Source organism: Anabrus simplex, chromosome 13 (assembly GCF_040414725.1).
Source record: "Anabrus simplex isolate iqAnaSimp1 chromosome 13, ASM4041472v1, whole genome shotgun sequence".
NCBI lineage: Eukaryota > Metazoa > Arthropoda > Insecta > Orthoptera > Tettigoniidae > Anabrus > Anabrus simplex.
This window is the reverse complement of record NC_090277.1, coordinates 1733230-1877408: the sequence shown is the minus strand read 5'-3', so window position 1 is coordinate 1877408 and position 144179 is coordinate 1733230. Positions and strand designations below refer to the sequence as shown.

At 39.3% G+C, this 144179-nt stretch overlaps 2 protein-coding genes across 6 annotated transcripts in view; one reads left to right on the top strand and one right to left on the bottom strand.

Annotated features, from left to right (window-relative positions):
• Positions 1–47068, top strand: part of LOC136884671 (zinc finger protein 883-like) — a 47937-nt gene extending 869 nt beyond the window's left edge. The window contains exons 2-5 of the mRNA XM_067156928.2: positions 151–240; positions 24259–24354; positions 25947–26020; positions 42355–47068. Coding sequence (XP_067013029.2) covers positions 151–240; positions 24259–24354; positions 25947–26020; positions 42355–43237 — 1143 coding nt within the window. The 3' untranslated portion in view covers positions 43238–47068. The remainder of the gene's footprint in view (positions 1–150; positions 241–24258; positions 24355–25946; positions 26021–42354) is intronic.
• A 13826-nt stretch (positions 47069–60894) lies between these two features.
• LOC137502899 (gastrula zinc finger protein XlCGF57.1-like) lies at positions 60895–115592 on the bottom strand. Of its 5 annotated transcripts, XM_068230088.1 has the most exons (7): positions 115009–115072; positions 114795–114910; positions 104028–104155; positions 79288–79368; positions 67182–67262; positions 65641–65723; positions 60895–62399 (listed from the first exon to the last, which is right to left on the bottom strand). In XM_068230088.1, exons 3-7 carry the CDS (start codon positions 104091–104093, stop codon positions 61208–61210), a joined length of 1503 nt encoding a protein of 500 aa, XP_068086189.1. In that variant the 5' UTR covers positions 104094–104155; positions 114795–114910; positions 115009–115072; the 3' UTR covers positions 60895–61207. The 5 variants fall into 5 exon arrangements, with proteins under 5 accessions (XP_068086189.1, XP_068086187.1, XP_068086188.1 ...); XM_068230086.1 differs by lacking the exons at positions 114795–114910; positions 115009–115072 and adding an exon at positions 115516–115592; XM_068230087.1 differs by lacking the exons at positions 114795–114910; positions 115009–115072 and adding an exon at positions 115547–115587.
• Between the last annotated feature and the right edge of the window lie 28587 nt (positions 115593–144179).

Sequence of the window (144179 nt, the reverse complement as noted above, 5' to 3'; positions counted from 1 at the left end):
TTAAAACTAAATCGCCCTCATTGACATGAACTATGAAAAATCTGTGAATATTATCGGAATTCCCAATATTTAAGACAATGATCTAAGATGAGTTCAATTTTTTATACATATTGTACTGATTTCAAGAGCTATATTTATTTTATTTTTCAGGGTATTTTGTCAGAAAGTATGGAGGAACCTGTGTTTGTCAAATGTGAGCCAGCATGGTCTTCAGATACAGAAGAAGGACCATCAAACTTTGTAAGTTTACTGCCATAAATAATATCTAATTATTGAGAATGTGACAAAGGGTCAATTAAATGAAAGCCAGTGCAGTTTTTCAGACCACAGAGCGTTTGTTGGACGAGTTAAGACAGACTTTACTGTGCAAGGAATAGACTGTAATGCTTATCATTCGTAGATCTTGAATAGACAAATGATGAGAGTAGGGCTAGATTACATTACAGGCTCTCCGTAGTTACTCGTTGTGCTCAAATTGTAGGAAGGGATTGAGGTTAATGGAAATATAGTAAGAATTCTTACCTATGTGGTACGTTTGGTCATAATGGCAGATGGAGCTGAAAGTCTAAAATATAATATCTTGGAGCTGGAAAGGGTGTAGTGAGTATGGAATGGAAGTTAGCATTTCCAAGTGTGAAGAATGTATGTTGAAAAAGAAACGATTAAGAGATTAAATGTCGGTTAGGAAGTATGTGCATTGCCACGATCTAGACAGCAGTCAATAATAGTGACCTCACTGTGAAAGTTACTGTTTTCAGGTGTGATAGGATCAACTGGGGTAAATGTGGGACAGCAAACTGTTGGGGTAAAAGAGGGACATCATCATATCTCCTTACAAGTAAATTATCTGTATGCTTTATTAGTGGCAATACATTATTTTGAGTTTATTGAATGGCAGGCAATAACTAAATTACAAAAATTAACCATGTGATGAGCAGGAAAAATAATGAAAAACTTACACTCATTTTCAGCATGAAAAAATTGGTTTCTGGTAAGAAATATTTATCATTTTTGAAAAAAGTGTTGTTGATACAATTAATTATTTTTAACCCTCATATAAGAAAGCATAGCAGAAACTGTCTCTAAAGCTAAGTATTTATAAGGTCAATATTAAGAAAGAAATTCTTATTTTCATTTCCGGGACAATTGTGGGACATGTTTTGGGGCAATTCTGGGACAATCATGGGGTAAAGTTGGGACAGTTGTTGGACCTTCTTTTAGGTTACTTTAGTTTTAAAAGAGAAGAATTTTTAGACAAAATAAATGAGACACCATGTAGTAAACAGAAATTGACTAAACCAGGAAAAGTGAAGGCTAGACCAAAACCTAAAACTTTAAGGAGAAGGAAAGAAATCAGCAGTGATAGTGAGGAAGACATGGAAAATGGGAAAGCAGCAAAAGCAGTGATGAGTTTGTAATATTAAGTGATTCTGAAGACAGCTGTAACTTAATCAGTGAAAAGGAGACATGAGGTGAAAAATTAGGTATTTTAGATTTACACCAGTCAGATTTTGTTTTGTTGAAATTTGAAGTAGCCAGGAAGCAAAAATCAGTGAATACAGGTATGTGTGTGTTATACAAAATGTAATTGATGATAATGATGCTGAAGTGATGTGTCTAACGTGTGTAGACAAACAAAATATGGTATTCAGGCCAGATGAAGATGATGCAGCTTTAATTAGCCATGTGAATATTATAAAGAAACTGCCACAATCTTTGTTTGTATTGGGAATCGGATCCGTTATACATGTTCTGAGCCCATAGATGTAATGGAGAAAAAATATAGGGCCTAGGTCATTGGATTAGGCTCCTTTGACATATTGTAGACTGTAATAGTAGCCTACTCTTTTTATCAAACATATATTTTGTTAGGTACCCTGTGGTGTTTAACTCTTACAGTGCCAAGATGCCGATGCATCGGCACGTACATTCTGTACAAAAAATGCCAGGATGCCGATTCCATCGGCACCCTCTTATAAGTGGTGTAGTTATGTAGTAAGGCGCTAGATTGTGTCACAAATCAAGTAGAAAGAAGGTAGAATGTTCGTAATTCCTCCTTATGTCATTAGATGGCACTGACATAGTTTCATTTTTGCTAATTTACTCGTCGATTGCGAGTGTATGATCTGTGAGCGCTTGACATCTATGATCCAATATGGCAGCCTCCTTGTTTGCTTATGTCCGCTTGTTGTGACTTGTTTCAAATAATTTTACGTTCTAATTGACGCATTTGAGATATTTATCGTAATATATTAATTTTGTTATTATCGCTACTGCAGTTATAATTACCTAGCAATTTATTTAGGTCATTGTAAAGTAGTAAATAGTACAATTATCACAACAAGGCATGTCGTCACGTAGGCCTAATTCGGGAGAAGAAATTGAGGAACTTTTGGGTTGCTTTGAAGATGTAAGCGACTCTAATTTTATCGAAAGTGTTGGTTATGATATTTTCGGGGTCTTCGGGTAGCGCACCAGAGAATGATGGAGCCGTGCCGTTGGCTAATGGGCTTACAACATTTCGTGCAATGTCAAAGTGTTATAGTGACAGTGCTAATGAAAATGACAGTGACAGTGAATTAGATGATTCTTGGACTGAATGCATATTCCCTGAAAGTAATGTTGTCCATCCCCACCATTTTTATCAAATCCCAGGGCCTAAACACGTAGGCCTACCTCAATCTGATGCTCTGCCCATAGAATATTTCAATCTGTTTTTTACACTTTCATTTCTGACACTATTAGTTGATTTTGTATGTTGTTCTGATATTCTGAACTGTTCTGTAGTAACAAATACTGCTAATAGACACAGTTCTCTCAAATGATAACTGTACCGGGCGGTACACCTCCACGTCGCTAATTCAAACTTTGCGCCAGTTGAAACTCCTCTGCTGGAGGAAGTCTGAACTTCATCTACTGTGTTAATTTTCAAGTTTCTCAGAAGATGTCACTACTTGGAAATTTTGAAGTTTCTGAACTGGGTCGTTTTTGATGTATTTTTGTTTTACCTGTAGTAAGAAGTGTGAACTTTCTCTTCTAGAGGACACTACTGAAGAACTACAATAGTGCACCCTAGTGCGAAGTGAAAGAACTGTTTTTGGAGAAATTTTTATTTCAAAAGTTTGTTCCTTGTTAAATTTCCTTCTGTTATTGTTTAAGTTGGCTGTATAACCCTTTCCTTCCCCTTGTTTTGAATTTAGCCAATCCCGAATTTCTTTAATTAATTTCTGTCCAATCAGATGTATCTTCTCCAACTTGAATATCTTGCTTAACCCTAGCCAATAAAGTTTTGGTGGGCGGGTGTTCTCATTTCCGAAACGCCTCGAACTTTCCACGAGAGTATATAAACTGCTGATTTTTGGGTCTCTGCGCCACTTTAGTACCATCTTTCAGTGTGTAAAGTACCTAGCAGGGGGCGGGAAGCGCCTCTTTCTTCGGGCAGCAGTTCAACAACAAGGTAATGGCCGTTTAATAACTTCTTTTCTTGCTAGCTCAGCAGTTTAACTCTCGGGGCGGGACCGAAGCGTTTCCACCATGTAACTTTCCCTAAAATGTAAGGACTCTTAGCATCTATTCTCTTTTAAAGCTACATATTGGGATAGAGAGAGCTTAACCCTCTCGAGCTCCCACTCATATTGTTTTGAGGTGAACTTACTTTTCATAACCGATTCTTCCTTAACGTAATGTAAATTGTTTCCTTCTAAAGTCACCTCTTTAGTATGGGATTAGCCCTTGCATTAGCGGCCTAGAGCCAGATTAGGTTTTAAACAAAAGGTATTAGGAGTGCAGATCGCCTCCTCTCAAATTGTTATTTTGGAGGTCATGTAATTAACTTTTTTCTCACTTAATAGACCTCAGTAGGTTGGGTATTTTACCCCCGTGTCTATGTCCTTAGAGGACAACTTGAAGGTGGAGTTTGGTGTGGCCTTTGATAGGCTTAAAGTTGAGAGCGAGTGGCTCTTTCTTGAAAATTGAGTATGTATGCCTCGAGGAGGCTTTTCTGTGTAATTTAGAGCAAGTGCTCCTGGGCATGAATGGGGTTTTCTGCCCCTCTGTTAAATCTTGTTTTGGGGTAAAGTTGGGCTAGTTGCCCAAGAATTGTGAGTTCGGGGCTCGAAGCCCAAGTCCTGTAAATACTGTAATTGTACTTTTGTTGCCTTGCTGCTCTGTACCTGCCATTCTTGTTATTTCTGAATTTTGCAAAGAAAATATAACCTGGTTAAATTTTAAATTAACTTTAATTTCGTAGCCTGAGACCTGTTCACCCCCGCACCTTCTTTCATCTCTGCTGTTCCACAGATACCTCGGAACAAGTGGTAGCAGAGCGTGGTTGAATGGGTCTCAATTTAGCCCCTTTTGACGGCTAAACATTGCTTTGATCACAACTCTAACTATTTTCCCAGTTGCTGGAATTTTTGATTTTTCCTTTTTCAAAATTGTTCTGTCATCATGCCCGGCCCTCGCGATGTTCTCCATCTTAACTATTTGCGCAAGGAGGAGTTGATCTATGAATTAACTATCAGAAATGTTCAATCTGGAGGCACGGTTGCGGTAGACACAAATAAGCTTAGAGAGTCCCTTGATTTGCCCATTTCCATCCCCACTTTGGGAGAGAAAGAAATTGACGACTCTCTTTCCACGATCACTGATAATACTACTGAGCTAGCATCTGTAGTTAGTTTTTTTGAAGAGAATGATCCTTCGCCTAATCAAATTAAGCGTGTGCAAGCCAGGCTATTTCATTTTTCAAATAGAGTTAACGATCTGTTGTCTCTAAAGTTGAATGACGTTCAGAGGAAGGAAGCTAGTATGGTTCTTGAAAATCTTTCTGAATTGTCCAGTAAAGTTACCCAATTGTTAACTGGGGAAGTTCCTCCCAAAACTGATCAACCCGTCACGGTGAATGTAGGTAGCGAGGAAGAGCCTCCTAAGGGAGATGTAAATAGGAAAACCGTCGCCGCTCAAACAACCTCTGCCCCACTCGACAACGAGTCTGAACGCCGAACCTCGTTGAATAATGTACGTTCTGAATTAACGTCTTTGCCACTTAAACCTTTACCTACTATGTCACCTGGGTTCAGCAGCTTGCCTCATCCATTGGCAATGTTGCTCAGAGGTATCTCGAAATTTTCTGTTAACACTACCAGTGAAGTTATTTCCTTTTTAAGGTTTTTAGTTCAGTTCCAGGACCATGCCCTTGTTTTTTCTCTTTCTCCATGTCAGATTTTGCAAATCATCTATCCCTATGCAATTGGTATTCTCTCAGACAAAATAGTAAGAGCCATTGCCGAGCAATCATCTATTGAAGACTTCCACGCCCACTTGCTAGCTAACTTCATCCCGGCTAGGGCAAGGTCCTCCCTTATTCAGAAGTACTATTATCGTGTACAGCGCTTGGATGAAAACTTGGCAGACTTCATCCAAGATATTAAATTCTATACTAGGGTGTTTGCTCTTCATTTCCCTGAAGATCAGATTGTACAGGCTATTGTGGAAGGCATTTCACCATCCTATAGGTCATATTTGTGTTTCGCGGCGTGCCCGCAAACTTTCTCTGAACTTGAAGCATTGGCTGTCTCAGCGGAAGGAGTTAGATACGCCGATTCCTTGCGTGTCGCGAAAGAACCCCCTCCTTCTTTTAGTAATCCTCGGCCTCCACCTCGCCGACCAGTCACACCTCGTAAATGTTATGCTTGCGGGTCGCCTGACCATCTTCGGAACAAGTGCCCATCAATCAAATCTAGTAGGGCAAATAATGGAGCTGGTTCATCACAAGGCTGTTTTAAATGTGGGGCTTTCTCACATATCGCCAAGAATTGCCCAAATTCAAATAGCACCCCCTCCTGCTCAACTTCTAGTGCAAATTCCACCAATGCCAATAATAAAAAGTGACTAGCGGCTTCGGCTGAGTCGAGTAATCCATCTTCCCGAGGCTCAGCCCCTGGTAAACAGGTCGAAAATTCAGGGAAAGTTCGGTCTTCAAATTCATCCTTTGAATGCCCCAAAGAATGTCTTAGGATTGCGGCGGATACCCCCGCACCGGTGCCTTTTCTCAAAATTGAGTTAAATAACGAGCCTATAACAGCTCTATTAGATTCAGGCAGTGTTTGTTCTATTATTTCGGCTGAATGGTATGCAAAATTGAAATCTGTTTGTAAGCTTCCTGACTATTGTTTGTCTGCGATCCAATATGTTTCAGCTAATTCATCTCCATTAGAAATTCTAGGTTCTTTACATGTCAAAATTCGTATTTTAAAATTTACATGGAAAATCAAATTGTTTGTGGCCAAGCACTTGTCTTGCCCCATTATATTGGGAGCTGACTTCATTTCTCACACTGGTCTTGTGCTCGATCTTCAGAGTAGATCGTGCACTTTCAAATTTGCGTCTAATTGTAAAATCCCATTATTGAAATGTAATTCTGCATCATGTTCATCTATTTCGCCGACCCAGGATGAGATGTTATTAGACCTTAGACATCTACCTGAGGAGCAGGCTGATATTATTCGTAAGCTGTGTCAGTCCTTTCCAGAGGTCTTCCCTGATACTCTTGGTGTTACTGACCTTATTGAATACAAAATTGAGGTCACGGATTCGATTCCTGTCCGTTTTCCACCATATAGGCTATCTCCACCTAAAATGAAGGCTCTGAAAGAAATCATCGATCAGATGTTGAAGGATGGTATTATTAGGCCCTCTAAGTCGGCGTATTCTTCGCCTATTTTTCTAGTCCCGAAACCCCAAGGTGGCTTCAGGCCTGTCATTGATTACAGGGCTCTCAATTGGAAGGTGGTGTTGCAATCTGTGCCACTTCCTGACCTTCATTCTTGTTTTTCATGGTTTCGTAAGGCCAAGTTCTTTACTATCTTGGACCTGAATCAGGCCTACAATCAAATTCCCCTAGCGGAAGAGTCTAAACACCTTACAGCGTTTGCCACGGATAGGAATTTGTACGAATACAACCGCGTGCCTTTCGGGCTCCCCACGGGAGCAGCTGTACTCACTAGACTGCTAGATAGGGTCTTCTCCGACATCAAATTTGAGTACTTGTATCACTACCTGGATGATGTCGTTGTATTTTCGGAGACCTTTGAAGAACATCTAGATCATCTGCGAGAAGTTCTCGATCGCCTTCGTAAGGCTGGGTTAACTGTCAAGTTGTCCAAGGTTGTCTTTGCTAAGCCCTCTATGTCATTCCTAGGGCATATTGTGTCACCTGATGGTGTAGCTGTCGATCATTCTAGAACACAGGCCATCCGTGATTTTAAACCTCCCAAGGACATCAAAGGTATCGCCAGGTTCATTGGTATGGTGAATTTCTTCAGGAAGTTTATTCCTAACTTCGCTAATAGAGCGGCGCCCTTAAACCTTCTTCGTAGGAAAGGCATCAAGTTTGAGTGGGGACCTTCTCAACAAGCCGCTTTTGAAGATCTTAAATTAGCTCTCTGTAATGCCCCTGTCCTTGCTATTCCTGATTTCTCAAAGAAATTCATCGTCCAAACCGACGCGTCGTCGTCGTCGGCGGTAGCTGCAGTCGTTCTTCAAGAGACTGAACTAGGGAGGCGACCCATCGCCTATGCATCTAGGACTCTATCGGCTCAAGAAGCCAAGTATTTCATCTATGAGCTCGAAGGTTTGGCAGTCTTATTTGCCTTAGAAAAGTTCCGTCTCTATCTGGAACATCTCAAATTCGACCTGGAGACAGATAATCAAGCCTTAAGCTGGGTCTTAGGTAGGCCGCGTCGTACTGGTCGTATAGCCCGTTGGGCCATCCGTATTTCTGCATTCCAATTCGAGGTCAGGCATATCAGAGGTACCGAAAATGTTGTTGCTGATGGACTCAGCCGTATGTTTTCCAACGACGTTGAGACCCATGAACCGGTCGACAATTCATCACCTCCCGAGTCCATACTATTTGATGCTAATGCCATCTTAACAGATGCTCCCATGCTCTTTAGGGATATCGAGAAATACCAACGTGAAGATCCTACGCTGGCTCCGATAATGGAAACCCTTTCTTCTGGGGAACATGTCGTCCCTTATGTACTGAGGAATGGTGTTTTATGTTGCCCATCGAGGCATGATAAAATGATGAAAGTTGTCGTTCCAGCTGTTCTTGTACCTATGATCTTCAAGTACTATCATGAGACCCCATTAGGCGGGCATCTTGGAATCTTTAAAACTCGTGAAAAGATTCGTGAAAGGTTCATCTGGAAGGGTATGGACGGTGAAATCCGTGAACTAGTAAAAGCTTGTAAATCCTGCTTGCTTAGTAAACCCACCATGTCCACCAAGGTAGGCCTGTTGTCTTCTCCAGGCTTCGCGCCCCATGGAACGCCTGTATATTGATTATGTAGGACCCTTCCCCCAGTCAAAGGGAAATGCCAACAAGTTCATCTTTGTATGTGTAGATGGTTTTACAAGATTTTCCTGGTTATTTCCGACTAAGCTGGCTACCGCTCAGTCCACCATTACTTGTCTAAATTCCATATACGTCATGGAATGGTCAAGTATTCGAGTAAAACGGACAGTGGACGGTCTACAGTATTGTTTTCAAAAAAAAAAAACAGAAAAGACATTATTATTAAAAAATCTTCATCTTGAAATTTCACGACAACGAGAGCGGACGCAATCACCGTCAGCGGAATAATTCTTTAGCAGAAGTAAAGGATCGCGCATAAGAAAAGAAATATCTTAACGATTGAATAAAATTAAAGAATAAGTTTTCGTCAAGATTCAAAGGCAGTTCAGACGAAAATAGACGTACTGAAGTCGTTGCATACGAAATTGCGGATACGTCGAAGAGCTACGGAGAAAAATAAAAATAAATAAAATTAAGGATTGAAGACGTCAGAGAAGAATAGCATAAATGGCTGTATACTGCAATATAATCTTCAACTTTAAGACTAACAAGATGATCAAGATGATGTGCTAAATTCACGTGATGGACCGACCTGGCAACAATTCATCTTACCATACGACCAGGCAATGACGAGGAAGGCGACGGGTAACCATCCGACCGAGCCATGACGAAGGAAGGCATCGGGAATCCAGATAGTACTTCCAGAACGAAGGAGCGGATGACGTACCAGAGGTCTAACCCGTAACCGAACCGAAGACCCACTACATCCATTGGGAACGGAACAGCTGGACCAGGGACAACCATGAGCGAGCTAAGTCATTCATAATATTTTATTGCATAATTTTTGGTTTGCCTACACATGTACCTTAGGTATGTGCCGATGGCTAATTGTAGACCGATAAATATGGCTATGCAACTGAGGATTACCAACGATGTGTGAGATAATTAAGTTCATAGTTACGATTTAGTAATATAGCAATAGTTTATGGTATATCGACCAGAATACTTGTAGGAAGCGTGAGGTTTGAACAGAAATGTGAAACAGCTGATTGAAATGATATACTGGGAGATTATAGAGATTTCATTAAAGTAATGCTTAAAGTTGACGTCACGAATGGTTGTGCGCGGTGTAGAAAGAAACAAATGGAATTACGCATTGTTTGGTTCATAGAAAGGGCATTGAACTCGACCGTAGGTTATGAGAAGCTGCGACTTGTAAATGTTTTTAAGAAACTGTGTGGTATTTTAACGTAGTCGGGAAGTTGGGAACGCGATATATAATTATTGAGGCTACGGTGTTAATATTAGATTGTTGTTGTAATGAGAATATGATTATGGTAATTGGATGAAAGATTCGAGTTATATATATAGTGATTTGAGATGGTTTTACGCGATGCAGGACCATCGTGTACCTGCAAGTTAAGTTATGCCACACTTCAAGTTTATTTTATGATTTATTTGCGTATGAGTGCCCACACCGCTGGAGCTACACAAGCCAAGGTACGAAATGGATTTACTAGTATAGATGTATGCTCGTGACGTAATCGTATTTCAGTGTAGATGATTTATAATGAACATTAGAATACTACGATACTTTGAATAGCTGTAGTTAACCAGAAGCATTACGACACCGATATATATGAGATTATGTTTTCTAAACCTCGCAGCATAGCGCTTCCATACTAATTGCAAGAGAGTAAAGTAGCTTGCATTGTAGTTGAATGTTATTGGAATATAATTATAGAAAGGGACATTGAACCTAAAAGGGCATGTGTAAGACAGCCAAAGATTATGTTGAAATTAGATAGATAGCTAGATCGATTAATATTCTCCGTTTGAACGTATATTTCTTTAACGAACTTCAGCTAGGGAAAGGCTAGAGTAGGAGCCGCATTTACCAGGCACTAGGAAAGAATGCCTTAGTTCGTAAGTAGTTTCCATGCACAACGAGATCGTTGCGACAAAATCATGACTTCGGATTTTACTAAAACTTAACTTAATATACTCAGATCTATTTTCGATTTCCTATAATTCATTCAGAACTACTTAAATGTATTCCAATTTATTCACACTTAACTTATTAATGTATTTGAGATGCATTTCGGCTGGATATTGTATCCAAGTGAGACTGGTTTAATCAGACTAGAGAAAGTGAACTATCGGAACGAGTTAATTGTGTCGATGTTATACTTACATTTCAAATGCGAGGTGGACCTCAGATGTGTCCAGTGATCTATTGTAAATGTGTAAATATTGAACTTCTACTTCACAAAGGAACTGATCATCTTAGTAATTTAAAATACTGAATATTATTTTCGTCTATTTTACGAGCCAGCGCTGACTCATTCTAACACTTTTTTTCAGTCAATTTTTAAATAACGCGTCACTTTATATGGTAATTTAATGATTTAATATTTTATTAATAAATATCTTGTTATTTTTCTATAATTGCTGGAGTCATGAATTCTTTAATTACTGTCTAGTTTGTAAGTTAATTAATGGCTAAGAAAGGTACCATGTAATTAAGTGTTCATTTAACCATGGTAAGTTCTCTCGAAGTCAATACTCTGATAAGGTTGTCGGCGATGATTATTATTATGTCGTGAGTAACGATAGATGTCACCCGTGAGTTGGAATTCTCTTGAACTCACGTAAAGCGAATTCTACAGTAAGATTACATGTCTCACTTACCACAAGGAAACCCTGAGGTATCCGCTGAGCGACTCCATTTCGTCAAAGTAGGCTGCCCAACGACGAGTAAATAAATGGAGGTATCGGGTAAAGAATGTTAAACCGTCAGTGGTTACACCCTCAACCATCTCTGGCTGAACGGGTTAATCGTAATCTCAGGTCCGCGCTTATTGCCTATCATCATGAAGATCATTCTAGGTGGGACACGTCCCTGCATTGGTTAGCTTTTGCTTTGAATTCGGCGGTTCATGAATCTCACAAGTTTAGTCCAGCTTCTTTGATGTTCAAGTTTGTTCCCAACACGCCGCTCTCTAACCTCTGGTCTCTGAGTGACATTCTACCTGAGACAATAGACCCGGACAACATTAAAGATCTTTGGAAGAAGGCTAAAGCCAATCTTAAAGTGTCTCACGAAAAGGTTAGGGAAAGATATGATCGTGGACGGAGACCCACCAATTTGAAGGTAGGCGACCAAGTGATGGTCAAGAACTTTGTTCCCGCGGGCAAGCTTGCCCCCAGATTTCATGGGCCGTGTATCATTCTCGATTTCCTTACTCCCGTTACCTTATTGTTAAGTAATCCAGCCACCGAGAGGATATTTAGGGTTCACCTGTCACAGGTGAAACCGGTGTAATTTCTGTACTAATTTGCTTCATATGATTTTGAAAGAAATATGAAGGTTATATTTTTGAGGGGTTTCACTTTTAAGGCCTTCTGCCCTTTCTATAATATTTTTTATATTTAAGCATTTATTGTAAACCCTCCCCGCACAGTTAAACTGCCATCCTGTCCTTGCCACGGCCATTACCACGCTCCCGTCTCCTGCTCCACAACACACAGTGGCTTGCATATGAAAATAATTTCTCCACGCCGCTGGCCCCTCAACCTCACCACAATGAATGTACCCTACTATCATTCTGGTTCAACAAAAATTCTGCCGTCGAGCTTTAATGTTTCAGTGCCCCCGCAGCCGCGCGGCGCCGTGCCGCGACTGGGATAGAGGAAGGTCCCCCTCTACTCCAGCGAGGTCGACCTGTGCACGGCGAGCCGGAACCCTCCTCCCGGCCAAGCCTGATGTGCGGCGCACAACCTGCTACTTGCCCGCAGCCTGTATATGTTCGCCGCGTGCGCGGCGTGCTTCTACACCTCTACTCCTCTCATAGTGCGGGCGAGCGGTATCTCAGGGTACTTGAGGGGTCCGAGCGGCCTCCTCTGGACTCAAGCAGCGGCGGCTGGCCTGGCCGTCAAAGTCATCGGCAACTGATATATTTAGTCAGTTACATGGACGTTTCACATCAACAATTATTACTTTTTTGGATTTTACTGCAATATCTGGTGGACTTAGACAATTTTCTTCTCTTTCAAGAATTTAAAGTTTTTCCTCCTGAATTCAACTTCTACAAACATAAAGACATTACTTCAACAGTTACTACAAGAATTTTGAAACTGGATCAAACCAAATTTAGTAAATTTTTGTAAATGCTTCTGCAATTAAGCTCCATATCAACACCATAATTTGAACCTTGTTTTCAAACAAATTTCATGTGTCACCCCTAGAGGGACTTTTGGGGGGGGGGGAGGTCTGTACCGGGCGGTACACCTCCACGTCGCTAATTCAAACTTTGCGCCAGTTGAAACTCCTCTGCTGGAGGAAGTCTGAACTTTATCTACTGTGTTAATTTTCAAGTTTCTCAGAAGATGTCACTACTTGGAAATTTTGAAGTTTCTGAACTGGGTCGTTTTTGATGTATTTTTGTTTTACCTGTAGTAAGAAGTGTGAACTTTCTCTTCTAGAGGACACTACTGAAGAACTACAATAGTGCACCCTAGTGCGAAGTGAAAGAACTGTTTTTGGAGAAATTTTTATTTCTAAAGTTTGTTCCTTGTTAAATTTCCTTCTGTTATTGTTTAAGTTGGCTGTATAACCCTTTCCTTCCCCTTGTTTTGAATTTAGCCAATCCCGAATTTCTTTAATTAATTTCTGTCCAATCAGATGTATCTTCTCCAACTTGAATATCTTGCTTAACCCTAGCCAATAAAGTTTTGGTGGGCAGGTGTTCTCATTTCCGAAATGCCTCGAACTTTCCACGAGAGTATATAAACTGCTGATTTTTGGGTCTCTGCGCCACTTTAGTACCATCTTTCAGTGTGTAAAGTACCTAGCAGGGGGCGGGAAGCGCCTCTTTCTTCGGGCAGCAGTTCAACAACAAGGTAATGGCCGTTTAATAACTTCTTTTCTTGCTAGCTCAGCAGTTTAACTCTCGGGGCGGGTCCGAAGCGTTTCCACCATGTAACTTTCCCTAAAATGTAAGGACTCTTAGCATCTATTCTCTTTTAAAGCTACATATTGGGATAGAGAGTGTTTAACCCTCTCGAGCTCCCACTCATATTGTTTTGAGGTGAACTTACTTTCCTTAACCGATTCTTCCTTAATGTAATGTAAATTGTTTCCTTCTAAAGTCACCTCTTTAGTATGGGATTAGCCCTTGCATTAGCGGCCTAGAACCAGATTAGGTTTTAAACAAAAGGTATTAGGAGTGCAGATCGCCTCCTCTCAAATTGTTATTTTGGAGGTCATGTAATTAACCTTTTTCTCACTTAATAGACCTCAGTAGGTTGGGTATTTTACCCCCGTGTCTATGTCCTTAGAGGACAACTTGAAGGTGGAGTTTGGTGTGGCCTTTGATAGGCTTAAAGTTGAGAGCGAGTGGCTCTTTCTTGAAAATTGAGTATGTATGCCTCGAGGAGGCTTTTCTGTGTAATTTAGAGCAAGTGCTCCTGGGCATGAATGTGGTTTTCTGCCCCTCTGTTAAATCTTGTTTTGGGGTAAAGTTGGGCTAGTTGCCCAAGAATTGTGAGTTCGGGGCTTGAAGCCCAAATCCTGTAAATACTGTAATTGTACTTTTGTTGCCTTGCTACTCTGTACCTGCCATTCTTGTTATTTCTGAATTTTGCAAAGAAAATATAACCTGGTTAAATTTTAAATTAACTTTAATTTCGTAGCCTGAGACCTGTTCACCCCCGCACCCTCTTTCATCTCTGCTGTTCCACAGATACCTCGGAACAATAACTATTACTCTCCCAAAATTCATAAAATATTCAATCGTTGACAGGTTACACTGTTCGTGTCTTTCTCTCCACATGTTCAATATTTTTGGAAATTAGTTTATAAATTGTAAAGTAGACTTACATTAACAACATAAATTGGTATATATGATCTCAGATATGAGTTAAGATTAAATATCTTCACTTGTCACTTTGGGTTTAGTGTAAAATGTGCTAATTAATTTCAAAATATTTTTTTCCTTTTTTAAATAAAAAATAATTATATTTTTGTGCACATTATTCCACGAAATTTTGTTTTTTGAAATGCAAGTCACGTGTTTATATTCCTTGGAGTATATCAAGCTCACATGCCAAATTTTACCTCCATATCTTTTAAACTGAGACGTAAATAAAATATTTTATACAGTGATGCAAAATCCATTGAAACATGCTTGGCATTCTATGCATATGATGAGCTATTATGGGTCGGCATCCAAAAGGTTAACACTGATAATGTGTAGTGTGTGATGTTTTTGCTTATTTCAGAAGTATTTGATAAAAAAATTTGCCTAAATTTTAATTGGGTAATATGTATAGACAGTGGTAATTTTTTATCCCAAGTGTTATGTATTTTGGTGGGAAATAAAAGTTATTATTCTTGCTTTAAGTAATCAAGTAACTTTTACTAGTTAAGAAACCTGTTTTTTAACTAATGAAAAATAGCATAATATTGGGCTATTTTTTTTTTTTTTAATCAGTCACATAATATGAATACACTCTATCCCACTATTGCCTCATTGCCTGTCAAACAAGCTTTCTCATTGAATTATCACTGTGTCCCTCTTTTGCCCCATGCTTGTCCCAACATTGCCCCAAACCATGGAGTAATTTTGGGACACAGTTTTTGTGGAATTGCTAAACAGTTATAAGATTTAAAAAAAAATTCTTCTTGGAAATGAACTGTGGGTACCAAATTATATTAATTTAACATCATGCCAACTTTCTACTTTGAGATTTAGTGCCTTAGAATTTGAAAGTTTTCATTTTTGTCCCAGAATTACCCTGGCTGACCCTATGTCCTAACAATAAGAAAATTAAAAATTAAAAAAAAAGTAGGCAATATAGTGCAGAAACAAAGAAATAATGGATGAAGAACCAAAGAACAGAATGCACAAACAATAGAAGCGTGGAAGCACATGTTTCCACAAAAACATCAAACATTTTGATAATTTTAATAACAATTTTTAATTATTTAGTTATCAAGGTAAATGTATACAACCAGAACCAAAATAAGATCTTTTGTTATAGCACTCATAACGTAAGGTGAATATAAATTGAAATTAAATGAAGCTTATAATTTAAAAGACAGTGACACATAATGATTTATGAATTTTTTTAAGAAAATCTAAAACTTGTAAGATAAACGACATTGACTCCAAGAAAAATAGTAAACTGAAATTAAGTAAAATGTTTAGATGAAGTAACAGTGATATGTTCTCAACCAGATTTGTGTGTGGAAATGTCTTTCACATCTCTCATTATGTTCATCTAGGCAAACCTTCTATCATAGAGTCAAACCTCTTAATAAATTCTGTCCATCTGGGCATAATATTCTTTGATATAGATGTTGATTCCCATAGGTAACTTGAAATATTTGTTGCGAATGAGTAAATTTGTAATACCAGTGTAAATGGTCCATTATCGGACACTATTAATTTTCCAGCTAACTCATTCCTGGTTGCCAGCATTTTGCCCCAGTGTGCTAAGTAGGCTCATCAGTTGGTAAGGAGTACACCCACCAAGACAAATGGCTAGTGCATACTGTGGAGGCCGCTGCGCAGGCTATGTGGAGCCACCACTGTCCCTAAATGACAATTCTGACACTTCGCTGCCACTTTCATTAGCTATTGTCTCTATCTCATTACACGTAATTTGTTTTCTTTTAAGAATTTTGCCTAAAATTGTGGGAGAAAATCAGAATGTAAACCACAAGATTATGCAATCACACATGGTCAATGAACTCTGCTGATAACGTGCAAGAAAATGTGCTTAACATTCTTGTAATGCTTTAAAATGTTTGGAAGTATTGCTAATGTCATCTCTTGACTATTGATATAACTATTTGTACTGAGAGAGCCAGTAAAATATCAAAGTATCGTGCAAACCCGTGTATGAGTTTCTGTGTGTAGCCCACACATTGGTCTTCTCTCAAGTATCGTGCCACGTACATAGCAATTAACAATAAGGCGTGTCGCTAGGATGAGATAAGATGAAAAAATAATGCAGCATTCAACAAAGGACATAGATATAAAGATGTGATAAAATATGACTATTTACCAGAATAATAATAATAATAATATAGAATACAATTTTACAATAGTTTCAACTTTTAAATGAAAATTTAATATACGTATAGGTTTATACCCATGTAGTTTTCAATCACTAGTCCAGATTTAATTACATAATTTAATTGAGTCACAAATCAATGTAACTCAGCAGTAATTTACCTTCGTGAAAGGAAATCATAAATACACTGAAAAAATTAAAAATTAACACGTGTAACAGAATAATAATAATAATAATAATAATAATAATAATATTGATTAAGGCTTTATGTCCCACAGACTACTTTCATGGTTTCCAGAGACACCAAAGTGGCGGAGTTTAGTCCCAGAGGAGTTCCTTTATGTGCTAGTCAATCTACCAGCACGAGGCTGACGTATTTGAGCACCTTCATATCCCACCAGACTGGGCCAGGTTCGAACCTGCCAAGTAGGGTTTAGAAGGCCAACGCTCCAACTGCCCGAGCCACTGAGCCCGGCAGTGACAGAATCAGATATCCCTCATTATTTTGGTAACTACTAACTGAAAAAAAAAAAAATGTTGGTTATCATAACCTCCTTAAGTAATATAATCAATAATCGTGGAACAGAAACTTATAATGTAACAAAGATAATCTATGTAAATTAGAGGAGATCGACAGTATGCAACATATGCTATGGTAGGTATATACAAAGCACCGAAGTCAGTGCCATTAGTCTTGCATTTTACCGAGCTCAGTAGCTGAAGTTGCTTAAGTGCGGCCAGTATCCAGTAATCAGGAGGTAGTGGGTTCAAGCCTCACTGTCGGCAGTCCTGAAGATGGTTTTCCATGGTTTCCCATTTTCACACCAGGCAAATGCCGGGGCTGTACCTTAATTAAGGCCACGGCCGCTTCCTTCCACTTCCTAGGCATTTTCTATCCCATCATCACCATAAGACATATGTGTGTCAGTGCGACGTAAAGCAAATAGGATAAAATAAAGTCTTGCATTTATTAGGTTGAAAACTGAATACTTTCACTTGGCTAGAGGTTTTATTTTTCACACTCATTGTTCATGTGGTGAATTCCCAAGATAACAAATAACATCTTACTCAACAGAAGCAATGTAGTCCCCTGATCCATGTCCATTCACTACCCAATCTTGTTTCACCAGGAGAATCTGGTGAGAGCCTTACTCTGACATACACATCATAGCAGTGTAGTTCTTAGAGTCAACTGGTCCAAAATTGAATGGCCCGTGTACTTTTCTAAGAAATCTGTGAATTTAATATTATTCAATTTTCAGATAGGAATATTTGCAGAAACCCAAGCTTCAGATACATCATTGAAAAACACAGAGGGGGAGATTTCACTGGAGGATTTTGAGTGAGAAACGGTTGAGAAAATTTTTGTCTGCTATTATTTTTTATTTCACCTATATGCTTCTCTCAAGCAATATGTTCCTGAATAGTAAATCTCCTATCCCCTGCCACTTAACATATTTTGCAGTAAACAATTTTACCATCAGTAGAAAAAATATCCTACCTCAATTCCTAAATTATCTGTTTGAAATGAGCAGCCCTACTTCTCTGCAATTTTATTATTTTAAAAATGTACACTGCAGACAGAAATTGGAATTGATAACAAAAGTTAACACCACACATGTTTGGTTTCAGTGGGACACTTAACCAGACTGGCTTTACCTGGCAAAGTGTAATTTGTCCTGCTACCCTCGCTTGCAGGTGTTTCTCCTGGGATGTGGACATTTCCAAGAAGTATGGGATGAACAAGGTTTCTTTAGTGCCCAGATTGACAAAGTGTTGTGGGATTCTCATGTCTCCATATTCATCAACACTTAAAGTTGCTATAATATCCAATACTACCTATACGCTCTGAATTTTGTTATATTTTATTTGTTGAACTCTGCTTTCTTTCTTCATTATATGTTGTCCAAATCTGTAATTTCGATCTGTAATTTTTAGCTTATCTTTGATTTTATGATAGAACAGTACATTTCTTTTATATATGTATTATCTGTAGATCAATTTTGTGGTTAAGTGTAAGAGAGGGCCACGAGCCTTAACTTCGCCACTGTTAAAGTCAATAAATAAATAAATAAATAAATAAATAAATAAATAAATAAATGAATGTCAAAATGTCTACAATAAAAAATCAGTTTCATTCACTGCAAAAATCAGACATTACAACACTGTCATTAAACCAGAAAGTCTATATGCAATCGAATGTATTCCACTGAACAGGAAGGGCTTACTAGAAAACATTGAAAAGACAGAAAGGAAGATCTTGAGGAAGATACTAGGACCCAGAAAAGTGGGTCAAGAATTTAGACTGCGACCAAATGAGGAACTATACAAAAGGACCGAAAAAATCACAACATCCTTCACGAAGAGAAGACTTCTACAGACACATTAAAAGAATGCCACCAGAGAGAACAGCCAAGCGAATTCTGGAATACATGGAGAAGAGGAAGACACAAACTAGCTGGCTTAAAGGGGTCAAGGAGGATATGGAGGAAAATAATATATCACAGCAGGCAGTATACAACAGACAGGAATACAGAAAAATCGTCAACAAAATTAAGGGATTCCAAGATCAAAGTAGCAAAAAACGGACCGGCAACAACTGGTCACGAGAACGTAAAGAAGCCTACTCCGAAAGGATGAAGAAGTACTGGGCCGATAGAAAGAGGAAGAACCGTAAATGAATGATGCTTAATGTGGTCCATAGTAGACCCATTCGAAAACTACAAGAAATAAATAAATAAATAAATAATAAATGCTTTGATATCCTAAAACCTGTAAGAAAAAGACCATTAACGGCATGTAATTTTAGAAAATGAGCTAAAAATACAAAATGGCAAAAGAAGACAGAAAATGACCTAATAAATGAGCATTTCTTCAATGTGGGAACTGTGGTCAGGATTTCTGTACAAGTTAGCAAAGTCCATTTTGTACCAATTAAAGGATGGTTCTAGCCCCATTTATAAGGCACTATCCAAAGCACTGCAGGCAAGGCTATTGGAGCAAATAGGTCTACAGCTTGTAGGATATCAGGCGGTCTTCAGAAAAGGATGACCATGTGTGTAACAGATCTGGAGACAGAAAAGAGTACTGGAAAAGTACATCTGCAAAGATTTGCTAGTTTTCTTTGTAGACTTCCAAACAGCGTATAATTTGGTCTACAGAGAAGTGCTGTTCAACATGCAGGTAGAATTCAGAGTAGACACCAATATGACTGAAATGATTAAGAAGACCCATTCAAAAGTAAAAATCATGGGAAAGCACTGGAAGGAGTTTGAAATTAAAGCAGGGATCAGAAAGGGTGATGGGCTATTTTCGGTTCTCTTCAACTGTGTTTTGGAAAATATCATCAGCAAACTGGACCAGAAAGGAATGCTGAACCTAGTATATATTGAAGGATCAAAAGGTGGCAACAAGATCATCTGCCTTGCATTCGCAGACGATCTCAAGATCCTGTCTAGACATACTGGCACAGCTACAGAGCAGATAAATATACTAAACCTGGAAGCAGATAAAGCAGAACCCAAAATTTCCTTGGAAAAAATACAAATAGATGACTAACATCAAAATTCACCCTCATTACTTGAAGACAGTACATGGTAAGATAGAAAGAGTTTACAGCTTCAAGTACCCTTTGGAAATCATACTGCTGAAACTAGGAAGAAAGAAGCCAACTACACCAGCCAAGAGATGATGACTGCTGCTTTTTGCAGGACACATGCTTCATAAAAATAATCTCAAGGCAAGCTGCACTAACACACTTCGACTGTGATTAAGACAGAATGTCTGTTTGCTAGTGAATGCCTCTGAAAGACAGGAATGTGGGCATTACAAGAAACCAAGAAATTTGAGAGAAACGTCCTAAATGGTTAAAATATCGTGGTTGGCCAGTAGAGGGTATGGTGTAGGGAAAGTCCATACCAGGAAAGAAAAATTGAATGTGTCAATGATGAAAAGAAGACTCATATTTTATCCCTTTGTTGCCTGAATAGTGAAAAATAATAAGTATACTTGATTTTTTCGCCTTATTCTAATGGAATATGTTCAAATAGTAAATGCTAATACTTTCAAATCATAATTTTAATTTTTGGTACGTTTTTGGAGCCTGGCATATAGGAGGCTTCATATTCGGGTAGATACGAATGTTCACATTTTGGAATTATATCGCATTTAATGTGTCAAAATATTAGTAGAACATGTTTTTCATACGTAAAACTATTACAAAAATATAAAAGTAAAATTCAAAGCAAATATGTGTAATAAGAGTGAAGTTTCCTAATATTATTGTTCATATGTAGAACATCCTATACAGCTGACACATTATGATACTCTGTAAAGCAGTTCTTTTTTCATTGCAGCAAAGGAAAACACTACATGTAGTACACTTGGAATGCGGTCTTGACTGCATCTTCTTTCTCGAACACACCTCACATCGACCACGGTTTTTTTACATAAACAACAAAATTATTTCCACGATTACTTAGTCTGACATCACTGGGCAGAGAATATTCTGTTTTCCTCCTTTTTGGTAGACAAGTTTGCTCTGGTGACTTTGGTGACCTCATATCACGTGAAAGTTTTCCTGGAAGAGGAATTTCTTTCTGGTTCATTACGCCGGAATGCCATTAGAGGGACTTTATCATGCAGATTACAGTATATGATGTAGGCATTGACAAATACTATCTCAATCAATCCCCAAAATAATCTATGCCACCATTTTTTGGATCGACGGTCTAAACCACATACGCCTCGAAGTCTGTCAGCATGGTCCACTCCACCCATATGTGCATTGTAGTCTTGCACAACAACCGGGCAATCAACAGTAACATTAATTCCATCCTTCTGTTTCCTAGAAACAGTTGTGGCTTCTGTTCCATGGAAATTAGATGCTAAGCACACACCTTTACTGTCTTTCCATAGAAAAACACTGATGTCCATCGGAGAAATTCTATCGTCAGAACACCCCTTTTTCATTTCTTTTTCAAGAATAAAATTCTGTGGGATTCCCTTTCTAGTCGTTCTAATGGTTCCACATGCTAGATTATTTTCCTCTTTCAACCTTTCAAGAAGTGGGAGAGAAGTAAAATAGTTATCAAAGTACAATATTCTGTGTATTCCCCAGAATGGCTTTGATAGGCTCAGCACAACTCTTTCCCCAAGCCCATAATTCTGGAATTCTTGTTTTAGGGACTGATTCTTCCCCTGATTGATGTCAAATTTCAGAATGTACCCCCTCTGATCTGCAATGCACCACAGTTTATAACCCCTTTTTAATGGTTTCATAGGATTGTACTGCTTGATACTACTCCTTCCCTTGAACAAAATCATTGACTCATCGATGATCTCATCATCAGTCAACCTGGCTGCTTCATCACACATATTGTAAACCTGTAATGTAATAGATGCTAGTACTTTTATTTGAGATGCTGTATGTCTTAATATTTGGAGAAATATTTTTAAATTATTGAAGAAAACTTCATAAATGCTGAATATTTTACATCAGTAAAGCATTACTTTCGGTTTTGGATATGACTAACATGAGACCCTCCATATGGCCTGACGGTACTTCTAAGTACCTCGCCATTTACTAGCTATATATCCACACCAATTGCAAATTTCACCAATTTGAGTATTTTATTGCATTACAGAAGTATACTTACATGCACTAAGATCACTTGCAGGTCGAATGTAACAAGAGGAGCTAAGAAATAATCAATCAACATGTCATGTGTTTACAGTGGAAACACTATGACTACACTCCTAAGAATAAAATGATCTCCTGCATTTTTCATCAATACCAACCTCAAAAATGAAATATCTCTGTTTCAAGAATTAGTTACTTGAAAGTACCATGAGGAAAATACAAGGGTAGGATTTACTGAATAATTCCAAAGCCATGAAATATGAGGTGGTACTTTAAAGTACCGTCAGGCAACAAAGGGTTATAGACCTCAGTTTAGAGCAGATGTGTAAAGGCTGACAAACCAAATTTTAAAACAACACTTGACAGTAGACCTAAAGATTCTGATAAATGGTTCAGGGAGGTAAAAATGGATCTTGAGCAGTCTGGATGAAATTGGGAAGACATGCTAAACCAAATAAAATACAGAATAATAATGGACAGTTTCAGGGGCTTCCAAAATGAGCAGATGCTCAATAGGGGATGGATAGAGGAAGAATGCAAACATTTTGGGCAGTGAAGAAGGCTTCCCGAAATGTGTCATTGTTGCTTAACATGGTCTCAAACACCCATAAATGAATATAATAATAATAATCGATGAGGGGGTATAGATTTGAAGCCCTGATGTTGCTTTTGAGTGACAGCAAGGTGTATGACCTCTGATTTCACCAAGATCATGATGTCAGCCTAACCTATCATCCCTAACATAACTTCACAGGCTCTCTTGGAGGAACCCCATAGGTCAGGTTAGTGACCTTGGACCTTTCCCCTGTACACCAAAAGACTGCCATTCTCCTTAGCTGTTTACCTCCTCTTCAGACTTCAAGCCTGAGTACAGCTGGATTTGTTGGAGAGGGGAAATACGGGGTTCTTGTAGTGCTCATGGTCTGTCATATTCAGTGTGTGGAGGGTAAATAGGAAGGTGGAGGAGGAGTAGATGGCATCACATGTCTTAGGACTGCAGTAGGAGAAGGTGGGGGAATAGAGCACTGAAATCTTGAAAGGTGACAGATGGCAGCAGCACCAGCAAGTACTTCATTTGTTTGTTGTTAGTTCTGGGGACCACACCATGGGATGTTTAGGTCATTGTTCTTGACTGTTAAGGCTTCTTGGTATAGATTTCATTGGGATCATTGGCTGAGCAGTTTGCGTTGCAGAGCTGTCAGGTTGCATTCGGGAAGATACCGGGTTTGAACCCCTCTGTCAGCAGCTGTGAAGTAGGTTTTCTCTTGTTTGCCATTTCCATACCTTAATTAATGCTGTGATCACTTCTTGCCATCCCAACCCTTTTCTGTCCCATCACTGCCGTAAGGCATGTCTCTGTTAGTGTGATATAAAATAAATAGTTTTAAAAATTCAGTAGTCGTGGCAGACTAATGTGCGGTTACACTTTCTCACTAGCGAAGCAAAGTAACGGGACACTAAACTGAGCTCGATAGCTGCAGTCTCTTAAGTGCGGCCAGTATCCAGTATTCGGGAGATCATGGGTTTGAACCCCACTATTGGCAGCCCTGAAGATAGTTTTCTGTGGTTTTCCATTTTCACACCAGGCAAATGCTGCGGCTGTACCTTAATTAAGGCCATGGCCGCTTCCTTCCCACTCCTAGCCCCTTCCTGCCTCATCGTCGCCGTAAGACCTATCTGTGTCAGTATGATGTAAAGCAAATAAAAAAAAAATGGTACACTAACTCACTCTGCATTTCTTTGGTATGCCATTGTTAATACCTGGGCTCTCTCCTGCAGTTGGTCGTAGATCTAACCAGTCTTGTAGCTAGGGACTTAACATACAACATGTGAGATGAAAGAGATATATTTCAAGGTAGCTGTACTTGCTGATATAAAGTAAAATTTAGTGATCTTAATTTTTAAGAAATCATTATCAGTATTTCTGTACACTTTTCCAGATGTCACAGTGATATTTTAAATCCCTGAGCATTGTAATAGTATGCTTTTGTTTTTCTGAACTGCACCCATTGGTTTTAAAAATCCTCAATTTGTAGAAATTTTCCTTAAATTTTAGTGAAATTTTGAAATTTTGTAACATACTGACAGGTAATAAATTATAATGTTCATTTGTTGGTAACGATATTAGTAGATGTGTGGGAAGTACATTCCTAATATATATTCATTTCCACAGGAGAATTCTCAACTTGTATATGAAATGATACCTCTTAAACAAGAAACCAAATCAGATTTAAGAGAGCCAGGGCCAACACAGAAAAATGCATTTGAGGTAATGTATGTAAGTTGATAAGCCATTGTCTGATAATGGAAATAGTGAGAAGATGGAAGAGTAGATTTCACTGTGTAACCCTTCATTTCAGTACATAAAATTTGAATGTTCTAGGAAAATATAAATGTTTGAAACCTAATTTGCATATCTGCTTTGATTGGTTACGAGACCTTGCACTAAGTATCCTGTGGCAGGTGGTATGTTTTGAAAGTCCTCCAGTACATATCATGCAGAAGCTGGTATCATTGCTACAAATACTTTTCACTGTGTAAATATCTTTGAACTCCGATTTTCTGTACGTTGCCTTTTGTTATTGGTGCTGTGTAGTGTAACGTGTCAAAACTGTAGATCTGATTTCAATGAGAGCCTCCTTATTTTAGGGTATCAAGTCAGAATATTCTCTAAAATGTAGTATTTGTAGGCTTGTTAGTTACCCTATAGAATATTCTAATTTTCTACACCTAGTTTTAAGGTCTCCACTGGATATTGTAATTCATTGTTAGGTGTTGTGTGGCAACTAAAATTTTTCCAATTCCTACTTCCCCATATCATCCAAGAACAGGTACAGTTCCAAGATTCTTTGCAATGTGCATAGTGTATGGCAGCTGTTATATTGCAGTAATTGGTTATTTCAAGCTGAGGCATATTGGCTTGTTATTATGGCAGTTGTGTGAATTTCATATAACTTGTTCTTAGAAGTTTTGATATCACGAGTTGATGAAGTTACCTTCACTAAATAAAACTTCATGTACAAGTTAGTTTACTACTACATGTGTTGGGAGACATCCCCATCCTTGCAGTCGATCCTGCAGAGACTCGTCTGACCAGAAACTGTATGAGAGGACCAGACCAAAGCAATGAGACTTGGTAGAATGATGAGTGTAAGCTGAAAACTTGATGGTAATAGTAATCCTTCTGTAATGCAAAGGTACTTAAAAGTAGTAAATTTTTGCTGCAATTTTAAGTATAATATGGTATATCAGTTGCAATGTGGTCAATGGAGATATCAAAACTTTGTCTAACTCCTGTGAATATTATATAATAATGTGGTTTATTGGCTAAATATTCTATGGAAATATTTGTCATTGCAAGAAAACACAATGAAAAACTTGTCTTTGGAAAAAATATTGAGGAATCATCTGGGAATTGTGGTAGGCAATTCATGAACATGGAGAGTTCTGTTGGGATGAGGATCAATACAAGTCTGCTTTATACTTAGAATTCTCTTTGCAATGGAAAGGAACACAAATTGACAAGTGAAGTCATGAATAGAAAGATTGCAGCAAGCAGGAGAGCACATAATGGGACAAACAAAATAGCTTGCTGTTGTGGAAAGAAGGAGCAATTAGATGAGTTAATTGTCCTTGACCTTTCGTGTTGCTAACTGTCCAACTGTTACTGTATTGTTTAGTTTTCCTTTTGATTTTCCTGCCTCTCTCTATAATCATGACTTGATTTCCTTTCTGTTTCTTATATTTTTTTCATTTTGAGGTAAATTAATGATAATTTTATTGTGTCAATATGAAATTTTGTTTTGTTAGCTGCTTCTTGCATATATATTTTACTCTTCTGTCCTTATTTCTTACTTATAGCCTTCTGCAGATATTGAGGAAGAAATGTTCATAGAAAAACATCAACCTGTTCCAAATATCAAAGAAGAAAACAAGTAAGTATACTACTGAGTCTTCATGAGGTATCTCAGAAAACTGGGAGAAAGTAGTCAGTGCAACATAAAGCCAATAACGTTATTATTTCAACTAACATAATATGAAATATCTTGTTTGCCTGTTCACTCTCATGCTCAGTTGTGAGTGCTTTTTATCTTCGTGAACTGGCCATATTTATCTCTTTCATTTTTCTAACTTTAATAATCATAAAAGCTGGTGATTAGAATTAAGTGAAATGTTCAGGAACTTTAAGAACATATTTAATCCATTTACATTTGTATTTAATACAATCTGTAAAAGGTATCTGAGATAAATCGGATCTTCATTCTTCCATTGTCACTGTAGTATTTGTCACCATATTTTAATTGTGTGGAATGTGATTTGCTAATACTTCCTCCAAAGGATTCTCAGCTTTCTCAGAAATGTGGATTTTTCTGCCTCCAATAACACATAGTGATAGATTTTCAACTAAATGTACAAATTCAGTATTGTTCGATTTTAAAATATAATGAATGGGATTTAATTATTTCAAACTCTGATAATTAAGGACAGAAATTTGGTAAACCAAAGGTTCATTGATCAATATAGTTGTTCGATGTATTTATTTATATTGCCTTCTTCTCTTACACTTGACCTCAGTTTACAACAGTAGCCTGCAGATGTATTAACTTAAAAACTATCAGAGTTGCATTATACTCGAACACTATCTCGCACATTCATAAAATAATTTCTATGATAATCGCTACATTTACCAATGTGAATATCAAGCAATCTTGCTCTCTCTCTCTCTCTCTCTCTCACTCTCTCTCACACACACACACACACACACACACACACACATATGCATAATAATTATATTGTGTATATTACACAACAGTCAACTAGGTTTTCATATAGAAGAGAAACCACTCATAATCTGCTGTGAAGTGGACATACCAGGTGCTAAATATCATCAGGTAATCTTCGCAAGACTCCCTTGAATTTAGGTGTTGAACCACTGTCCCTCACACTGACTGGTGAGGAATTCCAAACTCTGAAACCAGACACAGTAATATAATTGCTAAACTTAGATGAATGGTGAAAAGGAATAGCAAGGGTTGTGTCAGCACTTGTGTTGCGGTAATGAAAAATATGGCGTAAATGTGCTAAGGAGAGTTGCTGTGCTGATGAAATTATAGCCCTGTCGTCTAATCACGTGCATAACCAAACTACAGTTCACTACCAGAGTAATCATCACTGTTTAGTATTAGAACATGTGTGCTAAAATATTCAGTTCATCAACCCTTAATTTTTGTTCCCTTTCTGGACCCGATATTACATGGTAAAAGTTAAGAGTGTGTGAAACATCATACCGGTTCAATGTAATGTTGCACTCTCAGTTGACGTAAGGTCAGATTCCTTTTAATTACCTATTCCTTGCATTATTTACATTTGTATGAGCTAGTGCTTTATAATGGATTAGAACAATATAGCGAAGCTAATCAAGCAACAGGGATATTTGAAAGAAAGAATCACAAAAATTGAAACTTTCTTCAAAAAGTATGACACTTATCACAACGTAGCAGGAATTAAAATCAGATGTGATGCAATTATTGATGTAGAAAGCAAATACGATTTAGATTAATTGCAGCTTGAGGTGGGAGATAGCAAACAAGATCATAGTATAGATAGAGATAAAGAAGATGATGTTCTCTACAGTTTGAAGGCCAAAATGCAGGTATTATTGTTGCCAGACCATCACAAATGTGCCAGTAGTACCACAAGTAACACTTCACATTCTTTGTTCAAAAATATTAACATCATATTACCTGAGATTAAACTACTCATATGTAGTGGTAGCTATGAAGATTGCATGTCGTTTTAGGATAACTTAAAACTATTGGTGCATGAAAATTCCAGTCGAGCATCCGTTCACAAATTTCATTACTTACTAGGAGCAGTTCAGGGCTCCGCTGGAACATTAATTCAGAACCTTCCAACTACTGAAACAAACTGCAGTGTAACTTGGAACCTCTTGTGTGATCGATTTCAAAACAAAAGACTTGTCAAGCAAGGCATCATAGGGAAATCATAAATATTGCTGAATATCTCAGGCAATTTATTGGCATATTTTCATGTAACATACAAGCACTTAAAGCATTGAAATTAGATACTCCTCTCATTGAAGTAGTATTGTCACAAAATATTGCTGATCATCACAATTATGAAACCAGAGGAAGCTGGGAACTAGAAGCAGACTTTAACAAAAATTCCTCCCTCAAACAATTAACATCTAATATTGAACATTGCTGCCAAACCCTAGAAAGCATGCAATCGTCTGTCAGCCAAGTCAAGGTGCACGGCAGTAAACAAAGCTCACACAAAAACTGTCAACTTATACACATGTTGCATGCATTAATAATCAGTGCTCTTATTTTAAGGAATTTTATGCAGCATCACATAAAATTTCATAGTGTTGCTAATGCATCAAGGCCCACAACACATCGCTACATCTTGAAAATCACAGTTCTAGTTCAACAAACTAAACAACTTCTAACAACAAAGAGATATTTGCTAGCGTTCACACAGCTACCAAGAATGAACACCCATGTTCTGAAAACAAACCATATGTGTTGTTATCCACTGTTATTTTCAAAATCAAAGATCACAATGTTAAATTTTATAAGGTTCCAGGACTCTCGGACAGTGGGAATTGTAGGCATTAACAAGTCATTATCAATTCTTGAACACAGTGTGGGTATTCACCTCCAGTCCACAGTATCAGCTTTTAGCACTAACATAAATAGTTTTTGGTTCCTGCCATCACAGAAGAAATGCATTCCATGGAGTTAGATTACATATCGTGGAACGTACCTAATGGGATCACACTATCAGATCCTCAATTCTACAGTCCAGCCAAAGTACATTTAATCATTGTTGCAGAGCTGTTTATTAACATTTTGAGGATAGATGGGGAAAAAAAATGCAGCTTATTACCCTGTATGGCATGACTCTTATCTGGGCTGGTTAAATGAAATTGCATATGCCTTTAAGTGCTGGAAGTGTCTGAGGGCATGTTTGGGTCACCTGGTGCAGGTCATTCCATCTGACACCCGTAGGTAACCTGTGCTTCATGAGGATGTAATGATGATGAAGATGACACATATACCCAGAAAAATCAACCAATAATGGTTAAAATTCCCAATCCTGCCAGGAATTGAATCCAGGGCCTCTGTGACCAAAGGCCAGCACACTAACCATTTAGCCACGGAGCTGGATATCTGGGCTGGATTATTTCTGGCAAATCCTGCATGCAACACTGTCACTTCTCTCTTTATGAAAAATGAAGATAAATTCGACATACACGTTCATAAATTTTGGGAAATTGAAGAATAGCAACCCTTAAACTCAGGAAGAACAACAGTGTTCACATCACTCCAAGGACATCACATGCACTCCTGAAGTAAGATTTGTTGTCAGATTTCTTCATAAAGAAAGTAATTTTCGTGATATGGCAACACAAAGATTCCACCAACAGGATACAAAATTCAAGAATAATCCAGTATTGCACGAACAGTATGCGAACTTCATGTCCGAGTATGAATGGTTATGTCACATGAGGGAGGTACATGTACATTATGACTGGCCACACCATGCAGTATTGAAACAAAGCACGACTATATCCTTCAGGGTAGTTTTTGTCACATCAGCCAGAACAACTACTAGAGTGTCACTTTTTGATACATTGTTCATAGGGCCTACTATATAACAAGACCTTTACTCCACTGTTTTGAGATTCAGGACACACAACATTGCATTTACTGCAGACATCACAAAAATGTACAAGCAAATTTGGGTTTATGAAAATGACACACAGTTGCAAATAATTGTTTGGAGGTAATCACCACAAACAGCTGTCGTGAGTTACAAAATATTGACTGTCACACAGGGCATAGCTTCAGCTCCATATTTGGCAACACAGTGCCTCAAACAGTTGGCAGAAGATGAATCAACTTCATTTCCACTGGGATCAACAGTTTTAAAAATGGATTTTTATATTCATGATGCCCTGTGTTGTGCATCCAACATTGCTGAAGCAATACAGTTGCAAAGTGAACTCATAACCTTACTCAACAAATGTGGTTTTCCCATCAGGAAATGATGCCCACATCATCAAGGTATACTCTCACCTCTTCCACCTGAAGACAGAGAAATTAACTTACCTTTCCAGTTTGATGATAATGACACCATACAATCTTTAGGATTGTCATGGCATCCTACATCAGACAAATTCTTCATAGCAAACAGAATCAAAAACATTCCAGGGAATAGTGACATTACTAAATGCATCACTACATCAACAGTAGCTTCAAGTTTTGATCCATCAGGATTCATCAACCCGTTAGTAATAATGCTTCTCCAGAAATTGTGTTGACACAAACTTGTTTTTGCTATGGGCTTTATGTTGGACTGACACAGATAGGTCTTATGTCATTGATGGGATAGGAAAGGGCTAGGAGTTTAGAGGAAAAAGACATGGCCTTATTTAAGGTACAGTCCCAGCATTTGCCTGGTGTGAATATTGGAAACTACAGAAAACCATCTTCAGGGCTGCCGACAGTAGGATTTGAACCCACTATCTCCTGGAAGCAAGCTTACAACTGCGGGGCACTAACCACATGGCTAACTCATCTGGTACACAACACAAACTTGTTTGGGATCAAACAGTACCTGAATACTTAGTTGCATAATGGAAAGTACTTCAAACCATTTGACACACATTGAAAATATTCAGATGGGCAGACATGTTTTAGGGTTAGGTTTGTTTAGTAACATTCAGGTGCATGGTGTCTGAGACACTTCTCAAAGAGCATACAGAGCTTGGATCAACCTTCAATCTGTCAATCAGCAGGGGGAAACAAGTGTCAAGTTGTGCTCAAAATCCAGAGTGGCTCCAGTCAAACGGGTGGCACTGCTTTGTTTTGAATCACTTGCAGCTGCTTTGTTGGCTCAATTACTTCAAAAATCCATTCAAATTTTAAATCATGAAATTAATCAAACTCATTTGTGCATATATTCTACCATTGTTTTATCATGGTTGGCTTTTCCTTTGTCATGTTGGAAAACATTTGTAGCCAACAGGCAGCAGAAATTCAGCAGTGAAATATTGTCAAAGATTGGCATCTTGTTTTATCTCTCCAAAAACCTCCAGATTTAATTTCTTGAGGAGCTGAACCTTGAGTTATCAACAGTCCACACTGTTTTAGTCAGGTCCATCATGTTTGTCAGCACCTCAGCTCTACCTGCCACAGCCACAGTTGCCACACTACATTTGAACAGCAAACAGTAGCAACATTACTTGTCACTGAAGGCAATGTCATGATTAAAAGATTTTCTTCATTGACAGCACTACAGAGAGTTCTGATGAATTGCAACATATTCATTCACAATTCCAAACAGCCAAACAATAAATGAATGGGACCCTGGTAATTTTAAGAACTTCAGTCATTATTAATATCATGAATTCGCATAGTTCAGGTGGGATCATTCAGTGGAGAAATGATAAGACCTACAGAAGGAAGACATTGTATCAAACTGAGCTTGATAGCTGCAGTCGCTTAAGTGCGGCCAGTATCCAGTATTCGGAAGATAGTAGGTTCGAACCCCACTGTTGGCAGCCCTGAAGTTGGTTTTCCATAGTTTCCCAATTTCACACCAGGCAAATGCTGGGGCTGTACCTTAATTAAGGCCACGGCCGCTTCCCTCCCACTCCTAGACCTTTCCTGTCCCACCGTCGCCAAAAGACCTATCTGTGTTGATGCGACGTAAAGCAACTAGCAAAAAAAATAAAAATTATCAAGGAAGTGTCAGCTGAATAATCTCTGTGCATTTCTGCATGATAACTTAGAGTTGGTGATAGAGTGAAAAACATGTCGCTCCCATTCTCAACAAAACACCAAATTGTGTTTCCATGAAAACATCATCTGACACCTCATATTGTCAAACATGAACACTTACCACAGGCTCATGCTGGACAAGAATTGTTGTTAGCAAACCTTCGTCAAGGTTATTGGATGATGAATGGCAGAAATGTAGCCAGATAGCAAGTGTAAATATGTGTAACATGTTACAAATGGTAAGGCATAATCAGTCATCAACTAATGGCTAACTGTCCTGACCATAGAGTCAACCAGCATGTCCATTCATTGTGTGTGGCATTGGTTATGAAGATCTTATTCTGCTTCATCCTATTAATAACATGAGGAGTGTCCATGAAAGGCGAACATTGCACTATTTGTTTAGATCATGACTGTGGCTGTACATTTGGAAGTAGTCAGTAGTCATACCACAGATGCCTTCTTAGCTGCACTTTGCCATATCATAGCTAGAAGTGGAAAGCCTGAAGATGTCTACAGTGATCAATGCTAATATATTTATTGGAGCTGATGGAGAATTAAAAGATCTTAACCAATTCATGGCATTAGAGCATTATCAAAAGGAAGTTATAAGCAATCTGGCAAACAAATGTATCAATTGGCACAACATTCCACCTTTTTCACCCCATTTTAGAGGATTATGGGAAGCTGGCTTCAAGTAAGTCAAATATCATTTGCATTGAGTTGTTGGAAACTCGTTAACATTTGAGCAACTAAATACTGTGCTCGTCTGGCCCCGCAGTGTAGAGGGCAATGTGTCTGCCTGTCACCTGGTAACCCCGGGTTTGATTCCCGGCTGGGTCAGGGTTTTTTAACTGTAAATGATTAATATCCCTGGCCTGGGCACTGAGTGTTTGTGTTGTCCTTAATGTTCCTTTCCTCACATTCAAAACACTATACTTCCTCCATTCCAATTACACACAGGTTCATATCACATGGTGGAAGTAGGGGCAATGCCCCAAACAAATAGCAATAAAAAATACTGTGCTCACACAAATTAAAGCCTGTTTAAATTCTCTTGCACTTACAGTCCTATCCTCAGATCCTGCTGACTCTCATGTCTAAACTCCAAGTATTTTCTTACCAGAAAGATTTTGAATTCCTTTCCTGAATCCAATCTGACATAGGAATAAATTTTCAGCATGGGAAAGGTTACAGCAAATGTGCAACACTTTTGGACCAGATGGCAAAACAGGCCAAATTGGGTCTCCCCGCAACCCAGTATACAACTTGGAGAAGTGGTAGTTATTGAGGAGGTCAATTACACCTGCTTCAGTGGAGACTAGCTGTGGTCAAAGAACTTCACACAGTTTCCCTTGGACTTGTGCAAGCAGTCACAATAAAAACTGCTTATGGAAATTACAAGAGTCCAATAGTGAAATTGTGTCCCCTTCCCATTGAAAAGTATTTTTTAAAATGGCAATATGATTCCTTATGATGAAAGTGGGTTGAATTGTGTATAAAGGTGCATCTGTGCATATTTTTGTACATTATTTGAAGTTTAATTTCATTCTTTGGTCGGTTATTTATCACGATGAACAATTCAAAAACTTTAATAGTGCAGGTGTGAACAAAACTGAATACATCAACCTGCATACCAGTGTACAGTAATGGGCTTCCTGTTCTCTGTGTTAATTAATTAGTAATTCAAGTTCATTTAAGTATAACATTTTTCATGTATTGAATTCTGGTGACATTTTCATGTTTTTATGTTAGTGTTATTTTCATTGCAATTTGTCGTGATTGATTGCAATCAACAGAGGGGAGAATGTTTCATCTTCTCAGCATCTCATTTAAGTGACCAGTATGCATCCAGTTTCCAGCAACTACAAGAGAGACTTGATAGTGACAGTATGTCGTCCAGACATGCATTTAAGGCCATATTGCCTCAAACTTAGTCGATAGCTATCCAGGCATTTCATTTTATTCTTTAACCCATTCCCGTACAAAGACGGATGTTTCCATCCCAGCTCTTGACCGCACTCCAGTACAAATACGGATCTCTCCGTCCGTGCATAGTGTTTATTTCCGGACTCGCTCCTAGCCGGTTACCTTTGTGAAATGATTTGATATTAGTAGGGTAACCTCTTGACATATTGCAGCACTGTTTTATTTCATTGATGTATTCGATAAGCACTCCTGTGCAGTTATTCTGTGGAAAGAATGACCTGTATCTTAGCAACCTCATCGTAAGCGAAATCATAGCTGCCTCCAAGTTGAGTGACAAAGCGAATATAAGGGAATTTTTGGAAGAGAGTGACATTGATATAGAAATAAGCAACAAAGAATTTAGTGGCAATAGTTCGTGTGACAGTGACGTGAGCGCTGATAGGAGTGAACAAAGTGCTGTTTTGCCATCGAGTATGTCACTGAATTTTAGGCCTACAACTGATGCCACACCAACGGCTTCTAATCATACTTTACACGATAGGGAATGGAACTGGGAGCACGTAAGTGATACTCCAGAGTATCATTCATACATCGCAACTGGTGAAATAAATAGTGTTGCTGTAAAGCATGCTTTTTCAGTGTCGGTGATAATATCATGTAAAGTCATGAAAATAAAAGGTACACCAAGGCACAAATAAGTTCTATTAAATGGTACGTGAATGGGTTAAGATGTAAATAGTGTTTATGCATTTCGTTAGTCATGAATAATTTTTATAAAAAGTTATACTATGTGTAATATTGGTGAATTACTCGACCCTATGGTCTAATCACATGCATAACAAATCTACAGTCGACTACCAGAGTATTCATCACTGCTTTGTATTAAAACATCTATGCTAGAATATTCAGTTCCTCAATCCAACAGTCATTCATCATTTCTGCAGAAGAGTGCCACAGCCTTCACTCTTCGTATTCCTGCTGCTGGACGGGACTTTATTAATTTCTGACTCAGTTTAATGACTGGAAAAAGGCTGAGGGTTTTTGAACATGTTTCAGCCAGTGAAGTTCTTGATAGTTAAGTGTTATATGCCTTCCAATGCTTAATTTTAAAAGAAATATGCAGCAGATGTTCAAAAGTTACTGCAGTTTCATCATTTGTTCTTTAGTTGTGTCAACAAAGATTACTTCATATTAGTTAACGACAGGCAGTGTTTAAGTCTCTACTAGTCTTAGTCACATGTCCTGTGTTGAAATGTGTTTTGTTTCTCTTGAATGGATGAAGGCAAGTAAAGACCTTCTGACATAACTTTATGACATGTTCCATCCATATAAGAGTTTCAGTCATAGTCATTCCAAGTTTTCTCACAGTTATGATTTTATTGTTAAATAGATGTAGCATAAGTATATTAGGTCATGTGTATGAGCCTCAGAGTGCTGACAATGATTGCTTGCATTTTTGATGTGTTTGTTGAGAAGCTTGTGTGATTGTGCATATTCACTTTGTTGTTTCAATTCTGTTTTTATGTTTTGAACTGTATCTGATCATTTACTTACTTTACAGTGGCTATATACTCTTGTGGAAAATGAATCCTGACACAGAGAAGGCTTTAGTTTAGAGGAATGCAATATAGCTCTTAAATTGTCTAGGTAACATATTTATTTGATTAAAGTGTCCATGTCATTGGTTCAAGCATTCGTGAGTGGACCTATGAAATGGCAGTTCTTTAATAGCTGCTGTAGGCACCACCATTATGTATGCAAGCAAACTTGTATGCATTGTGTCATACAGGTGCCATAAGTCATTTTGTGGGATGGAGTTTGTTGCCAGTTGAAGTTGGTCAGCCATATCAGAAATGGCTAATCCATGTATTGGATGATTTTCATTCCATAATGTCCCCATACCTGCTGATTAGGCAAAATGTCTGTTGATCTTGAAGGCCAAGGCAACTGGTCGACCCTCTGTGGAGCACATTTCTTGACAGCAGCAATATGAGGTCAATTGTTATCCTTTAGTTAAGCATTCCCTTGAATACTGTATTTGAATAGCAACACGTATTTTTGATGTGTCTTCCATGGTATGTATGTAGAATTATTTAGTTTATTTTCCAGATTGAACCTTTTTTTTTCTGTATATTACCTAGAGTTTGCCCATGTTTTGAATACATTGTAGTATTCTTTGTCAAGGCAACCAAAGTACACCTAGTTGATCTGAGGTAATCAGTCTCTCGGGCAGCAATCACACTACAAATCAATTACCAGTTTAAATCCATTGTTAAAGTTGTTGGGATAACAACAAGAGTGCTTCTGCTGTCATTCCCAAGGCCATAACTCCTGGTGTAGGTCCAGTGTGTTGATATTGCAAACAGCGTGACTGCAAGCGTCCACCTGCACCAAGACAGAAATGTCCCCCATCTGAGAACACAACAGACCACCACTCTTTTCTCCTACAAACCGTGGCTACACAACTGAAGTCACAGATTTCATTGATTCAGAGTTTGTTGAATGAATACTATGGGACTTCTCGTTCAGAACTACCCCTAATGTAATCTGTTTGTTGCAGTCCACTGTGTCGCTCTCTTGCTAACTGAAGCTCTAGCAGCTTCTTCACATGCAGGATGATCCACCACAGTCACCTTCTTATTTAATTCTTTCGTCACTACTTGAAGCTAACTTCATATGGAGGTTCCTGTTTCACTCTCGATAAAGAGATTGGCTATGCCTGCCATCAGTTTCTTGGCAAACACCAGCATGTGCATTTTATTCCACCCTGTTAACCTAGCAATGCCCTCAAACTCCATTATCCATTTCCTAATTGGATAACTTCGACTAGCATCAACATCTCAAAGTATTAAAGCAAATGAATGATGATCAACACTTGACCTGTACTGTAATTGTGATGTATACCTGAAGATTGACTGCTGCACGCAGGCAGAGCCTCATCTTCTTGACACAGTGCTTTCCTATGACCATTGTTGCCAACACTGGTACACTGTGGATACATCTCTGCCAAGTCTTCCAGCGGTATTGGGGAAAGACCTTACAACTTCTTGTAGCCCATTTACACAGCATTGTTTAAACTCAGTGAGGTGCTGATACTAACATCATTCTCTCCTTAAAGGCTTTGTTTGACTCACTTCTACCTCACATCAACACTGGACAGTGTGTACACTGAGCATACTGCTGCTACTAGCACTTCTCTTTGTCAGCTAGTGCACAAATTAGAATAGGCATCATCTTTAAGATGTGCAAACATGCCTCCTGAATTTTGCTTATCTAGCATAACTCAGGTTCACAGTCTCCAGTATTTGTGACAACAGATCCTAGACACTCAAAGCGAATGACAACCTCATAATCCGCAATTCTTGTTATGGCAGGTCTGTTGTTATTAAAATGGTCTACAATCATCACTTTGGTCTTTTTATTGTTGATTTCAAGACCATATTCTCTGCTTCGCTCGTCTAGCCTCCACATTATGGTTTCTAATTCATGATAATCTGTTGCAATAATCATGGTGTCATCTGCATATCTGAGGTTGTTAATTTTCCTGCCACCACCTGTGATGCCGTCACTCTAGTCCTCGAGAATCTGCCTCATAATATACTCACTGTATACATTAAATAAGAGGGGGGAAAGAATGCAACCTTGTCGCACACCAGCACAAGTAGAAAAGATGTCTGAGAGGTCGCCATTAACTCTTACTGTTGCAGTGTTCGAAGAGTACAGTTGTTGGATCAGGTACACTGAATGTCTTGGCATCCCCATCTCAGCAAGTATAGCCCAGAGCTTTGACCAAGCGCATTGCAATTGCGAGAAATTCAACAGTAAAACTTACTCGCATTTGGAAGGACACCTCCTTCACTTCCAAGACAAAGCTCACCCTCATGCGAACTCTGATCTTCCCTATCACGACCTATGCAGCAGGAACTTGGACAATGAAGACGGCGGATCGCCGCAGGATTGATGCTCTAGAAATGTGGTGCTATAGGAGATTACTGCGAATACCATGGACAGCACTCCGTACTAACAAATCAATCCTGCAACAGCTCGGCATCAGGACAAGACAGTCGACCCTTATCAACCAAAAAAACAACTCGGATATTTAGGTCATATTGCCAGAAGACAGGAGGCAATGGAAATACTTATCATAGAGGGAAAACTCGAAGGCCAAAGACCTAGAGGACGTGCGCCGTTATGATGGATGGACCAGATCAAGAACTTAAACAGGATGAGCTTACAGCAAGCAAGTCACCATGCCCAAAGCAGAGACTCCTGGAGGAAGATCACCAAAAGGATTGTCACGTGATGCCACTACACCCTTACGAAGGGTTGGACTAAGAGAGAGAGAGCATAACTCATTGGTGGTGGGATTTCATTTTCAGCCAGGGTATTTGATGGTCATCTGCACTTAAGTGGTAACTATATTATTTTAGTGTAGATGAGATATGGTCAAGGTAAAACGAAGAAGTAGTGGTACCAGGACACTACCCTGTGGGTCGCCTGCTGACCTAGGTTGCTATTCTGAATATTGTCCTGAGTTATTAACCACTGTCAATGATCATTCATATAATATATATAGGATTTCCTTTTCCTAACTACTTATTGTAAGTCTATTATCTCAAGAGCATCACAGAAGTCCAACACTTGTCACTTGTCATTTCTTCTGTAGTAAGTCTGATGTCTTCAGTCATTTTAAGAACATCAGAAACCTGCTTGCATTCTCTCTTACACGTCAAGGTCTGGTTCATTGTGATTACTTAAAAAGTCCTGATGTTCTCAAATTGCTTTATGAGTTAGGAATTTATTGTGCCTTTAGTGAATCTAACATAGCCTGTTGGGTATGATCACATAATCTAGGTATTGAGGGGCTTGAACTCCAGTAGTTATCCCCAGAATCAGCTATAAATCTATAGCACAATTTTATTGCATAATTCTCCCTCACCTCACTAAAATCATAGCTCTGTGCATTTCTGAGACATCAAATACATTTGTCTGACTGTTAATTCTTTAGTGCTCTCTGGTGTCTCCTCGAGGTCATTCACAGTCTTTGTTGTTAAGGTTTGTCCTGAAAGCCGGAGGTGATACCTGCAGGATCTGGTGTTCTCAGATGCACTTTGATATAAACACAAAGTACTACTCAATGGTTTGACACAATATCTCAGGAAACACCAGACTAATAAATCTCCATTTGGGTCATAAGGGATGGTAAGAAACCAGTTCAGAAAGTGGAATCCCTTAAGGATCAAATTAAGCAGATAAAAATCAAAACAAGGGAAATTTTTCTCGACAGCTCTGATACATAATTTTTTCTGCTCGGTAGTATTCATACCTCTGACCACATCCTTCTTAGTGCTTCGACAGACAGATAATATATTTTTGGTATGGAATTGTTGGCATCTCTACCTTTTGTCTTGCAGTATTGTTTGAAGGTGAAAATTTCTGTGTTTCTATTGTAGTAAATGTGTCACTCTGTATTATTTAGATATTCAGGTCAAGATACAGGTTCTTCTCCATGTGGTGGCTACCAAGACTGGATATGTCATTCATCCTTGCTTATTTCATATAGAACACAAACAACTCTTGGCAGGAAGTCAGTGAGTATTGTAAACTGTAGGTTCAGGCCATATTCTAGGCCACCGACACACGATTCCCATGCTTGTTTGATACAGCTTTTGAAGTGATGGCAAGCAGTGAGTTGTTTCCTACCTCCTGTGAAGGAGGAGTAATTCTGCCAGTACTGTGTTTTAGTTCTAACAGTAATGAATTGTTGGACACAGGTCACTTTCCCCTCTGAGAAACATGGAATGATCTAAACGAATGGACTTAGCAGTGGAATATTTCACTTTTATATAATAATGCATATAATAGTAAAATTGTTGTTACCCACTTTTATGCTGCCTGTTCCCAATTCTTTCTGTCTTGTGCTGTGCACTGAATGATGCCAAACATACAGTTCAGTCTTCATGGAGATTAATCAAGGTGTATTCCGATGGATGTCACCATTTTGAATCAAAGTACTTCAAACTTTGGTAATGTAAAATGGGTTAGATTTCTGTGAAAGGCAAGTAAAAAGCTGTGCTACTCATGGAGGAATTTATAGATTTACGATTTTATTTTTCAGTAAAATGAATGATCTGTACAATGGGCCAATTGCATGTATTTACACAAACTGTACGTTTAAATGCCTACATTACACAATCATTCCAATGTGACAGGCATCGAAATAATCCACTGGTTTCATGAAGAGATACCCAGAATAATACCTTTTCATTTAGATTCCTTATTTTCTTGCATTGTTTGCTTAACTTTTCCACTCCAGCTACAACTCCATTAATGTGTGTTGCTCTTACGTAGTAGCCTTAATCTTTTATGCTAGGGTGGACACAGACGTGTTCACCAAACAGACTTTCTCTATCCACCTTAGGTAGTATAAGTGTCTTCAATTCTGCTTCTCCCTTTTTTGACGAACGTTCAGAAAATGTATTGCAAACCCTGTCAGTACAGTTACTTTCTCCTTCATTATCACTTATATCTTCCAATTATTCAGGAATGCTCATCTGAATACAAATCAAGGTAGACAGTCTTAGCCAATGTCATGATGAAGAAGGTATTCATTGTCTACCGAGATGTGAACTGGCTCTCGAACTCTGACAGCAATCCTAGGGCAGATATCACAGATGAACCTACCCCTCCTACTGTATACATCTTTCATTTCACTGTCAAGTTTGACCAAGCAAGTAGCTACAAGGTTTTCACCACATTGCTATCAGCTTGCATTTGGGAGCTAGTGAGTACAAATCCTACTGTTGGCAGCCCTAAAGTTGGTTTTGCATAGATTCCCATTTGCGCACCTGGAAAATTCTGGGGCTGTTCCTTAAGAGTAATTAAACATCCAGTCCCTTTTTCCTTTCTCTAGTCTTTCCTATCCTATCTTTAAGACCTGTTTGAGTCAGTATGACACAAAGTTAATTTTTTTTAATTTTACCAAATTTTACACATTTGGAAACCAGCAGGGGGATATTGGTGCGTCCTCGAGCCCATGTCGATTTTTTCGAGTAAAATACCATCTTAAATCAAAGACTGTAATTGGCTGAATGATACTTACCAGACAGGTCATCAACTTTTGTGATCGATTTGTTGTGAAGACTCATACAATAATAAGGCTGAAATGTTTTATTTGCATATATAGGAACATGCTTATTTGCCTTACCATTATTAATTGATATTGAGTTTGTTGAGATAGCAGATTTCTAAATACTTTATGATACTTTATCTAATAACAACCTGCATCTCTTTTAAACTCTTTGGCTTCATGGCAGCCTGTGACTTTGTTTGAATGTGATTTACTTTTAAATGCCCAGTTGGTTATTTCTTACAATCTTATTGTTTGCATTAAATGGGAATGAAGGTTCATCAGAAAGATATCTTGAAATATTGATTTAATTCAAAGCCCTTATTTGAGCCTTCAGTGATTTGATATTTGTCACAAAGTTATAAAATTATTTACAGAGGTCCTTACAACACTTAACCATATCACAATATCATGCTAATGAATTCGTGAGATAACATTTAATACTCTATCCATATTGTGTAAAGCGTTTATTGAACTCCAGCTGATTAATATGAAAAGTTGGTCCTTATTGCTAAGGCAATAAAACGTAGGGAGTTCATCTGCTACATAGAAGCAAATAGGCACATTTGATAATTCCAAAGAACAAATAATAATACCTGATTTGAGTGATAAACTAGTTAATACTGGAGCATATGTATATATGACAAATTAGTCTCTGGACAGTAGAAGAGTTATGCGTTCAGTGTGGCTTATTTTTTGCTTCATAAATTCGTAAATAGGCAAGTAAATATAATGATACCTATTATTTAGATTAAATTCCGAGTTGAACCGTGTTGTAGTTGTCTGTTCATATGTACAGTTTGCCCACGTTTTGAATACATTGCATATTCATTGTCAAGGCGACTGAAATACCCCTACTCGATCCGAGGTAATCAGTCTCCAGGCAGCAATTTACACTACGAGAGTGGCCCTGATCTTGAACTTTTATATCCTAGCCTATCTGGCTGATGTAAACTATGAGTAAGACAAACAGGCCACTTAAACACATGAGCCACAACCCCATTACATATCAGTGCGGGCAATCCCCCACTACCTGGCTGTGACACATACATTCCAGAACGCTCACGAGACAGCCAGGGCTTATGTCAGCCAGAAAGACTAAGATATAAAAGGCCAAGATCAGGGCCACTCTAGTAGTGTAAATTGCTGCCTGGAGACTAATTACCTCGAATCGAGTAGGGGTACTTCAGTCGCCTTGACAAAGAATACTGCAATGTATTCGAAGCGCCGGCAAACTGTACGTGATGTGCAGACAACTACAACAGGATTCAACCCGGAAATTAAACTGAATAATTCTACACACCGTGGAAGCTTCACCTATAATGATACCTATGTTCAACATTCTCTTGTGACTGTGTTTTCTTCCTCGGAAACTATATTTATTTTGTTTCTCTTTCAGTGCACAGAGTGCTGCAGTATTGACCGAACACACTGATGAAAGGACGCATAGTTGTGCAGAGTGCAGTGCAATGTGTCCAGGAAAGTGTCAACTTGGCGAACATATTTTGTTTCGTTCTAAGGAAGTGCTGTACTCCTGTAATGAATGCAATATAACGTATACCCGATGTAGCGACCTGCGAACCCATATGAATACTCATTCTGGAGTAACACCATATCAATGTATGAAATGCAACAATACATTCTCCAAGCGCAGTTATCTCCGTAACCACATGCGTACTCATTCGAATGAGAAGCCTTTTTGTTGCACGGAATGCCACAAGACGTTTTTACGTCCATTTCAACTTAGAACCCATATGGTGGTTCATTCTGAGGAAAGACCATACAAATGTAACGTGTGCCACAAATCTTTCGCCCTACGAACTAGTCTCCGTACTCATATGGTAACGCATTCTGATGAAAATCGTTACTTTTGTGATGTGTGCAATATTGCTTATCGTTATAAGTGTAGTTTGAAACGACATATGGTCATTCATTCAAACAATGGTTTGTTCAAGTGTCAAGAATGCAGTGTTTCGTTTAGCCACCATAGTCATCTTCGAAACCACATGCTTGTGCACTGCAAAGAAAGGCGATACCAATGTGAAGTATGCAATAAAAAGTTCATAAGACGAGGGCACCTTCGAGGCCACGTGCTACTTCACTCAGGAGAGAAGCCATATAGATGTAAAGAATGCAATAAAACGTTCACCCAGTCCAGTAATCTCAGAAAACATATGACAACTCATTCCCAGATAAGACTATACGTTTGTCCTGAGTGTAACAGATCGTTTACGCAGCGTGGAAACCTCCGGAGACACATTCTAATTCACTCCCGGGATTAAGTTTTCCTTTTCTCTGAACGCAGTCATATTTCCTCGCACCGTTAGAACCATCGCAGTACATTTTCCATCCTCGTACCTACTAAAACACGTTTTACCTCCTTTAGTAAAGGAAACCATCAGATAATTCCTTTACTCAATCTGTACTAAACAGCTTCCCCTTACACTGTGTTGATTAGAATTGGAAGTTAGGAGTGAATTCTTTGTGAACATATTGTTCATGTCAAACCTGTGCTCCCTTTATGTAATATTTGTGGGAAGATTTCCAACATCCGGCGCAGTTAGACCGTCATTTTCAGAACACCTGAGTGTGGAATTGAAGGTGTACTCCAAAGCAAGTGAGAACAATGCTGTTGCCATTAGGGCCTTTTGTTATATAACTGCTCGCAAATGGACTTACATCCTGAATTTTCAGAGAATGAAAAGAGTTTCTAATAATTGTGAATATAATTACTTTGACAAATTACCGAGTGTGAACATAATTTGCATTTTGTTTTTCATTACCTTTCCGCTAATTCCTTTTGCATTATTTTGGTAGGTTTCTTTAGTAAAAATGTGTCTACTAATATCTGACATATCTTGTAGTATACGCAAAGTCGGTTCTGAGGCAAAGTTGTCAATTTCAATTTTGCTGAATCAGCAGTTGTGATTTTTGTAGCTTTAGCAGCATCAATGTCCTCATCATGGTGTAATATTTTGTGACCTGAGAGTCATAACCTAACCTCACACGCTTCATGGAACTGTCCATCGGATATGTTAGTGATTTAGGAGAGCGTGATTATCCCTCTCAATCTTCCCTGGGTCCACCAAGAATTGCTGGTCTTATTATGTGTCCCCTTGTCCGAATCTGTCACGATGCAGATGTTGGTGGACTGCCAGAAAAGGACCATCTCTTGCTGTTCCCCGAAGTTGAACTGCACGTTTTCCTATTGCTATAGAAGATTTCATTTCGTGGCGTCATTGGGTACGTCTGGCCTCTTAGACGCCAGGGAAATTTGGAGCAGCTAAGGCGACATGGTCATGGCTACACTAGGAACTGTCCCAGGATTTGTGCTAGAACAGTAAAATGGAAAACCGTTCTCAGTACAGCCGATAGTGTGTACCATTTCCTCTCCGTCTCGAGAATAGAGAGCCGTAGGTCACAGTAGAGCCGTGGCCACCACTCGTCTGTTCCATTGGTTGGCTGGAATTCACAGCTGGCGGAACGTGGACCAGCCGTAATCACCACTCCTCTGTTCCGTGGTCGGGTGGAATTCACAGCTCTCTCAGCATGAACCAGCCTGGTCACTTGTAGGCTGAAACCTATTTTGCATCCGCCGACCACGTGTTCTTGTTTTGATTACCTCTGCCAGGAGTGGGGTAATGTGGAGGTGGAAGGGGATATTGTTCATTTGATTGTTGACAGATTGCAGACTGTGTACATTAATGTGTTCCTAGAACGCCACCTATCCAGTAAGAATTCATAAGTTTATTTCTAGATGGCATGCAGCGGAGTTCATGGAAGCTTATTTTGATGTGATAGACAGTAGGGGTAGCAACGACGAAGATGCCGGTATGTTTATGAATGGTGACGGCTATCATAGAGTGAGCACATTTTACAATTCACACTTGAACATATGGAGCACGTGCTGGGATAATTTACACAAACTACGTGCATTTGAGGGAACAGTGTGAATTTATTGATAGCTATTACGACCACGTGCACATGCGATTCAGTTCTTTAGACGGCTATTAGAGAACACTGAGCGCGAGACTTCTTTAGACAAAAAACTGGGTGCGTAGCGAACAAAAGAATGCAGGTTTTGAATTTACAACCACATAAAGATGTGAAATGATAGATAATCGGGTAGGTTGGATATGTTTAAGGTCAGAGAGGTACCAGAATGTAAACATATTCAGGTGTTGTTTTATGAAAATCTACAAGGCTAATGTACTTATGCACTTTCAAACACTATCAGGCTGAGTCGGCATTGATCAGCTGACTTCAACACCTTCAGATATTGCTGAGATGAGATTGGTCTCGCTAACTTGAGTTTAGAAAGCCATTGCTTTGAGACATCAAACGAGAACCCGTGTTTCGAATGGTGACAGCTATTAAGGAAGAGTTCTTTCAGAATTCACATTATAGTGATTAATATGTGGCAGATAAACACGTCGCACTTGTTTGAGTTACCAGTTACGGCATGTGTTTGCACGTGGTTCTTTTGACGCTCAGATCAAACTCTCGCAATGATCACGTAGACCGCTGCGCTAGCCCAACTACAGTTAAGAAAATAAGGCTACATTTGTGCGCTAGTATTTCGTCGAGGGGTAAGAGAAGGCTACATAATACATTATATACACATATTTTGATGCTATTAGCTCAATGTCGACGCTGTGAGGAGGAATACGACCTTGCCTTAACGTAAAAACAGACCTATACTGGGGGGTGTAGCTAATGAAAATCTGCTTTGAAAGTGTGCGCACAGTTTAACGTCACCTATGGATTCTTGTTACATTAACCCAACCTATACTACAAATCTAAACCTAAATAGTTGTGACAAGTATCATCTTGCTTTCTGGAAATAGTGGAGAGGAGAGGTTCTTGTTTCACTGTAAGAATAAAACGTGGTAAACGTTTTAAAGTTCATCCTCTTTATACTTAGAAATGTAGTTAATAAAACCAAGCCAATTTTGACACAGTTTATTACTATATTAACGAATAACACGTTGTATTAAAGTCTGATCAAGGCACTGTTTCTGCAGTTCTTCAGCCTAATGACACAACTACGATGGTGGGTACGACGAGGTGGTTTACTGTAACTCGTTACGAGGTCTATCATTGGAGAGTCATTACTCAATAATACACACATGTTCGTGTTTAGAATATCTGATTCACGCTCACTGCCACCAGTATCTTCAATGGCTTGTAACAGTTGCAGACCTTAGACGTATGCCCAATTTCAAGTACGCCACTGCTCATTTCATTCTGGATCAACAAATTTATGCGATACAATCATCTGCAAGTCCAGTGACCTCTGACAAGGTCATGGCATCCCATGACAACCTGACCTGACCTAAGCTAAGCTCACCTCACAGGCTTCCATGGAGGATCCCCACCAGTCAGGTTAATGACCGAATTTGGGGGAGGGGGATACTTCCCCACTAGGACCGTCCCTCGGTCCACCAAAAGTTAGGGCGAATTTCTTCATGGACCGTCCCCTTGATCCACCCTAAAATTGCCGGTCTTCTTAGCTGTACTATTTTTCAGTCTCGATACTCGAAGGTGGTGGACCACTGAAGAGACGATCAGTTTTCACTCCACTCAATCCAAGTTCAGCAAATTATAGTGAGCGCATGGTCTATTTATAGGGCAGTGTGAGGTAGGGAAAGGGATAAATTGGGTAGGTGGATGGAGAATATATACTGCTGCTAACGCAAAATGGCGGTATAGGGATATGATAGGGGATAGAGTTCATTAGTTGTACGTCTTAAGTGGAAGTGTATAAGCAGTTTGGCCTCTGCCAATGACATGGTCTTAATGAATACCTCCTTGCCATTCATAGCTTTCTATAAATGATCCATATACTCGGGAAGCAGGCCGTGTGGTAACGGGTGAGCAGCTATGAGCTTGCTTCTGGGAGACGGTGGGTTCGAACCCTACTGTCAGCAGCCCTGAAGATGGTCTTCTGCAGTTTCCCATATTCACACCAGACAAATGCTGGTGCTGTAACTTAATTAAAGCTATGGCTGCTTCCTTCCCACTCCCAAGCGTTTCCTATCCCATCGACAATATAAGACCTATCTGTGTCAGTGAGACGTAAAGCAAATTGTGAAAAAAAAAGATCCATGTAATTAAGAAACAATAAAGGTGAATGATTATTGCCATGTCTAACCTGCATAAGTAATTTGATGAAGAACTCCTTCTCTGATCAGTTCTCATTAATTGTTAACATAAATGCCTTTGATTGCTTTTATTAATCTAGCCTTAATCTCTTTGTGTGGCTAACATCACTGCCGTCAGAACTCTCTCATCTACTTCTCTAGATCTATGAAATGTAACATAAATATCTACTCTTCTCATAGTATTTTTCAGTTACCTGGAGCCCACTGAAGACCTAATCCTGAGAGATTCTCTGTGGTCTCAAATCGCACTGGATTTCATCCAACTTAATATCAACCATTCATCAGAGCCTCCCTTCTATAATCATCACGCCCGGTATAGTGACCAATGAAATACCTCAATAGTTCTAGCAATCCTCCCTGTTCCCTTGCCTATATTCGCTATAGATACAACTACAGTTTTCATCCAATCAGAAAACACCTTACTAACATTCGATGCTAATCTTATTATCCTGTGAAGCTATTTCATCCTATTCATTCCCTTTTCCTACCCTGTTCCAAGATTTATTATTAGTATTCACTAACATTTCCTTATGTGTACTACATTTTAACAGGTCTTTCCAGGTTATTACTGACATCTTAACATGATGTGGTAGTGGATGAAAGTGTGACAGCTCTGAAATATTAATGTGGCTATGAAGTTTGTGTGTTGGTTGTAGTGTTAAAACCTTGTTTGAAATGAACTGTTACTCATGTGGAGAAGTTACATGTTACCTTCTTCCATACAAAGTACTGCATTCTTCACTAACTACAGCCTTACTACAAACATGACTACAATCTAAAGGGGGAAATGTGCTTACGCTCGACCATCAGTATCAATATTTCAGTGATTTAAAATATGTATATGAGTGTCTGTATTCCTTGTTCAAAGAATTTCCCCAGGCAAAGTATGAAGTATAAAGTACAAAGCTGTGACTGTAGAGACTGGCCTCATTTGCAATGTAAAAAGTTATAAGAAAGATCAACACAATGGAATTGTGTATGGTGCAGGGAAGACAATCCTATGATGAAGTGCATCCAAAAGTGTTCCATCTTCTGAGGATATGTACAACCTGCTTGTTCTCCTTACGACTGGAATGACTAAAATTAAATGGTCAAATGTGCTACTAAACATGAACAAGGTAGAAGTTTAGATGGCACAAGTGAAAATCTTGACGAGAATACTGAGCTACTTAGGCAACAATTTGTTAATTGCCATAGCTTGGGATCCATTGAGCAACCAAATAACAATCTTCATTTAGAATCTTGACTTGGCAGACTAGTCACCCCTGGAAAAATGCAGTTACTTCTAAATAGGTGAGAGGGAAATTTATTCGATGTTAAGATATCAAGTAAGAAGATGAACATGCTCCAGCCTCATCATACATCAGGAGGAATAACTGTAAAATCAGGACAGTGAGCTTATAAAGAGGAATTTGTTCAAAGCATTATTTGAACATACCTCATCTTCTTTTACCCCAGCAATGAATTATATTTGAGAGTGAAAGTCTTATTTCACATCAGCAGAAGATCTTCTGGGAATCGAGTAAATTAAAAAAGAGAGGAACTCTGCTTACATGCAGACTGACAATACAGGTAACACAATGCTCCACAAAGAAGGAAGGTGGACAGCCTTAGAACTCGTGAGGATTTGAAATACTTGAACTGTTGATGCATGGTTATTTTAATTTCAAAACTTAAGAGGATTCCTTTAAACTGTATTTATTCCCAGCACGATATTCTTGTTCTAACTGAAACATTGGTATCTGTAAAAATGAGTTTATTCCTGTCGAATATACAACCTGTCAAGTGGAAAAGATGAATGGAAAAAGGACACGGAGGAGGAAAGTTCACTACAAATTACAGATCCTGAGCTTGTGCATGTAGAGGTAATGTTACATGATAATTTGTACTGTAATATCACAGTATACTTCCCACCTTTAAATATTTTGGACACTTATTTAAACTATTACCAATAATTTGAAATGATTAAAGACCTATAAAATGAAAGTATTATAATTATTATTGATTTTAACTCCCTGCTAGTAGCTATAGCTCATTCAACATTAAGAGAACAGTATTGCTCTTATGGAGCTACAAGGAGTGAATTCACCCTCTCTGAGACACCAATAAATTCTCGTCATTAAGGGATATTATACTGTATTATGTAATGTATTTTGCCCACCCTGTACTTTCACACATGTTTTCAACTGTTGTCTTAGAAGCAGTACTTTTCTGTCTCTCTGGAAATGTACAAATATTATTAAAGTACCCAAGAAATATGATTCTAAACTTCCTTCTGATTACTGCTCCGTCTCTATTCTCACTGTGCCTCCTAAACTTGTGTACAAGCAAATATTGTAATATGTAAATGAGTATTCTCCCAATGACCCTTTATAATCAAACTTTAAGAAGAGGTATAGTACGGCAACTGATTTCCTTAAAGCGATAGAAGAAATCAGACTCGCAACATAGCAATGAGAAGTGAGTCATAACCCTGTTGGAGTAAAGCAATGGTTTTGTCTTAACAGAATTAAAATAAGTAGTTAGAAAAGTGGGGCCGATGACCTTCGGTGTTAAGCCCCTTAAAACAACAAGCAAGTAAGTTAGAAAAATGGAATCTTGATTGCGGATTATTTAACTCTCAAGCTTCTTATATCTTGTTTGAATGATCATTGTAAACGTTCAGAATAGCAACCTTGGTAAGTAGGCAGCCCACAGAGTTGTGTTCTGTGATGACTACATTTTTGGTTGAACATACATTAGATCTCATCTACACTAAAATATTGTAATTACCACTTATATGTGGGAACTGTGCTACATAAACAAAATTCAGGAGGCATGTTAGCACCGGGAAAAAAGATGCCTAATCAAATTTGCATACTACTTGAATAAAAGTGGGGCTCGTAGTGCTACTACGACCTTGCAAAACAAGTTTCTTTAAATCCAAATTGTACACTTCATAAGTATCAGCCATCGTTCGGTGCTGATGTTATGATGTACATGTGAATTAAACATGCCTTTAAGGACATGAAGAAGGCAGTATCAGCACCTTACTGAGATTGACCAAAGCCATGCAATAGAGCTATGTGAAGTTCAATGGACGTCCCATGATATTGCAGAAAGACTTGGCGGAGATGAATCCACAGATTTTGGCAAGATCGGTAATTGGAATATCAGGGTGGGGCTTTGTATTGCGCATGCAGCAGACATTAGAGCTTCAGTAACAAATCAATTCCTTAAGGAACAGGTCAGAACCAGATGTTCTGTTGTATCCATGCCTCTAAATCTGAATCACTGCCATCTGCGATTTCAGTGGTGTCAGTGGTGTCTGTGGTGGAAGGCAGAGGGGAGAACTGTTGTCTTTCCAGATGAGAGGCATTTCTGTTTTGTGGGATTGATGGCTATAGGTTGGTAAGAAAGAGCTTAGGGGTGCTCTAGAAACCAGGCTGTCTACAGTATCAACTCAATGGACTAACAGTCTGAAGAGAAATTTCTCTTCAAAGCCTGATCAGTTTTATCATTAGCCGAAGAATCTTGAGAGGGGACTGGTGATTGAAACAGTTTTGCTGTCATTCATTCACAGTATTACAGGAGGTGTTTTCCAACAGGATAGCCCGCGAGATCACCACCAGACCTTTCACCCACTGAGCACATATGGGACATTATGAAATGATAAATCCAGCATTAACCATTGCTGATTTGACTGCAAAGTACAAATGGCGTCGAAGTCCAAGACACAAAGCATGCATAATACCAATATAGTTGGTCCGTTATGGGACATTATAAATTTTCAATCCAACTAATTTCTGGTTTTCAGCGTTTTGCCCCAGCGTGCTAAGTTGGGTTCATCAGTTGGTAAATAGCTCACCTACCAAGATGCATGACTAGTGCATACTGTGGAGGCCACTGCGTAGGCTACTTGGAGCCACCGGCAGTGCCAATGCTCTATGAGAGACTTCGTCTCATTTTCAAAAACTGATCATGCCTGGCCATCCCATGTTAAAGATGTTGATTCCCATAGGGAATCCCTATGGAAATGTGTGCATGCCTGCGTCCTAGCATTCAAAAATATAGTGACTACAGTGATTATTAATGTACCACCATGTCACGTCCACTCATGAATTCTTGAAACTCTGACCTGGAACTTTAATCAAATAAGTTACCTAGACAAACGTTCCACTAAGTTGCATACATCTAAACCAGTGGTTCTCAACATTTGTGAGCCGGTGCCCTCATTTCATCCTTAAATTACTTCATGCCCTCCTAATCAATGATTGATTTACAAAAGTTTTACTACTTTGTAGGGCCAATATCTCAAAAAATGTTTCATAATGATTTTCTTATTGTTATTAATTGTACTTAATACATACTTTAACTGTGAGAGTGCATACCTCTGATCAATTTCAACATCTAGTCATGCTCAGTATTTAGATTTGATGTAAGCCTGCATAGAAAACTCAGATTCACATACATATGTTGATGGAAACCACACAATAGAATTTGAAAATAAAATAAAAAGCTTAAATAATTTCTGTAAATTTTTCACACATTCGTATTTTTCAGTTGATTGATGGACGTACAAAAATGTTTGTGTAAAATTTATAACAATACAATAATTTTTACTATAATTCATGATAAAATTGTTTTTATAATTTTTAGCACATTTCATGACTTAATACATAAACCTGAATATCTTGCCACAACATTATAATAAAGTACAATAATTTTAGTAAAAACATCGTTCTACATGTACTGTAAGATATGGCGGTGACGAAGATAAGATTGTGCAGTAAATTCTTTTCTTAATGACAATTTTTTTTGTTTAGCAAATTCATGTGTGATTTTTATTTTTCACCATGCCTCTTAATTTCTGCAACACCTCCGCAGGTCGCTCACCCTCCAAGTTGAGAACCGTCGCTCTTAGCTAATGTCTTCTTGGTGTTGGGATTTCATTTTTTGCCACTGTATATAACTATTCCAAACTGAGTTATCAGATGCAGTTCAAACCGTAAATGCAGAATTGAAACCACAAACTGAATACATAGGATGAAATGTAACCAATCGTGGTCAGCTTTCTGGAGCTTGTATACACAAAAAACATTGCACTTATTCCACATCTGCTAATAAAATCCTGACACTGAAAAAATTTGGCATGACTATGCCTGAAACTCTAAATTGGACAGAAGATATAAAAATGTATGTCAGTAAGCCATTTCTTCCCTTCAATCACTGAAATGAAACTAAGACATTTTACCAACGAACATGCAATCTCTTCAACTCCAATGAAGTTATCTTCGCTACTGGACAAACGATGAGACAGTAGTGAGTTTTGAACAAGGTCAGGAATGGAAAAAAGGAGCTCCCATTTAGTGGTGAGGACAGGAAATGTGCTGGCTGCGAAAGCCGGTTGCACTCTTCTAGGGTAATGGTTAATGACTGAGAGATGAAATGAAATAATATTGAAGATTGTTATTGGATTGGAAGATGACAAGAAAACCTGGATTACAAAGAGAAAATACATTCTGCCTACGCTTTGTCCACAAGGAGAAACCAGCCTTCAAAACAGCACGGAATTGAGCGATCAGAGACTGACCTAATAATGGACATAAATATAACATAATTTCATTAACCCCTCCATTCCAGTCGTTCCAGTCGACTGCTACAGCAGTCCACATGTGTGCAGCACAGCTCGAGCACAACTGCTAGAGCAGTCCACATGTGTGCAGCACAGCTCGAGCACAACTGCTACAGCAGTCCACATGTGTGCAGCACAGCTCGAGCACAACTGCTACAGCAGTCCACATGTGTGCAGCACAGCTCGAGCACAACTGCTACAGCAGTCCACATGTGTGCAGCACAGCTCGAGCACAACTGCTACAGCAGTGCACATGTGTGCAGCACAGCTCGAGCACAACTGCTACAGCAGTGCGCATGTGTGCAGCACAGCTCGAGCATAACTGCTACAGCAGTGCGCATGTGTGCAGCACAGCTCGAGCATAACTGCTACAGCAGTGCGCATGTGTGCAGCACAGCTCGAGCATAACTGCTACAGCAGTGCGCATGTGTGCAGCACAGCTCGAGCATAACTGCTACAGCAGTCCGCATGTGTGCAGCACAGCTCGAGCATAACTGCTACAGCAGTCCACATGTGTGCACCACAGCTCGAGCACAACTGCTAGAGCAGTCCAGGTGTGTGCAGCACAGCTCGAGCACAACTGCTAGAGCTGTCCAGGTGTGTGCAGCACAGCTCGAGCACAACTGCTATAGCAGTCCAGGTGTGTGCAGCACAGCTCGAGCACAACTGCTACAGCAGTCCACATGTGTGCAGCACAGCTCGAGCACAACTGCTAGAGCAGTCCACATGTGTGCAGCACAGCTCGAGCACAACTGCTACAGCAGTCTACATGTGTGCAGCACAGCTCGAGCACAACTGCTAGAGCAGTCCACATGTGTGCAGCACAGCTCGAGCACAACTGCTACAGCAGTCCAGGTGTGTGCAGCACAGCTCGAGCACAACTGCTACAGCAGTCCACATGTGTGCAGCACAGCTCGAGCACAACTGCTACAGCAGTCCACATGTGTGCAGCACAGCTCGAGCACAACTGCTACAGCAGTCCACATGTGTGCAGCACAGCTCGAGCACAACTGCTAGAGCAGTCCACATGTGTGCAGCACAGCTCGAGCACAACTGCTACAGCAGTCCACATGTGTGCAGCACAGCTCGAGCACAACTGCTAGAGCAGTCCACATGTGTGCAGCACAGCTCGAGCACAACTGCTAGAGCAGTCCACATGTGTGCAGCACAGCTCGAGCACAACTGCTAGAGCAGTCCAGGTGTGTGCAGCACAGCTCGAGCACAACTGCTAGAGCAGTCCACATGTGTGCAGCACAGCTCGAGCACAACTGCTAGAGCAGTCCACATGTGTGCAGCACAGCTCGAGCACAACTGCTAGAGCAGTCCACATGTGTGCAGCACAGCTCGAGCACAACTGCTAGAGCAGTCCACATGTGTGCAGCACAGCTCGAGTACAACTGGTACAGCAGTCCACATGTGTGCAGCACAGCTCGAGCACAACTGCTACAGCAGTCCACATGTGTGCAGCACAGCTCGAGCACAACTGCTACAGCAGTCCACATGTGTGCAGCACAGCTCGAGCACAACTGCTACAGCAGTCCACATGTGTGCAGCACAGCTCGAGCACAACTGCTACAGCAGTCCACATGTGTGCAGCACAGCTCGAGCACAACTGCTAGAGCAGTCCACCTGTGTGCAGCACAGCTCGAGCACAACTGCTATAGCAGTCCAGGTGTGTACAGCACAGCTCGAGCACAACTGGTACAGCAGTCCACATGTGTGCAGCACAGCTCGAGCACAACTGCTAGAGCAGTCCACATGTGTGCAGCACAGCTCGAGCACAACTGCTAGAGCAGTCCACATGTGTGCAGCACAGCTCGAGTACAACTGCTACAGCAGTCCACATGTGTGCAGCACAGCTCGAGTACAACTGCTATAGCAGTCCAGGTGTGTGCAGCACAGCTCGAGTACAACTGCTACAGCAGTCCACATGTGTGCAGCACAGCTCGAGCACAACTGCTACAGCAGTCCACATGTGTGCAGCACAGCTCGAGTACAACTGGTACAGCAGTCCACATGTGTGCAGCACAGCTCGAGCACAACTGCTAGAGCAGTCCAGGTGTGTGCAGCACAGCTCGAGTACAACTGGTACAGCAGTCCAGGTGTGTGCAGCACAGCTCGAGCACAACTGCCACAGCAGTCCACATGTGTGCAGCACAGCTCGAGCACAACTGCCACAGCAGTCCAGGTGTGTGCAGCACAGCTCGAGCACAACTGCTAGAGCAGTCCACATGTGTGCAGCACAGCTCGAGCACAACTGCTAGAGCAGTCCACATGTGTGCAGCACAGCTCGAGCACAACTGCTAGAGCAGTCCACATGTGCGCAGCACAGCTCGAGCACAACTGCTAGAGCAGTCCAGGTGTGTGCAGCACAGCTCGAGCACAACTGCTAGAGCAGTCCACATGTGTGCAGCACAGCTCGAGCACAACTGCTAGAGCAGTCCACATGTGTGCAGCACAGCTCGAGCACAACTGCTAGAGCAGTCCACATGTGTGCAGCACAGCTCGAGCACAACTGCTAGAGCAGTCCACCTGTGTGCAGCACAGCTCGAGCACAACTGCTAGAGCAGTCCACATGTGCGCAGCACAGCTCGAGCACAACTGCTAGAGCAGTCCAGGTGTGTGCAGCACAGCTCGAGCACAACTGCTATAGCAGTGCACATGTGTGCAGCACAGCTCGAGCACAACTGCTACAGCAGTCCACATGTGTGCAGCACAGCTCGAGCACAACTGCTAGAGCAGTCCACATGTGCGCAGCACAGCTCGAGCACAACTGCTAGAGCAGTCCAGGTGTGTGCAGCACAGCTCGAGCACAACTGCTAGAGCAGTCCACATGTGTGCAGCACAGCTCGAGCACAACTGCTAGAGCAGTCCACGTGTGTGCAGCACAGCTCGAGCACAACTGCTAGAGCAGTCCACGTGTGCGCAGCACAGCTCGAGCACAACTGCTAGAGCAGTCCAGGTGTGTGCAGCACAGCTCGAGTACAACTGCTATAGCAGTCCAGGTGTGTACAGCACAGCTCGAGCACAACTGCTACAGCAGTCCACATGTGTGCAGCACAGCTCGAGCACAACTGCTACAGCAGTCCACATGTGTGCAGCACAGCTCGAGCACAACTGCTAGAGCAGTCCACATGTAGGCAGCACAGCTCGAGCACAACTGCTAGAGCAGTCCAGGTGTGTGCAGCACAGCTCGAGCACAACTGTTAGATGATGGAGTTATGAGGTCACGACGCTCAGTAATGAGCAAACGACTAATGATGATGATGATAATGATGATCACTATCTTGATGATGTCGTATTTTCTGAGACCTTCGACGAACATCTTGATCATCTAAACGAAGTACTCAATCGCCTTCGTAAGGCTGGGTTGACTGTGAATTTATCTAAGGTAGCCTTTGCTAAACCTTGTATGTCATTTCTAGGGCATATTGTGTTGCCCGATCGTGTTGCTATCGTTTATTCCAGAACACAGGCCATCCGTGATTTCAAACCACCTAACGACATCAAAGGTATTGCCAGAGTCATCGCCATGGTGAATTTCTTCAGAAAATTTATTCCAAAATTCGCTAACAGAGGGGCACCCTTGAACTTACTTCGTAAGAAATTAGTCAAATTTGAGTGGGGACCTTCTCAACAAGCCGCTTTTGAAGACCTCTTTGCAACGCCCCTGTCCTTGCTATGCCTGATTTCTCGAAGTAATTCATCGTTCAAACCGACGCCTGGTCGTTGGCGGTGGCTGTTGTGCTTCTTCAGGAAACTGAACTCGGAAGACGACCCATCGCCTATGCGCCTAGGACATTATCGGCTCAAGAGGCCAAATATTCTATCTATGAACTTGAGGGTTTGGCAGTCTTATTTGCACTAGAGAAGTTCCGACTCTATCTGGAACCTGAGAAGTTCGACCTAGAAACTGATAACCAAGCCTTAAGTTGGGTACTAGCTAGGCCGCGTCGTACTGGTCGTATAGCCCGATGCGCCAGCAGGATTTCGGCCTTCCAGTTTGATGTTAGGCATATCAGAGGATCTGAAAATGTTGTGGCGGATGGATTAAGCCGCATATTTGCTCACGATGTGGAGACCTCTGAACGGAAGACAGCCCTTTCCTTCCCACGCCCATATTTTCGGGCATTAATGCCATTCTAACTGATGTCCCCATGTTGTTTAGGGATACTGAAAAATATCAACGTAAAGATCCTGTGCTGGCCCCTATTATTGAAGCCCTTTCTTCTGGGGAACATGTCGTCCCTTATGTATTGAGGAACGGGGTTTTGTTTTGCCCGGCGAGGCATGACCAAAAGATGAAAGTAGTGGTTCCAGCTGTGCTTGTACCCATGATCTTCAAGTACTATCATGAGACCCTATTAGGGGGACATTTAGGCATCTTCTAAACTCGGGAAAAGATCCGAGAGATGTTCATTTGGAAAAGTATGGACTTTGAAATTCGGGAACTGGTAAAAGCTTGTCAATCTTGTTTGCTTAGTAAACCCACCTTGTTTACTAAGCTAGGTCTCTTATCATCTCACCAAGCGTTGCGCCCCATGGAGCGCCTCTAAATAGACTACGTCGGACCCTTCCCCCAGTCATAGGGGAACGCCAATAAATTCATTCTTGCGTGTGTGGATGGATTGACTACATTTTCCTGGTTATTTCCGACTAAGCTGGCTACCGCCGCTCAGTCCACCATTTCTTGTTTAAATACCATATTTTCTACCTTTGGTCCCTGTCAATATATAGTTTTGATAATGCTAAAGCCTTTACATCCAACCTCTTCCGTAAATCGTGTTTTGATCTATCTATATCACATGTAACTACTTCGGCATTTTATCCTCAACCATCTTTGGCTGAGCGGGTCAATCGTAATCCTAGATCAGCTCTCATCGCATTTCATCATGAAGATCATTCCAGGTGGGACACGTCCTTGCATTGGTTGGCATTTGCTTTAAATTCGACGGTTCATGAGACTCACAATTTCACACCAGCTTCTCTTGTGCTTAAATTTGTTCCTAACACGCCGCTATCTAACCTTTGGTCACTTAATGATATTTTACCATAGACAATATGTCCCGATAATATTAGAGATCTATGGAAGAAAGCTAAGCACTACTTGAAGCTTTCTCATGAAAAGTTTAGATAAAGATATGATCGTGGACGGAGGCCCACCAATTTAAAAGTCGGAGATCAAATCATGGTTAAAAAATTTTGTCCCCGCGGGCAAGCTTGCCCCCAGATTCCATGGGCCGTGTGTCATTCTTGATTTCTTAAAGCCGGTCACATTATTAGTCAGTAATCCAGCCACAGAGAGGATCTTTAGAGTGCATCTCTCCCAGGTTAAACCTGTATATTTGGTTTTCTTATATTCATTAGCTTCATGATTAGAAACAAAATTAGGGAATTTTGGGGGTAATAAGCCATTCTGGCAAAGATGTATATGTGTTAAAAGAATTGTTTTCTAAAAAAAGCCTCAGAAAGACTGATGTTATACCATGCTTGTACCACAAGTGTTCAGATAACAGTATTCTGTCAAAAAAACATTTCTATAATAAATTTCTAGGACATCAGGAAATATTTTATGCCAAAATTGTGACGAAATGCTGGAAACTGGCACTTGCAATAATTTTACCCCACAAGGATTCACTGGGACATCACTGTGGAGAAGGAATTGGACACTAGTGGTGCTATTTCAGATTACCGACCAGGAAAAGGAAGAAATCGAAAATTTGAAGTTCAAATGCGACAAATTAAGAAAAGGAATGTGAATACCAATCAAGACTACACCAATACCTACTAGGGGGATAGTCACATTCGGTAAAGAATTTCGGGGTTACGTATGTAATTGCAAGCTCAAATGCATCGAATTAGTTACAGTGGAGCAGAGACGAGCTATATTTACTAATTTTCATAAAGCTGGTCCTTATGAAGCTAGATGACAAATTATAGCAGGAATGGTTAAAGAGGTCAGTACTGAGCAGAAAATAGCAGTAGGATCTGAGAAGCGGAATGTGTCGAGAGAGTATTTTCTGTGCTATAGGAAAGTGTTTAAAGCAATATTTTACAAACATTATGAGTGTCGAGTTGTTGTTGACAAAGCTTTAAAAAAGCAGAAGCGATGTGTAGTCGTGGATAGGACAGGAAGTGCTGGAAGACATAATCAACTACCAGAAGCTAGAGTCTGTGAAGTATGTGAGCACATACCAACATTTCCGAAGTATAAATCACATTATCGTCGTTCACAAACAAAGGCAGAGTATTTACGTCCAGGTACTACTCTCAAAGTCATGTACGTTCTCTACAATGATAACTATGCCTGTCCTGTTTCTATAGCATTATACAGAAACATTTCTAACTAAGTTCAACCTAAAGTTTAAAACACTAAAGAAAGACACACACGCAATACATGTGATGCTCTTACCATGAGGACATATAACTCAATGGAATTGGATTCTTCAGTAGCAAAACAAGAACATGAAAGTCATTGAGAGGAAGTAAACCTTGCAAAGAATCTCATTAAGTAGAAATTCATGCAGGCTAAAAAGGACACATCAAGTGAAACTGAATGCATTTCGTTCGATTTAGAAAGAAACATTGCCATTCCCAAGAATACTATTAAATCTAGTGTTTTTTAAATGCCAAATTTGTTTATATAACTGTGGTATTCGTGATTCTAAGTAAAAAGGATCTTGTTATGTGTGGGTGGAAGATGCTGGAGGTGGAGCCCAAAAGATTGGATCGTGCTTAAAAAGAACACATAATGACTCATGTATCACCAGACACAACACATTTGATTCTCTGGACAGATTCATTTGAGGGCCAGAATCGAAATATAAAAATAACCTTGTTTCTGAAAACTCTTCTAGAGGAACATCATAGCCTACTATCACACACTGCTTTCTACATCCTGGGCAAAGTTTCCTGAAAAATGACTCGGACTTTAGCGATATTGAGACTGCATTGAATTTCCAACAAAGTCTCTATGTGCAAGACGATTATATTAAAATAATGAAGTTTTGCCAAAAGACAAATAACCTACAAGTCTTCCATATGGTAAAGGAAGATTTTGTAGGTACGTCGGCAACTGAAGATGCGATCACCAACAGGAGGAAAAGCGTTGAGAATGAAAAGGTGAAACGGTTACTGTTCAAGGAAATCCAGCACAGGAAATCAGACCCTCTGAAAGTTTTTCTGAAAAGTGATTTAAAGCAAGAAACCTACAAGGATATAAACATTGGAAGGACTGATCGAGAATCTGTCGGTGACAGCTTACACTTCTCAAGAAAACTGCTTAAACTGTGGCCTGAAGGAAGACCAATAAGCTCAGAAAAATTACATGACCTGAAGACCATATTTCACTTGATCCCTAAAGGCTGTTCGGAGTTTTATCAAAAGTTATTTAGTTCTCCTACCATAGCTGATGATACCAAAGGATTATCAGGAAAGTCAGATTTTGATGTAACTTCTGAAATCGTTTGGGAAGGTGAACTTTACTCTTTTTATGTCGATTTTACTGTCATGATTTGCATCATGTAGTTACCATGGGAATTGGTTTTAATGAAAGTTGTTACTGAGTATAGAAAGTAAATTATATAAAATATTAACAGTGTTGTACTGTGATATTGTGCTTGACAGTTCTTCCTGTACAAATGGTGTGCTAGTTTTGTATTAACCTGTTTCGCACCTGGCGTTCGATCTCTGATTGCAGCATAGAAATTCCAAATCACTTGTAATCTAAGGCGCTTTTTTATCAAACTAAAATACCCAAATGAGGCTTCTGCTTATATCACTTCTGAAAAAAATGGTGGTATGTCAATATAATAAGATTTGATTTACAGAAAAATGAACGAGGTAGATAGTTTTTATTTAAGCATTCGCAAAGACGCCGCTTTCTCGAAACATGAATTTTGTCACTTGGGCTATCACTGCATAACACAACCCAATCATTAAACACACGGATATCAACAGCGAGGAACGACAGACCAGTTTTCTGGTATAAGCGATCTGGTGCGTTCGCGGATAGATTTTAAAATTAAAAGCTACTACCACTTATGTATGAGTGAACTTCTTTTTTCATGGTGTATAGTGAAGGGAAAGTGAACCTCAACCTTCAAGACAAGAGAGGGAGTGCCCTCCCGTAAGTGTAAACAGTTATTTATTTATCGTCCTCTACATCTTTCTACAAGGATTAGAATAATGTAAGCACACTCCAAGTATGAGTGATTAGCTATCTTTCAAGCTTACACTTGAAGGAAAACATATTACCTTAATCTTAACAGATCGAACGCCTTCCGGAAAGTGTACGCAGGTGTTTAAAATGCGTGCCCTTCCCACAAACCTTTTAATATATTGATTACAACCATGCGGGGGCTCCACAATAACAGTGAGAATATTAAGTTAAAGCGCGGTCTTTAGACGATACATCTTATAACAATCGTCCCGTACGTCTAGACGCTCTCCAATATGAGTGGAGAGGTTGTTATTTAGCGGGGTTTTTTACAGGAAACTTTCACCACATCGGGACCACCAGTATGACTGCGGATGTGCCTTCTCAGGTAGCCCTTATCACGAAACTTTTTACCACATTGGCTACAACAAAAAGGACGCTCACTAGTATGAGTAAGAAGATGGTTATTCAGGTGGCTTTTATCACGAAACCTTTTACCACATTTACTACAACATTTGGGACGCTCTCCAGTATGGGTTAAGAGGTGGCTATTCAGGATACCTTTCGTAACAAACCTTTTACTACATTGGGTACATAAGTGCGGACGAACTCCACTATGGGTTACCATGTGTCTACGCAGGAGCTCCTTTGTACGAAAGCGTTTAAAACATTGCGTGCAAAAGTGGGGACGCTCTCCAGTATGAATTAGAATATGGTTACTCAGGAGGCCTTTTGTCCGAAAACATTTACCGCATTGGGTGCAGCAATGGGGACGTTTTTCAGTGTGGGTTAGAATGTGATTCCTTAGCACATTCTTATCGCGGAACTTTTTACGACACTGGCTACAACAGAATGGACGTTCTCCAGTATGAATCAGTAAGTGGATTTTCAGGAGGGCCTTAACGCGAAAAAATTTACCGCATTGTGGGCAAATGTGTAACGTCACCCCCTCTCCAGTATGGGTTTCTATGTGTTTTTTCAAATTAGATTTTCGACGAAACCTTTTACCACATTCGTTACAACAATGCTCACGCAATCCAGTATGGGATATGAGGTGGCTATTCAAGTTCCTCTTTCCTGGAAACCTTTTACCACAGCGGCTACAGCAGTACGGCCGCTCTCCACTATGCGTTAAAAGATGATCTTTTAAGTGGCTCTTATCTCGATAGCTTTTACCACATTGGCTGCAACAGTGCGGACGCTCGTCAGTATGGGTTAGGAGATGGTATTTCAGATTATCCTTGTTTCGAAATGTTCTACCACACGCGTTGCAACGTAGTGCGGGCACTCTATGATTGAGCAGGTGTTTACGAAGTTTTGACTTCAGCGAAAACTTCTTACCACATTCATTACAACTGAGTACATTCTCTGTAATAGGCTGGATTGGCCTTTCTCCGGACAGGGAAAGGAGCAGTATGTCACGTACATTATGAGGTGACAAATCACACATCAGGTCAATTCCTTTTTCCAATATCCTGCAACTACTATCACCTGTAGCTACTGGAACCCTAGAATAAAGAAAAACTAAAAACTAATACCTTTTATGTGTAAGACAACAAGATCAAGTAGAGAATCCAAAAGCAAAATGTAGATTACCAAAATTATCATCATCTAATTATAAGACAACTCTCACGGACAATCTCAACAGACTTACACCACCATGGGTAGAGAGGTGCAAATAAAAATGAGGTTGTCTCGAAAGCATATTTTGGATTATTGTCCAAAGCTACGGTATTTACCCACAGTAAGAAATGGTACCGAAGGTAAAGTCCAGTGGAAAAACTGATACTTCCTACAGCAACAAGTTGGCAAGGTGGTTGGTAAATAAATATTTGACGGGTACCTTCTATCTCAGGTTTATTGCCTAGTTGCTCATTCTACACAGTAACACAGGCTTACTGAGAACTCACACCCTCACACCCATAGATCAGGACGCACACTTATACAGCTACACTCCCTAGCGCTCTCCCCTTCTCTCTGTTCTCTGTACAATCTATACTAATAGTGGCCAAATACTTTTCAGCTAACATGTATCAAAACACAGACTTGCATGCTCATGCAAGTTGGTCCAGGGACATCAAATCAAAATTAATTTATTTGCAAATGAGGTGTCAACCTCAGTGGCAAATGATGCACCAAGATACATTTTTATTAAACATTAATTTTTAAATTGAAAAAGGAAGACAATTTCCTAAAATATAGCAGTATACAATTTACAGTAATAATTTTTCAATGAAACACACCGCTCATTCCGAAAAATTTATATAATTAACAAAATTCTACATGTAATACCTACTTCACTTACACATAATCAACTCATATTCAGTATGTAGAATCACATGAAGTAATACTATACAACAGCTATAAGATTTAAATTACAATTTAAATTACATTACCTCTCTCCCATTTTCATACCTATCAAGCGTAATGTCCTGCTGTGTCTTAACCAGAGCAATTTTTTCCAACACGTTTCAGAGTTCTGGAAGGAGTTTTACATCTATTGTACAGGTCCGAGGGCCCTAGAAGACGTCACTGTACTTTACTCCTATGGGCATTCCTCTATTGCAGCTGTTCAATCTCCACAGAAAAAGGGATGGAAAAAATTCATTCACAAAATGTTTTTATATACAATAACATGCACAGATCGGATGCCCTCAAATATTTCATTTCACTTCTCTGTTGCAGTTTATTCAATTCATGAATATCTGTAGATTTTGAAAAAAATTGAACACTTACCCTGGTATACTCTTCCACATCTTCACGCACTTCCTAATTAATGAAAATTTACCACAATCACTCGTGCTTAGACCCCATGTAGTTTTATATTTGTGGTCAGCCATGCCAACATAATTATTTCCCAAATGAAGACTCTCGCAGATATCCCCCCTCACCGACTCTCCTGTATAGGCTCTATGTAATTCTTCAAGACTAGTGCTCTCTCTTCTCTAACTTAAGGCTTCCCATTAAGTTTATCAAATTTTTCTGATACATTGATTTTTCTCCTGAAATTCCCAGTTAAAAATCTTGCTGCTTTCATCTGTACACAATCTATTTCCTATATTAGATACTCATGGTAAGAATCCCAAACAATGCTTGCATTTCAATAATGGATGAACCATACTTGTGTAACTTCACCTGTAGCTCCATTCCATTCAACTTAAAGCAAGTTTAAATATTCCCTCAATTAATACATATCATTATTATTGTTTTTATGAGTATAATCTGTTAGTTTCTCAATTATTTCCATGTCTCTTTCCTCTATTCCAGGCCTATATGTTCCAATAATTCACACCTTCTTTACATTTTCACAACCTAATTTTATCCTTAAAAGTTCATCCCTATCATCAGTAAACTATTCATGTCAGCAATAAATTTCCTTCACCAGAATAACATCCCAGCTCCAATATCTTATATCATCAGTCTCTGTGATAGACAGTATAACCTTCTGGAAATACCCTATATTACCATCACTTACTCAACCACGATCTACAATTCTACTCCTATCACATAATCTCATCAGATTCCAACAATATAGTGAATTTTAATGACCTACTTACTACTTTCGACAGTTTACCAAGAGCAATCAGAGAACCCCTTCCTCCCTAAAGATTGACTGTGCCAATTGTTTAACTAAAAAATCCTTACTTACCTGGTCTGTTTCCTGAATTTCATGGCTCTGTTATTCTGTACTCCTTTAAGTGCCTCCAATTAGTTTTTAAGAATATGGAAGCACAATTATATTCTGTGGTACTGTAAACTCTTTAATACTTGGACATAGTTCCGTCACCAAGAAATTTCTACCCCTGTTATAGATATACATACATACCATGACTTAATGTTATTAAAGTGCTTACAGATACTAATAAAAATTTTGCGAATCTTGCTAATTTTCTTATTCACACAGGATCATTCTGGAAGGTCATGCCTATGGAGTAATTTCATAACTAAGAAATTTGTTGAATTTAAGAGGGACAGAGTTGATTTCAGATGTTAAATACTTTTCGTAAAGACTCGCCAGTATCACTGAAGTAGTAGGCCCATGATATATACTACCCTGAATTGCCATGACACTACATTCAGACTCAATTTTCACAGCAAGTACTCTGCCGTGACTGTATTATAATTATCCACTGGAGGCCTTACTAGTTTCGTTTCTAGTAAATTACTTTCACTAGGTCTATTGGGAAGTACATACTATCACTAAAAAACATCTCTGCTAACATACACCATGTCTCCTGAAGCAGATCTCGCCGCTTACATGGAACACTCAATAACACACTGCTTCACTATAATAGATCCCCCAAAGACTCCTGATCTGTCCGTCCATCCGTCCATCCATCCATCCATCCAAAACTAGTGATATGCATTTAGGGCAGTCACCCACACGGTAGATTCCTTATCAGTTGTGTTCCTGGCCTTTTCTTAAATGATTGCAAAAGTGGGCAGTCAAGAAAAAAGTAATGTAAACAATAAATTGAACTTAAATGTGACAGGTTGATAAGTTTTGATACCAAACCATATTTTTGGTGGATCAATTAAATCACAGTATTGAAAAGTCAAGATTTATAAATGAACAACTGAATGTTGACTGATTAAGACAATTCCAGAACACAAACACTCTTGATGATAGTACGAGTTTCTGAACATCAGAAATTACTAAAAAATTACAGAATTCTTCAATTTTTAACAATTATATTTGGAGTGATGAAAATCCTCATGTAAAATCCAATTAACCTAAACTCTACTTACTTGCCTTCTTCTTTGAGACAGGCAACCAGCTGACCAACTGTGGGTTCATCTATGCTTAGTTCATCCTTAAAAACAGTAGCAGGCTGTAACAAACAAATATGCAAAGCAAAGTAAGAAATGTAGAGTAAACAAATAAAAAGATTAAACTTTTATACAAAAACATGATATAGCTGACAAAATAATGTCATATTTGCACAATAAAAACATCAATATGTTCTTCCAATGTAAAAATGAAATGAACAACATGTGCCGTGTCATTATTGTATGAAGAACAGGAGCAAAAAAAAAGGAACTCATAATAGGATAAAGAGAAGAGCCTTGGAAGAGGGAGTAATAGAAGAAGACAAACTAGAAGGGCTAGTATAATCCCCAATTCTCACTTTCTCTCTTCCCACAACATTCTGTCATCATGTTCATCCATTTAGTATTCTTACATGACTTGTCACTTGTTAGTGCCTGTGTTCCCACAGATGACTGATTGTCAAAGGGACTTATATTGGATCTCAACCTCTTGCCTACCATGTCCAAGTTCGGTTAACAAATTGTCAGTTGTTGAACTAAATACTATAGAGCCCTATATAATTCATTACACAGATATAAGATAATCTAAACGATCAAGATGTGGATACAACAATAAATGTTATAATTCTTGTGGCTTTTTAAGTTGCTTTACGTTGCATTGTCTTACAGAGATGATGGGATGGGAAAGGACTGGGACTCAAAAGGATCAGGTGTGGCCTTAATTAAGGTACAGCCCAGCATTTGACTAGTGTAAAAACGGAAATCAGCGGAAAAACTTCTTCAGGGCTGCCAACAGTGGGGTTCAAACCCACTGATATTGAGGTTGCAGCATAATAAAAAAAAGAAGTTTGCTAGTTGCTTTATGTCGCACCGACACAGATAGGTCTTATGGCGACAATGGGACAGGAAGGGCTAGGAGTGGGAAGGAAGCGGCCGTGGCCTTAATTAAGGTACAGCCCCAGCATTTGCCTGGTGTGAAAATGGGAAACCACTGAAAACCATTTTCAGGGCTGCCGATAGTGGGGCTCGAACCTACTATCTCCCGAATACTGGATACTGGCCGCACTTAAGCGACTGCAGCTATCAAGCTCGGTAAAAAGAAAAGAAGTACTCCACACAAGAACTGTTGACTTGAGCTCATCAACACAATTAAAATGAGGAGGCTGGAATATATAGGTCACATTGTGAGGACTCCTGAAAAGAACAGTCTGCTACAAGTAATATTTCAAGGAAAAAGTTTAGGCAAATGAGGAACTGGCAGAAGATGTACATCTTGTGTTGACATTTTAAAGAAATGTTGAAACTCTTTGACACATGGCAAAAGGAAGATAGCCATACTTGCAGCTTAAATCCAGTTAGGATAAGGTAGCAGTAGCAGAGATTAAACCATCTGCCATGCAGTGGGGGGCTTTGAACAATACTATCTACTATGCATTACCTAACCTACCATTAAATATTGAACTACATGAAGAAAATGAAAGGTGGTCATCAAAATATTAGATGATTTAAAATTTGTTTACCTGTGTTTGTCCTGGCTCTGCCAAATCTGATTTGATTCCTTCTTTCAAGTGCATCTCGTGTGATGCAAGTTGATATTTGTCCTGTGGAAAAGGCAATTCTTCAGACAAATATGGCAACTTAATTTTTATGAGTGGGCTTAACAGTTCATTATTGCCTACAAAATGAGTCAGCTTCAAATGATCATTATTGTATTTCAGAAAATTTCCACATAAAAAATCGTTCAAATAATGAAAAAAAGAGACCATCAAGAGTGGAGATTGTCCCGTTTGGATGCTCAAGGGTATTGTTGAAGTGAGGAGTGATTATACAACATAAAATCTTCAAAAATAACACTGAACAATCAGAAAAATACACGGACATACTGAAAAATATTCTGCTCATCATAAACAAACCAATTCTTAAATATACAGAACTTAAAACTTATCACTGTCATCTTTCATATACTGTACTGAAAAATACCACTCAGCACAAAATACGTATATCCATATCTTCTATTGTATGTGAAGTGCTCAGCCTGAAGGCAGGAAGGATTCTCAACAGCTCTTCAAGCTGCCATAGAGAGCTAGGTGTCACTGAGAAGGCAAACTAAGGAAATAAAGAATGAGGTAGTTTACCATTGTCTTCCACTCCTAGTCAGACAGTGCTGTTACATAACAGTCTCTTAAGTTCAATGAAATGAACATACAGACCAACCATATGAATGTCAATTCCTCAACCTTACTTACTGGATCTGGCTTTATTAGGAATGGTGATACCAGCACTGCTCATATCTCAGACACATTCATATTGTCAGAGGCAAGGATGGGATTGAGACACAAAATATAAGAGAGAAACTTGTTCTGGGCCAATGCAGAAAACATCAGGCATTGAGCACGCAGTATCTCACCAGAGACAGACTAGGCAGGCCACCGGATATGAAATTTGAAAAGGAAGTCATCGAGGCATAAGCCTTAAAGCTCATGATCGATACAAATTAGAATTCATATAAGTTATCTGGACCATGAGGGTATACTGTTGCTTCACGTCTGAAGGTTAAACCTTAAAATGCCCTACACGTGACCCCTGGATGGTGCTAAGGAAGCAACAACATTGGCTGCTCGACCTATCTTCTAAAGAACTCCAAGCAAATATGCAAACTGTACAAAGTAACCCACTCAAAAGTTCTTTTAAGAGCCAACTGACTCAAAAGCTTGGACACGGTATTAAAATTTGCCAACTGAATATTGAAGGTGTCAGTAGATCTAAGTGTGACGTTTTGTCAAAATTGATACGCAATAATGACATTGATCTGGTACTCATTCAAGAGACACATGCTGCTGCAGAAGATGAGCTAAGCAGGAGAGGGAAGATTTATGGTTATAGTATTATTGGTGCTACCTTTGACAATGTATATGGTATAGCTACATACACCCATAACAACTTGGAGCAGGTTGAATTCATATCATCTAGTACAATTAATAATATTCATACTGTAACAATAAAACTGCAAGATGTAAGTCATCCAACTATCCATGCTGGCGACTTCAACAGCCATCATGAAACTTGGAAATATGCAAGAAACAATGATTGCGGCATAGCTTTAGTAGAATGATCAGAAGACCAAAATGTACATCTTATATTTGATGCAAAAGACAAAGACACGTTTAGATCTGCTGCTTGGAAGCAAGAGTCCAACCCAGACCTCTGTTTCGTCACATCTAACTCTGTTGGCAACCCTCTACCCATGATGAGAGAAGTTTTGGGGTACTTCCCAAATAGTCAACACAGACCAATCTTCCTTGAGATGGGCATCTCTGTTCCCTTAATTAGATCTTTCCCACGCCCATGCTGGAACTTTAAAAAGGCAAACTGGACGAAATTCTCGGACGAGCTGGACAAATGCATCAGATGGATTCCGGCAACCAGCTATAATTATCAGAGATTTGTAGGGCTTGGGAAATCTGTAGCCAAAAAGCACATCCCAAGAGGCTACTGGAAAGAATACGTTTCTGGATGGAGTGAACAGAGCGATGCCCTATACAAAGATTTTCTTGAAACAGATGCCCGTACGACTGGTGAGGAGCTATTGCAGAGTCTGGATGAAAATCATAGACAGAAATGGACAGAAACAGTTAGTAACTTCGATTTCTCGCATTCCAGTAGAGAAGCCTGGAGCCTATTGAGGAAACTTGGAGGAAACTCAACAGGAGGTAGAGAGAAGTCAACTATCTCACGAAACAAAATAGCCTCCCATATTGTTTTAACTTCAAGGTTTATTAAAGATTAAAAATCATACAAAAACCGTGAAAAAGAACCTAAGGATACCTAAATGTACCTCTCCATCCTCGACTACTCTGAAGCCTTCACGATTGATGAGGTTGATACAGCATTAAATGACATGAAAGTTGGTAAGGCACCAGGTTTTGATGGAATACATCCTGAATTTATTGTAAATATGGGACGGAATGCGAGAAGGTGGTTGGCGTGCTTCTCTACCCACATACTTCAGACAGATGTTCTTCCTAAGGAGTTTAAGATGATTAAAATCCTTGCCATATTGAAACCTGGCAAACCAAAAGATATACCACAAAGCTACAGGCCAATCGCTCTCCTCAGTTGTTGCAATAAACTCCTTGAAAGACTACTATACAACAGAATTAGCTTTGTAATTAATCAACATATTCCTATGGACCAAGCTGGTTTTAGGCAGAATCGTAGCTGTTGTGACCAAGTCCTTGCATTCACAACATGCACTGAAGCAGGTTTTCAGCAACAGTTGAAAACCTCTGCTGTTTTTCCGGATCTTTCTGCTGCTTACGACACGGTTTAGAGAGAAGGGGATATTACCATGAAAAACCACGGTACAATTAATTGGAACATGCTTGATAATAGACTCTTTCAGGTTGTTCTAGGGAATAGGACTTGCAAGCTGACAAGACTGAACAATGGTCTCCCTCAAGGTTCAGTCTTGGCTACTCTCCTGTTCAATCTGTGTGTATCACATTTGCCACCAATGAAATCTAGAAAATTTTGCTATGCTGATGATATAGCTTTAGCTACAAGTCATAGTAACCTGAGAGAAACAGAGAACATTTTAACTGATGACTTTTCCATTCTTAGTGACTACTTTTGGAAATGGAGACTTCCACCAAACACCAGCAAAACTGAGATGTCCTGCTTTCATCTAAATAACAAAATAGCAAACTGTACTCTCCAAGTGTCTTTTAACACGTTCACTGCGTATTAGCAGAGCATGACATACCCGCCAACCTGAGCAAAATATTTGTGTGGTACTCTTTAAAAGTTGTAATTATCGAAGTTTTGTACGTTGGTAGGACGAGTTCTATCGAACTCATGGACTTATCCCACTCATGCGCCTGGTGCGTGACCCGCACGGTGGTTGAAATCATGAAGTAATACTGGTCACCAGACAGATCACGTGCACTGGTAGATTACTGTGCATTACTTACCGCAGATAACAAACAAATGCATAAAGTATCTAACAGACATAAATATATTCATATTTACACTTCTTTATTGCAGAATTTGACAAACAAAAATGAAATACTTTGGCTAATTGGGTAGGTCTCGTGATGCTGAAGGAACCACATTGTCGGCCATCAGAAAAAAATATAAATAAAATGATAACATAAGCATCACGACGTAGTCAAAAATGATTACTGCACGTTCAAGTTACTTATAAATGTGATGAGGAATAAATAACAATTAGAAGTTCTTTCGTGTTATACACATATATGATGCAAGAATAAACGACAATTACAAGTTCAGTTCTTTTACTGAACATATTGCAGTAGTGGAATTTATTTATTTCAAAAGCGGAACCACTCATAATTCTCCTGAAGAATTAATAAACACAAAATGCACTGAAGTGGTCTTGCTGCTGAAAGATCCCATAAATGAATGACAACGTATGGCAAATCTGGAGAGGAAATACGCGGGAAACAGAATACGCATGTGCAAATGTGGCTACGGATGAATCTGCTAGGAGACCGGACTTACACGATGTGCAGGATGACAATTAGAGCCTTTCTTGCCATGCGGGAAACCTGTGATTTACATTTCCTAGCAACCGTCCCATGACGCGCTAGGCACGTGCTCCACACCTGCTTATGAAGTAGCGTTATACGCCTAGCGCGTGATCTGCATTGAACATGTTAACAGTAAGGTCCTCAGACACAATAATTATCCAAAGTACTTACGTATAACATCAGATCGGACACTCTCCTTCAGTTAACATCTAGTAAATACAGCAACAAAGATTAGGAGTCGTAACAACATTCTGCAGAAGTTGTGTGGTGCAACCTGGAGTGCTTCTGCAACTTCAGATATTCTGCCCTTTGTTTAGCTTTCTCTGCGGCAGAATATTGTGCTCCTATGTGGACCAGCAGCTGTCATGTGAAACTTGTGGACACTCAACAACACAATGAGGATTATTTCAGGTGTAATAAGGTCAACTCCTACCCACTGGCTTCCTGTCTTAAGCAACATCATGCCTCCTTCATTCCGTAGAGCACAAGCACTGTTGAGAGAATACTCCAAGATAAATGAGAACCCTGACTTGCCCATCCACTCCAACATTCCTGACCTTCAGAGTAACCGGTTGACATCTAGACATCCGCCAGTTAAGTTCACTCAGAAGCTCACAGAAGACAATTTCAACCCCTATGCCCAATGGAAGGAAGACTGGATCTCAAAAACAGGTGAACATCTCTGGCCTTTCTTCCCACCTAATTCGAGGTCTGATCTCCCTAGAAGAACTTGGACCATTCTTAATAGGATTTGATGTGGTCATGGTGTCTGTGCTGCGTCCCTGTATAAACGGGGAGAGATACAATCCCCCGAACATGACTGTGGTGCTCCTTTTCAAACCATCGAACACTTTGTAAAGGAGTGTAGCAGAAGAGCCTACCCTGGAGATTGGTTTGATTTTCTAGAAGACAATACAGAGGCTCTAGAACGGATAACATCTTTGGACATTAGATTATAATGTACTTGCTTTCTTGTTTCAGTATGTATATATATATGTCATACAATAAATAAATAAATAATAAGTAAATAAACAAATAAATAAATAAATAAATAAATAAATAAATAAATAAATAAATAAATAAATAAATAAATAAATAAATAAATAAATAAATAAATAAATAAATAAATAAATAAATAATCTGGACCACAATGAGCTAGAATAAATCAGTGGGGCTGTAGGCCAGACATCAGCACTCCTTGTGAAGGCAGTCAAGTTCTAAGTTGGCAACAGAACATACGATCAGCTGACACGAAGATTGTGCATATGTTTTAAGAAGTGAAAAGTTAGATTGTCACCTTCAAGAATACCAGTGCTATGTTCACCATATAGCTGCACTTAACAGTTTAACTAAACCAAGGTTAGATTTTTGTAAAGTCTTACTAAATTATAACTGAGGTTTGTTTTTGTACTTTCTGTTTGTAATTAAATCCATTTTAATGTTTTCACAAGGAGAAAGTAGTGGGAATCATGGTAATTATTTATTTGATTATTTTTCTCATTTCCTTCAAAGAAAAAGGAATTAACTCAACAATGGGTTGTGAGGATGAAAAGAGACAAAGGAAATCTCAAATAGACTAACTTCAAACAACATGCACATGTGAACTAGCGAAAGGAACACAGCATGGTGTTAGTTCACAATCTAAGTTGATGTTGTCACTATGTTTTTGAAACAGGAACAATGGAGAATGTATTACAGGTCGTACAGCAGGACAGTGTCACCAAGGTTTTCAACAGGCTTGCGAGGAATCTGCATTGCCTTACATGACAGTAGCATGGTGGTAAAAGCCTTCAATGTGTAAAGCCAAAATGTGGCAGACATGTGTCAACCAGGTCGTATTAGTGCCAGTGAAGAAGCAGCTATATGATTTGTGAGCAAGCCCGAGACTCGAGGTTAGGGAATACGACCGTGCTTCACATCTGAAGAAAAATGTGGGGATGAGAAAAATTGCATCATGATGGGTTCAGCGTGGTTTGACAGAGATGCAGAAATGGTTATGATAAAATGTTGCTCGTAACAACTTGGAGCGCTATAAGTGTGAAGGAGATGATCCTTATGCCATATCATAATGTTGGATGAGACATGGGGTAATTTGTATGACCCACAAGTTATACACCAATTATGGGTAACCACAAAGTTAAAAATTTTGTCAGAACCCCAGCCATATAAAAGTTATGGTTATTCTCGGGTACGACTGTGGTGGTGTTATCTTAAAGCATTATGTTCCCCCGCAGCAGACTGTCAATGTGCAGTATTGCTGTTCATTTTAGGAACACAACCTGCAACCTGCTTGAGAAATAAGTGGCGACACTTTCTGCAGGATCCATGAATCATTTTGCATGAAAAGGCTCACAGTACGAACAGTGAAAACTGTGACTGATTTGTGTGGTCATGTAGCTGGAAACTGCTGTACCACCTACCATAAACCAAGAATTAAGCCCTTGTGACACTCGCATGATTCCTAAGAGGAAGGAACAACTTTGGGGCCTTTGCTTCAGGACTATTCCTGAGATCTGTCAGCATTAGACCACTATGAACACAAAAGGTGCAGCTATAGGTTCCCTACAATCGCTACATCACTGGCAACAGGTAGTACACAATGCTGGTGATTAGCATGAAGGACAGTAAATCTTGGTATAATATGTATCTCTTTTGTACAAGTGGAAATTAAATAAATGCAATTCATAAAGTTCCAAACCCGGTATACATCCAAGAACTTTCCTTTTACAAGTTGCTTCACAGCGCTCCAACACAGATAGGTCTTAAAGCGATGATGGGATAGGAAAGGGCGAGGAGTGGGATGGAAGCAGCCTTGGCCTTAATTAAGGTACAGCTACAGCATTTGCCAGGTGTAAAATGGAAAAGCATGAAATACCTTCCCCAGGGCAGCCAACAGTGGGGTGAAACCCACTGATATTGTGGATGGAGCATAATAAAAATAGGGGAGTACTCCCCACAAAAGACTGTCGACCTGTGCTAATCAAGACAATTCAAATGAGGCAGCTGGAATATACAGGTCACATTATGAGGAGTACTGAACTGAACTGAACTGAACAGTCTGCTACAAGTAATATTTCAAGGAAAAAGTTTTAGGCAAAAGAGGATCTGGCAGAAGATGAACATCTGGGATCAACATTTGAGAGAAATGGCTCGGAGCTGCTCAACACATGATAAGAGGAAGCCTTGCTAGTAGCCAAAATGTGGTTAGGATAAAGTAGCAGTAGCATTGATGAAACCAGCTGCCATGCAGTGGAGGTATTTTCAACAATAATAGCTGCTATACATTAAATTATATGATGATTGTTGTTTAAGGGGGCATGACATCAATAACAATTAAAATTATAACTTCCGAATATATCCACTGACTGAATCTACAACAAATTATGATGAAAAGGTGATCGTGAAACAAAAACAATCAGTGGATCCAGTTCACAATTACTGGGTTGATACTTATCACTGGCCCCTCATGATGGTAATAATCAATGGTAAAGCAAAACCAGACGGTGCCTCCTAATCACAGGTAAGGTAGACTCATGGTCTTTCTCGCATGATGGTACTAATCACAGGTAATGGAGATCCATGTTATGTCACACACAATGGCACCACCCACAGGCAACACAAACCCATGGTTATTATTATTATTATTATTATTATTATTCTATGAGCATATGGCAAGGAAATGATATATATATATTATACAATATATGCACAATAACAAACAAAAACATTGATTCACTTCAGGCATTAGTGTTATCTGTTATATGTGAATGTCCAACTTTTGAATCCACTGCAGTGCTTCCGCTGTTGGCAATAGGACGTCTTCCAGTCTACCTGGATAAGCCCATAGTTGACACTCGCTTACAATATGGAGACTAGTCTGGTGAGGTGATCCACAATCACATTCTGGAGATGGTACAAAGTTCCACTTGTAGAGAGAATCCCTGCACCTTCCATGACCTGTCCTGATCCTGTTCAGTCTGGACCAAGTTTCACACGGCAGTTGGGATCCATTAGCAATTCCCCCACCCCTCTGAAGAGGTTATAGAGCGGAAAGTCAGGTGATTTATTTCAGTGGCCTTTCCACTCCTCCAAAGCACTGAATTTGGTCGACGTCTTCAGAGCAGTATCACAAAGGGTTGGATGTTGTGATTTCAGTCCTTGGAGACTAAGAGTTGGTATGTCATTTACAAGACGTAGCAGAGGATTCATGTAGATCTTGTTGTACTCTTGAATAAAAGCACTGGATCTTCGTAAGTCAGGTGACATTATTCCAGACAACAGTGGGAGCCAGTGAACTGGAGTAGATTTGATAGTGTCAGATATAAGACGCATGCAGCTATTCAATTGTGGGCCAATATACTTTGTATACGGGCTACAAACCCAATGGACTCTCATTTAAATACCCCTGCGTGACACACTGGCTCAGATTTAAATCCCAGTGGAAAAGCTGTTTGTGCTGCACAATGGAAAATATATTGTTAAAAGAAAACTACACAAGATATTAACCTGAAATTCTGTCATAAAGTGAATGAATACATGAATTCAACTAAAATGATGTTCTTGTGTGATAGATTGATTGTGGAGGTCTGGCGTGAAGGTTTTGCTCATCATCACTCTATGAGTCACTACTGATATATACATTTCCTGACTCATTAACACTAACACTCAACATTTCCTCACACAAATTATCATCTTCTAATTCCTGAAGATCTTCACTTACACTACTGCTGGAATCACTATCTAAAATAATGTTAATTAACTTCACTAATTCTTCGTGTTCAGAAACATGGACGCTGCTAGTTGCCATATTGACTACTGGCTTGAAAGGAATTTGAAATATTTCCAAGTCACCCTACACACGTGGTTTGAAGGTCAAATAAGGGGAAACTTCAACATACCCTTGCGTCAACCTTCGAGTAATCCAACACATTGGCTGAATGGTCAGCGTACTGGCCTTCGGTTCAGAGGATACCGGGTTCGATTCCCAGCTGCGCCGGGATAAGTGGGATTGGTTAATTCCAATCGCTCGGGGTCTGGGTGTGTGTGGCATATTCAACATTAGAAATCATCCTAGGTAGGACCCTCATCTTCACAGACATGCAGGTCGCCTAATAGGCCGTCTACTAGAAAAAGATCTGCACCAGACATCTCCAGAGGCCAAACGCCATTATTATTATTACCTTCTAATATACAAAAATCTTAACACAAGAGCCATCTGTTACAAGGTATGGACTATAGAAAGATATCTGAGCATTGGCACTCCCCGAGCCCAACTTGTCATCCGAGTTGTAGGCTATGTGTGTGCAAGCGGGTGTGCCTCGTCATCTGAATTCACTGGAGCACAATAGTCGGCAGTAGAGAAAACCTGTGATAAGGCTTAAGAGCGCTGGATGTTTGCAGTAGATCCCCTAGTAGTACCAGTGTTTCACTCACAAGCAACACAAACCCATGGTGTTTCTCACATAGTGGGATTAAACACGGGTGCCAGCCAAACCTGTGGTGTTTGTCACATAGTGACACAGACCCTTGGTGCATCACACATAATGGTAATGCCCACAGGCAACAAAAACTCATGGTGTTCCTCACATAATGGTATTACTCTCAGGCAACGCAGACCCATAGTTTTCCTCACAGAGTGGTACTAATCACAGGAGCCAGCCAAATCTGTGGTGTTTCTCACATAGTGGTAATAATCACAGGCAATGCAGACCCATGGTGTTTGTCATGAAGTGGTACTCATAAGTAACACATGGAACCAACTGGTTCAATGTACATGATTACATTTATCACAAACAACGCCCAGAATCGTAGTGTTCCTCACATAAATTCACTGTTCCTATGTAATGCAGACCCATGATTTTCCTATCAAAGTAGTACTAGTCACAAGGAAAGCTGACTCATGGTCCCAACTGATGACCCTAACTTAGCACACGAGGGCGAAACGCAGGCAACCAAGAATGAGTTAGCTGGAAAATTTATAATGTCCAATAACGGACCATTATATTGGTAATGGTACCTACGATAAGATATCTATTAGGTTCAACCTTTTCAATAATAATTAGCTACCTGTTTATGTTACAAATACCGTTTTTTCAACTTGTGGACCTGTTTTGACACATATAATGTCATCATCAGCCATAAAATAAATCACAAACATATAAGCAAAGACATAATCTGTAACTGACCATTCACACCATGTGTCATAACAGAAGAGTAACACCTTAATAATTAAATCTGGTGCCATGACACATTGGAGTAAACATAAAGTCTCTCATTATTCAAAAACTAAAAGAGGAAAGATTCTTCAATATGTAGTCTTTGTGCATCCATTCAATAGAAGGCTCTGATAGGCTTCCAAAATAAAGAGTCATTTAAAACACTCACACATGATATGCGTCAACCAGAGCGTCGAGAACTTCTTTGAGTCACTTGTAATTTATACCTAATATAATTGTAATACTGATGAATATGAAATCAGTCAGTGGTAAAAGACGTTAGCCTTGTGAGAAGGAGATATAAAATGTGGTAGGTTTGGAGGGGAGGAAGATTGGGGGAAAGAAAAAGATCTTGTTAGAGGATTAGTAGGTTCAAGGTGGGTCTTGTGAACAATGTGGTGGGGGCTTGTAACGTTCCAGTGCCCTACAAAGCCCCACCACATTAATAATTATTAATTAAATCTGGCGCAGTGACACACTGAAGTAAACATAAAGTCTCTCAGTGCCCTACAAACCCCCACCACATTGTAACATTACAAGCCCCCACCACATTGTTCACAAGACCCACCTTAAACCTACTAATCCCCTAACAAGATCTTTTTCTTTACCCCCATCTTCCTCCCCTCGAGACCTACCACATTTTATATCTCTTTCTCACAAGACTAATGTCTTTTACCACTGACTGATTCCATATTCATCAGTATTACAATTATATCAGGTATAACTTACAAGTGACTCAAAGAAGTTCTCGACGCTCTGGTTGACGCATATCCCATGTGTTTTAAATGACTATTTACTTTGGAAGCCTATCGGGGCTTTCTATTGAACGGATGCACAAAGACTACATATTGAAGAACCTTCCTTCTTATATTCTTTGAATAATGAGAGACTTTATGTGTACTTCAATGTGTCACTGCCCCAGATTTAATTATTAATCCATTACTCTTCTGTAATGACACATGGTGTGAATGGTCAGTTACAGAATATGTCTTTACTTATATATTTGTGATTTATTTTAGGACTGATGATGACATTATATATGTCAAAACCGGTCCCCAAGTGGAAAAAAAGGTATTTGTAAAATAAACACGTACCTAATTAGCATTGAAAAGGTTGAACCCAGTAGATATCTTATCGTTGATCTCAGTTCAATACGGAAACATTAATGAAGTTCATATCTTTAAATAGGTAATGGTACTAATCACAAGCAGTCTCATGGTTCTAATTTCATCATCCCTTGGTCGCCCATTTTAGTCACCTCTTATAACGGACACATACCGTGGGTGTAGTCTTTGTCTGTGACACCCAACCTCAGAGGGTAGAAGAGAGAGAAGAAAGTGAAAAGGGATCCAAAGCTAAAATAAATGAAGTACCAGACAAGGAAAGCCAAGAGTAATGAAGGGTGTGAACATAATAAGACTCCCTAGGCATCAAATCAACTAATACTGTCCGGGCTGGAAAAGAACAACAGTTGACCAATGAAGGTCAAACACGATAGGTGAAAGTGAGGGGCCTGGCACAAGTGGAAGCAACACAAGGACTCTGCTAAGGGCCCCTGGTCACAAAATCACGCTTCCAAGTTGAGAGCCCCTGGGACCGCGTTTAGTTGCCTCTTACAACAGTCAGCGGATGATGTGGGTGTATTCTCCATCTGTGTACCCCACCCAAAGGGGTAGCATAAAATTTTGAACTACTTGAAGATATATAAATATTATTTCAAAAGTTTTGCAATCCCACCATAAATACCATATCTGCCCTATAAATGAAGAGTCATGTATTGAAATCTATTCAGCAGCTTACCCACAATTTGTATAATCAGAAAAAAAGTCATCAAAATATTAGATTACTTCAAATGTGTTCACCTGTGTTTGTCCTGGCTCTGCCAACTCTGATTTGGTTTCTTGTTTCAAATTCATCTCGTCTGATGAAAGTACATAGTTGTTCTGTGGAAGAGTTAAGATATTAGGCACATTCTTCATACACATCTGGAATTTTAGTTGGGCTTAACAATTCATAATTTCCCAGTAAATGAGTCGGTTCCAGTTTCAAATCTTCATTATCGTTTTCCAGAAAATTTCCAGGTTGAGGATCCTTAAAAACATGACATTAAAAATACCTTCAAAAATGGAAAAGAGTCTTGTTTGAATGCTTTGGGATATCTTTCAATGTGAAGCAATTAAATAATATAAAAACTTCTAAAATAATACTCAGACATACTGAGAAATATTCTGCTTATCATAAAGAAACCAATTTTGAAATATTTGGAAATTCAAAATTTATCAGTCATCTTTCACCTCTTGTACCAGCAAATACAGCTCAGCATGAAATTTGTATCGTCCATATTTCCTGTTGCCTGTGAAGTGCTCAGCCTGATGGTAGGGAGGATCCTCAACAGCTCTGATGAAGATGATGATGCTTGTGTTTAAAGGGGCCTAACATCTAGGTCATCGGACCCTAACGTAATGAAATATAATGACAATTTATAAGTTCAAAAATCATCCATTGACCAGAAAACAATGTGATTAAGTGTGAATTTAAGACCATCAGTGGATCCGACCCAGAAACAATAGTACTACTGAGTTGAGGATGCCCGTTGTGTAAAGGGGTCCACGGCCCCTCATAATGGTACTTATCACTAGTAAAATAGAACCATGGTATTTGTCATGTTGCGATACTAACGTAGACTCCTGTTGTTAAAATTATAAAATCCTTTTAATAACAACCACCTACTCAATACATTATATTACTCATTGAATTATAAAATAATCATGAGGTGTCTTAAATGAAGGAACATGTTTCGTTTGACATAGCGAACATCGTCAGCCTTAATTTACAAAGATTAGGTCAGGGCCCTGAGCTGAATGATAAAAATTGTTAAAAGAGTGACAATGCCATAATAAAAAGTAAAATGATAACATTAGACTTGAAATTATAATAATATGTACAGATTAACAGCAAGTATTTGTAGAGGAATACTTTGAACGATGGTAGTCTATAAAGTTAAAACAAACATGAGGTTGTTAAAGTAAAAAGATATAGATATAGTGGATCTTGAAATATATGTCAATGCGTGAAGCGTGGATTAATTATTGACTATGGAGTTCTTAAATTGAGCAAAACAAAAGTTGAAATAGAGTTTATTGAATAGTACGAGTCAAACTGAGTCAGTTAAAAGGCGCATGGCGACGAAACTAAGGTTGAAATGACATGAACTTCAGTAGTTAGGAATTCTGTAGGAGAGCCAACATAATGCCAGAAGGAAATACAAGTTGAACCAGTCCGTATTTACACGCTAGCAGTAGAATTAATCTTATACAACGTAGGACACCAATGTGGACTCGTTAAAAAGTAACTATAACTTGAAAGTAGGGAGAGTTCCAGCAAACCAGAGATGGATGGAGCAGATTATGGCACAATTGGAGTTAGAAATCTGGAATGAAAGAAAAGGGAGGAAAAATAAAGTTATGTTATAATGAACAAAAAAAAAAGGAGGCTTACCCTTGGGACTAGTGTGAGGTGTTCGCTAACGTTGGCTGCGCGAATCAAACTGGCGAGTAACCTTATTGCTGCTTCTAGTATTGTATGTATGTATACGTAGAGGCGGGGAGTGAGTCATGTGAGGAGGAGGGGTGACCGATTCCTTAGGCGGGTCGGGTATTCGTGGAGGGGTGTCGCATGAGAGGGCAGTAGAGTAGTAGTTGTTGTATAATTAACAGTTGTATAATTAAAGATTCCCATAAAGTTATTATTATTTATATTGAAAAGAGAGATTAGTTCTGGAATTTTCTCGATTATTGGACTTTTAATTTCTGAAGTATCATTTAAATTTTGATGCCCGTTAAAATGCTGGTCTAGGAATACGTAAATGTTCTCAAACTCTGTCATAAGTTTACTTTTATTGACGTATTTCAAGATTTGAAGGTCTTTTTCAATTGTAGTAAAACTGTGGCCAGTCTCTTCCATATGGGTGCTCATGGTGGAATACTTTTTATGTTTCGAAGCGTTGTAGTGTTCAAGGTATCCGGTCAAAAAGCTACGTCCAGTCTGTCCGATGTAGGAGAATCCACAATGGGTGCATTTAAGCCTATAGATACCAGAGTTCGACAATTTATTGTGATTAATGTTAACTATATTTGAATTGAAGAATATATTACGGTTCGTATATCGGGTTCTATAAGCGATATTAATATCGTATTTCCTTAGAGGGTTAGTAACTTGAAATAGGCCTGGATTTGTGTAGGTGAAGGGAACATATTTGGTTTTTGTAGGCTTGTCCGGAATCAATTTCGTTGCGGGTTTTAATTTTATCTTGTTAATGATTTTATTAATCATTAAGGGGTTATAGCCGTTAATTCTGGCCAAATCCTTAATATAGTTTAGTTCTTTTTTGCGATTTTCAGTTGTCAGCGGGATTTTTAATGCTCTATAGACAAGACTAAACAATGCAGCCTGTTTATGAGATTGCGGATGTAAGGAATCGTTTCTTATAGTGATGGGGGCACAAGAAGGCTTTCTAAATATTTGAAAAATGAACTTATTATTCTCTCTTGAAACGTTTAAATCCAAAAAGTTTAGAGAACCATTGATCTCGTCTTCCTTAGTGAATTTGACATCATTGTCAAGCTCATTAAGGGATGTTAGCACACTATGACTATCATTTTTCTGTGTATCTATAATGGCAAAAGTGTCATCAACATACCTTAACCATAATTGAAGACCATTAATATTATTGATTATTTTGTTATTTTCCAAATCATCCATAAAGATATTAGCTAGAATGCCCGAGATCGGGTCACCCATTGCTAGGCCCTTTTGATGATATATTCTATTATTGAAGGTGAAATAGTTGTTATTAAGTACAAATTCTAACAGACTGATGAAATTATCTATTTCGCATTTGCTAAGGTTACTGTGTTTTAAAAGGTTTGATTTAATAATCTTGACAGTTTTGCTTACCGGAATATTGGAATACATATTGGTAATATCATAGGATACTATTATATGATTATGCTCAAGATTGAATTTTGATAATTTTTCACAAAATTCAAACGAATTTCTTATATAGGCTGTATTATTGAATTTAAAGTGTTTACTGAGAAAATTATGCAAAAATTTTGAAACTTTGTAAGAAGGGCTGTTCATGCAATTGATAATAGGGCGTATAGGTACGTCTTTTTTTATGGATTTTTGGCAAAGCTTTTGCAGTTGGAAGTTTCGGGTTCATTATTATAAGTTTCTGATATTCGTGTTCTTGAAATAAGAACGGCAGATTCTTCAATAGGTTCTTCAAACTTCGTTCAAACTCATAAACAGGCTGCATTTTTTAGTCTTGTCTATAGAGCATTAAAAATCCCGATGACAACTGAAAATCGCAAAAAAGAACTAAACTATATTAAGGATTTGGCCAGAATTAACGGCTATAACCCCTTAATGATTAATAAAATCATTAACAAGATAAAATTAAAAACCGCAACGAAATTGATTCCGGACAAGCCTAAAAAAACGAAATATGCTCCCTTCACCTACACAAATCCAGGCCTATTTCAAGTTACTAACCCTCTAAAGAAATACGATATTAATATCGCTTATAGAACCCGATATACGAACCGTAATATATTCTTCAATTCAAATATAGTTAACATTAATCACAATAAATTGTCGAACTCTGGTATCTATAGGCTTAAATGCACCCATTGTGGATTCTCCTACATCGGACAGACTGGACGTAGCTTTTTGACCGGATACCTTGAACACTACAACGCTTCGAAACATAAAAAGTATTCCACCATGAGCACCCATATGGAAGAGACTGGCCACAGTTTTACTACAATTGAAAAAGACCTTCAAATCTTGAAATACGTCAATAAAAGTAAACTTATGACAGAGTTTGAGAACATTTACATATTCCTAGACCAGCATTTTAACGGGCATCAAAATTTAAATGATACTTCAGAAATTAAAAGTCCAATAATCGAGAAAATTCCAGAACTACTCTCTCTTTTCAATATAAATAATAATAACTTTATGAGAATCTTTAATTATACAACTGTTAATTATACAACAACTACTACTCTACTGCCCTCTCATGCGACACCCCCTCCACGAATACCCGACCTGCCTAAGGAATCGGTCACCCCTCCTCCTCACATGACTCACTCTCCGCCTCTACGTATACATACATACAATACTAGAAGCAGCAATAAGGTTACTCGCCAGTTTGATTCGCGCAGCCAACGTTAGCGAACACCTCACACTAGTCCCAAGGGTAAGCCGCCTCCTTTTTTTTTTTTTTCATTATAACATAACTTTATTTTTCCTCCCTTTTCTTTCATTCCAGATTTCTAACTCCAATTGTGCCATAATCTGCTCCATCCAACTCTGGTTTGCTGGAACTCTCCCTACTTTCAAGTTATAGTTACTTTTTAACGAGTCCACATTGGTGTCCTACGTTGTATAAGATTAATTCTACTGCTAGCGTGTAAATACGGACTGGTTCAACTTGTATTTCCTTCTGGCATTATGTTGGCTCTCCTACAGAATTCCTAACTACTGAAGTTCACGTCATTTCAACCTTAGTTTCGTCGCCATGCGCCTTTTAACTGACTCAGTTTGACTCGTACTATTCAATAAACTCTATTTCAACTTTTGTTTTGCTCAATTTAAGAACTCCATAGTCAATAATTAATCCACGCTTCACGCATTGACATATATTTCAAGATCCACTATATCTATATCTTTTTACTTTAACAACCTCATGTTTGTTTTAACATTATAGACTACCATCGTTCAAAGTATTCCTCTACAAATACTTGCTGTTAATCTGTACATATTGTTATAATTTCAAGTCTAATGTTATCATTTTACTTTTTATTATGGCACTGTCACTCTTTTAACAATTTTTATCATTCAGCTCAGGGCCCTGACCTAATCTTTGTAAATTAAGGCTGATGATGTTCACTATGTCAAACGAAACATGTTCCTTCATTTAAGACACCTCATGACTATTTTATAATTCAATGAGTACTATAATGTATTGAGTAGGTGGTTGTTATTAAAAGGATTTTATAATTTTAATATATTGTCCTCAATACGGTTCTATTATGAGATTAATTACATGTGACTCCTGTTGTTCCACACATTATGGTACTACTCACAAGTATTTACATCACACAGGTAATGCAGACCTATGGTGTTTCTCACATAATGGCACCACTCATACGCAATGCAAACCCATGGTGTTCCCCACCTAGGTGTATTAATCACGGGTGTCGGTATTCCTGTGGTGTTCCTCATATAGTGGGTAATAATCACAGGTAACGCAGACCCACGGTGTTGCTCATATAGTGGTACTAATCACAGGCAACACATAGACCCATAGTGTTTCTCACAATGGTACTAACCACAGGTAACAGAAACCCACAGTGAACCACTCTCTGCTGCTACTAATCACAAACCTGTTATGTACCTAACATACTCGTACTACTTGCAAGTAAAGGCGACCCATGGTGTTCCCTGTGTGATGGTAATAACCACAAGAATTTCATGGTTCTAATTCAATCATCCCTTGGTCATGCCTTTAGAGAGCTAGATGTCACAGAGGAGGCAAATTAAGGAAATGAAGATTGTGGTAGTTTTCCATTGCTTTCCTTTCCTAGCCAGACAGTGCTGTTTCATACCAGTCTCTCATGTTCACTGAAATGTACACACAGACCAACCATATGAACATAAATTACATGCCCTTCCTACAGGATGTTGTACTAGGTATGGTGTTACTAGCACTGCTCATATCTCACTCACTTTCATATCGTCAGACTCAAGGATGGGACTGAGACACAATATACAAGTGACAGACTTGTTCTGGGCCAATCCACAACACATTAGGCATTGAGCAAGCAGTATCTCACCAGAGATGGATTAGAGCAGATCACCTCATATGAAATTTCGAAATAAGCCCTAAACCTCATGAACAATACAATTGTTCCTATAGGTTATATATATATATTTTTTTTTGCTATCTGCTTTACGTCACACTGACACAGATAGGTCGTATGGTGATAATGGGATAGGAAAGGCCTAGGAAGTTGAAGGAAGCGGCCGTGGGCTTAATTAAGGTACAGCCCTGGCATTTGCCTGGTGTGAAAATCGGAAATCACAGAAAACCATCTACAGGGCTGCCAACAGTGGGGCTCGAACCCACTATCTTCCGACTACTGGATACTGGCCACACTTAAGCGACTGCAGCTATCAAGCTCGGTATTGGGTTATCTAAACCGCAACAAGCTATAATAACACAAAGGGACTGTATGTCCAACATCAGTGCTCATTGTGGAGACAAGAGAACATATGATCACCTGACAGGGAGATTGCGCATGGTGACTGGACTTCATATGTTTTAGATTATCACCTTCAACAATGTTCAGCACATTGCTGCACTAAGCAGTGTAACTAAACCAAGGATATATTTTGTTTTAAGTTAGTCTTAATGAATTAGAACTGAGATTGATATTTGTAATTTCTCTTTGTAACTTAATTAAACCCATTTTACTGTTTACACAGGGGAAGTACTGGGAGTCACAGTAATTATTTATTTATGTTTCTGATTTCTTTTAAGGACCAAGAAATTCATTCAACAATGGTTTGTGAGGATGAAACGAGACAAATAGTATCTCACCTACACAGGCACTTACGCTCAGTACACTTATAAGCTTAATGATTCAGGTCTCCGTTTTTTGGGTTGCTATTTCCAAGAGGTGATCCAAGACCTTGTCACGATTCAGGCCAACCCAACTGTGCATCAATATCCCCGGCATACCTATCTTTGTACCTGGGCAACATCTATTGATGGCAGTTGAGGTTTTACAGAGAAGGGATTTGAATAGAAAAGAACAGAAAACGAAGGGTTGGGCTCTCTAAGAACCAATCCTCAGAACTTTGATGATTGATGAAATGGCTATTAAGAAGGACTTGGTGTGGGACAATAAACAGTTTTGTGGTTATGTTGACAATGGGGAGTATGATGTAGCCAAGGAGACATTAGGCTTTATGGTGGCAGCACTGAATACGAGCTGGGTGGAGGGCCAAAAGAAGTGAAGTAAAATTTGGTGAAACAGTATTTGAGAAAACTGCACGAGACAGGTATAAAAATTGTATGGTCAACAGTTGTGAAGGGGTTGGGACTAACAGCCTCAGGAATAATGTTTGTTGGACTGAACTCCCAGTGTTGTTTTTCCCATCCAGAAGACTGTGTGCAAAAGGCATTTGCTTTTCTTGATGCTGCTCACATTATAAAGCTTGCCAGGTGCTCAGGACCAAGAAAATATAACCAAGGCAAAATACCTGGAATAACTCACAAATTTACAGGAAGAGAAATGCCTGCACACTGGTAATAGATTATACAGAAGGAATTTTGAGTGGGTGAGACAGAAGATAAATATTCCCTTATCTGCATAAACCTTCAGTAATTCTGTAGCCAATGCCCTTAAACAGTGCAGAGATCTGAGTCTTGAGGAGTTTGTCAATTGTGACAGTACCATTCAGATTATAATGTTCCTAAATCTTGCAAACAGATATTCCAACAAAGCCCAAATCTGAACTGATTATCTTGAAAATATCTATGGGAAAAAAATTTAATGAATGGTTATCATTTCTTATTTGTTAAGTGTGCAAGGTCCAGCAGATACATTGTCTGGGGAGTGATTTTGTACTAGAATACTTCTTAACATGAAGGTTAAGTCAGGTTCACCTGGAATTCTTCTTCTCATGTGTGAGCAACAGAGAAGAAAATAAGAAACTGCTTAATTCAAAGTTACATAAGAGGAAGTTTCTCACTGATCAGATGAACCTATCTTTCAATTCTAATATTTCTTTGAAAGACACTGTTGTATTGAACCCTGATCTGGTACAGAAAATTCCATGTAAACTATGAACACAATAGCAAAAAGATTACAGCCTTGTCTAACCCCTGTAAATACCTTCAACGAAAAACTCATTTGACATCAATTCTCACTGCAGCCCAATTGTCAACATCAATGTCTTTGATTGATTTTATAAATCTACCCTTAATCCCATAACCCCCAGTATGGTAAACATCTTCTCCCGCAGTCTTCTGTCATATGCCTTCTCTAGGTATACGAAACAAATGTAACTCTCTAACCCTATCGTAGCTTTTTTCAATCACCTGGCACGTAATGAAAATCTGATCCCGAGAGCCCCCTTGTGGTCTGAAACAACACTGGTTTTCAACCAACTTCCTCTCAACCACTGATTTCACCCTCCCTTCCAAGATGACAGTGAAAACCTTGCATTTTATAATGATCGAGATACCTTGATAGTTGTTGCAATCCTTCCTGTTCGCTTGCATATAGGTAGATGCAGTTACAGCTTTTATCCCATCTGACGGTACCTTACTTCATGATAATCTTATTACTGTACAAAGTAATTTCACCCCTGCCTTCCCATTATAGTTCACCATTTTTAGTCTAATTTCACATATTCCTGCTGCTTTAAGATACCTGAGTTTATTTACCATTGTTTCCACTTCCTTAAGCGTAATTTTACCAACATCATTGTCCACCTCCTCATATGCTCAGTTGTTCGTGACATCAGCAGGAATGTTTCCTCTTATATTGACAAGATTTTCAAAATATTCCCTCCACCTGTCCTGTGATTCCCTGGGATGTATGAGTTCACCTAATTTTACCAGAACACTATTCATTTCATTTTTCCCTCCGTTTCTAAGATCCTTTATTTCTGTCTATAAATAATTCCCTGCTGCTTGACCTAGTCTTTCAAGGTTATTACCAAAATCTTCCGAAGACGACTTCTTTGATTCAACAACTATTTTCTTTGTTCTGTTTCTTTCATCTAGGTACAATTCTCTGTCCACATCAGTCCTTGTTTGGAGCCAATTTTCATATGCCTTTTTCTTACGTTTGCAAGCTGCTTTCACTTTATCATTCCACCAAGATGTTTGCTTTTCCCCATCTTTACTCACAGTTGCTCCTAAGCATTCCGTTGCTGTTTCTATTACAGCATCGCTGTATGCCTCCCTTTCTCTTTCTACAGGGTGTACCCATGATGATGTTACAAACTTTCATGGAAGATGGAGGACAGCAAATGGTTCAATTTGAGATAAGGAACCGTAGTCTGGAAACATTTGAGTCAAAAGTTATTAAGAATCCAAGTTGTTTAATGTCTGTCCTTTCTTAACAGCACCGAGTTTTTGGAATTTTGTCCAGCTGTAGTTCTTTACCGTCCCGGAAGCCAACGACATGTGGTGGTCATATTTAAACACCCTTAAAAGCCACCAACCTCAGTCTGGTTTGAACGCTTTTAGCTTGGCATTAGTAAACCAATGCGAAATCCACTGCACCAGAGCAGCTGGCAGTCAAAACTTACAGCAACAGTAAGTCTGATACCTTCGATTGTACTGCACACGACATGTGCTAAGAGAACAATAGGGGAGACAATCCCAACGAGCAGAGGCTAGGATAATAACTCAACAACTCCAATGCAGATGGCGTACCATGTACTGACGTGATCAGTGTGCGACGTCAATACTGTAGGCTTCAGTCTGTGTTGACCGGTTGAAGTGGTACATTGATCAGATCTGTCCAAATGGAGTTGTACTCCGTTACGAAACTTGCAGACAACTTTCCAACCGTCCGTTTCCGGAATATGGTTCCTTATTTCAAACTGATCTATTTGCCGCCCTCCATCATCCCTGAAAGTTCGTAACATCGCCACAGATACACCCCGTACATCCCGAACCTCCCACTGTATGAAACTTCTTATAAAATCTTATCAATATACATCTAATTTCTTCATCCTGGAGATTTTCTACCCTTATTCCTCTAAAGACAGCTTGCACTTCCTCTACCCTAAGCCTAGAGATACTTAGTTCACTACAAATCAGACAGTGGTCTGTAAAATCAAAAATCCCTGGAATACCCACACATTCCTAATAGATTTCCTGAATTTACAGACGGTTATGATGTATGGATCTGATCCACCTACCTTCCAATGTGTAGCAGTAAATTGTCTTATGCTTGAAGAATCCTATACTAGCATAAAGTCCAGCAAATGTTTCCCATTCCTATTAGCTTCCATACCTTCCCCCATATTTACGATCAACCTTGCGTATCCTTCAGGTCAATTTCCAACTCTCGCATTGAAATCACCTATTAAAACTATCCTATTCTTGCTATTGACCCAGACAATGACGTCATTCAATGCTTCATAAAATGTGTCACCTTCATCCTCATCTCCCCTCCCACAGTAAGTACACCGAGACAATTCTCGTCCCAACTCCACCAACTGCCAAATCTTCCTCATCATTTGCTCATGTAGCTGTCTAATGGAAACTATGTTGCGTGCAATAGTATTCTTGATGAACAGTCCTACCCTATACTCTGCCCTTCCGCTCTTAACACCCATCAAGTATATATTATAATCTCCTCTCCCTTCATTATCTCCCCTTACCCAAATATCATTAACTGCTAGCACATCCAGATGCATCCTCTTTGCTGACTCAGCCAGTTCTACTTTCTTCCTTCCAGAAGTACCATTAATACTGATAGCTCCCCTTCGAATTCCATTTCATTCAGAAAATCGTTTCAAAGGAGAAATGCAAATGGGAGTGGGACTTCGTTACTCCCATAGGTCCAAGGTTTGCTTAAGGTGTTCTGAGTATGCTCGGTAGAAAACCTGTGAAGCATGATGCTATCCTTACTTACACATAGTTCAAGTGAGGATCTCTCCTCTAACGGGTGAGGAACTACTGGTGGATTGCACAGTCCTAGATGCCTGAACGCAAGGATGGCCATGACTCAGAATGTCTGAGATGCCCATTCCCATTCCATAAAAACTGGTATCTCAACTCCTCAGGACCACTTACTAGGACACTTTGCCATTGTCCATGATTCACAAACTAAGATGTAACTACAGTAACACACACACAACCATAATAAAAGCATAAATTACTAGAGTGTTGAATATAGTATTAAAGCGTTGTATGAACCCACTTCTAAAAAATAGCCAAATCTTGCCAATAAGGTAAAATATGACTTACAGAATTATGCAAAGTATTTCCACAAATACCATAATTACAGATTTGTATGTCCTCCAATATATATATGTAGTACTTGTGAGGAGTTAATGCAACATCAGCCACTGTCGCCAAAAAGATAATTCATATTTGTCGGGATAAGGAGTTTTACAACTAAACACACAGAGATGAAAATCCTCTGTTCCAATGAACAGGTTGGAGCACTTGTGTTAGACATCATGCAAAACCCTCCTAAACCAAAAGGGAACTCAGGCCACATGAAATGAAAACAGCTCAGCCGATTTCGGGGGGAGGAAGCTAAAAGTGGACCAGAGGAAGGTTTTTATTGAATTTATTTAATTATTTGACTTGTATTTCTTTACATAGTTAAGCATATGTAGCCTTCTCTTACACTAAACAAAGATTAACAAATATGTGAAACCAATACAATTTACAGTAAAGTAATTACAACTCTATTACAGTGCTAAGATAATTAATTATGATGGTAGTGATAATTATACAAGGAATCATAACAATTTTAACACAAGTAACAGACCCAACGGAACAGACAGTAAATATTTCTTACACTGGTTGTTGATCGATGCGCCTGACATTAAGCTATGTACTTGTCCAGTATGGAGTTCCACACCCATGCAGTACCCACCGTGAAGGAGTAGGTACTGTTTAGTAGTGTGTGTAGGGTGGTCAGGATGTTCCCATTGTGAGAGCAAGTCTGCAAGAGATTGGAAAACCTGTATGCTGGGTACTGATGTGCAGACTTACTTCGAGTGCTGTGCAACAGACACAGAGCATGAAGTTACCTTTCCCTTTCCAAGTCTACCACACACAATTCGTTAAGTTATGGGGAGATACGTTAACGCGCTTTCACAATGAAGATAAAACGAATGCAGGAATGCTGTGCTTTTTGTACCCCGCTAGCTACAGCTCGTAATACATAATAACACAGTAAATATGTTGGAAGATGGTCTGCCTAGTCAATACTATTTATTTATTTACCTTTCACCTTAACATCTAGTACATGTTTCGAGAATATTATGCATTCTCTTCTTCAGCTAGTGAATTAAATTTCAGTATACAATAAGACCTGACTAAAATAGGGGGGGGGGGGAATTAAAAATCAAAACAATGAGTATTACAATGTAACACTTAAAAATTTGGATGGTACAAACATAGAATTAAAATCCCATTTTGTCAAGTACAAATTAAAAACACAATCTAGTAATGTCTAATTAAATACAACGTCTTGTGATGATATGAATTCACAGTTTCATTGAAGTTGCCTTGCGTAGTTCAAAAAAGTTGAGTTAGGAATGAATGAAATTGCATTAAAACTCGAAGTCCTGCCGATATCCACTGTAAATGGGTGTTAAAATGATGTCTATTTAAATTAAAATATTGGACACAGCATTGTATATGATGTGAATTTACGGTGTCCTTGGAATTGTAATACTATCTTGCGAAGTTCAATCGGATTTGTACAAGAATAAATGAAGTTGCGTTAAAACTTGGAGTCCTGCCATTATCTTCGGTTGATAGATGTATTATGCAGCCAGGTTGAAAATAGGTTAAAATGGTCTATAGAAAGGAAATGAAATAGAAATTAACAAAAAGGCTCCGACATGAACAAATGAGAATACAATGGGGCAAAAATATTAAACCTTACCAGTGTGATGATGTAAATATTACGTGTGGCATGCATGTGTTGGATAGATGTGAAGGCACCTGGTGTTGTATGGCAACTGGTTACGGAATTCTCATTATCAAATTTTTGCAATTTGTATATTTCTAATTTCTCTAGGGCATTCATTTGTTTGCCTTTGCTTAATGAATGTAAAAAAGTCATATCATGTTCAATATTTGTGAAATGATGGTTGCTTTCATGCACGTGTTCACACATTGCAGAGTATCTAGAATGTTTTCGTGCACTGACATGCTCTTTATACCGTACCACCACACTTCTACCCGACTGTCCGACATATTTTTTCCGCAATCTTGGCACGACAGTTTGTATACTCCTGACTTACTGAACCTACTGTTGGTGTTTATGCTATTCGAATTGAACAATAAATTATTATTATTATTATTATCTGTTCTAAAGGATACATGGATGTTGTGTTTCCTAAATAGTTTAACCAAACTCTATGATTGTTTATTAATGTAAGTGAATGTAGCGAATTTCTTTTTTTTTTTTCCTTATTTACAAGTAGAGTGTTAGGTCTATTCACGACCTTACTCTTTATCCTATTGACATAGCTTTTGGGGTAACCATTTCTTTTGGCAATATCTTGTATAATGTTTATCTCTTTATTAAAATCATTTCCGTTTAATGTATTCTTACTGCTCTATTGATGAAGCTGTAAAATGCTGCTTTCTTATGTTCTACTGGGTGGTTCGAGTCTTTCCTAATAACAACATCTGTATGTGTAGGTTTTCTAAATACTTGGTAAATCAGGTTTTTATTGTCTCTAGTTACTGTTAGGTCTAGGTAGTTTAGACTATTATTATCTTCTGACTCGATTGTAAACATTATATGTTTATCAAGGTTGTTTAATTGGTCTAACAGTTCGTTTGGCTTGAGTTCTTGTTCGTTAATGATAGCGAACACGTCATCAACAAACCTTAACCATACGTCTAATCCTTTTATTTTACCGACTATTTTATTAGATTCCATATGGTCCATAAATATATCTGCAAGGATACCAGACGCTGGTGATCCCATGGCCAACCCATTAACTTATTTGTACACGTTGTTGTTGAAAGTAAAAAAGTTGTTTTCTAATATGAACTTTAATAAGTTGATGAATTCATCAATTTCTACTTTACTCAACAAACTATGTGCGTTTAAGTTGTTCTTAACAATGTTGATAGTCTCTGTGATCGGAATATTCGAATACATATCTTTCACATCAAAGCTATGGATAGTATTATATTGCGATAAAATTAAATTTTTTGTCCTATCACAAAAATCTATGGTATTGTGGAGATGTGTATCTACATTAAATCTGTAATGTTTCTTTAAAAACGTGTGTACAAATTTGGCCATTTTATATGTAGGACTGTTTCTGAAGTTTACAACCGGTCTAATAGGTATGCCTTCTTTGTGTACCTTAGGCATAGCCCTTAATTTCGTTAATCCTGGGTTCATATTTACCAAGCATTTTGTTTCATTCGAATTCATCAAAAAATTCGTGTTTGCTAAAATTCGTTTGAAAGTCTTTTGCATGTTGTTAGTGGGGTCCTTCTTTATCTGATGAAAGTTGTCTCCCTTGAAGAAATCATTCGTTTTACTGATGTAATCATCTTTATTCATTAAAACTATAGTGTTACCCTTGTCAGCCTTCGTGACAATTATGTTATTATCTTTGATCTTCTTATTAATCTTTCGGAGACTGTTATTTGTGTGGGTATCTGTGATGGTTTTATGTTCCGTTATTTTACAAATTTTATTTTTAGTCTCAAACCTCATATTCTCTTGTTCATCTGTAGGTACCTCTGCAATTGCTACTTCAGATTCCGCTATCAGTTTCACTAGTTCTCTATTTTGGACAGTCTTACTCGTGTGTGGCCAGTTATGTTTGGGACCTTTACTTAAGATTTCGACTTTGTCATTGTTGAAATCAACGTTGGTCAGGTTTTTGAGTGGCGGATAAAATGTGTATGTTGTCGTGTAAGTGTTATTGTTTCGCATTTCATCTTAGGTGATGCATTTGTCTTCAATGAGCCTTTGGTATTTTCTATCTAGAATATCTTGTTTTTTCTTTAGTATTGTAAATAATGAGAGGTCAATGTTAAATTGCGCCTCCTCCCATTCTAGAGTCGAAATTTGACTAGTGATGAGCAGGTGTAATTCATAAAGCGTGTTGTTCAGCTTCGTTCTTTTAAGGTGTAATAACACAGTCGTGACATAGGGACAATATTAGAGTGTTTGTTCTTGTTGCTAGAGGTAGGAATTTTCTGGCTCTTTGCATTATCAGATGGACCAATACACTCTCAAACCATTATATTTTACAACAGGATATTTGTAAAAGAGAGATACTGCAGCAGTCACCACTAGGGAAGGCCCTCGACCATGCAGAGAGAGAGGGGACGACAGTGTCTCTCTTACTCCTACTCTGAATGCCATATTGCCAGCCCTACATCCCTTGCCACAGCCGACCGGAAGAGCATTTATATTTGTTTTCAGTATTCTTTTGAAATGCTTAAATTTTACATGATTTTTTAAAATTTTTAAAATAAGGAAAAATACATGATCAGTAATCATGATGAGTTATCTTGAAGTAAGATTGAGTGCTGAGTTTTGGTGCCCATTCTGTGTCAGGCCTTTCCCAACCTACTTCCAGCAAATGCCAATTTGGTGTCTGGCTAAGGATAACTTTATTAATAACAAAAATAATTTTTGCAAGTATCTGGAACAAGCAAAACTAAGAAATAGGTATCTTCCTCCTCACGGAGACATTCTCTTTCCAATAAGTAAGTAAATAAATAAATAAATAAATAAATAAATAAATAAATACATGAATAAGTAAATACATGATAAGTGTAATAATAATAATATTATTATTATTATTATATAACGATATTAGATGGCGGTGGCAAATCTGGGGAATGATTAGGTGCAAAAGAGGAGACAGCAAGTGAGATTTTTTCAGCAGAGTCTTGTGTTACAGACCCTTCTTTTCCTTAGCTGCTGATGTACAGCTATGAAAACAAAAACATTTTCCGTAACTTATGACTAGGTTTACGGGTTCAAATACCGACCATGGACAAACGTGGATGAAAACAATATTTCATCATATTTATAGCAGAGTGACAAAAAAAAAATAGAAAGGGAAAGGGAAACAACGGGTAAATCAGAAACGATTACTACAAATTTTAAAATGGAAAACAGTGCATATTATCTGGAGACATTCAGAAGTCCAGTGGCATGTGTATATTAATACTTCGATGTTTTTACATTTTAATATCCAAAACAAGTACAAGTAGTGAAACATGGGCTTGCTAACTGGTTTTTATGGCCCTTGAGTCACAGCATCTGTCACTCGTAAGTAAGGTGAAGATTGAATGGCTCTTTACATCCCCAAGAAAGGGAGGCAAACAAGCACTTAAAATTATTAGTAAGAAAATTCAATCCTAAACCTCCAGGTTCAAAAGAAACATGTTCCAATCGTGACTTTCATTTTACAGATCAAGGTTTTATTTTAATAAACAAGTTAACAATCCTCTTGACAGTTCTGCTGGGAAGTAGTATCGAAGAGTACTCCTTGATATTATGACAGCAATGAAAGGAGAGTAAAATCACTATTTCAGTCTTATTATAAACCTCTAGTCTACTCACAGATGTTGAAATGACATTGACCTTAAAAAATATCCATGGATAAGAGGATTCTAAATGTGAAATTTGATTGAAATATATCCTGTAGTTTTCCAGTTACAAGAACCCAAACAGAACCAGAAAGACAGGCAAGACACCAAAGCTAAAATACATAATCATTATTATTGTACCGGGAGGTACACCCCAATGCCGTGCATTCAAATTCAGCACCTCCTCTATTGGTAAAACAGTGAAACTGAAACTATACCTACTTAGAAATTTAATCAGAAGATGTCACCACTAAAATATCAAGGAATTTTGCTATTGTGCAGTTGCCTACACTGACTGGATTTATCAGTGTTTTGGTTGCCATTCATCAAGAAGTTTGGACATTTTCCCACAGATGACACTTCAAAACCATGATCATGCACCCTGGTGCAAAGTGAAAGGACTTTTGATTTAAAGAAGTTTTGTATTCATAAGTTTTTTTCTAATTGATGTTCATTTATTTTTGGGCTGGCAATATTTTCTTTTCCTTTCTGCCAGTTTTGAATCTAGCCAATCCCCAATTTCTGTAATTAATTTTTTACCAATCACTGGCTTCTTTTTGAATCCTGAAGTGTAACTTTGAATTGGACCAATTAAATTGTGGTTTATTCATGAATGATCACGAACCTTCCAAGGGGTTATAAACTGCGGCTTTTCACGTCTCTTGGCCAATTGATCGTCATCTTACTAAGTGTACGTGTCAAAGCAGGAGGCGGGCGGCCTCTTTCATCAGTCAGCAGTACATCGACAAGGTAAAGGCCACATAACATCCTTCTTTCTTGCTTACTCCACAGTTTAACCTGAGGGAAAGGTCCGAATCATTAGCTATCTAACCTTCCTTTCTAATGTAACCTTCTGCCGGCTAATGTAAAAACTTCATAAAATCTTTAACTGTAAATCGGGGATAGAGAATGATGTACCCTCTCGAGCTCCCCTGCACCTTGGTTTGAAGTGACTATGTTTTCATAACTGTTCTTCATTCTGTAATGTGGTAAAGTAATTTCTATACAAGTCACCTCAGTAGGTTGGAAATGGCTCCTGTTTCATAGGCCTAGAGCCCTTAGGTTTTTAAGAGTTCATTATATTGGAACGTCATGTGCTTCCCTTCCTTTTATGTTTGGCCCAGTTATTTAACTTGTTCATTTCTATGATGGCCCGGTAGGTTGGGTTTTAAAAACCCTGTATAAATCAGTTTTCATATTGCAAGTTGTGCCTTGAGAGGCCAGTGTTTGTAAGTTGTTGCCTTAAGTAGGCAGTAAGAAACTGAGAGACTGTTAGCTCTTTTCCAAGCTTTTGTACCTGTAAAGTATGCCTCTGGGAGGCTAGATATTGTGATTTTGAGAGCAAGTGCTCTTGAATTACAGGATTTCTGCCCCTCATTAAATAATTCCTCTTCCTTTTCTAAAATAGTAAAACTAGTGGCTTAAAGCCTAAAGAGTTAAGGTTCTGAATTTTGGATTTTTTTTCTGCCTTGTTGATGATTGCTACTTGTACCTGTTATGTTGTCATGAAAAAATTGTTAAATTTGAAATTCTGAAAATACAGGTAAACCCCGTTATATGCGGATTCGTTATCTGCGATTTTGCATATACGCGATTTTGGTTTTCAGTCCATTGCAGCCATCTGGTAACAGTACGTGGAAGCTGTAATGCCTTAAGGCGGGTATAGACATGCGTGCCGAATTCTGTAACGTACACTACGTCGCGCGCCAAAGTTAAACGCTGCAAGCGCATATCTAAGTCCATCTTCTGTCGTGTTTGTCGAGACGTGAATCGTCAGTTCTGGTCAGTAGAGCTGTAAAGTTGCACTTGAGAGGTTTCATATTTAAAATGCTGGGTAAAAGGAGAGAAAGTGTGACTATCGAAGGAAAGAAGCGTGTAGCAAAGTCATATTCGTTAGAAACAACGTTAGCAGTTTTCGACAACTCTAAGAAACGTGAGCGTAGTGTTGACATTCAGCTTGCTTTGGGACTTCATGAATCCTATGTGAGAACTATTGGTGACAATGTGGAATCAATTTGAAAAAACTGCCCAACCTTCTACTAATTTAAGTGTGACTGGAGTGACCAAATCTAGCTCGGAAGCGATGGAAGAAATGGATAGGATTGAGCATCACAACCAGCAACACATGCCTCTCTCTGGAACTGATATTCAAGATAAAGCCAAGAGCTTGTATGCAGAGTTTAGATTATTATTGTGTGTTTCAGTGTTTCAGAAACATGATAATGGTTATTTTTTTTAAAATACTAAGAATCTCTGCTTTATGTGAGTAAACAGAAACTAATCCTATATTTTACATATAAAATGACTCTCGATTTACGCGAATTTGGTATGCGCACCAATTCCGCGGAACGTAACTATCGCGTATAATGAGGTCTACCTGTATAACCTTCAGTTTAAGTTTTAAATTCAATTCTTGACATTTTAGTTAGACCCATTCACCCCGGCACCTTCTTTCACCTCTTTCTGCTCCACGGGTAACCCCGTAACAATTATATCTGAAATGAATAATTACAAGAAAATGTTGCCAAAATAATCAATGTATATATACAGTTGTTAAAATTTTATTTTAGTTTACAGATTGCAATCATTACTAGTGTGCCTGGTTTATCAGTCCAAGGACTAGGATGATGCAGCTTTCCATGTCACTTCTTCCCGTCCTACCAGCATCTTCTCAAAACAGTGAATCTTATACGAGTATACTAAAATCCATTGATCATACTAACGCCATGGCCTCCCTTATCACTCTAAACCTCTAGACTTGCTCCAAAACCAAACTGCTGAAATCCTGAAGGACTTTGTTTCTATTAAGACAACAATAATAAGGTTGTTGTAGATTTCATAGCAGCTACAGCCAGACAATCAGATCAGGTGATTCTAGTGTTGTAATATCATGGTGGAAAACTAGGTGGTCAACAATTTTGCCATTCTCTGGCTTTTAAATGAAGTATAAGGTAACTGTTCATTTCAATGGAACCCTCAACCATCACAATGTCCACACATGAACCATGTAAATTCTTTACCCTAACAGAGAATAAGAATATTACTCTCCTAGATTTCTCTATTTGTGCAATCTCAAAAGCAAAGGTGTTATTAAGCCTTAAGTGTATTTCAACAGGTATTCCATACTTGATGCATTGCAGTTGTGGTTATTATAATTCTGGTAATTTCAATATTACAAGTTAGGACTCCATCTTACCAATTAACACTAGAACGGCCGAACTTTCCTCATACCTATAAAGGCCGCAGGCGGTCATTTTGACCGCTGCCACTTACTGACATATATCTAGCATCCAGGATCTGTGAAACATGCGAATGTTCAATTATTCATTTTAAAACAACATAGTTAACAATTGGGATGTATTGTATACAGATCAATCCATTGTTAAGTATTAATAATTTTTCATATTCTCTCACTTCTAATAGGTAACAATGAAATATTTTGACGGACTTGCTATTGAATTCCTTTATGAAAATTTATGATAAAAGTAACAGTCTCAATTTGTTTACAAGCCTATTTAGGCACTTGACAAGCAATTTATGCAAGTTAATAACTCACATGAACATTTTCCGCAGACTACTTTGTTGCACGAAGAACATGTGTCAGAGGTTTAGTTCTGTTTATAATTGGAGTTCACTTGAAGTTGTCGTCGCTTACGACTGGCACATTGGACCTGAATCTAAGGCTCAGGCTGAAGTGTAAGGATTGTTTTGTTTGCTAGTGGTTTTACGTCGCACCGAACAGATAGGTCTTATGGCAACTAAATGTAGGCAGTTCAATCAACCGGGATCTTGTCTTCACAAAATCAGATCTTAGTTCTTGTATTACTTCAAGAATATAATCATGTTGAGAGATTCTCTGTCCCGTAACTTCCATGTAAACTATCCATGAATTTATTGCTGCTAGATCAAGTATGTTATAAAATACATGTACAGGCCACTTTCGGCATCCAGCCCTGTTGGTGTATACACGCGCCATTTGATCAGCTGCATCCGCACCATACTTAGTTCCGTTATAAAATTCAGTAGTACTAGGGAGGTTCTTGTTATCTTCACTGACTTGAACGCTTGGGTGTAGTATACTTAGAAGCACATTCTTGTTCACTTTTCCTTGATATACTGTGAGAGCAGTGTGATCTTCCTTCTGGAGTACGACAGTCTCGTACAGATTCATACGTAGTGCTTTGATTGACTCCGGGATTTCCTTCCTCACTCGATTGATTGTTCCAACAATACTAGTTTTCTTCTCTTTCAGTCTCTCAGCCAACTTTGCTAATATAAAGAAGTTATCAGTGGTCACGTTATGTCCTTTCATGAGGTATGGGTCCATAAGTTTCAGGACAACATTTCCAGGCAGTGACTCATGGGCAGGTCGCATTTTGTCTTTCCCAAGATAAGGAAACCCATTGCACACATACTTAGAATCAACGTCACCAGTAACCAAAATTTTATGCCAAATTTATGTAGCTTGTTGGCCATATACTGCGCGAACCTGCACCGAGCTGTGCTGGGGAAGTGTTATTCATCAGCTGTGACATTCGCTCCTGGTTTATAGCAAGCATAACAATTCTCAATAAATATATTCCAAATAGCAGACACCAAAGCAAATTTATCCGTCAGCGAACGAGTGGATCTAGTTTTACGGAGATCAAAGCGCAAAATACCTTAGAATTTATTTGAACCTGTTCCTTGCCATAGTGTTGGTGAAAACAGGGGGACCCCATAAAGAAGACCACATGTGATCTACGGCTAGACTAGTAAGTTTATAACCTCCACGGGCGTATAATATACCAATATCGTCACCATAAGACCTATCTGTGTCGGTGTGACGTAAAGCCCCTAGCAAAAAATAACCAATAAAATCGTCTAATTCTTCCAAAAAAGTAGACCACTTGTCCATTGTCTGTCTGAGCTTCGGTCTCTGTGCACATCTTTATATGCTTCAACATGGATGTGTCAATGAATAAACGTCAGACACTAATCTTGCTATTAGTCTCTACGTTATGCTTAGCATGAGAAGTAGGCCCTGCTCCCTCTTTCAGTAAATTCTGAGCAGCCATCCTTCCAGGGAGGGGGTTCCCACTACTGTCGATAAAAGTCCAAATAATTGTTCCATCCTTACCACATAACTGATCCCTGGTGCAAATGAAGAAGAATATACCAGTTCATGACCTCTCCCACCTCGTCCCCTTCCTCTTCAAACAGGTGGCCTGCTGCTAAGAGACCATTCTCTGCTGCAAGATTGATCACGGCTGGTTGAAGGAGTAACTGCTTCTATCGTAGGTGCGAAGTCCACTGTGTGAATATTTTCATTAGCCAAATCGCTATCACCATCCGAAACATTGCCACACTGTTGAGGTATAGAATCCTCATTGTCACTCATTTCGTCTATATCTGATAATGTATCTTCGTCTCCTGATTCATCTTCTTCTAGCTTTTCAAGTTCTGCTAATAACTGAACAGGAGTAAGTTTTTGCCACCTAGTCATTATTACGCACTATAATACACAAGGAACAGGCACTAACTCGTCCACTCGCGACCACTGCTAGAGGCATACTGTTTAGTTACATTATACGCCCCTATAGCGCCAGTTGTAAATATATCACAGGAAGCAAGCAGTGAGCAATAGAGCTCACCGTACCAAGAAAGTGAAGCGGTCAAAATGACCGCTTACGGCCTTCCTAGGTATAAGGGACAATATCTGTGTTCCCTTATCAACTACGGATGTAATTTTTGGCGTGAATGTACATAACCCTAAAAGATTAAAAGTCACAAAAGCACAACCTTGTGCATTAAAAAGTACGAGCGTGCAAATACCTTGAAATTCGCTAACGGTCAATATGACCGCTCTGGCCGTTCTAGTGTTAATAGAAGTTGTATTGCTACCTGGATAAGTAACTCCCAGGACGCTGGATTGGACTTAGTACCGATGACCACCTGGTATTGTTTACATATCCTTCTAAGTTGCACAACCTTTTGTTGTTGTGGGTGTTGTGGGGACATATTTAAGGCATTCTTTAAGTACCACTACTGGGTACATATTATTGTAAGGACAATAATTTCACAAGTTGCCCTAACTGCTCCATCCAGAAGTGCTGTTAGTGTTGCCAACAAGCTGTGATGATGATGTTTGTTGTTTAATGGGTCCTAACAGCTAGGTCATCAGCTCCTTTTTATACAAGGTTCAACAAAATGAAATGATAATTGAAACTTCAAAATGTATCCACTGTCCAGAATCTAAAACAAATGGTGGAAAATGACCATGAATACAAAAGAATTTTACCTTATTTTCACAGATGATGCTTGTTGTCCAAAGGGCTACAAAATCCATGTCACCAGCCCCTAATAATAGTACAAATCACTGGTAAAGTAGAACGATTATGTTTCTCCTATAGAAGTACTAATCACAGGTAAGAAAGAATCATGGTGTTCCTCGCATGGTGGCAGTAATCACAGGTAATGCAGACCCAGGGTATGTCATACATAATGGCAGTACTCACGGGCAACACAGACCCAGGGTGTTCCTCACGTAAGAGTACTACTCACAAGAAACGCACGCCCATGGTGCCCCTCACATTATTGTACTACTCACAAAGAAGTACTAACCATGGATGCTGGCTAGATCCATGGTGTTCCTCATACAGTGGTACTAATCATACGTAATGTAGACCCATGGTGTACTACACATTATGGCACCACCCACAGGGAAAATAGACCCATGGTGCTCATCATATAATGATACTACTCTCATAGTAATCCTCCCATGATGACACTAATCGCAGACCCAGTTGTTCATATAATGATACCATAATAATCCTCCCGAGATGACACTAAACACAGACCCAGCTGAAGGCAGGAGCTGTACAAATTCCTCAATAGTAGTGATAATTACTCTAAGTGGGAGCATAACCAGGCACACGTAGAAGTACTAATTGCAAGTAAAGTCGACCCTTGGTGTTCATCGTGTATTGGTACGAATCACAGATGTTCTTCTGGTTCTAAAAGCATCATCTGTTGGTCGCCCCCTTTATTCACACCTTACAACAGACAGGAGATACGTGGGTTCATTCTTCATCTGCATCTCGCAACCACAGGGGGTTCATAACATTGTCATTGTTTTTCAGTGCCTTCCAAAATGGTTGGATAGTTTGCTGTGTTTTTCATGAAAAATTGCAAAAAATGCAACAGAACAGTTCACAGTTAAGTTAATATAACTCTCACCCTGGAGATGGCTGTACATCTTCCACCTGCCAGTACCAACTTTCAAATCAGGAAATAAAAAACTCATAAATCAATATCAATAAAAGAAAGGCAAAAAATTAACTGAGTGAAAGCAGAGGGAATACAACATGAGAAATTGTTCAGAAACAATTTTTAAGAAAGTTGAACAAATTCACAACTTTCCTGCAAGAACACACAGGCCCATCATATAACAAACTGGAAAAACCAATTAACAAAGTTGACTGTGAATGTGATAAAATCTATCTTCAGGAGGAAACATGGGGGAAAAAGTAATTAGGAAACTCCCCATACATGCGCCAATACAACCTGAAGCCAGTGAGAAAAGTAGCAGTAAATCTGTTTGTGCAAAAGAAGATGATATAAAACAATCAATACTGCAATAGTGGATTTGATCCTCTCGTTTTATGATTTTAGGTGAAAAGAACCCGACCAGTTACTATCAGCAATTTTGTCATGAACAGTAACATAAATGTCACTAGTGTATTCTTAATAAATGAAGAACATGAAATCCATCCCAAATCAGCACTCAGCTACAAGTAATGATACCTCAAACTCACTGGGAATCTTACCGGGGCCCTGTAGGTAAGATGGAGGCACTCATTCTCTAAAGCATCAGGAAAAATTATGAATGCAAGGTTCCAATATCAACAACTACCCACTATTTCCTATAACTATCAATGACATCCAGCATGCCATCACCATTCATCTGATGGCTATTGACAGCTACAACATACAGCATACCTACCACACCACCAACAAGATGTGTCGTGCAATGAAACATCTGACAAAGAACCATTTAAAAGTTGGAGTGTTTATGCTTCTTGTTAAGCACTGAACATTATTCTGAATGAAATACATCAGAAATTATACATCTGAAAATATTCTGTACATCAATTAAATTCCTACCACTATAAAGTAATCAACAATGATACTTACGAAGGACGTACTTGCTGTGCCTTCAAGCCAGACAGGTTCCTCCTTAACTTCTATTCGCAGGTCCATTTCCCAGAGTAACAGATGTCTTTATATGAAAATGAGCCGAAAATTACTTCCAATGACTTTTACTGAAAAAAAGTACAGGAAATATATTATTATTAGGGCCATCATTTATGGACCAACCAAGTAACCAAGCAGACCTGTAGTTCTCCATTATTGTCAATGTATTTACCCAGCCACACAGCTCAGTCTCCCATGGAAATCAAATCACAGGGACAAGGCTTTTATTTCAAACATCCCACATGCACTGGCTGGGACTGAACGGTGGGCACATTGGTAGGAAGCCAGTGACAATGCCACTACACTATCAGTGGCCCCATAGGTCTGCAGACTAATTTAATACAGATTTCCAAAATGCACTATCCTGTGCTTACCAACCCATTTCTACAGAACTATTACACCCTTCAGCTATTCAGATCTGTATCATTTCCCCACTAATACCAAATTCCTACCCTACATACTTACCTGTGAATTCAACTGAACGTGTTCTGGGTTTCTCAACATGCAATTCATGAAACTTTACCTAAGGTCTACTTTTGCAAAACCTTTCTTCTCTGATAAACTTTATTCACAATCTCCTAATTTTTGAGCTGAATTACCCATCTGACTTTTAACATATTTGGGTAAAATCACAATCCAAAGGTGTCTATTCTTTCACTTTGACACACTGAATGATCCACAGTAATGTGTTAAAAAGTCTTCATATTATGAGTATATGTTTATGAGTTGAGCACTGCTTTTTTACTACTATTATAATAAATTCTTCAATATGGGGAAGATATGGAAACTAATAGGAATGGGGAATATCTGCTATACTTCTGTGCTAGTTGAGATTAGCAGTTACAAATAAATTCTTCAAGCATAAAACTATTCTCTGGTGCACATGGCAGGGCAGGGGCACCCAAAGACTTTAATATTACTTATCTAGACTCACAGAGCGCGCTGATGTTAAGCGGAATATTGAACACTTTCGCGCATCGCCATGTTGCGGGCGCTTCAGCTTCGAATGCATGGCTAGCACGTGGTAATGTTTACAGACCCTTGCATGTTTTCGATTTGAATCATGCCTGTTAGTGGATCCGGTTTGGTATTATATGTGACGGAGTGATAATGTATTGTAAAATATTTTCAAGGAATGTGGGAGCTGATACATTACGTTAGTTAAAATGACCGGCAATATTAGGCCTAAAGTTAGGCATTACCTGTGGAATGGAAAGATATTCACGAGGGTGAATTCGTGTGCAGCTTTCATTTGTACAGACTGCTATCAGAAGGGATCTGGTATTTCTTTTCACATGTGAGTAGAAACTGAACTGTTAAAAAATAACTTTCATTTACCATAATCAAGAACTAAACAGGTTATAGGGTGGTTGATTCAGGGAACCCATGGACATGAAGTTTAGAATATTTAGGCTTATTTTTCTTGTTTTCCTTTTTCCAATTCATCGGGGAAAATTTTTTAGAACTAAAAAGCTGTTCTGAAACAGACTACATATTTTTCATACAAACTATGTAGCGGTATTACAAATTTGATAAACCTGGGCCTAAAATCCGTAAGATATGATTGATACAACTTGATAAAACCTTCTAATATTAGGGTAAGATATTACTTCAAATTATCAGTTATCTGAAAAATGATTTATTAGTGTCGTATGTCTTAATTTCTCCAATTTTTTCCACTTGCTTTATGATAAAAGAATATAATTGTTAATACGCTATTCCAGAAAAATCTGACTATAAAGTCTAAACAAAGCTCATTACAATCTTGTCAATCCTAGTCTGCATTAGAAAACGCTAATCAAATTAACTTTTCATTATGATATTAATCTTTTTTGTTTGTAAGTGCTTTACTTTCAATTTCATTTTATTTTATTTCTGGTGTAAATCATGGTGCTCATACTAGAGAAAAATTAGGACGCACTTTCAATTTTTATGTGCTCAGATAATGTTAATTCAGAATGAGTTTGTAAAAGTAGTAATATTTAAGAAGATACTATTATGAGGAGGGTTTTCATCTTAAATGATAACATTCTTACTTAAACCTAACCGGGCGAGTTGGCCGTGCGGTTAAGACCGCGCAGTAGTGAGCTTGCATCTGGGATATAGTGGGTTTGAACCCCGCTGTCAGCAGACCTGAAGATGGTTTTCAGTGGTTTTCCATTTTCACACCAGGAAAATGCTGGGGCTGTACTTTTAATTAACGCCACGGGCTCTTCCTTTCCATTCCTAGGCCTTTCCTATCCCATCGTCGCCATAAGACCTATCTGTGCCGGTGCGACGTAAAGCAACTTGTAAAAAATAAAACTTAAGCCTAAACCACGCAGAGAAACTCAAACTATCACTAGACATTAATTTCATTTTAAGAAATACACAACAGAAGACTAGTGCCAGTGTAACGAATGTCAGGCAGCATTTACCTAAATCCAATTCACACAAACATGATAATTTAACTTCCACTCATCCAATTACGTTATTTCATATTCATACCAAACCAAACCCCATGGCACAACAGGCCCGAAAGGCCATGGCCTACCAAGCGGCCACTGCTCAGCTTGAAGGCCTGCAGATTGCGAGGTGTCATGTGGTCAGCACGGCGAATCCTCTCGGCCGTTATGTCACCGTCAGATAGCTCCGCAATTGTAATCACGTATGCTGAGTGGACTCCGAACCAGCACTCAGATCCAGGTACAAATCTATGACCTGGCCGGGGATTGAACCCGGAGCCTCCGGGTAAGAAGTAGACACGCTACCCCTACACCGCAGAGCCGGCATTTCATATTCAGAAAATGAAAAAAAAAACATGTATCTGATTGTTTTAGAAAGATTTCTGCAGTCATGTACTTTTTAAACAATCTGTTCAGATAATTGAGTAAAATTTGCTGTAATGACTTATCTGAGAGGAATCATAAGCTATGTACCTTTTACAGAAAGATTTTATTTCACAGGTTTCCTTTTTTGTCGATATTGAAGATTATTGTTATCGGTACAGGAGTTTGTAAATATTTAATTGATGTGTTCTCCAGTCTGCTGAGAGACAGGTAATTTTTATCTCACGATATGTAATCATACGTAAGTTGTAGACCGCTTATTGAGCATGTCTTCATATTTTCAATAAAGCTAAATAATTGTTGATCCTAGGTTTCTCAAGAGACAGTTTACCACGTGATTTTCGTCCTTTGAGTCTGGCCTTCTTGCCATACGTACAATGTTCAAACACATCAGTTACAAACATGACCCTTATATTAAAGTGAGGGACATGATCATTTTCGAGGTACCGCTAGTGTATTTTTGTAGTAGTGTATTTTTTCAGTCTTCTTATTCAGTCTGCTAAAGGTTTCTTTTTTTAGGTGCGCCACCTATAGGCTATCCAATGGATTTGTGTAGATTGTTCAGTTTTTATGCAGAAGTATATTTTAATATTACCACAGTCTTGATATTATGTATATTTATTGCGTGTGTACACGGTAGTCGGTGTAGGCTGTCATTCATTTTATAAGGAGAATGTTTTCATGTGTGCGAATAAGTTAAAGCATGAATTCCATACGATCTCCGCGTCAAGCTGAGGAGCGCCCGCAACATGGCGGTACGCGCATGGACATGTCTTCCCCAGTCACACGCTTCTGCGCAGCCAGCGGTGTGGGGCCTTGGGGGCACCGGATCCATAATAGAACATATCATATCCAACTTTGAATTAAGGAAATCCGTTCTGAATGCCAGAGATTACATGTCATAAATCTCATTTTTGATCCGTATTGAAAATTTACAATTCAGAACAATAAAGGTGTTTTAATACACCCATTCAATACTTTTATTTTCACTTATAGTGGTTACATAAACAGACTATCAGTTAAATGGGACACGTTTTGCCCTTAATTTAGGGCATCTTCAGCCTAAAAACAATCTTCAAGAGTACATCTAACATTAAATATGGAAGCTAAAAGTTTAGCTAGTTACTAAAAATCGGGACATAAAAATGTCACAATAAAGAAAGAAAAAGATAAGATGCACCTTTTCAATACTATATATTACGTGAAAATTTCGACTTTTCTGTTAAATCATCATGTTTATAAACGTGCACACTATAATTGCGTGAAAATTTCTACATTTCTGTTAAATCATCACGTTTATAGTGTGCACGTTTATAAACGTGATGATTTAACAGAAATATAGAAATTTTCATGTAATATATAGTATTGAAAAGGTGGATCTTATCTTTTTCTTTCTTTATTGTGAATCTTGATTCAATATGGAACCCGAAGAATGAAATTCTTAACGTTAAATAACATAAAAATGTGAAAAAATGATACATTATACCAACATGTTAATGGAAACACTGTCAATGTTTAAAGTAAAATCTTGTCGGAGACTAAAACTTCTTCCATTAAAATTTTAATTAAAATAGTTAATTTAAAATTGTTAGTGGAATACCACAGTGATAATAACATAATGCCAACGACATGAGGGTGTGAACACAAGCACCAACATCAATGTCATAAATACAACATTTCAAGGCCGCTGATGAATATGTGAGCATAAGGTGAAACATAAGCATCAGTTGAAATATTGTAGAAATGGCCGTTAGCACTGGTAGGCAATATTATTGTCTGAAACCTTGTCGGGAAATGTCAGTAGATATTGGAAAAAGTTCTGTGTAAAAGAAGGAAAGGATGAATGAAGAAGTTGAACGCAGGGAGAGAATTCTGATTACGTAGTTTGGAACAGATGAGGACTTACATGTTAGTTGAAAGTTGTTATCTGTTATCAACTGTTGTGTTGGTAGCTGCCCTTCTGTTGGCTCCAAGTCCCGTATTATAACTGTGCTGCAGAGGCAGTAGTGAACTCGGAGGGGAAGGAATAGGGGAGTGTGGAAGTGAGGAGAGGATGGGTGGAGTTAACTGTGACGAGGCTGACAAAGGGGCGGAGTCATCTGTTTTGCTAGAAGTAGGCCTAATATCTGTAGGTACGGGTGGAGCACTAGAGTATGAAGAATTAAATATATTAGGTATCCTAAATTTATCTGAACTAACTGTCTTTAATAATTTCGACGTTAACCCATGTAAAAAGCTTTTACTGTCCGTGATGTCATTAAGATTCTGTTCCTTATTATACGTCTGGTCCAAATAGATATACAAACTTTCTAGTTTGTTCAACATTCTCCCTTTTTCTATGTTTCCAGGGATAGTTTGAAAAATGCTACGAGAAGAATAGACAGTAATGTTTATGTTCCATATATCTTGACAGAGTACCGTTGGAAAACATGTTTGCTGTACTGGCGGCACTGTCTGACGAAGTGTACATTATTAAAAGCAATCAATCATATTTATGATGACAGTTGGGCAGCAGTGAGAATTGATGGTCAAATAAATTGTTGGTTGTAGGTACTTACATGTGTAAGACAAGGCTGTAATCATAAACTATAAACTTAATGCTGTTCTGTATTGAATTGCAACTACAAGAAAAGAATGAACTATAATGGTCCACCTTATTCTGTACATCCTTATTGTGTAAATATTACATTATGTCTGGTAAGAGTTTTGGTCACATGTCCATCATCAGCCGAGAGACAATAATTAGACAAGACATATAATACTACTAAAATAAGTGTATAAGCACAAGTTGATACTTTAACACATTCACGCCCATCATCTGAGCTGGCTATTTAAAGAGCTGGCCCAGCTATTTCAGCTGTTAGTGGTAGAGCAAACAACAACAAATTCTTTTCACAATAAGTTCTAAACTAAACAAGATATGGAAACAAAATTTTCCACATACCTTAATGAAGTCCTCTAGTATCTCTGTAGGCTGTGGTAGCTAATGTCACACTTTCCTGGGTGAATGGGAACACCACACTTTCCACAAAAATAGCGTGTTTCACTAATAATTTTATTTTTGAAGCACACTTTGCACCTTCTTGAAGGGAACTTTACTTTATTTGATGGTGGAAACTTGAAGAGAATATGCTCTTTTCTCTTCCCATCTAACCTAAATGGTGGATCCTTGGCCAGTGCCCTTTTTGGAGGCAAAATCGCGGGATGCTGACTTGGAGCTGATGAAGTAGATGGAGCTGAGATGTCGGAGAGAGGTGACTGTACTTGTATGTCGGGTTCAGTTTTTTCCTGGAGCAAGTTCCTAACTACTGTCTGCATGAAATTCAGAAATGTTTTTGATTTTTGAGGATTTGAATTGTGGAAGAGCCGAAATGCGTTAAAAAGTGAGCACTACAGTAAATAAAAAAACACATTTTTCGGCCACTTTATAGTTTTCCGCATGAAAGGATAGAGCGCCAAGTACTGGTCTGCAGTATCAACACCATGCATGTGTTGATTATAGTCGGTCACAGACTCTGGTTTCATTTGTATTTTTCCAGATTTCTTTGTTTCGACCATTTCTGCCGAATGGATGGTAGTCACCATAGTAATAACCTTTTTGTCTCTCCAAGAAACAAGCAATACATCCTCGTCCCTCCTGAAAGTCATTTCCCCCCGTTTGAGAATTGCCTGGTGTTCCTTTATATCTTTTGGTACACCCCTATTTGACCGTACTGTTCCACATACAGCAGTGTTCTGTTCCCATAACTGTTTCGCGAGTCCAACGCTATTGTAATAATTGTCCATATAGACTATATACCCCTGGCCAAGATAATTTTCAAGCAGCTGAAAAACTGTGCTTTGTAAATTCACACCACTTGCATCATATATCATGAGTTTACAGATGTACCCCGTGTTAGACTCGCAAACCATCCTCACTAAAATGCCATATTTTATTATTTTACCGGGGTTATATATGCGGAATCTTAGGCGCCCTCTCCAAGCTAGCATTCCTTCGTCCAGAGCAATTTTCTGTTTGGGGGTATAAAGCTCTGTAAATCTGTCCGAAAGTTTCTGTAAAATAGGTCTGATTTTATACAATCTGTCAGTGCTGTGCTCGTATTCGCTGCTGTCACTAAAGTGGAGAAATGAGAGGATACTTTCGAAGCGATTTCGTGACATTGTCTTTGAGAAAATAGGAGTGGAGAAAATTGGATTTTCTGTCCAGTACATTCTGAGACATGGTTTACTAATAATGCCGGTAGTGAGCATCAAACCCAGGAACTGTCTCATTTCTGAAACAGTCACCGGACTCCACGTTTGAGCAAGAGAGTGTTTAGAGAAGGGGCGCGACGCAGCACTGATTACATGACTCGCATACAGATTTGTTTGCTCGCATAGGTATTCGAGAAATTCAGCTGTGAGAAATAGATTTACAAATGACATCTCGTTAGTGTTTTCTGTTTCAGTATTTATACCTGGTTTAGCAGTAAATGGGATGGCAGGGGGGCGATATAAAGGCGAACATTCAGATACCGGTACTATGTTTTCTGTCACGTGTCCGGGAGAATCGTATTCACTGTCATCACTGTCACTTTCAATTTCACTTAGTTCAGGAATCAGTTCATCACCTGAGTCTTCATTGAAAAGGATGTCGGCAATTTCGTCAACACTCACATTGTCCCTACACGCCATGGTTGCACTTCAGAACGCGACTATACACACGCTTGTGCAATCAGAAACCAACTACGCAGCCAGCTGGGCCAGCGCTAGGCTACCTTCAGAAACAAAACAAAAAAAGTGCATTGGGAGGGAAAATCGCCGTGGCCATGTGGTTTCTGTTGAGTAGAAACATTCATAAGGGTATTAACTTCGTCTCTCTCGTACATATTTGTGACCAAAATAGATCCCAGCTGCGTAGGAACGGCTGCAATTCAAGGTTGCGCTTATCCGGGTTAACTCTGATACGGTCCACAGCATGCTCACGCGCTATAGGCAATAACTCGGATACGGGCGTGAATGTGTTAGAGTGCATCATCAGATTGACGGTGATAATGCTGTACAAACACTCCAATAGTACGTGATCCAAATTCATATAGTGGTAAATTGAACAATATTAAATTATTCTTGTGCAAGTTCAAGAAATTGTCCAAACATATTATCCATATAACATGTTCAAGTCATCATATCTTATAGCTTCCATGTATGATGTTAAATGATGCTCAAATAGATTAACCAAATGTCTTGGAAATAAGATACATTAGATTGTAAGTATAATCCTTGTTAGGTTCCTCTATTAGAAATGGAGCTTTGTGTGCTAAAAGTAAAATAGAAGCAGTACTTTGAAGGCTGAAGCATAAATGTCATCACACACATCCCTACTCGCCGGATGTGTCTATGATAAAATTTGCAGTTCGAAATCGAATGAAAACAAAGATTATGAGGCTCATGTCTACTTGAAAAGCACTGCTGTAAAACTCACACTGGTAAGCCAGAGTAGAGTTGGACTGTGGGAAGTTGAGGAGAGGAGGAGGGAGGGTGGAATGGGGAAAGGCAGGAGAGGGGAAAGAGGGTCTCTCTCTGTCTTACTTTCTTTTCGTTCCTTTTCTAATTTTAACTATCATTTTCCAGATATACTTCATAGCCTACAGTACATTCTGAACTGTTACCAGGCTACTCACTTTCATCAATCATGTCCGATCACCTTCGGTCAACTCTTGTTCCATTTGAGACCTGGGGAGTATTTTCACGCCCTTCTTGGCCCTTACTTTTCTTTTGCTGATGCCTTCATTCTGGTGGTGCTAGCAATTATAGTTTGAAGAGGAAATGCAGCTCGGCAACCATCCTCTCTCAACTCTATTCAGAAGAAAGAGAAAAGAAAGAAAGGAAGGATGAGGTCTAACCCTTAGAAGAATGAGATGGGACAGTAAGAACGTGAAAATGAATGACTAGGAAAACTAATACTGTTGGGTCAGAAAAGAACAAGAGTTAACCAAAGGAGGTCAGCTAACAAAGTTGAAAATGAAAAACATGGCATAACCAAGCAGAAGTAACCTCAGACTCGGCTAAGGATCTCGTGGTAGCAACCCCACCTTGAAATCCCCTGGGTTCCCCTTTAAATACCTCATACGACAGGCAGAAGATAATTAATGATGATAGTAATTCAACTAAGGTCTAACTGATTGACTCCACCTTTATAATACAATATAATAATAATTTCTTGCAGTAATAATTCAACTAGTGTTTGAAGATATTTTAATTTGACGTCATATAGGCTGCCTGTATGTCAATTTCAAAATTCTATTTTACTTCACCAGTTTCCTGGATTCACAATGCAACTAACCTTTTCCATGGTTTCAAGTCATGGCAGTGCTCCGGTCTAGCAGTAGCGAGTCTGCCACTTAACTGGAGACTCGGGTTAGATTACCGGTTAGGTCAGGGATTTTTATCTGAATGTAATGGCTGGTTCAAGGTCCACCCAGCCTACATGAGAACAACTGAAGGGCTATCTAAAGGTGGGATAACGCCCCGGTCTAAACAATAATGACTGTGGAATTTGTCGTGCTGGACATGCATCTCCTCATAAACTGAAGGTTTTGGCCTGGGCAGCAGTCACTTGACAGGCCAAGACTCAACGGGTTTCAACAGTCACACTTTGTTATGGGGTGCAAGAATATTTTTCAAAGCAAAAAATGACTGCTCTATTCACATGATTTTGTTATTTATCACCTTTTCAGATTCATCGCACTACCAACTCTGTATTTAAATGTTTACAATATCTGTGGCACATGCGCCGTTTTCTCTGAAGCACATATTGGGAAGTTCAGACCATACATTTGTATTGTCATAATCAAACTAAATGAAACCTCCACAATTTCTCCTTCATTGGCACTGTAGAGAAATGGAAGAGTAGTTTAAACAAATGTAGTGTCAGTTGACAGTGGGAGAGATCTACATGAGGTGGAAGGAGACACATCTTGTTAGCGGACAACAAACTTTATTCATCTACATAGCAAGATCTATCTCACCAGTGACTTCAGTCCCAATCCTCTTTTGAGATATACTCACGAGATGCATCTCAGGTTTACTCATATAACCCAATAGATCGATCTGGAACTGTGGTGGTGAGTTATCTAGTGGATTACTGGTTCAGTTATTGTGTACTTGCTGAGCAAATTGAGGGAAAGACTCCCTTCATTCTGGCAAAACCGAGCACAATACTTAGTTCATCTACCACATACAGAGGACTTTACATGACTAAACAAAAAAATCATGCAAATTTAATATGTGTATCACACAAGATTTAAAAATGGACAATTCACATAATGGATATCAATTCTACCTAAGTTATACAACCACATGTTGCGGAGTTACAGAAGAATGCTGAGGGAGAGAAGAGTGGATATTATGACAAATAATGAGATAATGAATAAAATTGGTGAGAGGAAAACAATTTGATGAAATTTGATGAGAAGAAGGGATAGAATGGTATGGCACATCCTAGGGCATGCAGGATTTGTTCAGTTCGTTTTCAAGGGAAGTGTAGGTGGTAAGAACGGTAGGGTAGACCAAAACATGAATATGAAAAATAGATTAGAGTAGATTTAGAATTTAGTAGTTACATGGTAATGTTAGCAGGGGATTGGGTGTGATGGAAGGCTGCATCAAACCAGTCCACGGGCTGATGACACAAACAACAACAAATAATACCTTGAAGAAAGCATAGCTTTAAACACAATTAATAAGTGATATATTCCCACATTGCTTTTTTTTCTAAATAATATTTATTATATCTGAAAGAGACATTCTGATTATTAGGTTGCGTGGATAACATCAAGTTTAGGCTATATACATTGCGGTACAAAGTCAACTACACAAACGTGAGAATGTAATGCACTACCTCATGTAATATGATGACATCTACAAGAAAGTGGGAATCAGACAGCCAAAATACAGTTAAATCAAAATTCCTGCAAATGGTAGCAGAGATGGTTTGATGTTCGCAGTGAAAGGTTGCTGAAAAATAATAAAAAGATACCAAAATTCCGTAATGAAACGAACGATAGAAAGAACAATCATGCGAGTACAATTGCATGAAGTATGGCGATACGTACAAAAAAATTCTCAATACTAAACAACAAAGTTACCACTTCGAACCCGAACCAGATATACGTAATGCATTATTTGGAAATTTTAAAATATTACGGTACGCTTGGGCCGTACAATATATATATCCTCGGTACTAATCGCATAAAGTTGTAATAATACCCAGAATGAAGTTGGGCTATGCTAAAGAAAACAGATATTTGAGTACCAAAATAAAGCACCACTGGAGTATAAATCACAGCACAAACAATGTGTAACGACCAGTAGACCAATGGAAATTATTCTACACAATGAGAAACATACTGATAGTAAAGCATGCACTATTTCACCTGAGATAAAAGATCTGTACTGTTAGTTTGCGGGTAAAAGCGCTTATTTTTTTACAATCTAAAACATCGCCCAGGTAAGTGTTCGAACATTTATTGCACTACAATTACCAAAAGTGTATTTATTTTCAGCTTACCGATCGACAAATGTGAATAAATACTAGCAATGTATATTAGGTTAGGCCCTACCTGAAGTTCTATTTAACAGCTGCTTAAGTACCTTTTTATACACGGTCACGGTGTATGGTGGATGCATTCGCCAAGTCCTAGGTTCACGGAGCAAAGGGAATGTACGTCATAACGTACTACACCAAAGAGAATATGTAAGAGTTGACACTGAAACGTTATTTTTAACTTCTGTACACAGCGACTGCCGCAAAGACTATCGGGAATTGCATGTTAGTGCTCGTAGCGGTCGTAGGGAAAACTCATATTACCGGGCGGGTGATTTAAATCGTTTATCGCGTCGGGTACCCAGGTTCTCACCCTCCCTCCCTCCACTCTTAAATATATTCATTTCTTTTCTTTCATATCTTTCTTCTTTTCTTTCTTTCTCTTGCCTTTCTTTTGAAATACTTCATTCTGAACAATAATACACGTGAAGGTTGGCCTGTGCATTATTATTATTATTATTATTATTATTATTATTATTATTATTATATTTTTTTCTTGCTGGAGAAAAGCCTGTGCTGCTTATCATAATTTTATTTTTACTAATTCACAAAGCCATGAAGGAAGGGACTAACTGGACTGACCTGTGCTGCTTTTTTCTGCTGAGGAAAAAGAAGCTAACTTGCAAAGGGAGGGAGGAAGGAAGGAAGGAAGGAAGTGACCAGAAGGTGAGTGGGATTGGCAATCCTTATCTCTGATTATGAACTACGACAGAAATAGACACTAACATCACCTCGTACCTCGGTCCCCTTTAACAAACACTGAGCCAACCTCAATAGTCAATAGTATCAAGATATGCCACTTATGCAGGGAATGAAATATAAATACAATGTAAGAAAGAAAGCTATACACAGGAACCAAAATGATTAAAAGAAACTCAAATGCTAAGGAGGGAGTTTGTAGGATTCAAAGGTAAATTGAAATTAAACATGATCTTTTGATTTATGGAGCTATATTCTACCTACTATCCACAGTATTATAGGTATGAAAATTGTGTAGAAATTTCCACAATTTTTTTGTGATCACAGTATTTCGTAATTTCATTAAGTTACATTCAGTAGTGTTAATCATGAATTAATATTCATCAGCCAGAAAACAATACAATACAACACAAAATCATTCATTTATAAAAGAAAGACTGGAACTGTCAAGTTACAACATAATAAATACTTTTCTCTCTTTTTGCAGTCCAACGTTGCACTGACACGTCAAAAGCTTATGGCAACACCATTTGTATTATCTCAAGAAACTTGCTATATGATACATCTTTCAGTCTGTGAAATGAGGCACGTAGGGCCACACACTGAGGAATATTGATATTTGCACTTCTTTTGTATCTGCTAGAGGATGACAAGTGTCTGGCAGAGTAGTGTTTGAAGAAACCAAGGCATGATAGCACATACTCTGTTCCTACATATTGCATCAAAACACAATACATCATTCAATCAATCATCTGCATTTAGATAATAAACAATGTCAAGCTACAAAATTGTATGCATTCCATCTATTTACAGTAGCCTACTTAAAAATGTTCTATTTGATGTGACAGTAAGATATATCTAAATTTCTCCGCTACAAGGAAAAGGATAGTAACACGAATATGTTTATGGGCTTAAAAGACAAGAAAGCGATTACAGATTCTGTGATTGTTCCCCTCTTACAACATGCAGAAAGTACAAATAATGCTTCCTTTCAGTCCATCCGCAGGGGAAGAGTTCCAATAAATTGAAAGAAATATGTAGCATCTAGATCTACGTACAACAATATGACAGCTGATCCAGCACAAAACAATCGCATGCCACGTCACAAAATAGCTCAACCCATTAAGATCTACGTCCAAGGAATTGGTCGCTAATTTATGTACAGTATTATGAACAATATGCTGCTACCTTCCGCGACATTGCCGTGTGCAAGGGGCTTTGCTGTGACCTAGATGAAACACCAGTCAAAGGCAATGGAAACTCACTTCAAATACAGTGCCATTTGTACCTACTGTATATCGTGTGTCAGTGGTTGCAGAGTACGCTAATCCGTGGTCTGACAGCACTGCACTCCGACCGGCCAACCGAATAGAGGAGGGGTGGCCTCTGCATTTGAGGCACAGAAAGAAGCTGTTTCCCTACCACTGGCAGTCCTGAGAATGGTTTTCCTTTCGCCTGCATTAAGGCGAATGATGGAACAGTTCCTAGTATATGTCAAGGCCGCCAAACATCTCGCCTTCACCACAAATCTCCTTGCCTGAGATGATGTTGCTTGTTGTTTAAAGGGACCTAACATCTAGGTCATCGGCCCCTAACGGTATGAAATGAGACAAAATATAATAACAATTTAAAAGTCCAAAATCATCTACTGACCAGGGATCAAAACACAATGACGAAGAATGAATTGATAGATACGAATTTAGAACAATCAGTGGATCCGATCTGTAATGCCCCACATTCCCAGCAACTAGCGTTAAGCAGTAGTATTACTGACCAAGGGACTGCTTCTAAAGCACAATCCTGAATCGATGATGCTTGTAGTCTAAAGGGGTCCAAAAACCAGGTCATCAGCCCCTCATAATGGTACTTATCGCTGGGAAAGTAGAACCACGGCATTTGTCATGTTGCGATACTAATCAAAAGTAGTGTAGACTCGCGGATGGTACTACTCACAGATAATGTAATGCGCACATGTAACACACACCCACGGCGTTTCTCACATTGCGGCGCCATTTACAGGCAACGCAAACCTATGGTGTTCCTCACCTAGGTGTACTAATCACAGGGACTCGTACTATCCGGGTGTTAAATTTTCGTAATTTCTGTCACGAGAAAATGGCTGAACAGAATTCATTGAAAATTGGTACTTTATGTCGGGGAATATGCCACTACAATGTAGGCTATAAATAATTTTATTCACGCTGGATGATTGGTCCTATTGAAAAGAACTACATAACAAAAGTTATAAAGAATGCAATTTCCGATCATTTATGTCTTATTCAGTTTTATCGCACTGACTACGATAAGAGTAGTGGTGGTGATTATTATTACAAGAGGAAGTACAACTAGGCAACAATCCTCTATATATTAGTAATCGGAGAGAAGAAATCGAAGGGAGTCGACACTACGAAAAAATGAAGGTATTGGCCTAAGAAAGACCAGGGCCATGAAGGGCGTGAAAATAAGACACTCTAGGCTTCCATACGTAATACAGTTGGGGTCAGAAAAGAACAGGTGGTGACCGAGGTAGATGGGATTTTGATAGATGAAAGTGAGGAGCCTGGCACAAGTAAGTGGAAGCAATGCCAGGATTCACCTAAGGGCTCCGCAGATACTTACCCAAGCTCGGAGCCCCCATGAGACCCTTTATAGTTGCCTCTTACATCAGGCAAGGGATGCCGTGGGTAATATTCTACTGCCCCCACTCACAGGGGGAGAACTACAGTAAGGAAAGTTTGTACAGTTGTTACCATCACATCAAATGAGTTACCAACATCACAAAATTCACAAATACTAATTTAGTTACTTGTACACTGAATACATACCAGTACATATTTCTGTTGAGGAAGATGTGCATACAAATTGCAAATAAGAGAGGAGAGAGATCATAACATATTTCCTGTGCTCTGATGAGAAATTGTTTCCAAAATACAAAATTTTCAGTGAAAATACCTTTGTTAGAAATGGATGCCAAACCAAAACTAAGACTTCTTTATAATTCATCGAGACAATATCACATGACACTTCCACTTGAGTATTTGATCATTATCACACAATTCTACAGAAATTATGAGCTCATATAAAGGAACAGACTATGAGGACAGTAAACCACACGTTTGAAACTTTCATTGTTCTGAATAATAACGCCACAGTTTTTCACTTCCCATTTAGCAGATATGCTTAATGCTCCTTATAATATTAATAATAATATTAATGATAATAATAATAAAAAATGTCCCATGAAGTGTAAATAAATTGTTCGATTATACAACTGTACGACAGGAATTTATAAAAGTCATTATGAATGCAATTAAGACAAATGGAGTCTGAAACATGCAGATGTTTGGCATATTTTGAATTAGAACACAGAACATGAACATGCTTGTTTTCCACCTTTATGAACAATTATAATCATGTTATGGGCTTCATAATGATGTCTCATTTTTTTGGCTATGAGTTTTATATAGCACCGATTCATGGCAACGATGGAATGGGTCTCAGAAGGAAGCAGCTGTGGCCTTAATTAAGGTACGGTCTTAGTATATCAGCCTGCCTATTACAAAGAAGGGAAACCATCTTCACTGTTGCCGTCAGTGGGACTCGAACACACCACTGCCCAAGTGCAATCTCACAGATATGTGACCACACTGTGTAGCCTACATGCTGGGTGTTTTGTAGTACAAAATTAAAAACTTGAATACCCAATCATTACCATTTTGCAAGTTGAAATTGTTTAATTTTAAGTCTTCAACAATATTTAACACATACACAGTGCTCTCCCTAGGACCTTTCACTGACCGCCCGGCTATCATAACCTAGATATCTGCTAGTTATATAATATTTCAGGTTGCTTTACATCGCACCGACACAGATAGATCTTATGGCGATGATGGGATAGTAAAGTGCTTGGAGTGGAAAGAAAGCAGCCATGGCCATTAATTAAAGGAGAGCCCCAGCATTTACCTGGTGTGAAAATGGGAAACCACAGAAACCATCTTCAGAGCTGCCGACAGTGGGGTGTTTTTCTGCTAGTTGCTTTACATCGCACCGTCACAGATAGGTCTTATGACAACGATGGGATAGGAAAGGCCTAGGAGTTGGAGGGATGCGGCCGTGGCCTTAATCAAGGTAAAGCCCCAGCATTTGCCTGGTGTGAAAATGGGAAACCACGGAAGAACATTTTTAGGGCTGCCGGCAGTCGGATTCGGGATGCAAGCTTACAGCCACATGCTTCTGACCACATGGCCAACTCGCCCGGTACAGTGGGGTTTGAATCCACTATTTTCCAAAAACAAGCTCACAGCTGCGCGCTCCTAACTCACTTGGTTTACATAATATTAATATATATTTCAGTCATTGAAAACCTACAACCTATTTTCCAGTCAGTGACCGGGTCAGGTATGGAATGAACCAAACCAAACCCCATGGCACGACAGTCCTTGAAGGGCCTTGGCCCACCAAGCGACTGCTGCTCAGCCCGAAGGCCTGCAGATTACGAGGTGTCCTGTGGTCAGAACGACGAATCCTCTTGGCCGTTATTCTTGGCTTCGTGGACCGGGGCCGCTATCTCATCGTCACATAGCTCCTCAATTCTAATCACGTAGGCTGAGTGGACCTCGAACCAGCCCTCAGGTTCAGGTAAAAATCCCTGACCTGGCTGGGAATCGAACCTGGGGCCTCCGGGTAAGAGGCAGGCACGCTACCCCTTCACCACGGGGCTGGCCAGGTATGGAATGAATGAGGCCCAATCTTGCGGCGAGGATAGGAATTGTGCCAGCTGTCAAAGCCTGTCGCACTCTTCTGGGGCAATGATTAATGACTGACAGATTAAATTACAGTGCAGAATGTTGCTGGAATGAAAGATAACAGGGAAAACCAGAGTGCCCGGAGAAAAACCTGTCCCGTCTCCGCCTTGTCCAGCACAAATCTAACATGGAGTGGGCGGGAACCCAGTGGTGAGAGGCCAGCGCGCTGCCACCTGAGCTACAGAGGCTACACATATTTCAGTCATTATGTGTTCCAAATTAAAATGTAAACACTGTAAAACTGTTTATTTAAATGAAAAATCTTCATCATTGTCAGCATAATTGCGCGAGTTACATCGGTAGTGTCGTGCGCGAGCAGCGTGGAATAGCTTGCAAGCAGTCGATTCCGCGGGTCGTTGCTTTACGTCACACCGACACAGATAAGTCTTATGGCAACGCTGGGGCAGGAGAGGGCTAGGAGTGGGAAGGAAGCGGCCGTGGCCTTAATTAAGGTACAGCCCCAGCATTTGCCTGGTGTGAAAATGGGAAACCACGGAAAACCATCTTCAGGGCTGCCGACAATGGGGTTCGAACCTACTATCTCCCGAATACTGGATACTGGCCGCACTTAAGCGACTGCGCCTATCGAGCTCGGTATCGGGATGTAACAAACCTGTCTGGCTCTTCACAGCAACCGAGTGACTATGAAAGAGCAGTAGAATACTAGAACTTCAAACTACTTTGTTACGTATTCTTCATGATAAAACTAAAATAGTTCATTTTTGCTGTTAATGTTTGCCTGTCTAATAATATTGTTAGTAGCCTGAGGGGAATAAGTTGAAATTTTATCATATTTTTTACATAGTATCCCCTGGCTACTCATTCCTGCTATTTGTGGGACCCTGTTAGCAACACACTTGCCACAATTTCCTAGCCGGTTTTCTGCAAAGCACAAATGACATCCTTTATCAAAACTTTCAAGTTTCTCAGTGGACACTAAGATATGAATTTTTTCTCCCCTACTACAGTGAATGCAGTCATCATTCATTTAAAAATATATCTCTAGTTATTATGGTCCTCCTACAGTTCTTAAGGTAGGAATAATAGGAATAAAATTACACTGAGCATGTTGTCCTCCAAAATTCGTTAAGCACTTGACTGTATTGAGGGATATTAAAGGACTGATTTTGCTCTGTTCATGTTTGATTGAAATTAATGAAGAAAACCTTACTGTTATTGAAAATTTGATATTCACTGACTCCAAAAGTAGATCCCTACATGCTGTGACAAAAATTTAAAAAGGTACATTCAAATGTTAAGAATTTCAGCTACACTCTGACTTTAAGAGATGTACAAATTTCAACTTGCTAGGTAAGGCAAGACTAGATATGACGGGCATTACAGTGACTATCATTATGAGAAGCGAGGTTCAAACTTGTCTACCACTGTTGAATTTACCATAATTACCTCCAGAGAGCAATTTGAAATAAACAACAGAAAAATTTGATATGTCACAGTACTGTGACCATTAATAGTATTAATAATGATAATAATTAATTACTTCTATCTGAGACAGTATCTTCGATAGAGGTCCTGGATATCTGGAGCAGCGAAAATGTCTCAAACGCATAGTGGGTTCCTCAGCTGCTTTGAAGAAAGCTGCCGCAGCTTTCGGGTTCCGACAATGTCCAGCCACATCACGTCTAGGAATAGGGAAATGGTGAAATAATATAAGATTCCCTCCTGCCAGAACTCTTTACTATTGATGTATATCGCACACTTTCCATGTATGATCTAAGGAATAAAATGAAATAGAAGGAAATAATTAAGAGCACTGTCAACAGTTTATACTTTTACTGCTAAATTCAATACCGTCAAAACGACAGTGGCTTATCAGAAATAATATATTAGGCCTACTTCAACTGAATTTAATAAATTAAGACTTTATTGCAGCCGAAAGGCCATAACATGACATAAATAGGTATGAAACACATGTTATTGTTGTTAATAACAACCACCACGCAAAAATACTTTTTAAAAATATATTTTTGGGAACAGAAACAGCTATCAACCATCAACTTAATAACTTACATAACCTTCTGTGGCTTAGTGTTCTTTTAAGACACCGTTTAAAAATAGAATCAAATATCCCGCAAAAAATATTTTAAACAATAAACTACCTAAATATAACATTGCGTAGGCCGAAAAGTTGGTGTTATATTTATTGGAATTTCATTTACATTGGTGTGATATGCATTTCATATTCCGGCGTCAGGAGGTTAATAAAACAAGAATAATAAGGAATTCTTACCTCAAATAACTTCTACTTCTTCAAACAAGAAATTCCACTCAGAATTTCACTGAAAAACACCCGCAGAGCATGAAAACGAAAATAAAAAAGATAAACAAAAATGACGAAGTACTCTGGTCTCACACGTGGTTATCAAAGCAATAACTACGAATTTATTTCAGCCCAAAGGCCATACCGTGACATAAATATATGTTACACATGTTATTGTTATTAAAAACATACTCGCATTTAGTGAAATTGAAATTAAAAACCGGTTGGCAAGTTCAAAACACATAATTACAAACTATGACAGCGATAAACGGCCCCATCGACCGGGAATTCTCATCTCGAAATCGACCAATAGCAATCGGGAATTTGTTTCTACCAATAGGAGCTCCCGTATTTGTCACGTGAAGTTTGGTGAAGTGACGTGAGGTACAACAGCGGCGCATGGCGGTCGTCGGGAAAAGTTACTCTGTCTGAGCTTGGCCCTCGGAAACGTAGGATCTATGCGACTGTCACACCCCTGGTACTACACTACACAAAGGCATTACAGGAGCCAGATAAAAATGACCCCACTTTAGTCGCTGAAATCGCAGTCGTGTTCTGTCATTAACGCCTTCTCACTGCAGATGTATTGAATTATTTCCCACTTGGTCGAAAATTTATGGACATATAATAATAATAATAATAATAATAATAATAATAATAATAATAATAATAATAATAATAATAATAATAATCACAGCTCTCTGACTGAATTAAACCTCAACCATCAAACATCAATCAATCACTACTGATCTGCATTTAGAGCAGTCGCCATGGTGGCAGATTCACTTTCTGTTGTTTTCCTAGCCTTTTCTTAAATGATTGCAAAGAAATTTGAAATTTATTGAACATCTCTCTTGGTAAGTTATTGCAATCCCTAACTGCCCTTCCTATAAACGAATATTTGGCCCAAATTGTCTTCTTGAATTCCAGCTTTGTCTTCATATTGTGATCTTTCCTAATTTTTAAGAACCACTCAAACTTACTTGTCAACTGATGTCATTCCACGCCATCTCTCCACTGACAGATCGTACATACCACGTATGATATAAAAATTGATTCCCATAGGGAAGCTGAAATATTTGACCCGAATGAGTAAATTTACAATACCAATATATATGGTCCGTTATTGGACATTATAATCTTTCCAGCTAACTCATTCCTGGTTGCCAGCGTTTCGCCCCAGTGTGTTCAGTTGGGTTGGTAAATAGCACACCCACCAAGACGAATGGCTAGTGCATACTGTGGAGGCCACTGCGTAGGCTACTTTGAGCCACCAGCAGTGCCAATGCACTTTGAGAGACTTTGTCTCATTACCAAAAATTGATGCCTGCCTGGCCATCAAATTATATAGATGTTGATTTCCATAGGGAAGCTGATATATTTGTCCCGAATGAGTAAATTTATAATACCAACTAGCTAATGTACCCGTGCTTCGCTACGGTATTCTACATTGTATACGGATATCGAAGTAAATTACTGTACATGAAGTGAATAAAAAATTTTAAACTGCATGTCTCTTAACGTTATCCGAGAAACAGCATAGGAAGGTACGCAGACGTTGTTTCCAGTGTAAAGTGCGAGTTGAGGAGTTGTGATGATAATGACAGGTCCACTTGTCTACCGCAATTCACTATGCGTAACATCAGTCACATCTTGATGGGTAAATTTTTTTAATAATCGGTGGCACCCTTGCAAGGGGGCACCTATTTCTAACGATAAAGAGAATCAGCTAAAAGAGTTTTGAAAAATGCACGCTCCCTTGCTGTCTGCTAGTCAAATCGAGAAGGGAATTATACATTACAATTGTACACAGGCGTTGGAGGAGGTCCCCATTCCTACTGCCAGTTAAAGTCGATGTGGGGAGTACTGATTACAACAGCAGACGCCCTCCAGCTGACATTCACTATTGATTTTTAAAGTATTAATTACAATGTCAGACACACCCTCTTCTAGATCGCTACAAATCGACTTCAATGAATAAACGTAAATCGACATAGGGAAGTGTATACATGTTCACCTACATTTACAGAACATCTGCTGCTAAACGGTGCATGATATCGAAAAACGGATTGTACGGTAAGACATCTCTGGCCTCATATTTCCTTGTATCTCATCTATTTAACGGTATGATTGAGCAGAAACGTTGAATAGGGTGAAGTTTGTGTAAGATTTTCACACAATGAATTACTTTTCATACAGCTTCAAACATAGAATTTGGCTCACATATGGTTACTGGGTGGGTCAATATTCGAGTAGAAGTTGATGATCCCGTCTTTCCTATAAGTGAATCAAACCATCAATTACACGTGAACAAAGTAATTTAGGTAAATCCAGAAATAGAGCCACATTTAACGTACAAAAATGCTATAATTTTGCCAAATTTCAATTTTCTAACTTGTCTGGGAGATTGTGCCGCCATCTTCATATGGAGGAAGGGGTTAAAAATGAGGACTTTCAGGAAACTTTTAAGCCCATGAAACCTATAAGTTATCGTTCTGGATAAATATCACCGACTGTGTTCTTAAGCAGATTTGAAACTTCCAGCGTGTCCCCCTCAGAGAATTATGGGAATTTTAGATTTTTCTAGGGATCCCGAAGTCATCAGCTTATCTGGTACCAAGTTTTAAGTTTCTAAGATGCCTAGAATGGTCTCATTAAATCACGTCTGTTTTCATCTTAATGCCTTAATTTATATATATGTGTAGTACAGTATATATAGATCGCTCCAAACTGACTTCCATTCATTAATACCGATTATATTTCACCCGCTTCCGAAATGGTTCTAGGGGCGTCTTACTCCCAAAGTATGTTTTCCAGGTAGTAAGTCATACTTGAAAGTCACACTGGAACATACACACGTCCACTATCTCGGTCATTTTTGACAATTTATTTTCTAACCTCACCCCTATGCCGAAGGGGGCTGAAGTTGGACTAAAAAAATCCGGAATGTTACTATTCATCTCAACGACCCGGAAAACTATGGACTCGGCAGTATATTCGATTATTTTTATATCTCACTCCTCCCTCCCCCACCCTGAATGGGGCTAAACATTGATTTTTTAAAAATCGGGTGTGTTAGTATTCATCTCAGCGACACTATTTCGATTATTTTAAGTTCAATCCCCTCGCCTCCACCACAAAGGGGGATGAACTTGGACTTATAAAATATCCGGAGTCTCACTATTCATCTCAGCGACCCTGACAACAATGTAGTCGACACTATTTTTGATTATTTTTATATACCACTCTCCCATCGTCCCCCATCACGAAGGGGACTGAACTTGAAAAAAATTCCGGAGTATCATTATTCATCTCAGCGACCCCGAAAAGTGTGGATTCGACACTACTTTCGATTACTTTTATATCTCAGCCCCTTCGCCCACGCCCCTAAGAGTTCCTGGGGTGTCCTACCCCCACGTGGAATTTCTCCTGATACTAAAAATTCGAAGTGTACAATTCTCCCCGGCGACTCCGAATACTATATCTTCGACACTATTTCCCCAACGGGGGATGAACTTGGACTCATAAAATATCCGGAGTCTCACTATTCATCTCAGCGGCCCCGACAAGTATGGATTCGACACTATTTTCGATTATTTGTATATATATCACTCTCCTATCGCCCCCGCCACGAAGGGGGCTGAACTCGGACTTTAAAAATTCCGGAGTTCCGCTATTCGTCTCAGCGACCCCGGAAAGTATGTATTCGACAATACTTTTGATGATTTTTACAGTATATCCCCTAGACTCCCGCCCTTAAGCGTTCCTGGGGTGTCCTACCCCCAAGTGGTTTTGTCTCCTCATACTAAAAATCCGAAGTGTACAATTCACCTCGGCGATTCCTAAAACTATGCATTCGACACTATTTTCCATTAATTTTATATATCACTCCCCCCTCGCCCTCCACCCCAAAGGGGGATGAACATGGACTTATAAAATATCCGGTTTCTCAATATTCATCTCAGCGACGCCGTCAACTATGGATTAAAAATTATTTTAGATTATTTTTATGTATCACTCTCCCATCAACCCCCCACCAAGAAGGGGGCTGATCTGAGACTTTAAAAATTTCCAGTGTGTCTCTATTCATATCAGCGACTACGAAAAGTATGGATTCGACACTACTTTCGATGAATTTTATATCTCAGCCTCCTCGCCCCGCCTGACCCTAAGGGTTCCTGGGGTGTATTACCCCTACGTGGTTTGTCTCATGATACTATAAATCGGTTGTGTCACTATTCATCGCAGTGACCCCGAAAACTACGAATTCGACACTATTTTCTATTACTTTTATATAATACCCCCCATCGCCCCCACCCCGAAGGGGGCTGAACTTGGAAATTAAAAATTCCGGAAGTAGTATAATAAGCGGGTTCTGGCGCCTCCTCCGCCGCCCGCCTCCTCCTCCTCCGCCACCGCCGCCGCCCGCGGGAAATTTGAATTTTGGCGGGAATTTGAATTTTGGCGGGAGATTTGAATTTGTAAACAAAGCCACGTGCATTTTGACAGCTGTCATCGACAACAACGCATCGCTAACCTCACTGCTGCCATCTTGACGGGCCTAAACCTCAGTGATACCAACTTAACCTCACTAGCGTGTGGTAAACAAAGCCACGTGCTTTTTGACAGCCACGTGCTTTTTTGACAGCTGTCATCCGCCATCTTTAAACTACAGAGCACTGTGCTGCCCTCTTTAGATGTAAATTCATCACCTGTCATCCGCAGTGCTGCCATCTTGACGGGTCTAAACCTTAGTGCTACCAACTTAACCTAACTAGCGCGAGGTAAACAAAGCCACGTGCTTTTTGACAGCCACGTGCTTTTCTGACAGCTGTCATCCGCCATCTTTAATCTGTAGAGCACAGTGCTGCCCTCTTTAGCTACTTACCTTTGAAATGTGGTGGCGGATAATTTGAAAAATGCTTTTTGACAGCAGCCATCTTTAATCTAGAGAGCACCGTGCTGCCCTCTTTAGCTAGATACCTGTGGTGGCAGACAATTCCACGTGACAGCAGTCATCTTTAATCAAGAGAGCACCGTGCTGCCCTCTATGTGGTGGCGGCAAATTCTACATGCTCTTGTTTGGAAACAAACTCACGCGCTTTTTTGACAGCTGTCATCCGCCATCTTTAATCAACAGAGCACCGTGCTGCCCTCTTTAGCTAGATACCTTTGAAATGTGGTGGCGGCAAATTCCACGTGCTCTTGTTTGGAAACAAAGCCATGTGCTTTTTTTGACAGCTGTCATCCGCCATCTTTAATCAACAGAGCACCGTGCTGCTATCATTCGGGCAATTTCATCACCTGTCATCCGCCATCTTTAATCCACAGAACACCGTGCCGCCCTCTTGATGGCTACTACCTTAAGCACGTAGTAGCGGGCACTTTGAAAAGTTCTGTTAGCTATCATCCGCCATATTTAATCAAGAGAGCACTGTGCTGCCATCTTTAGCTATATTCCTTTGAAATGTGGTGGCGGCATATTGAAAAAGTCCACGTGCTCTTGTTTGGAAACAAACTCACGTGCTTTTTTGACAGCTACCATCCGCCATCTTTAATCAACAGAGCATAGTGCTGCTCTCTTTAGTTTGAAATGTGGTGGCGGCAAATTCCACGTGCTCTTGTTTGGTAAACATAGCCACGTGCTTTTTTGACAGCTGTCATCCGCCATCTTTAATCCAGAGAGCACCGTGCTGCCCTCTTTATCATAGTAGATGTAAATTCGTCACCTGTCATCCGCAGTGCTGCCATCTTTAGCTAGATACCTTTGAAAAGTGGTGGCGGATAATTTAAAAAGAAAAATTCTACAGCAGCCCTCTCTCGACGCTAATTGCATAAGATGGCGGCTATACATGACTCCTTAAGGGTGCTTACGCAAGATGGCTGCTATACACAGGTTCTTATGAGACTCCCTTGGGATGCTTGCGCAAGATGGCAGTTATACATGGCTCCTTATGAGATTCCCTAGGGATGCTTGCGCAAGATAGCGGCTGCTCTTATGGGACGGCTTAAGGGTCCTTGCACAAGATGGCTTGAGACACCCTAAGGATGCTTGCGCAAGATGGCGGACACAAGATGGCGGCTATACACAACTCCTTATGAGACGCTTTAAGGGTACTTGCGCAAGATGGTTGCTACTCTTAGCTTAGAGGCTAACGTGTCGTGCTAGTTCGATTCATTAAATTTAGGGCTTAAATGCAAAATGTTAAATATATCGAAAACGGTGCACCGTAGAGCAAAACGGACAAAATTTTTCTGCCTAATACCTCGGTTCGCAGTACGGGGAACAAGTAAAACATAGTCTAATGATGGGATCAACGGTTCGGTTCTAACCTAGGCCCTTTGGCATTAGCTCTGTTTCAGCTTGTAATGAAGCAAGTCTTCGTAACATGATCAGGTCTAGCTATGGTAGAGAGTATAACGTACCGTGCTGGTTCGATTCATTAAATTTGGTGGCTTAAATGCAAAATGTTAAATATTACGAAAACGGACAAAGTTTTTCCACCTGATACGTAGGTTCGTAGTATCAGGAACAAGAAAAAACATAGTCTAATGATGAGATCAACGATTCGATTCCTACTTAAGCCCTTTGCCATTCGCAGCTATCTATTTCTACAAGATGGTGGCTGCTCTTATGAGACACAAGATGGCTTGAGACGTCCTAGGGATGCTTACGCAAGATGGCGGACACAAAATGGTGACTATACATAGCTCCTTATGAGAGAGCCTAGGGGTGCTCGCACAAGATGGCGGCTACTCTTATGAAGAAAGCTAGCTTAGAGGCTACTGCGCAAGATAACAGCTGCTGTTATGCATGCGGTGGAGGGCAATTTGAAATTCTATGTGCTTAATCAACAGAGCACCCTGCTGCCCTCTTTAGCTGAAATGTGGTGGTGGACAATTTGAAAAATTCTTTTGACAGCTATCATCCTTAAACAATGGCGACTATACATAGGCTGTTAAGGTCTTATCATTCTCCTCCTCCTCCTCCTCCTCCTCCTCCTTCTCTACCTCCTCCTCCGCCTCTTATGTCAAGGCATAGCTTTATATCGAACAAGTTTAAACCTGCATCGCGAAGGCAAGCGTGTGCAGCGATAACATTATTGTGCATGTTTAGACTTTCGAAACATAAGAAGAGTAGAATCAAACGCTGTACTCGATACGACATGTGATCAGAACATTGATAGATGCGTTCAGAAAACAAAATAAGTGATCAAGACTAGAATCGAACACTGTACTCAATACATCATGTGTTTAGAATATGTCAGGGGATACCCTTGTTCTAAGAAGATCAGATTGAAACATAACAAAACTAGAATAGAACACTGTAATCGATGTTGTTAACTTCAACATGTGATCAGAACATTGATTGATGTGTTCAGAACACAAAATAAGTGATCATGACTAGAATCGAACACTGTACTCGATACAACATGTGATCAGAACATTGATCGATGTGTTCAGAACACAAAATTAGTGATCAAGACTAGAATCGAACACTGTACTCAATACAACATGTGTTTAGAACATGTTAGGGGGTACCCTTGTTCTAAGAAGATCAGAATGAAACATAACAAGACTAGAATCGAACACTGTAATCGATGTTGTTAACCTCAACATATGATCAGAACATTGTTTGATGTGTTCAGAGCAAAAGTACAATCTTGATGATTTGCTTAGTGTAAAATCAAAAACTATCGAAACACACTGTGCACATATCGCGTAGCTAACTCGCTCAGTAAGCAATATTGCAAAACTACAACTTCAATGATTTGCCTAGTGTAAAAAATCAAAAACACACTGTACCCATACTACGCAGCTAACTCGCTCGGTAAACGATATAGCCAAAGTATAACTTCAAATTATTTTCCTTCCATCATTCGTCTTGTGTGAAAATCAGTCGAACAAGTTATCGCATAAACATGGCTGAAAAAAAATCCTGATAGGGTATGGAACCCAGGGGTTACATCTTATCAGAAGGGCAAAAAGGATGAAAGGACTCTTCCTCCTCCTTACCGCACATTCCTTGTAGGGCTAATTGGCTGAAGGGCTAATGGGCAAAAGGGCTAATGGGCTAAAGGGCTAATGGGCTAATGAGCTAAAGGGCTAAAGGGCTAAAGGAGCAACAACCTCATCGATCACTATCAGCAAGAACGCTTGTACTTTGTTAAGTGTAGAAAATTAATCTTTATTGGTAAATGGTTTTATGTTCAGAACAAGGAATTGAACCTAGGGGTTACGTCTTACCTAATAAAATCCCTTAGGTGCGATGAGTTACGTTTTTCGAACTAGTATTTGGAACACTGAACTTTTCAAGATGATAGCAGAGAGTTTAGCAATGTTCTGTTGTTGGATTTTAAATTCTACGCTATAACATGCATAAGGTGGCAGCCTTGAGGTTTACCGCCGTAAAGATGGCAAGAGTGAGGTTAGCAATGTTCTGTTGTTGGATTTTAAATTCCCCGCTATAACATGCATAAGATGGCAGCCTTGAGGTTTACCGCCGTAAAGATGGCAGCAGTGAGGTTAGCGACGCTCTATTGTCCTCCAAAGTGAGGTTAGGGTTCGTCAAGAAGACAGCTGTCAAAAAAGCATGCGATTATGTTTACACGCTATTGAGGTTAAGTTGGTATCACTGAGGTTTAGGCCCGTCAAGATGGCAGCAGTGAGGTTAGCGATGCGTTGTTGTCGATGACAGCTGTCAAAAAGCACGTGGCTTTGTTTACAAATCTGTCAAAAAGCACGTGGCTTTCAAAAAGCACGTGGATTTGTTTATCTCGCGCTAGTTAGGTTAAGTTGGCACTACTGAGGTTTAGGCCCGTCAAGATGGCAGTACTGAGGTTAGCGATGCGTTGTTGTCTGTCAAAAAGCACGTGGCTGTCAAAAAACACGTGGCTTTGTTTACCTCATGCTAGTTAGGTTAAGTTGGTACCACTGAGGTTTAGGCCCGTCAAGATGGCAGCAGTGAGGTTAGCGATGCGTTGTTGTCGATGACAGCTGTCAAAAAGCACGTGGCTTTGTTTACAAATTCAAATCTCCCGCCAAAATTCAAATTTCCCGCCAAAATTCAAATTTCCCGCGGGCGGCGGCGGCGGAGGAGGAGGAGGCGGGCGGCGGAGGAGGCGCCAGAACCCGCTTATTATACTACTTCCGGAGTGTCACTATTTATTTCAGCGAGCCCGAAAAGTATGAATTCGACACTAAATTTCGATGATTTTAATATATCACCCCCTCGCCCCCCTGCCCCTAAGGGTTCCTGGGCTGTCTTACCCCCTCGTGGTTTGTCTCGTGATACTAAAAATCCGGAGTGCACAATTCAACCTCGGCGACCCCGAAACTATGTATTCGACACTATTTTCGTTTAATTAAATATATCACTCCCCCCCTCACCCCCCACCCCAGAGGGGGCTGAACATGGACTTTAAAAATCCGGAGTGTCACTATTCATCTCAGCGACCCCGAAAAGTATGGATTCGACACTATTTTCGTTTAGTTTTATATATCACTCCCCACTCGCCCCTACCAAAAAGGGAGCTGAACTTTGACTTTTAAAAAATCGGCAATGTCAGTATTTATCTCAGTGACCCCGAAAACTGTGGATTCGACACCTTTTTCAATTTTTTATACCTTGCCCCCTGACCCCCCACTCCTAAGGGAGCTACGGATGGCTTACCCCCACAGTGCTCGTCTATGGATAGTAAATCATAAGTGTACCAAGTTTGGTTGAAATTGCTCGAGTGGTTTAGGAGATGTGTCATTTACACACATACACACATACATCCATTTTTATATATAGTAAGATAAGATATACATGGTCAATTACTGGACATTTTCCAGCTAACTCATTCCTGGTTGCCAGCGTTTCGCACCAGTGTGCTCAATTGGGCTCTTCAGTTGGTAAATAGCACACCCACCAAGGCGCATGGCTAGTGCATACTGTGGAGACCACTGCGTAGGCTACATTCAGCCACCGGCAGTGCCAATGCACTTTGAAAGACTTTGTCTCATTACAAAAAAAATGATGCCTGCCTGGCCATCAGAAGATATAGATGTAGATTCACATAGGGAAGCGGAAATATTTGTCCCGAATGAGTAAATTTATAATACCAATATAAATGGTCGGTTATTGGACGTTATAAATTTTCCAGCTAACTCATTCCAGGTTGCCAGCAATTCGCCCCAGTGTGCTAAGTTGGGCTCTTCAGTTGGTAAATAGCACACCCATCAAGACGCATGGCTAGTACTTACTGTGCAGGCCACTGCGTAGGCTACTTTGAGCAACCGGCAGTGCCAATGCACTTTGGGAGACTTTGTATCATTACCAAAAATTGATGCCTACCTGGCCATCAGATGATATAGATGTTGATTCCCATAGGGAAGCTGAAATATTTGTCCCGAATGAGTACATTTATAATACCTATATAAATGGTCCGTTATTGGATATTATAATATTTCCAGCTAACTCATTCCCGGTTGCCAGCGATTCGCCCCAGTGTGCTCAGTTGGGCTCTTCAGTTGGTAAATAGCACACCCACCAAGGTGCATGGCTAGTGCATACTGTGGAGGCCACTGCGTAGGCTACTTTGAGCCATCGGCAGTGCCAATGCACTTTGAGAGACTTTGTCTCATTACCAAACATTGATGCCTGCCTGGCCATCAGATGATATAGGTGTTGATTTCCATAGGAAAGCTGAAATATTTGTCCCGAATGAGTAAATTTATAATACCAATATAAATGGTCCGTTATTGGACATTATAAATTTTTCATCTTACCCATTCCTGGTTGCGAACGTTTCGCCCCAGTGTGCTAAGTTGGGCTCTTCAGTTGGTAAATAGCACACTCATTTTTGTTTATCATAACCCGCAGATATTCCAACTTTTCTGCCTCTTCAATAGTCTCCCACTGACCCTTTTCTTCCTTAATCTGTTCTTTCGGCGTATCATTACCTTCGTCTTATTACAGTTGATTTTCAGAGACCACATACTCGCATACTCCGAGACTGCAATTAAACTTCTTTGTAAACCCCACCCTGTTAGAATCATTCATGAAAAAACATAAATAGTGTGGAAAGGTTTTGTAATCAAGGAACTTCAAGACTGAAAATTCCTAGATCAAATCAGTGTGCAGATTGAGCAGTCAAATGTCTTCGAAGATATTTATGACATTTGGGAAAACAAAGATAAGCTACAGTTTAGATTCACTTTGTCTAACAAAGAATAATGAGCTTACATTAAGTTATTATTATTATACTAAATACAAATTGTCAGCTCAATACAACTAATGGTACTTGTATAATGGATATGTAAGTTTGTGGTTTTGTGATTCTTTGTAATTTTGTGTGTTGTTATCCTATAACAATAAATTGTTAATTACATCAAAACTAGGTGTTATACATTTATATCATTATAATTCAAATAACTTACATCACTGCTACAAAAATATTTCTAATTTGTACCTTTTGCGCATATCAGTATATTGTAAGACCATTTTCAAGTCTGGAGGGCACCTTTTACAAGGGTTAGTTGGAATGATCCGGGCTGTACGGAGGATGTTCAAGTGTTTCTCAAAAAATTGCTGAAGCGAAGCCTTCGCCAGATTGGAACTAGGGGGGGGGGGCGAATATTATCATGCAACAAGTGATTCCATCCGACAGCATTCCAGGGCGTTTTGACTTTATGGCGCGTCGCAAGCGCTGCGCATTGATTGTGGTTCCACGCACGAAGAAGTCGACAAGCAGAGGTCCCCTGCAGTCAAAGAAGATGGTCATGATAACATTACCGGAACTTGTGTGAACAGCTTTGGATTTATTTCGCGCGGGGCAATTGCAAAGTTTCCATTGTTAGCTTTGCAGTTTGCTCTCGGGCTCGAAATTCTGGCACCACGTTTCGACCCCCTGTGATGATACAGGATAGAAACGTATACTCCTCCTCGTAGTATCGCTGCGAATGACTCGGATATGGACGCCATTCTGTCAGTCTTTTGTCCCTCCGTCGCTTGATGCGGAACCCATACACCGCAGACATGCGATGACGAGGTTCGGAACACAGCCCCCTCAGCCACCCGAAGACTTACCTCACTTCTCTGCTCTCCTTTGCTGACCTCCATTTCTACAGCTGGCCGAACGCACTGGACCAGTCGACGCACTAACAGAGAGATAACCTAACAACCGCGTACACCTGTGAATTGTCGCTATGCAGTTCTACTACCACAGCGATGGCAGTATCGATACATAAGAATAGTGTTGCCACATTTCTCGTGGATTGTGTGGTATGGTGGGTGTTCGGTTTTTACTTGACTGCCCGTCATATAATGGAGATCTGGGTTTAATTCTTCCTATAAATAAAACCGAAACTTTCTCCTTCTTATTTAAATAATATATTTGCATGTAAATTGTTTCTACAGCGAGAAAACAAAAATCTCCCTAGAAGAAAATTGTACCAGATAGAACGTTGTAGATCACACCATGTTGTAAATGAAATGGCCTCAAAATAGAGGCATAATACTCCTTTTAAAAACAAGTTTTGAGATTTAACTCCCGGGCCTTAAAACATTTCAGTAATAAACTAGTTTGTTAAATAATATACGTATTATCTGACATATTGCACTGAAAAGCACGTTTAGGGAATATAGTCCTTAAACAAGAAAAAAAGAAGCATGGCGGATAGTGTATAGTCATGAAATACGAGGCTCGTGGTTTGTGCGGCATTAGGAGGTGAATTTTAGCAGTTTGACAGTCGCAAGTGTGATACATTACTCTAACTCGTACAGTTATTCACGTCAGAGTGTTCGTGAAGTGTTCAGTGAAACCTGAAGCGAAATATCTACAAAAACAACCATGCCTCCCAAAGTTAAAGAGGTGCCAATGGAAGCCATTGTGAAGCAAGCAGTGCAGGAAGCGCTGAGCAGTAAGGAGACTCTCAACACGCTTGCCAACCTCATCCAAGATCAGGTTGTAGAGCAACTGAAAGAAACCATAAATTTCAATACGAGTGTGATCGAGGAACTAAAGCGTGCGCTGGAAGAAAGAGACACGACCATAAGGGAATTAAAAAGGGAGCTGCAAATTAAAGCAGACAGTTTAGAGCAGTACCAAAGAAGACAGTGCTTGCGTGTGTTTGGTGTGGAAGAAACTGCAGGAGAAAACACCGACAATATTGTCATTGATATTGCTCGTGAAATTGGGGTGGATCTCTCAGTGGACGAAATAGACAGATCGCACAGGGTAGGGAAAAGTCAAACTGACCGTCCAAAACCCATAATTGTGAAGTTTGTTTCGTACCGGAAAAGAAATGCGATGTTTATAAACAAAAAGAAACTCAAGGGTACAAATAAAACAATTAGAGAGGACCTAACCCCAGAGTGACTGCGGCTTCTACAGGACGCTATAAGTAAGTTCAGTGTGCGGAACGTGTGGTCGAAGGATGGCATAATTTATGTTAAGCAGGGAACTCGTAAAATACCTGTGTTAAACCGTGAAGATCTCGATCGTATTCGCTAACCATGAGCCGACATTCTGTAAACTAAATACCGCTGTATAGAATTTTAATCATAATTTCAACTCTAGCTATAGCCTACATTTTTATCAGTAATTTCAGTTTTTAGTTTCTTAATTTTATCTAGTGTAGTTTTTCCTTTTATAACCACAGTTAAATTTTAAGTTGGCATCAACAAGTAACCAGGAAACAAATGCCTCTAGTTTCAGCCTCTCCAACCCACAGTCCCAAGCAGGTCACTACCTGTATCTCCCAGCCCCCACCCTAAGTACCGCTAATCACCTTCAAGACATTCTTTCGCCTTACCGTACCTCCTTACAAATAGCTCATGTAAACACTCAGAGCATTCTCCCGCATTTCCCGGAATTCTCTGAAATATTCTCAACCTGCAACCTGCATGCCATACTATTCTCCGAGTCGTGGTTGCGTCAGTCTATCCCTTCATCTCTTGTTAGTATGAATGGTTATTCATTAGTTAGGAATGACAGGAGCGGTAAGCTCGGTGGAGGAGTCGGTATGTACATACGGGATGATGTGAAGTATAAAGGTGATATTAAAATCCCCCAGTGAGTTCTCCAGTAGCCCCGAATTCTTGTTCGTTGAGCTCATAGTTCGCGGTACGAAGTGCTTGCTTGGTGTGGTGTATCGTCCACCGAAGACTGGTAACATCACAAGTCTAGAGGAAGCCCTACATGATCTAACACCCAGGTATGAGCATTTGATTTTAATGGGAGATTTTAATACAGATTTGACAAACAAATCTACCGAAACAAAACGATTGACTGAGATGTTTTCATCCATTAATTTGACAATACTACCCCTAAACCCTACACACCATGTTGCCAACTCACGCACGCTCCTCGATCTAATAATTACTAATAATACCAACCGAATCCTAACTCATGGACAAATGCCCGTTCCCGGTCTCTCCCGACATGACATGGTTTACGCTGCATATTCCTTGAAGTGCCCTAAATTCAAGCCGAAATTAATTACATATAGAGATTTTAAACACTTTAATGAAGACGCAATTTTTGAAGATGCTCTTAACACACCATGGCACAACATTCAATTCATAAATAACATTGACAGAAAAGTAAATCATTTTAACGAACTACTTCTGACTCTGTATGACAGACATGCACCACAACGCACTGTTAGGGTAAAGAGACCTTCAAACCCATGGCTGTCCCAAGAAATACGTGACCAGATGAAAATAAGAGACGCAGCCTATAATTATTACGTGAAATATCCTACATCTGACAATTTCGGAAAGTATAAAAAACTCCGAAACAGAACAACACAGTTAATTAGAAATGCTAAAATACGTCACTCTTATGATATTTTGAACACTCAAAATTCTACTCAGATTTGGAAATCTCTTCGCGAAATGGGATTATGCAAAAAAAAAGAAATGTGACAACAACTGTAATGTACCACTAGCTGACCTAAACTCATACTTTAGCTCACGATCCTCTCAGATTGACGAACAGACCAAAGCAGCAGTAATTAACAGAATATCCTCAAAAATAAGACATAATGGCGAGCAGTTCTACTTTTCCCATGTGACCCCCAGTGATGTTAGGGAAGTCTTCAGTGAAATAAAGTCAGGGTCCACTGGCCATGATGGAATTAACCTGTCTCTTTTAAAAAGAATCATAGACATCATTCTTCCAGCGGTCACGCATATCATTAACAACTCACTCATGACTGGAGTATTTCCTTCTAATTGGAAACATGCAATCATCCGACCTTTCCCTAAAAACAACAACCCCAACAGTCCCGAAGATTATCGTCCTGTAAGTATCCTTCCTATATTAGGAAAATTGTTGGAGAAAATAGTACATAAACAAATGACTGAATATCTTATACAGTATAACTTACTTGACAAATATCAATCGGGATTCAGACAAAACCACAGTACTGCCACTGCATTAGTTAAAGTGACAAATGACATGCAACTAGCGATAGATAAAGGACAAATGACTATACTTGTTCTCTTGGACTTAAGCGAAGCCTTCGACTGTGTAGATAGAGACATATTACTCGCTAAACTTAAGGCGCTGAAATTTTCTTACAGCACTTTAACCTGGGTACACTCCTATCTTAGTGATCGTCAGCAGCGCGTATCAGTGGGAAACGATACATCTTCGTGGCAAACCACTAAGATGGGCGTGGCTCAGGGAGGAGTATTGTCACCACTTTTGTTCTCATTGTACATGAACGACTTATCTGAGACGCTGACCAATTGTAAATATCACCTGTATGCAGATGATATACAGTTATATATTCACACAAAGCCTAATGACTTAAACAGTTCAATCACTAAGTTAAACGAAGACCTAGCAAATGTTAATGACCGGACTAGCAGACATGGCCTGAAAATGAACCCATCAAAATCACAGGCCATCATAATTGGCACGTATAAATCTCATGCTAAAATATAAAACATGTATATACCCAGTGTTATGCTCAGTGGAATACCAGTAACATTTAGCGATCATGTAAAGAACCTTGGAGTAGTATTCGATAAATATTTAAGTTGGTCGGAACACGTCACAAAAATTTGTCAAAGAGTATTCTACTCATTACATTCTGCAAAAAGGATGAGGGACTTCTTTCCAAGAAACACAAGAAAATTATTAGTACAGAGTCTAATATTTCCAATATTTGACTACGGAGATGTAGTTTATAATAGTATGAGCAAAACACATTCATGTCGACTACAGCGAGCCTACAATGCTTGTGCTCGATTCGTATTAAATATCCCAATACAAACTCATATTAGCCCTTTCCTCTCTCAGCTGTCGTGGCTAAGATTGACTGAACGACGTAAATACCACGCTGTTTCTCTTCTCCACAGTATTCTGCAAACAAGCAAACCAGACTATCTTAGAACAGACTTTAAATACCTCTCCCCTTCCGATAGAGCTCCCTAAAGGTCATCCACACGTGCCCTCTTGTCCATTCCCATTCACCACAGTAACTCGTACAACAACTCATTCATACCTGCTACCATACGTTCCTGGAACTCAATCCCAGCTGAAATTAGAGGCATAGGCAATCCGAGGCTATTTAAAAGGAAATGTTTAATGTGGTATTCAAATATGTAAAAAGTAGATTTCACCAACGTAAAATTTAATAATTAGCTCTTAATTATCAATAAGGATAGAAATTTTAGAGGTTAAGTAAATTACTTTTAGTGATTTTTAGAAATACATGTAAAAATGATTTTATAAAGCTGTTGTATAATATGGTTTGGCATAATAGCAGGCTTCATAGCCTGAGCCCCGCCATATAAGAAAGGCAATAAACTAAACTAAACTATACAACAGGCTACGTCATATACAACATTCTTCTCTTACCTGCGTTGGACGTTGCTTTTCTTTCACTATACGCTCTGATGTTGATGTGTAGCTTCTTCCGCTATTCCTCATTCTTCTGCGTATGTTGTCCTTCCAGTTCAGTTGATTAATCTTTGCCTTCCTGTTCATAGTCAGTGATAACATCGATCGAGGTGACACACTCAGATTACCGACGTTGGCCATGTTTGTTGATATACGACGTTCTTCCAGGGAAGGAAATTTTTAAACAAGGATATCTCGCTCATTTCTTTGAATATAGATCAACACTCTAGTGCCAAGATGGCCATGCACGTACAGGAAATCCTCAAAGAAAAAGGATCCGGCATATCCTTGAGGATTTACTATTCCGGACCGTCGCCCAAACAGACAAGGCCTTGGAGATTTTCTCCTGGTCAACACACCAGTTCTGTGTCGGTAGTGTTCAGCACACAAAGCTCTCATTTGTTGTTTTGTTTGCATCATTCTAGCGGATGCCGGTTGTGTGATTGCATGAGATTTCTTTCGCAGAAAAAGGCGCACGAAAGGTGCATGGTTCAAGGAGTGACATTTGAAGAGAAGCTTGCGTTCCCAAACTCGAGGAGTGACCTTCACAAGTGGCACCGCGTTTACCGCTAAAGAAAGTACGGTTATGAGGCAAGCCATTTCCCCCACGAAAGACTCAACACAACGTTAAGATTGTTGGCTTCATAACCCGCAACAAGAAACTGAAAAATCCATCTTCCAAGCGGAAGAAGAATACAGTTTTTTGTTCTGAATTTTGGGTCTCTCCCCACGCACCGCGGTCTCAAGCAGCCTCAAGGCTTGGATGTTCAACCGACACTTGAGGAAATCCCATACGAGTATGGCCACCTTTGGATGATATAGAACATTATTCCATGAAAGTCTCCACTTGTTCAAATATTAAGAAACAACAATTCGGAGTGGTATTATGAGGGGCCACCGTTCGCACTCCTAGTCCTACAGGACAATATCACCGCTGTACAACGCAGGGACCCATGGTGACACCCAATCGCCAGCATTTTGGATGAGCGTGTGTCTTAATTGACGGTAATACGTGCATCCATACGGTGGTTCTCGTTAATGACTTCGTTCGTGATGTCGGTCAAATAAAATGAACTTGGGATAAACTGAAGACGTCACAACCCAACAACCATTCTACGAGATCTAAGGTGAATCAGGATACGTTGGATCTACATTACCTTAATAAGCTGCTGGACTGTAGGAAATACACTATAGAGAATGCAAGACAGTGATTGCCAGCGCACCTAGCGGGACGACTTTAGAACTGAGTGCATTAGTAGTACCGGTCAGCTTATGCAGTGTGAAATTTTGATCTTGGGTTTGCGTTAAGAAGAAGATTTTCGTGAAAATTTCATTTATCCGGTGACAAAAGCTTTCATACAAGCAATGAATCGTGTTTGGCACGATTTGTGCTGTTTAAGGCTGCATTAACTTTAAATTTTTCAGCTATCGAAATCTTTCTTCCACTTTCCTCGAGACAAAATATTGTAGGTAAATTCCAAGATTGTAAAGTATCAGTGTACGCACCACATTAGGTTTAACATATACTGTAGTTGTCAATAAGTATTCTTATCTTGGATTAATTACATGAAGGAAATTAAAACAAAATACATAAAACAAAAAAATTCTTCCTTTTTACCGCTTCTCCCAGATCTGTGGGGTCACCGGTGCGATCTCTGTCGCACATGTGGATTTTACTCAATTTTACGGCTGGATGCCCTTCCTCACACCAACCCTATTTGGAGGGATGTAATCACTAGACCTCGGATTTTAGGGAAAAGCCTATTTTGTTCTTGAAGACAAAAATAAGTTGTATTTAGACGTATAAGGTTAGTTGTAGCACCTGAAGGGACATTAGAACCTGTATTATTTCTGTATTCCTATCTTTATCCCTAAATGCTTTTAATATATTCCGAGAAAGCACAATATTTGCTGACTCGTTCTCAGTATCTTCAAGAAAATATTAAAATCGGAAAGCTGTAAACCACACATGCAGGAAAGCCTTAAGAACCTTCCGCATCGAACAATTCCGTAGTCTCTCACGAGGCTGGAAACAGTATCCACTGACCTGCTGGAAGAAAGACTCCATTTCATTCTGTGAGAACACTTCGGATTCCCGTTTGTTCAGTGTGTGAATTATGCGGAAAGTGTCAGGTTCCAAGTCGCCTTTAATTAAAAAGTTACGTGAGCTTTCCCATTTCAAATCGGATGATAAAATTATATTCTGCAGCAAAGAGGTGAGTGAAACTTATTGTATATTCCTTCTAACGAGTTATTATCAATTTAGCAAAATAAACATGGTATTTTCATTGATGCCTATTAAAATACGTAAAATTGAAGCTGCCTAAAATATTTTAGAACCTATTTAAGAGCTTGTTTTAGTCTGCTAAATAACATTTCAGCAACTAAAATTCCGAAGTCTAGTAATCACTACTGCATCTTTCTGTGATGTATGGAAGTGTAGCGTGTTGTCTTAATATGAAGATAAAGTGTTCGAACAAACACAAACACCCATCCCCCGAACCAGAAAAATTAATTAGATGTGATTAAAATCACCGATTCCGCCGGGAATCGAAGCCGTGACCTCCTGAACAGAAGACCTCAACGCTGAACATTCAGCCAAGAATTTTGACAAAACGAAATCATTATTGAGTTTCATTATTTCTATCAATTTTGATAATGATGATGATTGGCTCTATCAATTTTATCATGCAGCTTGTGTAGTTTCAATCTTACCGCCTGATGTTTAAGGTCGGGCCGCCAGGTGCGCCACTGTCAACATATCTCGCAGTTTAGTATGGAAGAATGTGCAAGTGTCCAGTATTGTCTATAGTGTATTTGAATGCAGGACAAAACGAATTACTGATGTCTGCTGTATTCAGTAACTCAAGTAGAGATGCATCACGCAAAACCCACCCGCTAGGCAGCTTGAAGGTAACAGGCGGTATGCGCTTTCCGATTCTCGTTTGTTTTACATGGACTTATACGGATTATTTCCACATTTATGGTAATTGAATCGAAACTGTTACTTTAAATGCATGAATATGGAATTACCGTGTTCTGCTGACGTTTACAAAGAAATAGGAAATAATATAGGTGCAATGACGACTGCGGATTTGAAAGCAGAATTGAAGAAATGGGGCGGAAGAATATGCGTCAAGAAGCAAGAGTTGATTGAACGATAACGTCTAAATGTAGCAACTTTAATGTTTTTATTAAGATTGAATAATATAAGTACAAGTAGCCTTTTGAAAACCTGCCTGATATATACACTGACTGACAGAGCAAATGCAACACCAAGAAGGAGTGGTTCGAAAGGGATGAAAGTTGGAGAAAAAACAGAGACGGCACGGACGAATAATTGATGTTTATTTCAAACCGATATGCAGGTTACACAATGCGCACGGCATCGACTCAGTAGGATGTAGGACCACCGCAAGCGGCGATGCACGCAGAAACACGTCGAGGTACAGAGTCAATAAGCGTGCGGATGGTGTCCTGAGGGATAGTTCTCCATTCTCTGTCAACCATTTGCCACAGTTGGTCGTCCGTACGAGGCTGGGGCAGAGTTTGCAAACGGCGTCCAATGAGATCCCACACGTGTTCGATTGGTGAGAGATCCGGAGAGTACGCTGGCCAAGAAAGCATCTGTACACCTCGTAGAGCCTGTTGGGAGATGCGAGCAGTGTGTGGGCGGGCATTATCCTGCTGAAACAGAGCATTGGGCTGCCCCTGAAGGTACGGGAGTGCCACCGGCCGCAGCACGTGCTGCACGTAGCGGTGGACATTTAACATGCCTTGAATACGCACTAGAGGTGACGTGGAATCATACGCAATAGCGCCCCAAACCATGATGCCGCGTTGTCTAGCGGTAGGGCGCTCCACAGTTACTGCCGGATTTGACCTTTCTCCACGCCGACGCCACACTCGTCTGCGGTGAGTATCACTGCCAGAACAGAAGCGTGACTCATCGGAGAACACGACGTTCCGCCATTCCCAGATCCAAGTCGCTCTA

Excerpts from the sequence above, each read along its gene's own strand:
- LOC137502899 (XM_068230086.1), bottom strand. The coding sequence starts at position 104,093 with ATGGACCTGCGAATAGAAGTTAAGGAGGAACCTGTCTGGCTTGAAGGC. Across the intron at positions 79,369-104,027 it reads GCACAGCAAGTACGTCCTTC|AACAACTATGTACTTTCATC; the intron begins GTAAGTATCATT and ends ACTCTTCCACAG. Across the intron at positions 65,724-67,181 it reads CAGAGCCAGGACAAACACAG|CCTGCTACTGTTTTTAAGGA; the intron begins GTAAACAAATTT and ends TGTTTGTTACAG.